This window comes from Leptonychotes weddellii, chromosome 4, assembly GCF_054177405.1.
Source record: "Leptonychotes weddellii isolate Sample4059 chromosome 4, ASM5417740v2, whole genome shotgun sequence".
NCBI lineage: Eukaryota > Metazoa > Chordata > Mammalia > Carnivora > Phocidae > Leptonychotes > Leptonychotes weddellii.
In genome coordinates this window covers 25,524,929-25,632,422 of record NC_138372.1, presented here as the reverse complement: position 1 = coordinate 25,632,422, position 107,494 = coordinate 25,524,929, and the positions used below count along the sequence as shown (strand labels likewise).

At 52.1% G+C, this 107,494-nt stretch overlaps 5 protein-coding genes and 2 long non-coding RNA genes across 13 annotated transcripts; 3 read left to right on the top strand and 4 right to left on the bottom strand.

The window, feature by feature from the left end:
• Positions 1-8,052: 8,052 nt before the first annotated feature.
• On the top strand, positions 8,053-11,104 carry LSM10 (LSM10, U7 small nuclear RNA associated). The gene is made up of 2 exons (XM_006736536.3): positions 8,053-8,336; positions 10,003-11,104. Exon 2 carries the CDS (start codon positions 10,026-10,028, stop codon positions 10,395-10,397), a length of 372 nt encoding a protein of 123 aa, XP_006736599.1. The 5' UTR covers positions 8,053-8,336; positions 10,003-10,025; the 3' UTR covers positions 10,398-11,104.
• A 5,751-nt stretch (positions 11,105-16,855) lies between these two features.
• LOC145721239 (uncharacterized) lies at positions 16,856-18,119 on the bottom strand. Its single transcript, XR_014144801.1, has 2 exons — positions 17,975-18,119; positions 16,856-17,817 (listed from the first exon to the last, which is right to left on the bottom strand). It is a non-coding gene; the product is annotated as an uncharacterized LOC145721239 (long non-coding RNA).
• A 16,380-nt stretch (positions 18,120-34,499) lies between these two features.
• On the top strand, positions 34,500-55,139 carry STK40 (serine/threonine kinase 40). Its single transcript, XM_006736540.3, has 11 exons — positions 34,500-34,640; positions 35,993-36,112; positions 37,741-37,826; positions 38,188-38,331; positions 40,378-40,605; positions 41,473-41,525; positions 47,143-47,258; positions 50,732-50,876; positions 50,979-51,098; positions 51,534-51,618; positions 52,836-55,139. The coding sequence occupies exons 1-11, from the start codon at positions 34,637-34,639 to the stop codon at positions 53,052-53,054; spliced, it is 1,320 nt and encodes a 439-aa protein (XP_006736603.1). The 5' UTR covers positions 34,500-34,636; the 3' UTR covers positions 53,055-55,139.
• LOC145721238 (uncharacterized) lies at positions 38,326-59,676 on the bottom strand. The gene is made up of 3 exons (XR_014144800.1): positions 59,559-59,676; positions 39,808-41,847; positions 38,326-39,717 (listed from the first exon to the last, which is right to left on the bottom strand). It is a non-coding gene; the product is annotated as an uncharacterized LOC145721238 (long non-coding RNA).
• A 1,660-nt stretch (positions 59,677-61,336) lies between these two features.
• EVA1B (eva-1 homolog B) lies at positions 61,337-62,982 on the top strand. 4 transcript variants are annotated; one of them, XM_081818099.1, is made up of 3 exons: positions 61,337-61,544; positions 61,988-62,055; positions 62,291-62,982. In XM_081818099.1, the coding sequence occupies exons 2-3, from the start codon at positions 61,989-61,991 to the stop codon at positions 62,719-62,721; spliced, it is 498 nt and encodes a 165-aa protein (XP_081674225.1). In that variant the 5' UTR covers positions 61,337-61,544; position 61,988; the 3' UTR covers positions 62,722-62,982. The 4 variants fall into 4 exon arrangements, with proteins under 4 accessions (XP_081674225.1, XP_006736606.1, XP_030887334.1 ...); XM_006736543.3 differs by having other exon boundaries at positions 61,983-62,055; XM_031031474.2 differs by having other exon boundaries at positions 61,339-61,544; positions 61,952-62,055.
• Positions 62,983-63,912: 930 nt separating this feature from the next.
• SH3D21 (SH3 domain containing 21) lies at positions 63,913-77,067 on the bottom strand. Of its 4 annotated transcripts, XM_031031467.2 has the most exons (17): positions 76,064-77,067; positions 75,745-75,902; positions 75,580-75,643; positions 75,207-75,325; positions 74,879-74,969; positions 74,651-74,706; positions 74,514-74,559; positions 74,266-74,366; positions 74,061-74,147; positions 73,854-73,896; positions 65,747-65,840; positions 65,597-65,652; positions 65,370-65,467; positions 65,084-65,218; positions 64,341-64,852; positions 64,184-64,247; positions 63,913-64,104 (listed from the first exon to the last, which is right to left on the bottom strand). In XM_031031467.2, the coding sequence occupies exons 1-17, from the start codon at positions 76,065-76,067 to the stop codon at positions 64,027-64,029; spliced, it is 1,806 nt and encodes a 601-aa protein (XP_030887327.2). In that variant the 5' UTR covers positions 76,068-77,067; the 3' UTR covers positions 63,913-64,026. The 4 variants fall into 4 exon arrangements, with proteins under 4 accessions (XP_030887327.2, XP_030887326.2, XP_030887329.2 ...); XM_031031466.2 differs by having other exon boundaries at positions 64,341-65,218; positions 76,064-76,521; XM_031031469.2 differs by lacking the exons at positions 74,879-74,969; positions 76,064-77,067 and having other exon boundaries at positions 64,341-65,218; positions 75,580-75,876.
• A 146-nt stretch (positions 77,068-77,213) lies between these two features.
• Positions 77,214-96,507, bottom strand: THRAP3 (thyroid hormone receptor associated protein 3). The gene is made up of 10 exons (XM_081818087.1): positions 96,318-96,507; positions 91,178-92,080; positions 88,946-89,659; positions 87,844-88,016; positions 86,988-87,099; positions 85,651-85,735; positions 83,550-83,737; positions 80,767-80,962; positions 80,184-80,327; positions 77,214-78,784 (listed from the first exon to the last, which is right to left on the bottom strand). The coding sequence occupies exons 1-10, from the start codon at positions 96,452-96,454 to the stop codon at positions 78,563-78,565; spliced, it is 2,874 nt and encodes a 957-aa protein (XP_081674213.1). The 5' UTR covers positions 96,455-96,507; the 3' UTR covers positions 77,214-78,562.
• Positions 96,508-107,494: the final 10,987 nt, after the last annotated feature.

Here is a 107,494-nt window from a genome sequence, read left to right as displayed (position 1 = left end):
GTGACAGATGAAGGAAAAGGTTCTATCCTGTTCTGAGTCAGGTTCCCACCATGCTGCTACAAACCCAGGCTTCACTGCTTGCTCCAGGCCTGTCCTAGGGCCTTGGAGGTGGGCCACCAGCTGCCGAGAAGCAGCCTCCTCCCCTCACCTATCCCAGAGCCATTCGGATGATTTCAAACGTGTCTGTTCCCTCAGTAAATAAACAAGATACAGATCTCCGGTAGGGCAGCCTTGTGATGAGGCAACCTTTGACTTTCATGTCTCTGTACTTGCACAGATATTGAGAAAAACAAGTTTACCTGTGTGGTGTTTGAGGGCATGCAGAGAAAGGAGGCAAGAAGAGGCAAAGAAAATGGAAGACAGGGATTGCTCTGGCAAGAATGTGGGCTGGGTACTAACAACACAATAGTGTTCATTTAAAACCGGGCCCCCGCGTACGAGAGTATCCTACCGTGGTGCCCAGTGCGCTTCAGGGGAAGGTGGCCTGTCGTCAGAGTCAGGACATTGGGCTCTGGCCCCAGCCCTGCCCCAAATTCACCATGACCTCTTGGGCAGTCACTCTCACTGAGCCTTGGTTCCCTCACCTGGAAGAAAGAGAAAGAACTTGTTCACGGGCTTAAAGCCGGCTCGCCCAGTTACAGTGATGAGTGTATAGATTGCTAGGCCCTGCCCCAGGTGGGAGCTGAGAACTGGGATTTATACCCACACCGCCCCCCACTCCATGCTTCAGGGGTAAATTTGCTCTCTTTCAGCTCTCCTGTGACTAACCTCTTCACAGCTGAGTTTCAAACTATTCCATTCCTGTTCATATAGTGTTGGCATGCCCTACAGATTATGGAAGGCGAAGTTCTAGAAAAGTCTTCTGAACGAAAGTTCTTTAATGGCTCCCAGAAGAAAGGTGTAAAAAGTGAGAGTGAAGGGGAAAAAGAAAAGGGGGATAGGTGTATTTAGCCCTGCCCTCAGTTCTAAGAGGAAAGCCACCTAGTCCACATATGTATCTAGCAATTCTTTTTTTTTTTTTTTCAAGATTTTATTTGTTCACCTGACAGAGAGAGAGAGCACAAGTAGGGGGAGTGGGAGAGGGAGAAGTAGGCTCCCCACTGAGCAGGGAGCTCAACGTGGGGCTCAAACCCCAGACTCTGGGATCATGACCTGAGCTGAAGGCAGACCCCCAACCGACTGAGCCACCCAGGCACCCCATGTATCTAGCAGTTCTTAAAGGTGAACTCACTTTTTCCACCCCCAACATGGTAACCAGATCCCGGAGATCCTCAGGTCTAAACAGGGTCACAGTCCCTCATCCACTTGCACCTGCTTTATCACCGGTTTATATCCAGGATAGAGGTCAACTTAAGCCATGGAAAACCACAGAAAGAGAAATGCAAACTTTAGAAAATATATCTATTTACCATAGTACCTCATCATAAAGACCCAAATTAAAATCTGAAAACTAATACAACCTTTATTGTAACCTTCACTCCCTTTGTATTGTGCCCTGGGTAACTCCTCCTCAGCTGCCAAATTCCTGGATGGCTGGCAGGAGAGGGGGTTAAAGGAAGTGTTTACCAGGGGTTGGAGTACAGAAACCCCATCACAGTTGGATCTTGCCCTCACAGCTTTGTGACTTAATGTGAAATAAATTCTCAGATCATAACTCACCCTTTTCAAATGAGAACGTCAAAATGCATTCCAAGGGCCAATGGAAATTACTCTGAATTATTTGATTAACACTTCCCCCCACTACTCACACACACACACACACACACACACACACACACACACTACATTCTTTTTGTTTCTGGCCAGTGGTGCCTTTGCTGACAAAAATAACATTACCTTCTCTGTCAGTTCCCCAAACTACATAAAACCCCAATTGCATTAGTCATGGTGAAGCTACTCCGCTAAGAGCTGGGGCAGGCCCAGGACTCCTAAATCTGCGACACGCACATTTGCCTCAGATCACTCTGCCCTCCTTTGTCTTTATAAAACTCTCTAACTTTTGAAATGTTGAGGCCATTGTTTTTTTTGTGGGGGGCGGTCCAAGGGGAAGTCATGGTGTCCGCCAAGGACCTTTGATGCAGGTTTTCTGGATGTCCTATCCTAAAGGCCTCTCAGCTTCAGTTACCACTTTTTTTTTTTTAGATTTTATTTATTTGATAGAGAGAGACACAGAGAGAGAGGGAACACAAGCAGGGGGAGTGGGAGAGGGAGAAGCAGGCTTCCCGCCGAGCAGGGAGCCCGATGCGGGGCTGGATCCCAGGACCCCGGGATCATGACCCGGGCCGAAGACAGACGCTTAACGACTGAGCCACCCAGGCGCCCTTCAGTTACCACTTTTTCATGTGCTTTCCTTCATTTCTCCTCCCCACTTCAGCATATCTTTGATCTGTATGTACCCTTTCTTCTCTCAGTCACACCCAGCCTTCTTTCTGCACCTCAGACATGTATCTGAATGGCTGCTGAGGATGAACTCCCAGCCAAATGCTCCCACCCACACCTTGGGACTCTGCTTCTCCAGGTGGTCCTTGTCCCTCTGTTCACTCAGCCACACTCCAGGCTTCCTGGTCACCTCCCGCATCCCCCCAGTCCTCCAGCTCCTGTCACCACACAGATCCTTCTCCCTTCTCCTCCAGCCCTGACTCTGACTCTGCCCGATGCAATGGCCTGCTCTCATCCCCATTCCCCTGGGCCTTTGGAAGGCTCTTCTTGACCCTGCTAAACTCCATTTTCGGGGCGCCTGGGTGGCTCAGTCATTAAGCGTCTGCCTTCGGCTCAGGTCATGATCCCAGGGTCCTGGGATTGAGCCCCGCATCAGGCTCCCTGCTCTGCGGGAAGCCTGCTTCTCCCTCTCCCACTCCCCCTGCTTGTGTTCCCCCTCTCGCTGTGTCTCTCTCTGTCAAATAAATAAATAAAATCTTTAAAAATAAATAAATAAATAAACTCCATTTTCTTCCTCAAACTCTCTCCCCCTTTGGCCACAGTGGCTCACATCCTACTTTCTGACCACACTTCCTCTCTCTCCCTCAGTGGCTCCTGATTGAGGATTGCCCTGCATGGTACAGATGTTGCTGTAGCCATTTTTAAAAAGTCTGTCAAAATGGCCAGGTCAGGAGCGCCTGGGTGGCTCAGTCAGTTAAGCATCTGCCTTCAGCTCAGGTCATCCATCATTCAAGGGACCTGGGATTGAGCCCTAGGGTGAGCTCCACACAGCGGGAAGTCTGCTCTTCCCTCTCCCTCCACCCCTCCCTCCGGCTTGTGTGCACTCTCATTTTCTCTCTCTCTCAAAATAAATAAATCTTAAAAAAAGATGGCTAGGTCAATTGCCAGATGGCCCCTGTTTCACCCCCCGCTTCTCTCCCCATTCCTCACTCTCTTCTCATCTCCCCCCCTCACCCTGCCCCCCAGACCACAGGCTCTCCTGTGCCCCCAAAAGTGTTGACATCACTTTCTTCCCAAGAGGCTGTTATTTTCAGCGATTACTATTGACTCGCAAATCTCTGTGACCCCCTCCTCGCCTGAACTGCAGGCTCACTTTCCCTGAGATCTTCCACATCACCTCATAACTCAGTGTCCAACACTAATGTCATTTTTACTTATTTGGTACATTTACCTTACTTTCAAAAGGCTAAAGAAACTTCTAAAATTAAATATAATACAGGGGCGCCTGGGTAGCTCAGTCAGTTGAGCATCTGACTCTTGGTTTCGGCTCAGGTCATGACCTCAGGGTCGTTGAGACTGAGCCCTGAGTGGGGCTCCGTGCTCAGCTGGGGGTCTGCTTCCCCTCTCCCTCTGCCCCTCCCCCGGCTCCAGCGTGCACGGTCTCTCTCTCTCTCTCTCAAATAAATAAATCATTAAATGTAATACAGAATAGGACAACTTTCCACAGAAAGGAACTAGACGCAATGGGTAGAAGTTACCAAAAACATCCTAACAATGGACTCAAACACCTGGGAGCAAGTGACTGTCGAGGAGTTTGCACACTAGGAGCAGGTGACCTGGGAATTGCCCTCTCAGGATTCTGTGACCCTCTGACAATTAGAAACTGAACCAGGGGCGCCTGGATGGCTCAGTTGGTTAAGCGACTGCTTTCGGCTCGGGTCATGATCCTGGAGTCCCGGGATCGAGTCCCGCATCGGGCTCCCTGCTCGGCAGGGAGTCTGCTTCTCCCTCTCCCACTCCCCCCTCTTGTGCTCTTTCTCTCTCTCACTCTCTCTCTCTCAAATAAATAAATAAAATCTTTAAAAAAAAAAAAGAAAGAAAGAAACTGAACCAGAACAGCACATCTAAAGGGAACAGAGACATTCAAGCTCCTGAAATGAACGCAATTCAAGTGGACCCAGTACTAGGCTAGGTGTTGGATTGCAAAAACCTGAAACCAATTCTGGCTACTTAACTAGAGAAGGAATGTACTTAAAGGGCTTCAGGCAACTCACGGTTGTCAGGAAGACTGGAGAAGCGTGAGAGGGTGGCCGGGAGCCCAGGAAGGGCAGGGCAGCACAGGAGAGGACCAGCAACGAGGCCTGGATGGCACAGACCCCGGGATGGGGCCTGAACAGTCCCTGCTGGCTTAGGTCACAAGCACACGCCATAACTGACGAGGACCAGAGACAACATCTGGCCCTTAAATCACCTGTAGTGGGAAGCAGAACCCCACTTGCCACCGAAATGCATAGAACGTCAGATTTCCCCAACTGTGGGGAAAGGAGATTAATTGGCTGAGTAGCCAAAAAATGAGATAGCCCCCACAGGGTCATTCCACCATCTCTCAAGATACCCAGAGTTAAAATTTAAAATTTAAAATCATCAAGGGACTCCTGGTGGGCTCAGTCGGAAGAGCAAGCAACTCTTGACCAGGGCATTGTGAGTTCGAGCCCCCATGCTGGGTATAGAAATTACTAAAAAAATAAATAAACTTAAAAAAAATTTTTTTTAGGGGTTCCTGGGTGGCTCAGTCGGTTAAGCGTCCAACTCTTGATTTCAGCTCAGGTCATGATCTCAAGGTCTTGGGATTCGAGGCCTGCCTCGGGCTCTGTGCTCAACAGGGAGTCTGCTTGAGATTCTCTCTCTCCCTCTCCCTCTGCCCCTCCCCCTGAGTGCGCTCCCCCTCAAATAAATAAATAAATCTTTTATCCATTTATTTGAGAGAGAGAGAGCACGAGCAGAGGAAAGAGGCAGAGGGAGAAGAAGACTCCCCGCTGAGCAGGGAGCCCGACATGGGGCTCGATCCCAGGACCCCAGGATCATGACCTGAGCTGACTGCAAGACACTTGGGCGCCGCAATAAGTAAATCTTAAAAAAAAAAAAATGTTAGTCATTGATTCCTCCTCTTCCCACCCACACTCCAGATCTAATCAGCCTTCAGGGAGTCTGATTAGCTTATTTCAGTCTTTAACATTCAGCCCTTCTTTCCATTCCCACTGCCACCGTCTTCATTCAGATCCCTGTCACCTTCTCACCACAATCATAAAGCCAGTGTTCCTCATATAACCGTCTTGTAGTGTGAAGCATTTGGGCCTCCTAAGGCCTTCTCTTTGTCTCAGCACCCAGGAGACTAGTAGGGGAGGAAATAAGATTAACATAAATAAGTATGGTGAATCTGCATATGACAAGCAAACATACAGCAAGCAAAATGTTACAGGGGTTAGGGGAGAGATCACTCCCAAATGGGGTAATTGGTGAAGACTTCAGAAAGGTACAGCAATTGAGCCAGGCTTTGAAGGAGGGATTGGACTTAACATCCAAAGATAAACAAGAAAGGATCCAAGGCAGATGCAGCAGGATAACAAAGGCAGAGGCAGGAGTGGAGGGCTTGTCTGAGTTGCTGAGTGGCTAGGTCTAACTAGAGAGGAGGACATTGGATCTCAAATTTTAGTGTGCATTATTGGATGTGCAGCTCTCCAAACTCTGCTTCTGATTCCGTGAAACAAAGCCTTCCATGGAGGCAACTTGTTCCCACACCACACTTTAAGAAACACTGGCTGGAGGGTTTGAGTAGAGAACCTGAAAGAGATCCAGATGGAACGTGAGCTGGAATCAGATCAATGTCAGCACTAGAACTTTATTCTGCTAGTGAATCAAAAGTTTTATTAGCAGGTAAATGATAAGACCATAACTATATTTTGAATCCGTTGGCAAATGATCATGAGACACAAAGACCAGTAAGATGGTTTTTATAATGAATCAAATAAGAGAAAGATCTCAACTGGGTTGGCGGCAGTCAGAATAAAAAGGCAAGTGAAGGGTGGGAGACCCTTCTTCCAAGAATTTGCAGGGCTCAGTGACTGACAGGTGTAGGGAATCAAGAAATGACCAAAGTTATCATGTTTATTCAAGGTGCCCAATTTGAGTAGCTGGAAAATGGCAGTAGCAACCACAGAAATAGAAAAAATCAGAACAACAGCTGATTTGGAAAGGACTTGATAAATCTGTCTTGTAGACATGCTGACTTTCAAGGACCATTAAGACATGTGGGAATAAGCAACAGACAGTTGGGAAATGGAGTTCCGTAGAGCAGTCTCTGCTAGTGAGCTAGACAAGAGACTTCAGCACATAGTAGCAGGCAGCATGGATAGACATGACCAATTAGAGAGCGAGGCTGGGAATACAGCCCCAGAGAAAGCACACACGTTAGGGAGCAGGAGAATGAAATGGGGTTTAAAAAGAGAGAGAGATGGAGAAGAAACAATCAGAAATCTGTGAAACCAAATGATACAATGCCCCAGAAAAAAACAAAACAAAACAGGAGAATGGTCATGAAGTTGGAAAAAGGACTACACTTGGAGAACCACAGGTGTAGAGGCCTCCTCGAGAAGTTCAAGTGTGGAAGGTAGGAGAACAAGAGTAGTTTGCATGGACAAAGGCAGACTGTATTTTTAGGATGAGAAGAGACCAACTGTGATCTTTGGGAAAAGGGGAAGGCTTCTGGGGGAGCTGGAAATCAATGAATGAGAGAGTGAAGGAATGAAACAAGCCTACCTCCTATAGAACCAGGTGCTTTCATGTATGAATGGAGGTCAGTTCTCTGAAATAGATATTACCTTGTTTTTTTCTAACAGGGAAATTGAGGCTTTTACCATGGCTATAGAGTGACCTTTGAAAAATGTAAATCAGATCACGTCACACACTCCCCTTTAATAGCCCATCATTGCACTTCTAGTAATACATGAGGAAACCTGGGCACAAAGAGGATGATTCACTTGTGGAAAGTCAGTTAGCAGGGAGCCGATTTGAAGCTAGGCACTGCCTCCAAACCCCTTACCTTGGCTTACAAAGCCGCAAGTGCTCGGGCTCTTGCCTCCCTCTCCCACCTCTTGGCATACGACTGTCCTGTCTTACTGCCTTCTCCGTTTTTCCAAATTGGCAAGCACATTTCCACCAGGTCCTTGGCACAAACAGTTCCCTCTAATTGCAGTGCTCTTCCCCTAGTTTTCACAAGTTGGTTTTATGTCATTGATCTCCACTCAGATGTCACCTTCTCAGGACATCCCTGATCGTTCAATAAAAAGCCACCCAGTCACTATCACATCACCCTATTTTAATTCTCTGAAGGGCTTTTATCATTTTCTTGTTTTTTTTTTAAAGATTTTATTTATTTATTTGAGAGAGAGACAGCGAGAGAGGGAACACAAGCAGGGGGAGTGGGAGAGGGAGAGGGAGAAACAAGCTTCCCGCTGAGCAGGGAGCCCGATGTGGGGCTCGATCCAAGGACCCTGGGATCATGACCTGAGCCGAAGGCAGTCGCTTAACCGACTGAGCCACCCAGGCGCCCCTCTTGTTTGTTTTCTTATGGACGTCCGCCCCCAAGTAGATTTACGGGTCACCAGATCAGGGAGCTCGTCTCCTTGGTCACTGATGTGTGTCCAGAGCCGGGGAGGCGGCCTGACGCACGGTGGAGGTTCAATGAGTATTTGTTGAAAGAATGAATGGCTCTAGTGAAAGAGACACCCCGCGACGCAGGCCCGGAGTCGCCGGAGTGCGAGTGCGAGCCCGCGGCCCGCGGCCCGCCAGGCATTCTGGGGGTTGTAGTTCCGGGCGCGTCCGCGGTGGCGCGGGCCTGCGTCGGCCGCGCTCTCTATGGTCGGGGAGGACAGAGTGGCCCAGCTGTTGCCGTGGCTTCTTGGTCCCGCCGCGGGAGGGAGGCCGCTCGGCCAGGCGCCCGCTAGCTTCGGCGGCGGGGTGGACCGGGAAGCGGAAGGAATCCGGTGCGGTGGGTCCCAGAGCCTGGGGCGGAGCGCGGGGGCGCCCGGAACCCCGGAGAGCCGCGGGGAGCGGGGGAAGCGCTTCCTTCCCGATTTGCGGAGTAGAGCCCGTCTCCCCACGCCCACCCCCACTGCTCCGTGAGTAAAGGGTCGTCACCATCCCCATTTTCCCGCTGGGCTAACAGGCTTGAAGAAGCTAAGCGGCTTGCTCGAGGTCGCTCTCCTCGGAAGTGGCAGAGCCCGTCCTAGAGCCCGGGACTGCTCCTTTGCAGTCCCTCCGGGCAGCCCTTATCCTCGCCGGGGCGCATTCTGGTGAAGCCTGGGTGGGGTCCTTACACTCCTCCGGCCCGACGACCCCATCGGTGGTGTGGTCCGGCTTGCTACACTGAATGCCACCCTGCACAGCCCGGGTAGGGGTTGAGTGAGGTCTTAGGGGGGAAAGTTCCACCACCTTCCACTGAGAGTCTGAAAAGAGGGGCTAGATAAGAGAGTTACATTAATACAGCATCAAGACGTGATGAAAGCAAAGTACATTCCGTGTGGGCAGATTCTGTTAGCCTCGTTTAGCCTCTGGTTTAATAGATGTGGAAACAGGTTCAGAGACATTAAGTAACTGTCCTAGGTTTACAGTTTGTGGGTGGAGTGAGGATTCCAACCTATTTTTCTCTGCCTTCAAAACCTATGTGTTTTATATGCTGCCATGTTGCGGTTTTTTGTTTTTGTTTTTTTCCAATTTACCAAAATTTCTACTTCCATGGTGGCTGCATGGTGTAGACCAGTCACTCCGGGAGCATGGGCTCCAGACCAGCAATATCAGTGTTAACTGAAAACATGTTAGAAATTACATTACTGGGCACCACCTCAGACCTAGTAAGTTTGAAACTGAGAGGGGAGCCCAGCATTCTGCAATTTAACATGTCCTCAGATGACTCCGATACACACTAACATTTGAGAACTACTGGTGATTGATATAGGGGTCATGATAAAGTGCAGATTCTTTCAGTCAGTCTGGGGAGAGACCAGAGATTCTGCATTCTTTTTCTTTTTTTTTTTTTAAGATTTATTTTTTATTTGAGAGCGAGAGAGAGCACAAGCAGCGGGAGGGACAGAGGGAGAGGGAGAAGCAGGCTCCCGGCTGAGCAAGGAGCCCGACCTGGGACTTGATCCCAGGACGCTGGGATCATGACCTGAGCCGAAGGCTGACTTAACCAACTGAGCCACCTAAGCGCCCGGGCTTCTGCATTCCTAGCCAGTGCCTGGGTGATGCTGAAAGTGCTGGTCCACAGCCTGGCAAGGGTGTAAACTACACTTTAGAGCAGCGGTTCTCAAACTTGGACGCACATCAGAATTACTTGTGGAGCTTTTAAAAATTGGATACCCGGGCCCCACCCCTGACCAAATGAATCAGACCCTCTGGGGGCGGTGGCAGCCGGTAAAAACTCACCAGGTGATTCTGCCTTGCAGTGAGGGTTCAGAAGTAGCGGTGTGAGGTTGGGAGTCAGGCAGTGATAGATTTGAATCCCAGCACCTCCACGTATCAGCTATGTGACCTTGGGCAAGTCACATCTCTCGCTCATATTTTATTTACAAAATGAGTGTAAGTAATTCTTCGCTTGCCTGGTAGCGTGAAGATTCTGTGAGACGTGTGCACGAAGCACCTGGCACCAAAGGGTGTTCCTTAGACACAGAGATTGGGGAGCCAGGCCGACTTGGAGAGGTCTGTGCTAGAGCCTGGTAGAGGTGAGTTGGCAGTTGCAGCCCCTAGCTTGCCACAGCTCCCGTCTGTGTGCTTCTCCCCCCACAGCCAGCAGTCTTCGGTGTGGAAGAATGGCAGTGAGCCACTCGGTGAAGGAGCGGACCATCTCTGAGAACAGCCTGATTATCCTGCTGCAGGGCCTCCAGGGCCAGGTAACCACCGTGGACCTGCGGGATGAGAGCGTGGCCCGCGGACGCATAGACAATGTGGATGCTTTCATGAACATCCGCCTGGCCAACGTCACCTACACAGACCGCTGGGGGCATCAGGTCGAGCTGGATGACCTCTTCGTGACGGGCCGTAATGTCCGCTATGTCCACATCCCAGATGATGTGAACATCACAGCGACCATTGAGCAGCAGCTGCAGGTCATCCACCGGGTGCGCAACTTCGGCAGCAAGGGCCAAGGCCGGCGGGAATTTCCCTCCAAAAAGTATAAATGAGCCTTTCCCTCGGCCAGCTCCAGTCCCCACTCAGGTTCCTCCAGAGTTCTACTGAGCCAACCGCCTGCTCCCCTCCCTGCCCAGAGCCCGGAAAGAGAGCGGGGCCGGCCCAGTCACAGCTGCCTTTCACAGGGTCCCGTCTCCTAGACTCACTCTGGGATCCTACTTACCTGTCTGTGGCCTTGATCATTTACATCGGAATCTGATTTACTGATTTAGGGAATCTGCCAAATCGTTTTCAGCCCTCTCCCAGCGAGGGTTCTCGTGTGTACTCAGCCTGAGCCACCCCTGAGCGTTCCGGTTTCTCACAGTTGTGTTTGCTTTCTCAGAAAACTTGGATACAAACAAGTCCGTGCCTCATGCTTTCCCTGATGTGTGCTGGGCTCCGTGTGGGTCCTACGTCATAGGGCAGTGGTGCTTAAACTTGGCAGCACATTGCCATCACCTGTCCCACCATCAGCTATTCAGATTTCATTGGTATTGGGTGTAGCCTGGACACTGGGATTCTTTTTAAGTTTCTCAGGTGAGGGTCGCCTGGGGGGCTCAGTTGGTTAAGTGTCTGCCTTCGGCTTCGGTCATGATCCCAGGGTCCTGAGATCGAGCCTCGAGTCGGGCTCCCTGCTCAGCGGGGAGCCTGCTTCTCCATCTCCCTCTGCTGCTCCCCCTGCTCCTTCTCTCTCTCTCTCTCTCAAATAAATAAATAAAATCTTTAAAAAAAAAGTTTCTCAAAAAATAAAAAAATAAAAAAAAAGTTTCTCAGGTGATACTAATAAGCAGCAAAGTTTGAGAATTGTAGGTGAGTGCTTCAGTCTGGCCAGATGGAAAGTGGCTTTTCTGTTCAGATTCCCTGTTGAAGAGGCTGTTCGTCTCCTTGCTCTTCCCTGAGGTAGGGAGGTTGAGGTAATCCTGGGTGCTCCCCTCGAGTGTGGGAGCTCATCCAACAGCAAGAAATCAGGCTCCGATTCTGAGAAGTTTGGGGGTCCTCAGGAAGAAGTGGCTCTCTTTGTCATAGCTGCCTTGCAGCCATACCAGCCCTGCCACGGGCAAGCAACCATCTCAATAAAAGCAGCTGTGTCCTCATCAAACATCCACAGAGCAGCTGCCGTGTGCCAGGCCTTCTGCTGAGCACACACTGTCGAATTAGATTGGGTCCCTTCCGGAGCGGGCCTTACGGTCTAGTGGGGGAGGTGGTCAAGAACCACGAGCGGAAATCCAGCCTGAGGACTGCCGCACCCGAGTCTCAAGTAAGGCAGGGGCCTTTGACCTTCGGATGCTTTCACTTCTCCAGGGGGACTTGAGTGCCCACTTGGGCGCTAGCAGCCCAAGGCACCGCGTTCACCTTCCCTCCCAGTCTTTGTCAAAGTGTTGTCCTTGACCCACCTCATCAGAACCCACCGGGACGTGTCTGGAAAAGCCGCTTTGCTGGCTCCCCCTTCCCCGATGTGAACCAGAATCCAGAACCCAGGAATCTGCATCATTAACACCCACACACCCACCCACCATGATTCTTTGGAATACTGTTTATTTCATCGCCTAGAGGTCCCAGAAGTCCCTGAGACTTGACCTCCGCCTTCAGGAGAGAACAGTGGGTTCTAGCAGGGAGACGACAACTCTGAGTTTCCAGGCCCCTCTGACAGCCCCAGGTGAGGGGAGCGGCACCACAAGGTACCTGCCGCGCTCGGAGGAACCAGAGGGCAGACACAGAAGGGAGGGCCTCGCTGTGGGGATGTCGTGGGGATGTCGGCGTGCTTGCAGTAAGCGGGGAGGGCCGCCCCGTCCGGAGGGATGAATGCGGGGAGTCCCACAGCAGCCTCTTTGCAGATGTCTCCCACATGTCTGCAGATGTTTCCAAACGTGAAGAGGGCTTATGCTGGGAGTTTGGCCTGGAGATGGAGGAGAGATCCCGCGCTTTTAAGTGGTGTTCCAGCACTTCTGTGGCCTCAGCAGAGCAAGGGAGAGCCCCCAGGCCGGGGAGGGGAGCCCTCAGGCTAGCACGGACTGCTCAGACCCAAGCACGTGTCCTCATTCCGGAAACATCGGAAGCATCGCGCGCCAGACCCCGCAGGCCCACTGTCATCCCTACGTGAGGCGCTGGAAGGATAGAGCCAAAGGAGGGGAAACAGGCCGGCTGAGACACACTCATGCTGAACCCCTAAATCTGCAAGCCCCAGGGATATGGGTCTTTTGGCATCTGGTCCTGGATTGCTGGGAAAGGCTGCCAGAGGCCCAGGAAGGAATGGGGGGTGAGCTTAGTGCCCACCAGCCCGTGGCGAGCCGGATTCCCCCAGCTGCTGCCCACCATTCGTTCCACTAAGCTATCTAGTCACCATACCAGCTGCTGAAGGAACGTCAGGATGGACAAGGGTCCTGCCCCCGGGAAGCTGAGGTTCTACAGGGGAAGACTGACAATTAAAAAAAGTAAAAATTCTGACAGATGTCATGAAGGAAATAAACAGGGTACTCTAGAGAGAACACAGAGATGGTTTTATTTTGGAAAGTGTGGTCTGAAGAAGCGAAATGTAAACCAAGAAGGACCCTGCTGTTTAAAGAGCCAAGGGAAGGCAGAATAAGCATCCAGTGCAAAGGTCCTGGGGCGGGCACCCTGGGGGTGGGGGCAGTAACCGGACCACTGAGACCATCAGAGGAGAGAGAAGCACGTGAGGCTAGAGAAGGGGACAGGGCTGGGGCAAATGATACCAGGCCTTGTGCGTGAGGAGCATAGTGGTTCCAGTTCCCAGTGCGTGAGAAGCAGAACTTGAATGGTTCCTAACTCAGCTGAGTTCCTACTTCACCCCATTCAGCCAGCGTGGCAGAAACTCAGTGCCGCCGATTCAAAGTTCTTCCTTTCCTTGGAACTGGTTGAATTCTAGCACATTTCCCTTAAAGGTGGCCAGCGTGGGAAAGGTGGTCTGGTCTGATGCTCATCCAATCATGCTAGCATCGCTGAGATGTCCTCGTTTCCTTCTGGCCTTTTGTGGTCAGCCCACTCAGGCTGCCACCAAGTTGCTCCTCCCTGACCCACAGACCCCTTTAGGAGTAACCCATACCTCTCTCGGTGTTCAGATTTTTATTCTACTTTTCCCAGGCCTTATTAGGCCCAGGAAATTCTTAGGCTCTTGGCTTAGTTAGGCCCTGTTTACCCAAATGCAGCACACGGCTGTTTCTTCGGAGGGTTTTGTTCCTTCCTGGCACTCCCCCAGGAAAAGAGCACAGCTCTCGGTGCTCCCCAGGCCCTGAGACCCAGCTGACACCCTCCAGCTCCCAGGCTGAGGAGAAGCTGGTCTAGTCTCAGGGACACCCCCCCCCCACAAGTCTCAGTCTCCCAGATCCCCCTTGCTACAGTTTTCTAAATTTGTCCGTGGATAGAAATTCTTTCCATTCCTCCCTGAAGGCTAGGCTTTTGGAATTCAGAAGCTAAAAATGAGCTCTACATTCTGTTGTATCATTTGTTTCCCAAAGTCACGAAGGCAGAGTAACATAACTCTGCATAAGGGAAGGGAGGGACACCAAAGAAAATATGAAAAACATACTTCCAAATGTTATTGCCCCACTGGATTTGGTGTTTTGCTGCTCGTTGCCATGGTCTTTGTTCAAGCATGCCCCCCATGTTGGTGTACACGTATGCTTGAACAAAGAAATTCTGATTGCTCCAGGTAGCCTGCTGGGTCCCCATCTTGCCCTGCCCTCCTGGAGAGAAGAGGCACACACTGTGTTAGGTCTCTGTCATTTGGAGGAGGGGACTGCCAGGGTGGGCATACAGCTGGAAGTTCAGATCTCCCTGGGGGCCATCTGAGTGATGCAGCCCCCCCCACCCCCGGCTCTCAGCCAGATGGGACATGAAGGAGAGCATCCAGCTCCCTGAGTTCCAGTCTGGCATCCCCAGCCGAAGGGCCCCCCGCCCAAGGGCAGCAGGGGTCCCTTGAGCTCCTGTCAATGTTTCCCAAAGGACCCAGAGAAATACCACATAGTATGTGAAGGGTGACCAAGCTGGTGTGCTCTCTGCTTCGGGCTGGAATTACACTAACAGAGTAGTGGTCACTCTGGCTTGCTCCCCCTGATCACAAGCCCTAGGGTCTGTAAAACGAGGCTTATAATCAATAAAAGGGAAGAAATGACTTGATGTGGGTTGTATGGGAGACAAAATCTTACTGAATGTGAGGCTCGTGTGGAGGGAAAATACTAAGAGAAGCTTTGATGGCAAGAAGATCAGGAACCACTGGTCCAATCCAACTCTGTCATTTTACAGTTGAGGAAACTGAGGCCCAGCTTCTTCAGAGTGAAAGGGAAGGGGGAGGGCTCTCCTCAGGTCCCATGGTGAAGTTAATGGCTGAATGCCAAGATGGTCGTCATAAATAGCTACCACTTGCTGACTCCGACTACCGGCTAGGGCCTGTGCCAGGGGCAGGAGGAGGGCAGAGCCATAGTCTGTTTGGTCCCCCTGGACCCCCACCATCTAACTCAGTGCTCTGCACCTAGCAGGCACACCATAAATCTTCATGGAACGGAAGAATCCTCTCCTTTCATCCTAACAACAACCCTGGAGGTATATATTCATAGCCTCATGTTACAGAGGAGCCAACAGGCCCAGAGAGGTGAGGTGACTTGCTCAAGATCTCCAGATCGAAGAGCCAGGGAACAACACAGTGGGGATTTGAACTCAAGTCTGTCTGACTCCAACTCCATGATCTTAACTACTATACCACACCGTCCTGCGTCCCAGACATCACATCAATGGTGGCCCCGACCGGGTGTGGGGTTGGCACTCGAAACTTTGCCATACCCAGGCCTTGGGGCTTGGCCACAAGGAGAAGCCAGAAGCCAGCAGTAAGTAGGGTATGCTGGGTCACAGAAGCATGAGGGAGCTCCTCAGGGGTGAAGGTTTCTTCCTCTGCTTCTGTGACAGGCAGATCTGCCTATACCTCGTCAAGCAAGCATCTCTGCTGTTGTGACAGGCGTCACTTTGTTATGGCAGTACCATCTGCCAGTGTACCCAAAGTTGGAGAGCCTGCAGGCAGCAGGAGCGCGCGCGTGCGCGCGCGACGTGTGTGTGTGTGTGTGTGTGTGTGTGTGTGCGCGCGTGTGCGCGCGCGCGCACGGTGCAGCCAGTCTCCTCATGTTGGTGTCCTGACGACAGTTTTTCATTTCCTCTGGCTGGCACCTTTCGTTTCTATTCATTACTTCTCCCCTCTTTTTTCTTCCTCCTCCTCTTCTTTGTTAAAATGCTATATTGTGAAGCAACGGAAAGTCTCTGGGGGTTGGGGATGGTGGTGTCAGCTCCAAGTGATTCATCTAGCTGATAATTAGAGCTCTGGAAAACCCAAAACTCATTGCTGGCAGAGTCAGGGCTTGCTTCCGGAATCCCTAGGCTTTTCCCTTTGTCAGAGACAGACGCTGGGGGGCCCTGGCCTGGCTCCTTTGTGCCTGCCTTTCAGTCCCCAACTATACTGAAGTGAGTGTGAGCACTCTTACGGGCCATGTCCTGTGAGAAGCTGTTTCCATCCTCACCCAATCCTCTCAGTGACCCCATGAAGTGTGATCCGTGTTCCGACAGAATGGTAAGGTTGGGGAACTCACACGGAGTCACTCAGCTTGTGAGAGACGCAGCAAGGACTCACATCTGCCAGACTTGGTTCAAGTCATAACCTTGCCATTATTAGCTGTGTGTCTTGGGAGAGGTTACTTCCCCTCTCAGAGCTCTAGCTGCTTCTTCTTCTGTAAACAGACTCCCTTTGGCCGGCCTTTTCCTAGAAGATGCCTCTAAAGTGCTTAACACAGCATGTGACAACAACAGCGGGAGCTGTTTTGATTCCTGTTGTCACTTAGCCCTGTCAGCTCAGTGGGCACCAGGCATTCAGAGAGACAAAGAGATGGACACAGGAGGAGACAGCCAGACTCACACTGGCTCTCGTGTCCTGGCACTGCCTGTTTGGAGATGACAAACGCACATACACGGAAGCACCTGGCCACACGCCCCTAGGAAAACCCAGCAGGGCACATAGGCTTGGCGACGTGTGCCCACACATGGATACAGAGTGACGCAGGAGACAGCTGAAAAGACACCCAGGAGTTAGACATGCGGCCAGCACACCGGCTCACACCTCTGAGACAAAGGATTAGGGCCACGGTCGGTCGTTGGTGCTGCTGCCACTGAACCCTTCTAGCAGCTTCTGGATGCCAGAGGAGGGAAGCCAGGGTCTCAGAGGGCCCCAGTGAGTCACCCGCCTGATGCAATCCCTTTAAAGGGCTCATCTGCTGGTGCAAGAAGCTGATTCATGGAGGGCGTGGTTGCTGGAGGAGGAGGAGAAAGGGACCGAAACTGCAGCAGGAGGGACTGAGAGGTTAGATGGCTGGAATTGTTTATAGGACCTCTTCACTGTAAACGTCCCTGGTCAAGTCTCCTGGGATCTTCAGGTTGGAGCGGGGTTTCTACAAAGGCGAGGGCCCCAGAGTGAAATAAATTGTGAGAGCTGAGACAGGAATTCCTGTCATTTTATTGAGCCCAACTGCAGCGCTCTCCGCACAGAGCTCCAGAAACTGAGAAATGGGGATCAAGGAAGAGCCATTTTTCTGACAAATACACTGCAACTGGCCGATCTTCCAACTGCGGGAGACTTCTCCCAACCCTGCAGGGCGAGGGTAGGGTACGCGAGGTCCTGCGGAGTTGGGGCGGGGGCGGTGTGCGCGTCCCAGCCTTGCCGCAGACATAGATGAGCGGTAAGTACCGCCCCTTTAGGGTCTCAGCCCCCAATCGTTTCACAGATTTCGGCCCAGATCCCACCCTGAGGCCAATCCTCAATCGGATTCCGGCCTCCTACCTGAAGGCTTCCGCCCATTCTCAAGATGGCGCCCCAATCCCGAGGCCGCGGGGCTGCAGACACAGGCGAGGGGCGGGGTCGGGGGAGAGGGGTGGGGCTGCGGTTCTGGCCCGAGAGGAGGGGGCGGTGCGTCACTTCCGTTGTCAGGTGGCGGCGCCGCAGCCATGGAGGGAGGCGGCGGCGGCGGTGGCGGCTCGGGTGGCTGCGCTGGGAGGCGGCGGTGAGCGGCTCCCACGCCCCCGGCCCGGCCCCGGCCCCCCGGGACGGAGCGCCGAGCAGTCCCGGCTCCGGGCTACGGACTATGGGCGAGCAGCGCTGAGCACCGGGGGAAGGTGAGGGCGGGGGTCCCGGAGCGGGGAGCCGGGCGGGGGGGGTGCGGGTTAGCGGGGCGGGCCTCAGCGGCCGTGGCGGTGGGACCGGGGTGACAGCTCGAGGCCATCCGGGTGCGACAGAAATGGCAACAGCGAACGCCCCCTCCTCTGCTGGGGTCTTCCCTTCCCGGGGGGCGGGGGCTGCTGTGCGCTGGGTACCGGGCGGCCGCGGGGAGCCTCGGGTCCGGCCGCAGCTCTGGGAGGTGGGCACTGCCAGCCTTGCCCGGAGTCATTCTGCCACTGAGTGAGGGCACCGGCGTTTGAACTCAGCTAGGTTTTCCCCGAGACACCCTCTGCCTCTCCATGCTTTCCTCCCGATCCCGAGAGGGACTTGAAAGTTAGAACGACTCCCCAGGGCGGGCCAGCCAGGGCTCCCTCCAGGAGTTCTCACCCGTCTTAGCTGGGGAAATTTGGGCATCGCGGGAGGCGTTCAGGTGCGGGTCAGAGCTACCTGGCTGCCAGTGCTACGTTTGGCCGGCCTTTTCCTAGAAGATAGCACGCCGCTGTGGTCAGTTTCACCTGCCGTGCCGGGTCAGGCCCGCCCATTCCCACGCCACTCGGCCACACCTTCCGGGCCGTGGGTAAGGGCTTTGGGATTTCCGATCCTGCGTTCTCTGCCAACCCCCACTCCCTAGGTTTGATGCCCGTTTGTTGGCGGAAGGAAGAGATGACAGGTGCCTTTGGTGGCAGGATAGACTTTGCTCTGTTTTAAGTCACGGGAGAAACCGGTTGGCTTTGCTTGGTTTTGAGAGCACTGGGGAAGAAGGTCGTCACCCTGGGCTGGGCACGTTTCCCTCTTGGCTTAGTTTTGCATGAGATAAGGAAGAGCAGAATATGTAATTGTATGGCCTGAGAATCCTTGTTTGTGAACAGTGCTTGTGAGCTGCTCCGGGACTCCTTGACCGCCCTGCTATATGAGCGGTTTCGGGAGGTAGCCCTCATTTATTCATTCATTCCCCACATGACAACAACCGTGTCTTTGCCTGGAGAAGCAAGGACTCTCTGGTATAGTGGTGAAGAATGGGCTTTGGAGCCAGACTCCCTGTGTTCAAATTCTGGCTCTGCAGCGTTCTAGCTGTGTGACAGTAGGAGAGTGGTATAACCTCTCTGTGCCTCAGTGTCCTCATCTCTAAAACAGGGGTGATAACATAGAGTTGTTGTGAAGATTAAAAAAGTTAACACACGTAGGAGCGCCTGGCTGGCTCAGTCAGTGGAGCTTGTGACTCTTTTTTTTTTTTTTAGACTTTTTTTTTTAAGATTGTATTTATTTGTGGGGGGGGGAGGGAGAGGAGAGAGAGCGCGCACACAAGTGGGGAGGGAGAGGGAGAAGCAGACTCCCCACTGAGCCAGAAGTCCTGTGCAGGGGCTTGAGCCCAAAACCCTGAGATTATGACCTGAGCTGGAGTCAGATGCTTAGTCAACTGAGCCACCCAGGTGCCCTGAACTTGTGACTCTTGATCTCAGGGTTGTGAGTTCGAGCCCTACACTGGGTGTAGAGATCACTTAAAAATAAAATCTTAAAAAAAAAAAAAAAAGTTAACACATGTAAAATACACAGAACCATGTCTGTCACATGATACATGTTAGCTCTTATTCTTATGTCAAGAAGCTGGTGGCCTGGTTAAAGGAGACCGACCTGTAAACAAGTAGTTGAAATAAGGTGTAAGAAAGCTAGCAGCAGCAGGCACAGAGGGCCGTGGGAGCCCAGCCTGGGTGGGGGGCGGATCCTGGGAAGGCTTGGCAGAGGTGATGACAGTGGAGCTGTGTCTAGAAGGATGGGAAGGCTTAGCCAGTGAGCATGAAAGGGTAAGGTGTTCTACTTAGAGATAAGTACACGCATAGTTTGTTTTTTCAATGGAAAGTTTTAATTAATTTATTCATTTAAGTAATCTCTACACCCAAAATGGGGCTGGAACTCAGGACCGCAAGATCAAGAGTTGCACGCTCCATTGACTGAGCCAGCCAGGCGCCCCTGAGTACACGCATAGTTTATTCCAGAAGCCTCAGATTGTTCCATATGGTGGTGTGAAAGTCAACATGGTGCAAGGTAAGGCAGTATCCGTTGACAAAGAAATGCCACGTTAACAAGTTAGGACTTTATGCCAAGGGCAGTGAAAAGGTTTTGAAGCAGAGGAGTGACATGATTGGATCTGTGTTTTAGAATGATCTGTGTGGAGTCAGTCCCAGCAGAGGAGGGACGAGGAGGGGAGACCCTAAAGGACTGGATTCCTCTCAAGAGGCCACCGCAGGCCCCTGAGCGGGGAGAGTCCGTGCCAGGGTGGGGGGTCCCTGCCGAGAAGGCACTTGTAGGCAGAGGGTGGCAGGTGTCAAGCTCCCTGCCTTGCTCTGGGCTCCTTCGCCCAGCACAGGGGTGCCTACTGCATGTGCCCCTCTCTTCCTGGGGTCGCAGGTCGCTTGAGCAGCTAGGGAGGTAAGGCTGCCCTCTCAGAAGGCCTATCCTACAGGGTGCTGCCCTTGCTCCCGTGTCTTTCATTCGACCTGGAAAGGCAGCAAACTGTTCTCATTAAGAGCCTGTTTAGCTCTGCAGTAAGACAGATCTGACTTCCAATCCCAGCCCTGCTGGTCGCTAGAGGTAGCTTATTCTCTCCATGCCCAGCTTTGTCATCTGTAAAGTGGGGACATCAAGACCCCTCCCTAGGAGGGCAGTTGTGAGGATTAAGTAAGATGTTGCAAGTTGAACATTTAGCACACACTGAATGAGAAATACTTGGTAAGTGCTATTACAGACTGTAGGAAAGAACTTCCAAGAAAGAGTTGAAGCAATTAGTCTCAACTGGAACTGTGTCCCATGAGCTGTCAGAAGTGTCCTGAGGGATCACAAGATGACAGAATTTTATTGTATTCTTTCTGAAAAGGAAATCTGTGGGGAGTTTACCCAGTCTGTATGGGAGCTATGCGGATGATTCAGCCCAGCTCTTTGAAAGAACCATTTTTTTAAGAAACAGAAGGAGTGCTGAGGGGAAAAAAAAAATCATATTTTAAAGTATTCATGAGAAAAAAGGTATGTAGAGTTTCTTCTGTGTGTCCCTCTTAGTGACCCTGGTCTGGTATCTGAATTAGTATCCTCAAGAAGCGTCACACACATTGATGTGTGTAGTAGCTCAAAATCCAGAACCCCAGTTGCATACACACGAGCCCCCGTATGTGGCAGAAGGAGGATGAAGAGGCAGCCCCTGGCCTGGAGGAACCTGCAGTCCAGCAGGGACGAGGCCGACTCCTAACCAATTAACACTTGCATAGTTTGGCAAGTCTCATAGCAGTCTGTCTAGCATGTAGCGGGAACCACCAAGGGAGGAGGAGGAGATTGGGGAGAACTTTGGAGAGCCCTTAGAGCTTAACTGGCTCCCAGAGGGCAAGGAGAGTTTTCCAAGGGCTCAGAGGCACCCCGGGCAGGGGAGCAGCGTGGCGCAGGCCGGGATGCGTGCTGGTGTGGGTGCAACTTTGGAAACCAGAGAGGCTCTGGCACAGGGCGTGAAGGGACCTGGCTGTGGGATGTGTTGGAGAGGTAGGCGCCAGTCTAAGATGCTTGAACTTCTTATTTTCTTATTCTCTTGCGATGGGATGCTTTGTTTTAAGTGGAGGAAGTACTGTTAGCCCTGCGTCTTCCCAAGAGCCCTCTAGCTGCGGGGAAAGAGTGGACTGGGGAGAGAGCGAGTCTGGAGTGCAGAGGGAGGCTGCTGCAGCAGTCAGAGCGCGTGCTCGTGCCGGGCCTGGATCAGGGCAGAGGCAGTTGGGAAGGAGAGGAAGGGCAGATGGAGATCAGAGCTGTTTGGGGAGAAATCAGTCAGACTCTGGGAATGTTTGGAAGTGATGGTTGAGGGAGGAGCAGTGGTGGCAGGTGACGAGAAGGTTCCTGGTTTGACAGAGTGAATGATAGAGCAGAGATAGGGCGGCTTGGAAGACAATCAGTAAGACCTGAGCACATCTCACGGGAGAGGATCAGTTACAAAGTCTGTGGCACCCTGTCCAGCTTCGGGCCAGGCTTCCCTCTGGTTATGCCTGAGTCGGCACCTGGGAGAAAGGCAGCTTCCCTCTCTTCACCTTGCCCCTGCCCAGATTTGCCCAGGGAGGTGACCTTGTACAGTGTTTCAGAAACTCAACTGGCTGAGTGTGCAAAACTCCTATAATTTCTCCAGCCTTCGGATGGCCCTACAGAGCAGCTCTTCTCCACGCTGCTTCAGCTGATGGGGTCCTGGACAGCAGCGTATCCTCAGGGGAGAGACAGCTTTCCCAGTACTCCCGGGACACCTTATCTGGAACGAGAATTTGAGATTGGATTGACTCCCTAGGCTGGGTTAGCAGCCTCATCTCAAGAAGGAGAGGTGTCTGCCAGAGGCCGCTGGGACTCAGAGCCACCAGAGAGATGAGAAGGAGCTGCCCCTATGCCCTTGTCCCCCTGAGCTCTGCAGGAGTGCAGAGCTAGACCAGAATCTGACTGTGCTATGGAGAGCGTGTGCTGGGGGACAGGGTTTCAAACAAGCCCTTTGGAACTGGGGAGATTTTCACAGGCTTTGTCCTTGGGTTTGTGGGGTCAAGAAGGTAGAAGAGAACGTGACCTGAAACAAGAGCATTTCTTCCAGAAGAGACTGGGGCCTTGCGGGTGCACAGCGGCTCTGTAATCAAGATCTGGGAGGGGAAGGGATGGTAGCGCTTGCTTTGATTTACTTCCTGCCTTAGCCATGGTTCCATTCTGGCACGTGGATGTTTGGGTCATTTTTCATTATGAGTGTGTATAATTTGTTCAGCAAGCTCTGTGCCGATGAACTTAGGTGATTCTCTGTCTTTAGCTCTCCAGACAGAGCTGTAGTGACCGTCTGCATGCATATGATTTTGCCCACCTTAGGGATCTGCAGGAATCTGCGGGATTCTAGAAGAGAGGTTGCTGCTTCAAAGAGTACCTTTTATTATTATTATTTTTTAAAGAATTTCTAAGCTCCCTTTTAATAAACTGGAGCAGCCTGATTTTGCTCCAGCAAGCAAAGGTATTCTTTTGAATTGAGGTGCCCCTTCCTGAGGGGGCACTGAGGACTCCTCCCCCAGAAGAGGTTACAGCCCTGTGGTGGTCATCCTCTTCTGATTAATGGTGGTCTAGCTCGGAGTGAGTTCAGGCTCCCCAGAGCTTACACAGTACAGTAATATACAGGCCTGACGATTTCAAAGAAACTCTAGTTGTTGGAAAGCCCCAGAGAAAACTGAGAAGGGCTCTTGTTATTCAGAACGAAGCTGTCCACTCTAAATATGTTTACAGACTGCCACCTACTTGGCAAAAGAGACAGAAGATGTTTAGCTTTTAAAGAGTCTGTGACCCAAGCATCCAGGAGGAAGAAGAAAGGGGCCTGGACATTGTAGCAGGAATTGGCAAGAGCAGGACTGATGTGCCTGTCATTTGTCTTTAGGTTTGGGGCAGAGCTAGTTTGAGGTTTGATAGGGGGACAGCAGGTACTTCTAGAGAGAAGCTCAGTTCCTTGGGAGACCTTAGGACTGGCTGGCCCCAAATTCTGTGGAGCTCTTGGAACCCCATTTCTGGCATCTGCCAGCTCTAGAGAGTAAGAGTCCTGCTCCTTTTCGCAGTCGGCGTGGAGCTTCTGGAGGTACTGCGTTTGGCGGGAGTTCCCCAGGGTGCATTCTCTTCTGACTGCTCTCCCAGTGTGTCCCTGCTGAAGGAACAGGAAGGAAAGCAGCCAGAAAAGGCAGATTACCACCACCTTCCAGGTTCTTTGCTAAGTACTCTGCAGTACCTATTGAAAATTTCTCAGAATCTAAGGAAGGAGGGGCTGTCTGTTTTATAGACGAGAACCCCCAGGTCCAGAGGGGCTAAGTAACCCGTACACTGTTTCACAGCCGGTAGGAGCAGAGCCAGACTTCCGGCCTACACTTGGGTGACTCTAGAGCCCATGCTGTGCCGTTCATCCTGGGCAGGCTCTGGCCCCAGGGAGTCCAACCCACCCGGCATCTTGGACTCATGGGGTTGTAGAGCTGGAAGGGTCTTCGGCAAAGCTGAAGCAGTCCCTTCTTGGGGACCTTCCTGGAGGCAGGTCCCTCCCCCTCCTGGCCTGTAGGTAGCGGGTAGGGAGGCTTTCAGCCATCTCACCTAGAAGTTAAGCGCCTAGGCTCAGATCAGACCTGGCTTCAAAACCCAGTTCTGCCGCTCGCTAGCTGAGTGACCTTGAACAAGTCACTGCCCATTTTCAGCTTCATCTTCTCCTCTGTAAAATGGACACAATGCTCCTTGCTCCTAAGGTAGTAATGGGAATTGCACACGAGGGGCTACTGTCTGTGCGGGTTCAGCCTCGTGCCTGGCCTGCAGTCAGGACCCCGGGGCCGGCTCTGGGGAGGTCCAGGTAAGCTCTTCGCTAGCAGGTCTGGGGGTGTTCCTGGAAGAGGCGTCCTGAGGTCTCCAGTTTGAACGTGTTGGTGGTCCTCGCAGCCTGTGTGGACGCCAGCAGGCAAGTAGGAGGTTCCTTATGAGCATGTGTGCGGCCACCTGAGAGAGAGCTTAGGTGTACCAAGAGTGGTGCTTCTGTCCCTCCTGCCCGACTCTCCTGACGTAGCCTCGCCGCGGCCCACGGCTGGCGCGTTCAGGACACTTAGACTTCCACACGCGTCCCATGCCATGCTCCCTCAGGTGTGCCTTCTCTGAGGCCGCCCTTGAGCCCGTTACTCCTCTTAACGGTTCTAATGGGTTAAAAATTTAGATTTAAAAAAAATTATTATTATAGTAGTGTACGGTAAAATAGTTAAGCAACGTGGGAAAGTATAAAACTCTCTCTCCCCTCCTTGGGCCCCTCATCCTGCCTGGAGGTATCCACTGTTGAGTTTCTTCTAGAAATTTCCTGTGCATATTCAAGGATATGTATAATCTTTTTTTCTTTACCCAAATGGGATCATATTATACAAATAGTGCTGGTTTGTTATTTGTTTGTTTGTTTTTAACGTAATATACCATAGGCATCTTTATCAGCAGGTGTGGACTTAGTATTCCATCGAATAGAACGTGTTATAGTTAACCAGTCCTTTCTTGGTGGACATGTAGAGTGTTTCCTGTCTGGATATCTGTGTGCATGCGTGTTTTGATTTTTGTGGTTTTTTTACGGTTATACATGGTTCTACAGGGACCCTCGTTGAGCACATTTATCTTTGTGAACTTGTGTGCATATATGTGTAGGATAAATCCCTAGAACTGAAGGGCTGGGCCCGATGTGTGCTTTTTTTTTTTTTTTTTTTTACTTTGTTGGCTGTGGTTTCAACACGTACTTTCTGTGCACCTGCTGAGCCTGGGCAGGGGATTCTGAAGTGGCCAAGGCCCAGGCCTCGCTCCTAGGAGCTCACCCTCTCAGGAGACAAGCAGGCAAGCAGACATGTGATGAGCATGCTCTCCCAGTGCGTGCACTGAGTGTCTGTCGGCGTGGCTCACGGACCCCAGCACTAGCCCTGTGGCCTCTCGGTGGCTCAGAACAGGTGAGATTCGCGTGTGGGCCTGCCCTCTGAACGGCTCTGAGGGGCACCCTGACGGCCCGGCCCACCGTCAGCCTCTGCAGTCCTGCCCCTCCGAGCAGCTGCATCCAGCAGCGTCTGTGAACTGTGCTGTTCGTTGTGGAAGTGGTGAAATTTAATTGATTTCATTTTTGAGAGAGGCCATTAAGGCAAGGCAGTTTGCTGACCCCAGTCCCAGTTGCCTTTCTTACAGGGTGATGGTATAGTGATTTTCGCTGTTAAAAACAGTTAAAGAGGGGCGCCTGGGTGGCTCAGTCGGCTGAGCATCCAACTCTTGATTTCGGCTCAGGGCGTGATCTCAGGGTTGTGAGATTGGGCCCCGAGTCAGGCCCCGTGCTGGGCATGGAGCCCGCTTAAGATTCTCTCTCTCCCTCTGCCCCCTCCCCCCCAAAAAGCAACAACAACGACAACAGTATAAAGAGAGAGAGTCACATGTACCTGGGCCTGGCCCAGGCTTTGCCGTCTGTCGCTCTGGAAATCTGGGGTGGAAGGAAGGAAACTCAACATTTGTCTGGTACCTCCCCCACGCCGGCTCCGGCGGTCCTCAGGGAACCCTGTGCGGGGCGGCGCCGTCCCTCTCCTCTGGGTGAGCTGAGGCCCGGCCGAGAAACATATTCAGGTTGCACCGTGGACCCGAAGGTGGCTCTCAGACTCAGCCAGCCTTTCTTCAGTCCCTTGCTCTTTTCTCCTTGCGTGATTTGGGCCATTGTGGGTGGCAAGAACCCGAACTCCACGTGGGACTCCGTGGCAAGCCTGGTTCCCTGGCTGAGTCACCACACAAGGCAGTCACCGATGGTTTGAGCTGAGGATGGGTCCCCTTAGTAGCAGGGCAGGCAGGCATGAAAAGGGAGGGCTGTCAGTGACCTGGTCTGGCCTCGCTGCACAAGGCAGAAGCCGCCCCCCGGGCCCCCCCCCGCCCAGAGCCAGGGGGCCACCAGGAATGTCTCCCAAGCCAGGGTGCTTGGCTGCTTCCCCAGGTTCCTTCTCTGGATGGGAGATACCAGAGCAGCACGGCCCCAGAAAGAGCTATTAAGTCTGTCCCTTCCTCCTCTGACACCCACACACAGTGACGGATTATTTGTTGTCACATCAGCTGCTTCCGGAGGCCTTCGGGAGGGGCGAGCTGGTGGCAGGCCTGGTGTTGCTGCCCTCGATTCTGCTCTGGGAGCTCTCAGAGTGGCTGCCGGTGAAGCCCTCTGCCCCATCTGCAGGGACTGGTCTCTCTTCTGTTTGTCTTTTCCCCAGAGGGGACCGCGGGTCCCCCTCCATGTGCACAGCCCTGGAGCCCTTTCTCCCAGAATCACTCGGGAACACATCCTTCTGGCCAGGGGCCTTTCGGCCTCCAGTCTCTCCGCCCCCAGCCCTCATGGAGGCCACAGAGGAGCCCAGTGGGAACTTCCTCGGGGCAGCGGGGTGAAGAGGGACATCACTGATTACGTAATCTCCCTGTATGTGACTCTTGCCTCCTAAAGGAGACCGGAGCTGGACCTCCGAACTGCAGCCTCTGGGCTTCCTGCTAGCAGCGGGGTCTTCGGGCCCCTGCCGGCCCCAGGACTGCTGTGCTGGCCACACTGTAGTCCTGCTGGGAGAGGCGGTGACAGAGGCCGTGTCTGGTGCGGATGTGCGGAGGGGGAGCAGGCTGGGCACGGGGCCCTCTCTCTGGCCGCCCCTCCCACTTGCCACCGGGCTGAGTCACTTCCTCTCTGGCTGCTGCAGGTACTCCCCCACATGCCCGAGAGCAGAGCGGCTTCAGGGCGTGGGGTTCACCCTGGGCCACGAGAGGGAGCAGACTCTCGTGGTAGAAGCAGCCAGTTCACTTGGTACCCCCGAGGCCGTAAAGCACGACGTTTAGGGAATGATGTGATGTTATGGATTCTTGACAAATTGGAGCTATACATATCCTGCATTTTAAAAATGAGCAAAATCATCACGCTGTTTTGGAACAGTGAAGATGACAACGCATGCATGAATCTTTGTCATCAGGGAGTCCTGGCTGAAGCCAAGGGATTACTAATCCGCCTCCCCATCCCCCAGCTCCATCCTGAGCTCGGAAGCAAATGGCTTCCAGTGGGTTCCTGGAGAGGTTCCTCATAGCCTTCAGGCTCCAGGGAGAGGGTTTTCATGCCTACTTCAGGGGTGGCTGTCATTAAAACTCAAAGGAAAAGCTGACAAACAGAGCCCCCTCCCCTCCAGCTAGCAGGAGGCAAAGAGAATAGGCCTCAGGCAGCCTCCTGTGGGCCTGGTAAGCTGGCCAGGGTCTCTAGGCTTCGCTCTCACAGAGGGTAGGTGACTAGTTCAGGGAAACAAAGCAAGTGAGTGACGGAAGTCTGAATTTGAACCCGGACCTACCTGACCTCAAAATCCATCTTGCTCTCCCAGCTGGCATTTGGGTCACTGGTCTATGGTTTGAAACACTTGATTGCATGGGCTGCGGAATTCCTCTTGGTTTCCTGACTTGACTTTGTGGTTGGAGAGCAGGTCTGTAGGGAATTTGGGAGCACTGGTAGAAACACCTATGTGTGAGTATTGGGGTGCAGTAGGGATGGCTCCCAGAGGGCTTGGGTCACGGAGGGATGGGGGACACTAACTTGTTGGCTGGTAGGATATCTCAGTAACCCCACCTCAGTTCAGCCCCTCTCTCCAGAGAGACCTGCTTGGGGGCCGGAAACACCTCCTTCTCCAGGGACAAGCACAACCCCTCTCTCCCTGCTTGCCTGCAGCTTTCTGGCTGCAGCTCCCTAATTCCAGGAGAATGATTGCTTATAAGGAAACCCAGAGAGTACTGTCCTCTCTGTGGTTGGCATTCCTACGCCTGCAGCCATCATCAGGTGGGGAAGGAACAGTGGAGGAAGAAAGAACATGGGATTCAGAGCTGGAAAACCTGTGTCCACATCCCCTCTCTTTGAGCAACCAGTCAGGTAACTTTAGGCAGGTCTCAGTATCTCTGAGTCTTGATTTCTTTTTCTAGAAAGTGCTGTGTTTGGTGGTAGTGGTGGGGGGGGGATCAGTTACAATCATGTATTGGAAAGTGCTTTGTAAGCTACAGAGCTGTGTGCAAAAGTTAGTTGTTGTGAGAGGTCATTGAGGGTGTGGGCCTCCCATGTGGGCTCTGAGTCCGAAATTCACCATCCAGGAATGAGCCTGGGGAATTTTCGAGGGAATTGGCAGACCTCGAGCATGGAGGGGCCTGGTCTACAAAGCAGAGCCACAGATCTTAGCTGGGTCATGCGTTCAGATTTCACACTGCTCACCTCAAGCCTTGGTAGTTCCTTCCAGGTGTAGTCAGATAAAATGCAGAGTCGAGCCCGAGGTTCTCTTCTCTGGGGGTAGCAAGAGTGCTAGGAATTTTTCTGACCAGTAGAAGGACCTTCACACTACGAGCCTAGAGTGACCCAACGGACCGATCACTGGTGTGAGGGGGGCAGGCAATGCCCTCATTCACATGCGCCCACATCTTGCTGCAGGAAAGCAGATCTTTTTTGCTGGATTCAGCCAGAAGGGGGCTAATCTGTCCCTTTGCCAGTGAGAGGTTGGGCCCAGGCCTCAGGCACGCCGTGAATGAATTCAGTCCTCGCTGGGGGCTGCTCTCTGGCAGCAAACACTGTCTAAGCGCAATGCCTGGCGATCAGCCAGCCTGGCACCCTCCCTGCCCCCGGCATCCAGGCATTTCTGACATGGGACTTTGCCTGGACAAATGGTTCCCAGCACCCTTGCAGCCCAGGTACCTATAGCTGTGATCCCCTGTCTCTCTGATCCTGGATTCTGTCTCCTGCCATAAGCCGGGTGGACCATCTGTCTGTACTTCTGGGCCCCACTCCAGCCCTGGCCTCCAGTTGGGTGATCTCTGTCCCCTGCCCCAGTATGGCGTTTTATGCATTCTGGGTGCATAACAAACAGCTCTACACTCCGTTTTCTCATTCAGCAGTGCGCCAGGCCCTGGGCAGGGTGCAGGGAAGCAGCGGTGAATGGGAGTTGCTCCCTCAGCGGTGGGGGGACTCAGATAAACCAATGGTTCCAGGACGGTGGGAGGGAATGGAGGTACGCTCAGGTGCTCTGGCAGCTGGAGGAAAGGACTTGCTGCGGTGAAGACCGAGGGAGAAGGATGGGCCGACCAGGGTGAGGAGGGCAGGGCAAGGGTGTTCACGGCACACTCAGAGAATTGTGAGTCATTTGGTGTGGCTAGATTCAGGGGCCCTGCCAAGGCAGTGAGGCTGGACAGGTAGCCTGGGTCTGGCCGGGCTCACTGAGGAGTTAGGGTTTCTTCCTGAAGACCAGAGGGCATCGGAGGACTCCACAGCGGAGAGAGACAGAAACACTACAGGCCCAGGTCCTGGAGCAGAGGGGAAAGTGCAAGGTGCTAGAATCTGTTACTCAGGTAGCTGAGGTGGGGTCTTCTGTGGAGTCGTTCCTACATCCTTCCTGATCAGCCATGGGGAGCAGTGTCCCACCGTCTTGCACCTGGTGCGGGGAGAAACCCTTTGAAGATGTGCTGCAGAAAGACGCCACCAGGTGGCAGACCTGGAGATGGCACAAAGGCCTCTTTTTTCCCTTTAGCACAATGTTTGCAGGGGCGGAACGGGGGCATTCTAGACGTAACTACTGTTCCTCCCAGCCTGCCTCTGCCCCACAAGGATGAGATCCCCCCGGCCTGCCACTGGGGACTGTGTCTCCCCACAAGGAGTCCCTTTGACTCTGTGAATCTGGACAACAGACTCCTCCAGGGCCTTGGGAGCTCTTCCATCCAGCAGCTTGCACTTTCTCCTGTCTCTGACCTCAGAGTAAATTGCAGGCATCGTGACCCCTCACCCCCAAACTCTTCAGCATCTCTCACCTAAGAGCAAGGACGTTCTCCCACGTAACCATAGTGTAGTTTTCAAATTCAGGAAATTTAACATCCATACAGTCCGTATTTAGATTTTGTCCATTGCCCAGTCATAACTCCCAGGATCTCACACTGCATTTACTGGTCTTATGTCTTTAGTCTCCACTGATCTAGACTGGTTCCTCAGTCTTCCTTTATCCATCACTGTTTTGTTCTGTTTTAATGTTTTTTTTTTAAGATTTTATTTATTTGAGGGCAACCCCCTCGGGTCCCCTCCTTCCTTGGGAGCTTTGTATTTATCACTTTGCTTTAGCTCAATAAACCTTGCTTAACTGCCCACAAAAAAAAAAAAAAAAAAAAGATTTTATTTATTTGAGAGACAGGGCACAGCGCGGGAAGGGCAGAGGAAGAGGGAGAAGCAGACTCCCCATTGAGCAGGGAGCCTAACTCAGGGCCAGATCTCAGGACCCCAGGATCATGACCTGAGCTGAAGGCAGATGCTAACCAACCGAGCCACCCAGGCATCCCCATCACTGTGTATTTGAAGCATACAGGCCTGTTTTGGTTGAATGTCCCTCAATTTGGGTTCGTCTCATGATCACATTCAGGCTATACATTGGGGGCAAAATAATAACCATAAATTGGTGTTGCCTCAGGAGTAATATGATGTCAGTTCTGTTATTGACGATATTAACTTTGACCATTTGGTTAAGGTCAAAGCTTGCTTTTTTTAAAAAAATTGAGGTATATATATACACACGGTGAGTTTCACAGATCCTTTCATTATACAGTTCAGTCGTTTTGACAAATGCACATCCCGGACTAGAGGCACTAGGTCTTAATTCCAGACTCTGGACAGTCCCTTACTGTGCCCCGGGTTGGTACCTGCCTGCCCGTGCTCCAGCCCCTGCTTCCCCCTGGACCCATGAGCCGAGCGAGAGCCCGAGACGCTGAGTGCCTGTGCCCTCTCCTGCTGCCTGGCACCCCTCCCCTCCTCAACAGCCCTGTTAGCCCCCAGGGCCGCCCCCCAGGCCAACAGCCCAGTGGCAGGTTCAAGGTCTCTTAAGCCTTCCCTCTGGGTACCCTCCCCTCCCCCCACTCAGTGCCTATTAAGTAACAATCCCTTTCTCTTTGGGTAGGAGAAATACAAAGCTACTGTGTTTAAGCTAAGAATAGCACAAGCTACCACATGCTTACAATATGCTGGTAGGTGCTCTGCTAAACCTTTTGCATGGGTTATCTTACTTAATCCTTAGCCCAGCCTCGTAAGGTAGGTGTTGTGCTCTGTATTTTGTAGTTGCTAAGTAACTTGTCCAAGATCTTACCGCTACTAAGTGATGGTGCTGGGGTTTGAACCAGGATTGACTTGCTCTGACTCAGAGGTTCCCAGCCAGTGTGGGTTATGTGGATCAAGATGGTGATCCCTTCAGCCTGCAGGTGCCTGGGTCAGGCACAGGACGGCTAGGGTCCCATGTTCTTTTACCCCCGAGTGTCGTACAAATGGTTCTGTCTGTGTTGTGCTGTGAAAAAGCCTGAGATGCGTTGCTCTAACCATATTAATTGTGCCCCCTTACTGTCCTCTCAGCCGAGACTCTTTGCTCCCTCCCTCCTGGGGTCAAGTGTGGGTCTAGACACCCAGACCCTTAACACATGTGTGGCCAATAGGATTGAGGCCAGAGATGGGTGGGAGCTCTGTGCTCACTTCTAGGTGCCATGTGAGCTGAACAGAGATGCAGGGTCCCTGCCTTGAGTAGACACTGCCAGAGGTCAAGTCCAGAAGACAGAGGTCTGCACCAAGTCCAGAACTCAGGGACTTTTTGTTGGTTTGGTTTGGTTTGTTTGGACGGAGCCAGAAAACATGGGGGTGGGTGGAGGGGCTGCTGACAGGGACGGCTTGAATCTTGACACCATCGGCTCAGCGTGACCCTGCCGTGTAGACACAGTCCTTCGGCTCCTCGCAGGCACGGGAAGCTGCTGACACGTTGCGGCCATCAGCTGCCGCTGTTACCGTACACATACAGACGCCCGGCGGGCCAGGCTGTGCTGCCGGCTGCTTGCGGAGACTGGCCTTGCCCTCTGCCTTCACTGGGCTGGTGTGCAGGGTCGCCCATCTCTCCAGGAACCCAGAGGTTGCAGCAAGAAGCCCAGACGAGGTTGCGGGCACAGTGGGCGGGCTCCATCGCTGCCCCTCATGCTTGTGGGGGATGGGAGGCTCGCTCTGGCTCTGGGCATGTGTGGGTGTCTGCTGCCTGGGGCGCCTGTGAACCTCCGTGCAGGGGATACTTCTGGGTGTGAGTGATGGGCCCCTCCTTGGTCTGGCCAGGCTTCAGCTGCTTTGTAGTGGGTGGAACTGGGGAAGGCTGAGCTGGCGGGGAGCCTCAGCACCATCTCTTTGTGATCCACCTCCTTTTGTGGTTGATGGTATGTACGCCATGTTGAACCATGTCCTGCCATAGAGTGCCCTGCCTCCTCCCTTCAGCCCCGTTGTTGCCTCACTGAGCTTCCCTGTGAGGGCCGGTTCTAAGGGAACTGGTGCTAACTTAGGAGGGTAGCACACGGAATAGTTGACAGATTTAAAGCTCCAGAGACTTCTAAGGCAGGACAGCTGAGTTCCTGGAGAGCTGAGCAGTAGGCCCAGGAAACACCCAGGCAAATGGCTGCCCCTTAGCCAGACTGGGCCCAGGCCCTTCACCCCAGCCTGAGGAGCAGTGTCTCTGGAGGGCCCTGGCCCCAGGTCCTTCTAGACCAGGGTAGCCAGAACTTCCACTTCGTAGATCTCACCATGAAGCCGGGATCCCTCAAAGCAGCGTCCCCCACGGGAGCATTGGTGGGCCGTTTGCAGGTGTTTCTCTGGAAGGGGACCCATGAGGATGATGTGAGGGTGGGGCACATCCTCCCTGTGCCTCAGTTGGGGGGGTGGAGGGGTGGAGGACGGGAGGGTCTGTCCTAGGAGGTTTGTCTTTGCTCACCCCTCTAGCGAGCCTGAGGCAGCTTCCACATTTTCCGGGTCTGCCTGTCACGCTGCTTCCTTTGCTCCCCCGGCCCTGGGTGGCAGCAGTGGATGTTCAGGAAGGGAAACAGCCTTGCTCCCACTTCCCCTGCCGGCATCTTTTCCCTCTCCCGGCCCGTCTGCTCCCATCCTTCTGTCAGCCTACATCTTGGAGCAGTTCCCAAGCCATTCGCTTGCGCTGAATCCTGAGTGGGGCGGGTGGGGTCAGGCTGAGCCCACTCATTGTCTGTGCCGCAGCTGCTCCCCACAAACTGTCGTCTAGACCATGCCTGTGCGGAGGCGTCCGGGCGGCGTCTACACAGATACGATGGAGCCTCCGTGGTGCTCTCCAGGGAACCAGGAAGACAGGGGGGCTTAGTGCTACAGGGAGGACAGCAAAGAGGCCAGAAGGGATGTGAAACCAGCTTAGCTCCCAGGGCAGGGGCAGCTCCCACACAGGTCTGCTGACCCAGGGAGAGCCATCTCCCGCTGGAGGGAAGGCGTGGGCCAGGAGCTGGGGGTGCAGTGGTTTCATACGCACACACACACACGTATTTTTTTTTTCCTTGTGGAATTTTTAGTGGTGGGGAAAGACATTAAGCATACAAACACACAAATACATAATCACAACATATGGAAAGTGCTATGAATAGAAATTCCACGATAGAGTAACTGGGACCCAGTGGTGGGGGAGATAGCAGGGAAGGCTTTTCTGAGGAGGTGATATTTAAATTGAGAGGGATGCAGAGAAGTTAGCCAGGCAAAGAGCAGGAACACTGTTGCGGACACATTACTGCCCAGCTTTTTAAGATTTTTCTAGAAGCAGTTTCATTCTTCCGTGCTTTTGTATGGATGACTTAGAATCTGTTTCTACCATAAGCCTCTTTGGCAGAAGTCATGGCCGAGCCTGACTAGCTTCTGCTCCATCTGGGGACTGTCACGGCCTACTGAGTTATGTGGTCCTAGTTACTCTCAGAATGAAATCATGGGTCTGCTCCTCAGTGGCACAGCTCTGAAAACAAATTGGGGCTTGATGGGAGGCAAGCCTGGTAGATTGGACTAGAGGTGTGCCAGGCTGTCTCTCCTGCTTTCCATTTCACTGCTGGAGTCAGTCTCCTGGGGTCTGAAATAAGGGCCAAAAAGGCAGCATATGAAGACTTAAGCTAACTAGTGAATATGCACCTGTCTCAGAGTAGAAAGGGGCAGCCTTCCAGGAATAACAGCCAAACAAACTAAAGGAAAAGAGAACTATTTAACTACGTAAACATTTAAACTTTTTTTTTTTTAAGATTTTATTTATTTGTCAGTGAGAGAGAGAGTGTGTGAGCACTCAAGCACAAGCAGGGGAAGGGGCAAGCAGGGAGAAGCAGGCTCCCAGGACCCTGGGATCATGACCTGAGCCAAAGGCAGACACTTAACCAACTGAGCCACCCCAGGCGCCCTTATTCTTACCAGGGAGACTGTATAGATATTTCAAGTGACGCTACAGGATACTGTCATGTAGGGATGTTAATGATTTTTTTTTTTACAGCTTTCCTGAGATATATTTCACCTACCATAAAATTTACCCTCATCATGTATTTTAGGTGGGAGAAAAGGAAGCTTACAAAATGGTACCACAGTGTGGTCCAAATGTTGGTAATAATGAAAACTAGAAGCGTGCTCACGTGAGCATACAGGAAAGTCTGCTCGAATGTTAACAGTGACTACATCTGGATGCTGAGATTATGGGTACCTTGTGTTCTTATTTTTGCATATCTGTATTTTCTAATGTTTCTGCAGGGAACGCTAATTACTTCTGTATGAAGAAAAAAATTATGGAAGTTTAGGGTTCAGTGTCCCCAAGCCTTTCATGGAAGGATAAAGCCTGCACTACTAACTTGGCCATCAGGTCCCCCAGATCTGGCCCTTGTCCCTCCCTCTGGGTCGCCTCTCGCCACCCCTTGCTTCATGCTGTACGCTCCAGCAACACAAACTCCTTGGAGCTTGTTGCTTCTGTGCCATTTCTTACCCGTGTGGGTTTGCTCACTTGGGTCCCTCTGCCTGTCATGACCTTGCCCCTTACCCGGCCCATTCCAGTATCACCTCCACAGGGAAGTTTTCCCTGAGCTACCTGAGGGCCAAGGGCCCCTCCACAGGGCCGGGCAGCCGGCCTTCCCTGGGCATCCCTGTGGCCCTCTGCCCTCCCTCCTTGCCCCATGTCCAGGACACTGCCTCCCCGAGCTGTTAACTGTAAGCAGCCAAAAGGAGCCACTCTCTTGTCTTATTTAATCCACATCCAGAGGTTATGTTCTAGAATCTGGCACCTGTGTCCATCTTTCATCTTAACCCTAGAGGAGGCAGGGATTTCCAGGTGGAGCCAGGCGCTCAGTGACCTCCATCAGGGCCCTTTCACTGGCCCTTAAATGCACAGTATATGCTTTTCGTAAAAGTAATTAAAGAAAAAATTGAAAATAGGACAAAGAGAAGAGAAAGTAGATCCCCCCCCATTGATAACTCTGGGTGTTCTTCCATAAGAGAGGACCTAAGAGTCGGGAGTTTGAGAGAGGAGATCCCCTGGGCAGCCATCCTCACAGTTGGTGGGCCTGGGAGGCCCCCAGCCGCCCTCCCCACCGTGCCCCAGAGATCAGATCAGTGGGGGTGCAGGGGGACCCAGGATTCAGTACCTCAGGCCACTCGGCTGCAGGTGTTTGGGGGAAAGGCCTCACTTTGGGAACAGTCGCTTCCAGGCCATCTCCCCTCTCTGTCTCTGGGGTGGTCTCTTGGGGACCCCAGTTTGCATCTGCACAAAGCCAGTGCCATCCTCTCTGCATTTGACTGGCACCTTTGAGACGGGCTGGCTGCCCCCTCCATAGCCAGCGTGGGTGGCCTGGAAGGACATCCCCCGTGAGCCCCTGATTAATGCCAAGGAAAGGAGCTGTGGCTCTTTGTCACTGGGAACCTTCGATGCTCCTCCGGGAGGGGGAGGAGGTGGCGGCAGCAGCTGTGTGACGCATCCCCAAGTCAGAGACTTGCAGGCTCCGTTCGCGTGAGGAAACTCGCTGACTTGCTCAGTGAGAAGGGCTCTTCTCTGTCTTGTCTAGAGCTGAGAATGAAGCGGAGAGCATCGGACAGAGGAGCTGGGGAAACGTCATCCAGGGCGAAGGCTCTAGGAGGTGGCATTTCTGGAAATAATGCAAAGAGAGCTGGACCATTCATCCTGGGTAAGCCTCTGCCCGCCGGGTGGGCTGGGCTGCGGGGGGCAGGGGTGCGGGCGCAGGCGCAGTCCGATGGGCAGCCGTGCAGGGCGGAGTGCCACACCCACCACAGTGCACCGTGCGGGGGCCCCAGCCTCGGGGCTCTAAGTACAGCCCCTTTGTGCCAGTGGAAGATCCAGAGCCTTAGGTCACAGGTCACGCTGTACCCGAGTTGTCATTTTTGTTGTAGCCTCGCCAGCCTTCGATCAGCTCCAGCTGAGAGCTAGACTGTCTCTTCCCCCAGAGCACCCCATTTGCCCCCCAGCCCATGGCACACACAGGCGCACACAAGCTGCATCAGAACCCAAGGCCCATCATCCAAGGCATTTCTTTGACCATTCTTGGAGGGCACAATTCATTCCACAGGGCATCTGGTATAGCCCTCCAGATTTCTTGTAAAATTGGCACAGAAGCCCTGCGGAATTAGGTGTGCCCGGTGGCCCAGAAGAGCAGCAGGGCCTTTCTGCGTGACGTTGGAGACCCAACAAATCGGGGTTGCTGTGCTCAGGGTTGCAGGGGTGAAGTGGGCTCTGAGGACACCGGAGACTGGTTATGAGTTTTGCTTTGGGGCGGCGTCTCGGACTTCTGGGCACAGGGACAGCTCCAGCCCCAGCCGTTGGGCAGATAGTTCCCGGCGCCTACCGTTTGCCAGGCCTGGGCTGTGTGCTAGGGGCGCAGCAGTGAACGGGACAGACAAGTTCCGGCCCTCACAGAGCTTAACATTCTAGTTGGAAAAAGAAACAGAGTAAACAACGCACAAGATCATCAGCAGGGCGGTAAGTGCCTTGAAGGAAGTAAACAAGACGATGTGAGGGTGGGACGGGTTACAGGGAGTGTGTACAAGGAAGGTTCCACATGAGGAAGTGATATTTGGGCTGACTCCCAAGGAGGAGAAGGATCCAGCCATGTGAAACGCAGGGGGAGAGCATTCCAGATGGAAGAAACAGCAAATGCAAAGGCCCAGAGGCAGGAAAGGGCTAAACAAGTTAGTACTTAAGAGCCCAGTGTAGCTGGAATATTGGCGAGGGGGTGGGGGATCATAATCAGTGAGGTGGGCAGGAACCAAACCACACAAGGCCTCAGAAGCCAAAAAAGTTTCGACTGTGTTGAGGGCAGTGACGCTGTGACCTTGTGTGACTTCCGCTCTGAACGCTCAGGCGGGATGCCGGCAAGGGACAGCGAGCAGTGTCCACCTCCGGGAGTACAGAAGTTTCCCAAACCTGGGCTCCGACGGGGTCCAGGCGGCCACCTCAGACGACCGGGGGGGCTCCCAAAGCTATAGTTCCTCAGCCCGGAGGTGCTGATTCAGAGGCTCCAGGTTGCCGCTGGGATCTCTGCTTTTACCACTCGCTCCTCGGAGGTTCCATGACACCCCCACTGTTGAAAACCCCTCCCTTTGCAAGCCGGGCCTGTAAAAGCCAGGTGTACCTCAGGCGCGTGCGCACATGCTTCTCCATTGTTGGAGGGGAGACTGAGAACCCTCCACCAGAAGACTTGGGGGGGAGGTCACTCCGTGGCTGTGAACTGTGGGAAGACCACGTGGTGCCACGAGAGCGGGGCTCGGAAAAGTAAGCCCGGGGCTCTGTGTGCCGTAGGTCCCCGTCTGGGCAATTCCCCGGTGCCAAGCATTGTGCAGTGTTTGGCGAGGAAAGACGGCACCGATGACTTCTATCAGCTGAAGGTGAGTGAGGCGCCCAGGGCGGGGTTGGCTCGGGCCCCAGGGGCTGGCCGGCCAGCCTGCTCTCCCCTCCTCGCCACCTTCACACCCACACCACCTGCGAACAAGACTAGCACCGTTTCTTCCCGGGAGGCAGCCGGGCTCACGCAGCCTCGCTCTGAACAGGCCTGCGCTCAGAGCAGGAATCACACTGCCGTCACGTTAAGAAAAACCTCGAACGTCACACGTGCCTGTGGGAGTGTGCGTGCAGGTGTTGCGGGCCCGACCGCGAGCCCCGTGCTCTTCCTGCTCGCGTCATTCTGCTTTGTAAAGTAAGGTTTCTTTTTTGGGTTTTTGGTCTTTTTGTGTGTGTGCCTTCCTAAAGATCCTTACCCTTGAGGAGAGGGGGGACCAAGGAATAGAAAGCCAAGAGGAGAGGCAAGGCAAGATGCTGTTACACACCGAGTACTCTCTGCTCTCCCTCCTCCACACGCAGGACGGCGTGGTTCACCACCATGGGCTCTTCCAGGTGAGTGGCAGAGGGGGCTGCCTGTCCCCCCCCCCCAACCCCCTACCCCTGGCTGGCTCCTGGGGCTGGCCCCTGCTGGGGCCACAGCCGTACTTGGAGCAGCTCGCCCACGCGACTGCCTGGGAGCCCTGCATGCTGGGTGCGCCAGGACTTCCTGGGGGGGCTGGGCTGGCGGTCAGGCTCTGGCCACACCAGCTGCTGCAGCCCCCCTGCAGTGAGGCTCGCTGCCCAGCGGGAGCGCCCCTTTCTTTGGAGAGCCGCTCTTCCGAGAAGGGAGGAAAGCATGAAGTCATTTAAAGACGCCTGGGCTCTTTCCTGTTGTGTCGTGTCAGGATGGGCCAGGCCAGGGTGGAAGGGGGGCAACGAGGAGGGATGAGCGTTGTGGGCCACCTGTGGATCCCACAGTTGGTGTTAGTACTGACAGTCCTTTTGCCTGCCCAGGCATCCCAGTTAGTTGAGCAAGTATCCTCGGGGGTTCCAGGTCTCTTAGGGAATGTACTAATGAGTAACTTGTACCCTGAAAAGAGCCCTCCTCGGGGCCAAACCGAAATTGTGTCTCCAGAAATGAGGAAGGCCTGGTTCAGGACGCTCAGGAGGCCTCCTGCTCAGGCCCCCAGCAGAGCTTCTGCAGGGCCCTCGGCTAGACAAGCTGGCCAGGGCCACTCTTGCCCGATGGACCCGGCACTTGAGAGGCAGTGTGGGGGCAGGGAGCCACAGAGGTTTGGGAGCCGGCGGCCCTGGAGTCAGGTTGTGTGACCTCGGGCAAGTCACTTCCCGTCCCTACACTTCAGGTTCCTCATCTGTAAAATGGAGGTAGTGATGGACACCTGCCCCACGAGGTGGTCGGGAAGGTGAGCGGGCGTGTGTGCAGCCTGAGCGGTCCCTGCACATGCTCATCGCGTTACTTCCTTGTCAGCTTGAGTTCTTGGGCTAGATAAAGGGAAGATGCCCCCCCACCCCCCGCACACCCCACCAAGGTCTTTATTCTTAGATATGTGATTAGAAACAACTCTGAAAATCAGCATTTCCCTTCCACATGAAACCAAACCGAGGGTAATCATGAGTCTTCAGTGCTTCATCTCTGACAGCTGCCAGAGCTTGGCCCTGCTTTGTATCCTCTTGGATAATAGAAGCTGGGTGATTAGAAGCATTTCTAGAGTCACCTGTGTGCCAGACACCGCTGGGCGTCTGGGGAAGAGAGAATGAGACGTGTGGTCACGCTCCGAAGGAGAAACGTGGCTCTTCAGTCCCCAGGAGTTCCCCGGAGGCAAGCGTCGGTCTGCTGGGGCTGACACTGAGCATCTCCCCAAGCTGGCTCATCGGTAGAGCACGCAGCTCTTGATTTCGGGGTTGTAAGTTCAGGCCCCACGCTGCTTGTAGAGATTACTTTAAAAAAGAAAGAAAGAAAAAGAAATGTCTTTTCCGCAAGGAAAACGGGCCCAGCACTTAACACCGCGCGCTGGTAGCAGGACCCACCTCCTGAGCACTGGCATGGGTTCCCGTAGTCTCTGGACAACCTGGGAGGGAGGGTGCCGGCTCCCTTTGACAGATGAGGGACCGGAGACTTGGAGAAGTGAGGTGAACTGCCCCACGTCCCACAGCTGGAATGAGCAGGAGCTGGGGCCTGAACCCTGCCTTACCCACTGTTCCGTGGCTGCCCAGGAGTTCGGCTCCCATGTGAAAGCAGTTGTCTTGGACACACAGAACGCCTCACTTCTACTATCTCGGACCTTGGCCATGGCTGGAACCTCTGGGAGTGCCGCGGAGTGGGGATGCCCCAGGGCCCCGGCTCTGCTGCCCGTACCCTGGACCCAGAGGTCCCTTTGGCATTACAAATGCTCAGCCCTGATCCGAACCCTTTGCATTGGGATCGGAGCACGAAGCTTTAACGTCAGCCCCTGGTCCAGGCTGCCACCCCCGCACATGTGCAGCTCGTTCCAGGCTTTGGCGTTGGTGTATGTCTCCAGCTGCAGAGGAGACTCCCCGACCCCCGGCCCTGGACCTGCGGGCCCACACCAAGCCCTGGTCCGCCCCCTTGCCTCCCAGGACCGCACCTGTGAAATTGTCGAGGACACAGAATCCAGCCGAATGATTAAGAAGATGAAGAAGCGCATCTGCCTTGTCCTCGACTGCCTCTGTGCGCACGACTTCAGCGACAAGACCGCCGACCTGATCAACCTGCAGCACTACGTCATCAAGGAGAAGAGGCTCAGCGAGCGGGAGACCGTGGTCATCTTTTACGACGTGGTGCGTGTGGTGGAAGCCCTGCACCAGGTGAGGCCCTGCCCCCCCCCACCCCCGCCCAATCCCTCCTCCTCTAGCTGGCCCGTCCTGGGCTTCCAGTGACCGAGAAGCCTCCAGGCTCCACTGCCACAGAAGGCCACCCTTCTCACCGCTGCTCCGTGGAAGCAGCTCTGGGTGGTCTGCAGGTGTGCTCTGCAGCTGGAACGTCCAGAAGGAAAGTGGCTAGATGACCTGTGTAGCCAGCGAGGCACAGGGCTGCAGGCCTCAGCCCAAGTGCCTGGGAGGCGCTGCCCGGGCCGCCCAGCAGAGCCCAGTGGAGTGGCTCCCCGTCTTCGAGAGGCTAGCCTGTAGTCTCCCAGCGGAGGTGACGACGGTGGGATGCCCCTCGGGCAGCCACAGCCTGTCTCTCCGCTTTCCCTAGGGTTGGGGCGTCAGGCCCCCCGAGGTGCGGCGAGGAGAGCCTGGGTCTCTTCCAGGCACGCAGCTTCTGCAGGCTGAGCCTGCACTGCTTGGTCACCAGAACCGTGAGCGTTCACCTCTGACCGCAGATCCGGGCAGGTGCTAGTGGTTTTCTCGGCGGGGTGTTTGCTGGAGGCGGAGAGAGGAGTGGTTTTCCCCGTTGGCTGCCGCTCTGAGGGGAGAAAGCTGGGGAAACCGCCCCAGTAGGGCAGAGACTGCCTGGGTTCACATATTACCCTATCCCTACCCATAGCTGATGAGGCCTTAGAACGGTCCTGATCTGTCTGTGCTGACAAATCAAGGCAGGAGCCCAAAGAGACATGTCGTAGGGACTTTTTCCTGCCTCCCCAAACCCCTGAAGAGCCCACATCTTACAGGCTGGGCCCAGCCCTGGCTCTGTCCTTCATGGTCCAAGCCATGTGCCTATTGCTTTTCCAGAAAAACATTGTGCACAGAGACCTGAAGCTTGGGAACATGGTGCTCAATAAGAGGTAAGATCCTCCTCTGTCGGGATGTGACCTTGCGGCTGCCATGGGCTACGTGGTTCAGCTACCCAGTGCCTTCCAGTGCCCCCTGTTTCCGACTCACAGCAGCCCGCTTCCGCAGGAGAATCCCAGGGACTGGAGGATGGGATGCCTGCTTCTGCCTTTTGCCACGTGGGAATATGGTGCTTGCTTAGAAGGAGGGGAGTCTTAGGGGCCCCTGGGTGGCTCCGTCGGTTGAGCGTCCAACTCTTGATCTCGGCTCAGGTCTTGATCTCAGGGTTGTGAGTTCAGGCTCCACATTCGGTTCCATGCTGGGCATGGAGCCTGCCTAAAAAAAAAAAAAAGAAAAAGAAGAAGGGGAGTCTTAAAGGCCACAGGCCACAGAAAGGGAGCTCTGGGAAGGATTCCAGAGATCCTCCTTGGACCATTCATTTGTGTGTATCTAGTGGGTGCTCAGTAAATGACTATAAAAAATGGAGAAATGAGTGAAGGAATGACAGGTGAGCAAAATGAGTTCTCGTCATAGGTCGGATTCCCAGGAAACAGACTCTGAGATGTGTGTGCAGAAGGTTTACTAAGAAGTGCTCTCGGGATAAAGGGCGGGATTGGGAGGGAGAAGCAGAGCTGTGGTACAGTCACAACGGGCCTCAGCCTGGAAAACTCGAGAGCCAGGGGCCCTTCAGATACCCCAAATTGAGGCAAGGGGGCTCATGGCCCTGGACACCCACTGCGACCAGCCTCAGAACGCGGGCTGTGCCCAGGGCAGGGCGGGCTAGCTGTGGCCAGGGCAGCTTCCTTTGGCTGAGGGGGCTTCCCGGAAAAGGACGCAGCTATGGATGGTCAGAAGCCGTCGCTCTCAGCAGCAGGGAGAAAGTGCCTCGATCTCAGAGGGGGTCTGGGCGGCTCACCCTAGCCCCCTCGGTCCATCAGTGGCAGAGGGAGATCACACGAGGCCCCGGCCACAGGTGGAGGGGCCCCAGCCTTATAGGGGCCCAGGACCGCTGGCAGGCACCACCACGGCCGTAGACGTGCAGGGCTGGGAAGGGCCCGCTGCCTCCCTTGCTGTCCACGGGGAGAGCCAGCCCCTTGCCACCCCCTCACCCTTGCCACCCCCTCACTGCCAGGTGCTGAAGTGGGTCTGGGGGCTCGCAGATGGCGGGCACCGGTCTCACGGCAGAAGCGGTGTGGTGGTGACTTGTTCCCTCATGTGGCCGCCCACTCAGGAGGGGGCCCGCTGTCCCTGTGAAGTGGCCAGAGCCACAGTGGGCACAAGAGAAGCTGCAGGGAGATAGGCCCCTGGGGACCAGACCCCCCGACACCATGGGGAGGTCACCGCCCTTCTGCCACCTCCAGCCGGCACCAGGGCCACAGATGGACCATCTCCCAGAGCCACCGTGCGATGGGGCGCCGACCAGAAAACACTGGCTGGGGGCCCGGGGAGGAGGGCAGAGACTCTGGCCATCTGAGTCGGTTCCCTGAAGGATGAGTAACGATTTGCCAGCTGGAGAAAGTGAGGCCATGAAAACCTGACCCTGTCACGCTCCACAGGGAGGAGAGAAGGAAGCTGAAGTTCCGGGGCTGCTGGAACCCTTGATGGGCCGAGTGAGGGAGCTGGGGAAGCTCGGGGGTCAGACCTGGCCCGTAGCCCGGCGCTGCCTCTTCATTCCGCTCGAGACCACGGGAGTTCGTTTGATTACGTGTTGGTTGATGGGTTCATCGGCGTATTGAGAGGCTGCTGTGCTAGCAAGCCCTGCTCGGAGCTTCCGTTTCCTCCTCTTGGAGGTGATTAAACCTCCCTGCAGAGACTGGCCTGGGACGCGGCACCGCCTCACGCCTCACGGGGCTGGGCCCGTCGTAAGCGCCCCGCGTGCCGGCAGGCCTGCGGCTCGCTTCCCGGGGGGACGGGGCCTGCTGGGGGTTGGGCGGCTGGCGCGGGCCGGCCGTGAGCCTGGGCCAGGGGCTCAGGTGCTAGAGAACCCGGACCCCGCCAGCCCTGAGGGCGCGCCGTCTTATTTGGACCCGCGGCCCCGGCCTTCTGTGGGACGTTGGCCCAGTACCATCCTGCTCTGGACGGCAGGCTCACTGCTCACACACAGGGGGCGTGGTTTTTGACCACGTAAGTGCATCTGGCTGCGGAGCCCACGTCCTCTGCGGCCTTCCCTGCAGCCCCGCGCTGGCTCTGACTGAGCTAACTGAGCAGCCCGAGGGCGCTTGTGGGAGCGCGCACTGGGCCCCTGCGCCGCCGACCACGGAAGTCCCCCGACCCCCAGGCCGCCGCGCTCCCGGGAATAGAGTCGGGAAGTGTGGCTCCTCTCGGGTACCAGCAGTGGAGCTGTAGCGGCTCCGCGTGTGCGCCTGTGTGCAGCTCCGTGCGTGTGCGTGTGCGCCCGGTGTTTTCCTCGGGTTGAGGAGCACCAGTACCTGTCTCACTCCCTGTGTCTTTTTTTTAATTTAATTTTTTTTTTTTAAAGATTTTATTTATTTGACAGAGAGAGACATAGCGAGAGAGGGAACACAAGCGGGGGAGTGGGAGAGGGAGAAGCAGGCTTCCCGCTGAGCAGCGAGCCCGATGCGGGGCTCGATCCCAGGACCCTGGGATCACGACCTGAGCCGAAGGCAGACGCTTGATGCCTGAGCCACCCAGGCACCCTGAGAGAGAGAATCTTAAGCAGGCTCCATGCCTAGTGCAGAGCCCAACACGAGGCTTGATCTCACCACCCTGAGATCATGACCTGAGCCGAAATCAAGAGTCAGACACTTAACTGACTGAGCCCCCCCAGGCGCCCCTCACTCCCTGTGTCTTGGCTGCATTGCCTCTCATCTGATGATGCCCTTTTTGGGGTCTTGGGGCAGACGGGGGTCCTGGCCGCCCCTCACTTGACTCGTGCTCTGGCAGCAGCGCAGGGGGCCCGAGCGCGAGGGCCGCACCCTGCCCCGTGCGCATCTGCAGGCACACCCCTGCCTTCTCGCTCGCACCCCTGCAGAGTTCGAAGGCCGACCTGGAGGAGCTCCAGCTCCCGCCTGCCCGCCAGGCCGGGGCCCTGACTCTGAGCCGGAGGCTCCTCTGTTGCTCACAGAACGGAGCGGCCTCAGGGGAGGAAACAGGGAGAAGTGTTTGCGAGGCGGCTACCATGACGAGTTCACCCTGCCTGGGAGAAAAGGCAAGGGTGGAAACCTGAAATACCCTTTTGGGGTTATATGAGGTCTGCTGTGGGTTCTTTCTCCTTCCTCCTTTCTTTTTGGATAAGCAAGTTGCACACCAAGTTCCTAGAAAAGGAGAAAAACGCTGGTAGCCCAAAGGGCCGTAACTAAAGAGTGACTCACGCAGAGCTGCCCCCCTTCACCCCCACCGCACTTGCCCCCTGCCGCCAGGACGAGCCTGGGGGGTCCGGGGCTCCCAAGGGTCTGGGCGCCACCCATCGCCTCGGGTGGTAGTGGCAGGGCCGGGGAGCGTGGCCAGGCTTCGGGAGGGCTCGGAGCTGACCGTGTGGTTTCCTGTGGGCCAGCCTCCAGGACCCTCGGCGCCGCGGGCCGGCTCGGCCCCGCCGCGCAGCCACACGCGGTGTCCTTGCGCCCCCCCGGCCCAGGCCCAGGCCCAGAGGGCAGCGAGGCTGGCGGCTTGGCTGGCGGGAGGCCCAGCCCGCGCTGGCCTGCTCGGTCCGGGGCCTGTGGCCGCAGCGTGGCTCCCCTCGCCTGCCGCCTCAGATGGGCTCTTTGCTGGGGTGTCCCATCACTAGCCAGCCATGCCCGCCGTCTGAGGAGGAGAGGGTCATCCGAGCTAGCTGTTAGCAGTCCGTTACTAGTTGCCAGGCCCCCGGCTCTGTGTCTTCCCGGAGGTTGTCTTGTCACATCCTCACACGGCCCTCACACAGCTAATATTCTCCATTTGGCAGATGAGGAAACAGGTTTAATTAGAGATTAAATGAGGTACCCACGGTCCTGCAGCCAAGGGAACGGCCGAGCTGGGCCTGGGGCCCGGGCATCCCAACTCCCGAGCCCCCCAGACCCTGCCCTGAGCGGTCCCCTCCCAGTGTCTCGAGCCTCAGGGAGCCCCTGCAGGATACACTGCCCACTGCGGCAGCTGGCTGAGGTGGGGGGACGGACCGTGGGCCTTCTGCTCTGTGGGGGCCTTGCAGATGCACAGTCCCACATCCAGGGCAGTGACGTGGGCAGCCCAGAGCTGGAGCAATCCACTTCCCGACACCGTGTCCTTCGCCAGACCCTTTGCCTGCACTCTCCAGCCCTGGCTGCCCTGGGGACCGCCAGGCAGATTGCTGTGGCATCTGACAGGGCAGGCCTGTGTGCAGAGTGAGAGTCGAGGTTTCCATTTGGAATGCAGAGGACAGACTAACCTTTGTTTTGTACCAAGCCCTTTGCCAGCAGAATTCCCCGAGATAGCCGAAGGGCTCGCCGAGCCTGTTGGTCACAGCTCCTGGGGAATTCCGTGCTCAGCCCCACACACCCTGTATCTCTGAGCCGACCCCCTCTTCACCCTGGAGACTCGGCCAGTGAGAGGCGGCGGAGGCCCCTCACAGGGCTGCCCTTCCTGCCGTCCTCCGGCTTCTCTGCCCAGCCAGGTGACACACAGTCGGGCAGGTGACCCCTGCCCCGTGTGGGCGGAGAGGTGCCCTTCCTCACTGGCCCTCCCCGACGGGGCCTCTTGGAGGGGCTGCCCACCGCCACCGCCCAGGTGTGGAGTAAGGCATCCTCCCTGGGCCTCTTCCTTCTGTGTACATTGTGAGCTTCATAAAAGGATCTGAGCCCTAAGCTGCTCTCGCCCATGACTCTCAGACCGGGGAGTCTGGGGTCTTCTAGGTCCAAGGAGAGTCTGAAGTCCAAGACAAGGGCTGAGTTAGCTTTGATGGAATTGAAGGGAAATTGAGGGGCTGGGCAGTGCCCAGGGACACGTAGGTACCAACTGGTGGCCGTCCAGAGTGCAGGCTCTGGGGTCAAGCAGACTCAGGCTTGTTTCCTGCTCACTAGCCCCATGACCCTGAGCAGATCCCTTCGTTTTTCTGTACCTAAACTGCATCACCTGTGAGGGGCGAATGCAGACAGTCCACATCTGACCCACAAGCCAGGGCCTGCACCTGCTAAGTGCTCTGTAAGCATTCGTTTTTAGTACTGTCTGGGATGCTGATTGACAATGACCAGGGTGAGACCAAAGGGATCGGTCAGGGGGACAAAAGTGGCCCCCATGGGTGGACTCCAGAGCCCTGCTGACCTTCCTTTTCATTGTGTGTAAATGAGGGAGCCGAACTAGAGCTCCAGTCATTCCAAATGTCCATGTTCCGTGAGGTGGTTTTGGGAAGTCTCCGCAAGTCCTTCTGAGTGCTAAGCTGTGGCCCCGAGGCTCAGCCCGGACAGCAGGTTCCGGGGAGCCCCTCTGCAGCACTCACTGGGTCAGAGTGACTCAGTGCCTCTGATCCCAGGTGCCAAGGGGACAGCTCAGCAGCCGCGATGGCACTGTTCATGCAGCCACGGGGAAGGCGGTGGGGGTCCGGGGAGCAGGAAGGGATGTGGGTGTGAGTCCTTTGCTCCCTGGGCGAGACGGGCGGGGGGGCAGCTGGGTGCCCGCGGGTACAACACGACGTTTGTTCATTCTCTGCCCCCCTGCTCCCAGGACGCATCGGATAACCATCACCAACTTCTGCCTCGGGAAGCATCTCGTGAGCGAGGGGGACCTGCTGAAGGACCAGAGGGGGAGCCCTGCCTACATCAGCCCAGACGTGCTCAGCGGTACGTGCGGCGAGCCAGACAGCGGGCCCCAAGGGCTCCACATCGCCGGGCCCCACAGTGGCTCATACCTTCAGCAGAGCGTGTGTGTGTCCAGGGGGGAAGCCTGGGCTAGGTGCTGGGGCTTCAGCGGTGGTCCAGACCAGTACTGTGTTCAAAACCTGGGGTCTTCTGGGGGAGGAAGATGGTAATCCTCACTCTGGTGCAGGGTTAATGACTCTCTGAGATTATTTCTGAGTGTGAACAATGGGCACTTGAAGGACTTTCCTGAGGAAGTGACATTTGAGCTGTGATTGCAAAGACAGATAAGGACTCGGGGTGTGACTGGGAGGAGGCAGCAGCTGTGGCTGGGGCTCAGGCAGGGGGCCTGGTTCAAGGGGAGGCAGGCCAGAGGGGTAGGCAGCGGCCAGACCAGCAAGGCCCGAGGGAAGTTCCCTGGAGAACATCATCCCGCCTTTCAAGTGCAAAAGGAAGCCATGAGCAGGTCTTCAAGACCTCTCTCCCTTTGTTCTGTTCCTTCATTAATTCCTTCCTTCCCGCCTCCCTCCCTTCCTTCCTTCCATCTCCCCTCCCTCCCCCCGCCCAAATTTTCCAAGGGCCTGTAGAAGGCCCCGTTCTAGACACTTCAGATACAACAGTGAACAGGCACACAGATCTCCCTGCTTCCGTGAACGCTGAGCTGACTTTCTAGTGGGGATGAAACAGCCAGCACACAAAAAAGCCAGTTATGTACCAATTAGCCGCTGATCCTATTGCTAAGTACCAGGCACTGTGCTGAGCACATGACCTGCATCACCTGCTTAAGACCCCACAGCTGCCCTGTGAGGTAAAGACTCCAAGTCCCTTTGTTACAGCTAAGAGTAAATCTGAGAACTGAGACTCACGCCTCAGGCAGCCTCCTGCCCAAGCCCATGTTCCCCGGGATGCTTTCTTTCCTTTCCCTGTGTCCTTTGCCAAATTGGGTCTTTCCTTGGGGAACCAAGGGCTTCAGGTCTGCTCCCATCCTTTCCACACGGAGGTTCCAGGATGCCTCTGGGGCCACCATCCCCAGGCCAGCACACTCACCGAAGCATTACCACATGTTGGAGTCACCGTGGCCTCTGCTAGAGGGAGCCAGGTGGTAGGGCTGCGCCCCAACTCCCCAGGGACCAGCCCAGCCTGGACACCCTCCACGAGATTCCTCAAAGCACCAGGCTCCTCCCTCAGCGCAGCCTAAGAGCTGGGGCCTGTGACTGTGCGCGCTGGGGCTGGAAGGGCTGGCTGTGGTCAGGCCGCCTCCGCCATGCCAGGCCAGGGGGCCTCCCCGCGCACGCACTTCCTTCAGCTGCCCGGGGCCTCTCCCTGGCTCTTCCAGCTTCATGTGGGTCTTAGAGGACGAAACAGAGGAACGCACTGCTTCAGAGAGAGTCCTAGACCCGGAGACCCGAGATCCGGCTCTCGTTCTGGCCTTCAGCCCCCTTCTCTGAGCCCCAGTCCCCTCCTGGGTCAAAATCGGACACACTGCTGCCTCCGCACATGGTTAAGAGGTTGAAGCAGGATGATGACTGCAAGTCCCGCCTTGCGGGCTCTGAGTCGAGGCCTGTCACTTCGTTGGTTCTGCGTTCCAAGCACAGCCTCAGGCATCGGGCCCAGAGCTGTGAAAAGGCAAACCGGACCTTGTCCGCGTAGAGTTATAGTCTGGTCAATAACTGTCACCTTGGAAAAGTTACTGACTTCTCTGGGCCTCGAGTTTCACATCTATAAAACAGGGATGATAATAGCCCCCGCTTCATAAGGTCCGTGGGATTAAAGAAGGCCTTTAACCTGCTGTCTGGCTAATTAACATTAGCTGGCATCATCATTACAGAAAGGAAGGCTTGAAGTTCAGTCCCCTCGGAAGCCAAAGCTCAGGGCAAGGTCACCTGCCCAGGCAGAGCTCCCGGGGGAGCTTGTCTGCTGGAGGGGGCTGTTCAGCTCCCATCCAGGCCAGGGCAGAAGTCCTGGGGCTCAGGCTGAGGGAGCCCACACCGCCTGCAGCCACAGCAGCTAAGAGTCGTGGCACGGTGAACTCTGGGGATGACCCCACATGGCAGAGCACGGTCCAGGAGAACGGGGTTGCCCTGGGGCTGACCATGGGGTTGACCATGGGGTCTGCTGCACAAGGCCATCCACACTGCTCTTTGGCCTCGGGGATTGGAAAGGGGCCAGGGTGACACAGCCTTAGAGAAAGCTTAGCAGAGGCTCATCTCCACAAAGTCGCCTACTGTACCGGCCAGGGCAAAAAGCAGCTCACTCCCCCAAGCAGCCCTGTGAGGTCAGCGTCCTGGCCCCACTTCACAGATGAAGTAATAGCCTAGGTCAGGGACGCCCGTGGTACCTTCTGGAGGCACAGGCCAAGGCCTGTAAGGATACTTCCTTGCACATGTGCAGTACACACCCACCTGGTTAAGCTGCTTGACCTTCAGTGGCCCTGGAGAGCCTTCCAGAACCAGTATCTCCTACCCCAAAGGCATTTGTCGCCACCAAGGCGGCTTCAGGACCCATAGGAGGGATCCTGGTTGTCCCAGGAGAGGACACTGAGGTGCCCGGCGGCATCTCTTCCACACCCAAGGGGGGGCTGAGTCACGTTCCAGGATCTGGGCTGCTGCTGAGTCTGCTGTCCCAGGGACTGGGCGGGTGGGGAACTTTGCCAGGCTTGAGGTGTTGTACTGCTTGCCGGTGGGAGGTGGTAGATAATGGCTTGCCCTGAGAGCGGGAGGAGCCGGCTTTCTCCAGGCAACTGTGTGGTGGTGGACGGGTGACATCCCTGTGCCTCATTTTGGAAGAGGAGAGAAAATAATTCATGGAGTTTGGTGGACACGGAAGGAGAGGAGAGCATTTCTTCCAATGCCATCACAGTGTGGCGCTCGCTTAAATGCTCGCTCCCTTCTGCAGAGAAGGGAACAGCACAGAGTTCACTTAAATGGATATTCATTTCTCTAGCAAATACTGGAGTCCTGCTGGGCACCGGGGCTCAGCGCCAAGCAGAGGGCGCCTGCATCCGAGAACTTACCTTCTCGCGGGGGAGACGGGAAGTAAACAGGGGAGGGGATCCTCGCAGACAGGGCGAAGCGCTCTGGGGCGAGGGGATAGGGACTGGGGCAGGGGTGGCCGAGCGGCCCAGAGCCGGTTAGCTCTTGGTTCCACACACACGCTCCTGGCCGCCTGCTCTGGGAGCTGCTGGGCTGGGTGCCGGGGCCGTAGACCCAGGCCCAGGCCCAGCCCCAAGAGCTTGCCGTCTGGCAGAGCGGGGCCAGTATGCCGGTGGGTGGCCTGCACAAGGCCAAGTGTGGTCCCTTCTCCGAGGTGGTCACTCCGAGGTGGGGCATCATCCTGGGAGGCAGTGCGGGGCTCCCGTGGTAGGATTTCAGGCACGGGGCTGGTAAGCTGAGGGAGGCCCGGGGCCTCGCCCTTCTCCGGGCCTGGGCTGAGCGTGCGCGTGTCTGTGTGCCCCACAGGCCGGCCGTACCGGGGCAAGCCGAGCGACATGTGGGCCCTGGGCGTGGTGCTCTTCACCATGCTTTACGGCCAGTTCCCCTTCTACGACAGCATCCCGCAGGAGCTCTTCCGCAAGATCAAGGCCGCGGAGTACACCATCCCTGAGTGAGTCCCACTCCCTGGGGAGGGGCGGGAACAACCGAGTGGCGGGTTGGAGGGAGCCAGCAGCCCCGGGCCCGCCTGAGCCCTCTCCCTCTGCCGCATCAGGGATGGGCGCGTCTCCGAGAACACCGTGTGTCTCATCCGGAAGCTGCTGGTCCTCGACCCCCAGCAGCGCCTCGCTGCCGCCGACGTCCTGGAGGCCCTCAGTGCCATCATTGCGTCCTGGTAAGTGGGCAGGTGCCGGGCTGGGCGGAAGTCTGCGGTCTGCCCGTGCTCAGGCCCTGCCCATCCCACCCAGGATAGTGGCCTGAGGCTGGGCCTGTTTCTTTGCCGGACAGAGTCCGTTTTCCAGGTTTTCCCCACGGTGAGATGGGAAGGGTGCCCCCAGAACTCAGGGTCGAGCGTCCCCCGCGTGCCAGTTGATGCCAGCCATAGGACTGGCCTCAATTACCTCACTGACTTTCCACCGCAGCCTGTGCGGTAGACATGTGCCCCATTATCGGATGAGAAAACTGAGGCTTGGGAGACAGAGTCATTCATGTCGAGAGGGGGCTGAGCTGGGACCCAGCCCGGTCTGTTGAGTCCAGCCGAGTCTTAGAGCCGTGGGGCTCCGGCTGGCGAGGCCCGGGGAGCCAGCCTGACTCGTCTGCCTCCCCACAGGCAGTCCTTGTCATCGCTGAGTGGGCCTTTGCAAGTGGTTCCTGACATCGACGACCAGATGAGCAATGCAGACAGCTCCCAGGAGGTGAGTTGGGAAGGTCAGAGCAGTCGTCACCCAGTCCCAAGGGACCACAGTCCAGGGATGGCAGGCTGCAAGGCGCCCTCGGTCTGAGTGGCCTGGGGCCTGCCTTGCCTCCTGGCAGCCCCGTAGCCTGCAAGAGGGCTGTGGGGCAGTGGAGGCGGGGGCCCAGCCTGGCCCTCTCTCCGCTTCCTCTTCCTGCCCGAGCCCTGGCTCTGCCCTGCGCTGACTCACTGGGTCTCTCTCAGCCTCTCTGCTCTTCCTTTTCCAGATGATTCATTTTCGCCCAGTTTTCTCTCATTTCCTGCTCCCTGCACTGGAGAAAGTGCTGGGCCTGGCGTGGGGGCAGACCTGGGCGCCCGGCAGCAGCTGCCAGGCGGTCTTAGGGTGCCCCCTGGAGGGCAGGGCTTGGCCAGCAGAGCCGTGGGACAGATGCCCAGAGGACCTTCCCTCCCTGCTCCTGCCCCTCCTCCCCCTGCCCCAGAGCGCCACAGCCAATGCCGGGCACGTGGGAGAGCCTCCTGGCCCTTGACAAGAGAGCTGGCAGGCCCTCCCTCACCTAGATGCCACCCGCAGTGCATCTGTCCGTCCGCACCACAGGCCCGTGTGGCCGTATTCTCCTCTGTTCACAAAAGGAAACTGAGGTTCAGAGAGGTGCAGTGATTTTTCCAGTCACACAGCTCAGACCCCAAGTCTGAGTGCAGAGCCCTGCTGTCCCCCGTGATGATCAGCACAGGGACCTGCCCCTTCAGTGTGCTGCCCTCTGCCTGGGCTGCACCAGACCCACCCAGGTGCTGAGCACACTGGCCCCCCGACCCCCGGGGCTCTCGAGAACAGCTCTGAGGGGAGATTACTGCCCCTCTTCACAGCTCAGGAAGCTAAGGCTTCCAAGGTCATGCGACCTCCCCCAAGGTCAGTGGGTTAGTTAGCTGGAGATCCGCTCAGATCCCAGGCCTGGGCTTCAGCTGGAGCGACCCCTGGGCCAGGCTGCAGGCGAGGTCCAGGCTGGCGGGAGGGCTTCGGGGATCCACCCTGTGGGCCCCCCCGGGAGGGCGGCCTCTGGAGCCAGGTCACCTAACACTGGTTCCCTGCTCTTCTCTCTGACCCCCCTCTCTCCCCCTCTCTCCCCTCCTCTCTCTCCTCCTCTCTCCCTCTCTCCCCCCCTCTCCCTCCCTCCCTCTCTCCCTCTCTCTCTCTCTGCCTGTCTCTGGCTTTGCCCGAAGGCCAAGGTGACAGAGGAGTGCTCCCAGTACGAGTTCGAGAACTACATGCGGCAGCAGCTGCTGCTGGCCGAGGAGAAGAGCTCCGTACACGAGGCCCGGAGCTGGGCGCCCAAGCGGCAGTTCGGCAGCGTGCCCCCCGTGCGGCGGCTGGGCCACGACGCGCAGCCCATGAACCCCCTGGACGCGGCCATCCTGGCGCAGCGCTACCTGCGCAAGTAGCCCCCTGGCCCGGGTGCCGGCCCCACCCGCCACCTCTCCCCAGCCCCCAGCCAGCGGCCCGAAGCCCCCCGCGCCCCCCACCGGCTGCGACAACGGGGACGGGGCCGGGACAGCGCAGGTCACACATGGGGTCAGCAGAAGTACCACAAAGCTACCTTGGGAATGATCGCTTGATTGTTTGGTTTTTTAATCTGAGAAGCCTAGATAACTAATCTGCTTTTAATCATGACGTTTTAATCTACCTCTGGCTCTTTAACCATGCTGTCTCTGGACTGAGTGAGGGAGGAGGAGGGGGCCCGCCCGCCCAGGGCAGCGCCCCCGCCCCCCAGACAGATAAGCTGAACCCGCAGCTCGCTGCTGGCTCCCAAAATGAACGCCCACCCCCCACGGCCCTCCCAGGCCCCGTCCCAGGCTGTGTCTGTCCCTCCCCTTCTGACCCCAGGCCCCTCAGTCCAAGCTTTGGAAAACTTCACCTCATCGTAAGCAGAATTCAAATATATTTATTTTTGTACTGAAACCAACTTCTCTCCCATCTCTAGGTGGCTCGGCCCGTGGCCACTCCCTGCCCCCACCCCCACTGACCTGGCTGGACAGCAGGGAGCCCACCGCCCACAGATGGGCCCCCTCCTCGCCCCCAGCCTCAGAAGCCCCTTCTTGCCGGCCCCTCCACCTCCAACCCACCAGTCCCTCCTGTTTCTGGTGATGGGGAGGCCTTTCTAGACTTGGTTCTCTTTCTCCCATCTCAGTAGCTTCTCTGAGGTGCTGTACCCTCGCATTAACCCTGGTTTCTTTCTGCACCCCGCACCGTGGTACCGAGGTGACGTTGACACAGATGTGAAAGGGGTGCCTGGTGGGCGGGCGGGGAGGGGAGCGCTGGGCCGACCGTGAACAGGTGGGCCCTGCTCGCACGCCCTCTTGTTGCTCCCCGCACCCCTCTGTGTTCACAGAATGGTGGGGGCATCTCCCCTCCCGTTCTTGCCTCATAATGGATGTGGGGTCTCTCCCAGCAGACCCTGGCCAGGGCCCTTCATCGGGGCTGTGGGGCTCGCGGGGAGAGCTGTAGGGACTGGGGGGGGGGGTATGCCTGGCTTGAGAACAGCCCTGCTGCCCTTTTTGAGCCGAGATTTTGAAGTGGATGCCCGTCTTGCCAGAAACACTGTTCTCACCAGAATGCCCTTCCCTCCCACTCTCCCTCACTGGACTTGGCCTTGCCCGGTGCCAAGCAAAGACTCTTCCTCTGGCCTATCCCCCCAGGCCCCCCTGGAAAGGCTGAGTGTTCCCCTCCAGGCAGCCCTGGGCCTTGAGGCCCTTCCTGTTCTTGCTCCCCAGTGGGGAGGTGACCGAGGCCTGTGTGACCTTGTTTCCCAGAGTGTGAGCTGCCCCCTCCCCAAAAGCTGACTCACTGTGAGTGACTTGGGCAAGTTCCCAAACCTCCTTGTGCCTCAGTTTCCCCATCTGGAAAAAATGGGGCCACCTCTTGCCAGCAGTAGCAGGGCCGCCCATGCCCCTTCCTCCCCATGCCCCCATCCCAGCACTTGGGCGCCTCATGCCTCTGCCTCAGTGGGTCTGCGGGAGCCCGCCTGAGCCCAGCACTTACTCCCCCTGAGCACCAAGCTCTGCCTCCATCAGCGGCCAGCCGCTGAGAGCCAGGGTGTTGTGCTGCGGGGGCGGGGGATGTCCTCTTTTCTATATTTATTTCAAAAAGAAGTCTCCCAAGGGAGTAGAAATGCAGTCTGGCCTAGGGCTCCCAGCCCCTGTGACTGTCCTCCCGGGAGGGTCTCAGTCGAGACCCTCTGGGCCTGCTTGCCACAGGGGGGCTTTCTCCTCCTTTTCAAAGCAATACGCTCGGGGGTCTGCAGAGCCTTATCAGACAGGCTGGGCCCTCCAAGGTCGGCCCCTGCGTCTGATTACGTTTGTGGCAAAGCAAATGAGAGGAGGTTGGGCCTGCCCTCCCTGGGTGTCACACACTGAGAGGTCCTGTTGTAAAGAAACAGAAAAAGTCACAAAAAAGTTTGTATAAAGACATATTTTTGTACTACATGGGGACTTTTCCTGCATGTCAGCAATAAAACTTCCTGACCTGGAGCCCGTGTGGCCTGTACGTCTGCCGTTCTTGTCGTCCTCCCCGTGTCCCTGTCCCTCATGCCCCAGCCAGGCAGGGCAGGCTTCCTGCAGCTCTCGGCTCTGCCCCCCTCGCACAGCCCCCCGCCCCGCAGCCGCTTGGTGGAGGAGGGGACAGAACTACCCCGCATTCTCCTGACCCATTAGTGCACCACCCCCACCCCCGCCCCGGAGTGCCCCCGGGGGACCTCCCTGCTCGGCTAGCTCAGCCCCCGCCCTGTGCCGGCAGGAGGCGTCCCAGGGCGGCTGCGGCTGGCCCAGTATCAATCCTCTCTCCCTGCCAAACCCCCATCTGGGGTCGGGGGGGGGGGGGTCCCGGCCAGAGACTGTCCATGTGCCCCCACGCCCATCCAGGGCCGCTGGGGTGAGAAGGGCCAGGCAGGCCTTTTCCTGCACTGGCCTCCCCCATCGCTCCCCTCCATAGGCAGCCAAAGGGCTTCCTTCCTTCCTTTCTTTGTTCCTTCCTTTGCCTAAATTTAGACGTTGCGGCTCGAGCACCGGAGTGTGCCCCTGACGGTAGGTCGGCCCCCCCAGCACCCCACGGCGCCCCGACAGACCCACTCACGGGAGTGGGAGCCCACACACGGCCCCAGGTCATAGAAGGAGCCGAGCCCACGCCCGGAGCCCCTTCGCAGCAAGTGTGCAGACGGCGGGCTGTGCGGGTTCTCCAGAGCCGCCCCGGCCCCTCGCCCCGACCTGCACACCACCTCCCCGGCCACTCCCGCCTACACACACTTAGCGCGCTTCATCCGAGCCATCGGGGGTGCGCGGCTGGAGGCGCCCCGGCTCTGCCAGCTGCAGCGCCTGGTCTCGTCCCCACGTCCGCCTCCTTCCCGTCCCCCCCACCCGATCAGCCTCCGTTCCACGCCACATGCACGGGTCAGCCTTACCGGCCACCAACACCCAAGACCGCCGCGTGCGGGAAGGGCCCCGGCCTTGCCTACTCGCCTGTCCACACCTGGGACGGGCTGGGCACGCAGCTCGCACGCCAGAACTCGGTCTCTCAACCTCAACGTGTCAGATGGCTCTTCGGTTTTTATTGTGAGCCCCAGAAGCCACGGAAGTGGAAAGTAGCACAAAGGTTGGGGGGGGGGGGGGTGGGATCAACAGCCTCCTGTGCTCCTGAGAAGTCAAACAGGAACGGAGAAGTTTCCACCCATTTGAGCCACCTCCGGGGCCCCAGCGGCCTCAGGACTGGAGCTGCCCAGCTCTCTGAAGTGGGGAAGGGAGGAAATGGAGGCTCAGTGGCCGAGTTGATCAGGCCAAGCTTGCCTTGACTTCTTGCCCACCCCCCACCCCCTCCCACCCAACGTCCAACCCCCTGCTAATCCTGTCACCGGCCAGGCAGAATCTGACCCCTGCGACCACCCTGTCTGAGCCCCCTCTTGCTTCCTGGCCTCCCTGCTCCCACCCTTCCTCTACAACCGCCCAGGGGCCACATGGCAGCCAGAATGAGCATTTTTACAAGCCCGGTTTTGTCCCTCTCCAGCTTAGCACCTCTGATGGCTTCTGTCCCAGGCAGGATAACATCCAGAGGTCTGTCTGTGGCTTGGAAAGCTCCACAAACAGCTCTGCACCTGGCCTCCTCTCTAACTTGTGGGCCCCTCAACCCGCCTCCGTCCCTGTGCCAGCCACACTGGCCTCCTTGCTGATCCCGAAAGAGCCAGCCGGCTTCCACCTCAAGGCCTTTGCCTGGGCTATTATTTCTGGAAGGCTCTTTCCCCAGATAATTTGCATGGCTGCCTCCCTGACTTCCCTCTGCTCAAAATGTCACCTCAGAGAGGCTGTCCTGAACACCTGGCCTTCTCTAACCCCTTAAGGTTTCCTCTTTATGTTTCTTCATTGTGCTTCCCACAGCCTGGTATGATATCATATGTCCGATTATTGCTTATATCTGCCTTCCCTTCTCAGATGCTGAGCTCCATGAGGGCAGGCCTCTTTTCTGTGTGTCCATGGGAGGAGGGGGGGGGCCTCAGAATTATAGGGTGCTGCTGGCATTTAGAGGGTGGGGCCAGGGACAGCCCCACAAGGAAGGCAGATTCTACATCCTGCACAACATGAGTGAAAATGTTTACAATGACCAGAGCCAAGAATCTAACTCCCTTTTATACATAAACACAAAGGACTGGTGGACACATAACATACACTGAACCTTCGGGGAATGCAACTACTGTGCAAAGTGGAGGGAATCTGTACCTTGTGTTGCTCAAAACTGTACCAAGAGCGCTTCACCGTTTCCGACCCTGTCATGACCGCAGTGTCCCAGCGCCAGTCTGCAGAGCTGTCACGTTCCCAGCGAGTGACCACGTCACAACTATCATTACCTTTTATTTCTTTATACTTTTAATTAGATGCAGAGGTGGGTATATTAGCCACAAATTTCACTTCAGGAGCATAAAAGGATCAATACAGAGTATCACGAAGAGGCAGCTTTGGGTCTGACTAGGTGGGGAACCATGACCTAGAACCAGCCCGTGGAAGACTGGTTGGGAGCCAGGCCCCAGCCCTTACAGCCATGTGACCACACATACATGCTTCACCTGAGCCTCACTTCCCTCCTCGTTAGATGGGAGTCCCACTATGACCCGCACAGGGTGACTGGGAGAGCTGAAGATGAAGGGCACATAGCAGTTAGCCAACCAAGTACCAGGTGCCAAGAGGGCACTCAATATCCACAACTCTTATGGTTCATTCTGCACATTTCACTGGGGCCTCTTCCCAGCGGCGGTCCCAGGGGCTGAGAGGCATTCAGAGGACTGGGCAGGTCTAAGGAGGCCATGAGTGGGTCACCTTCTTCCCTCCATCTAAGACCTAGCCAGCCCCTGAACCCCTCGGTGGGAAGGCCCCAGTGTCAGGAACAGACCCCCAGCTTGGCCACTGAGGAAGGGAGCAGAGCTGGGTTTTGCATTGGGCCCTGAATATTCCAGCCCCCCTGACAACCCTCCCAGAGGCTCTGGGTCCCTCAGCCCCCTGACCTCCCACCAAGACCTGTCTTAACTTCTTTCATTAAAAAAGACCTGTCTTGGGGCACCTGGGTGACTCAGTCGTTAGGCATCTGCTTTCGGCTCAGGTCATGATCCCAGGGTCCTGGGATCGAGCCCCGCATCGGGCTCCCTGTTCAGCGGGGAGCCTGCTCCTCCCTCTCCCTCTGCTGCTTCCCCTGCTTGTGCTCTCTCTCTCTGTCAAATAAATAAAAGTATTTTTAAAAAATAAAAAACTAAAAATTTAGACCTGACTTTCCTGAGTTTCATCTTAGGATCACTCTCTGTGCCTCCCAAGGTGACAAAGCTCTAGTCCCACAAGCCGACAGGAGAGCAGAGAGGCAGCCAACCAGTGGGCAGGTCAGTCACAGGCCGGCAGACAGGGAGGAAATCAGCAGGTGGAGAGATGGGATGCAAGCCAGGCAGGCGAGTGATGGGTATGCCGAGATCCCAGCCAGCACGACCGGAAAGCAGGTGGCTGGGAATGCCTACAGACTGGCTGGCGGGCAGAGCGGGCAGAGCGAGGCAGGCAGGAAAGCAGATCGGCAGGTCGGCAGGAGGGCCTGGTGGCCATGGGGCCCGCCCACCTGGGCCAGAGGCACAGCCCCCAGGGCCTCCAGGAGTAGCCCTCAGCCTCTTTGGAACCCTCCAGGGCAGGGCTACTCCTCCTCCCACCCAGCCTAGCATCCCCCTAGGCGAAGGCAACACTCTGGTGTGTCCCTGTCTCTGAAGGGACCAGTAAGCATCTCAACCCCCCAGTCTGCTCAGCAGGGCTGAGTCACATCTGACTCTCTCCCAGCACACACGTCACCCACCAAGGCACGGACACCTGTGTCAGCAGGTTAGCAATACCCAGAGGCCCGCATAGCACGGCAACAGCTTGACACAAACCGATCCCAAACCTTGCGTGCTCTCACGAATGCAGAGGCGTGCGCGTGGCCCCTCAGGAAGGCCCAGGTGGGCGCCATACCGCCCGAGGCACAACATCCTCAAGACCCAAGGTGGGTCAGAGCACGGCAGCCGCATGGGTGGAAGGCATTCAGTGAATCCATGCGCCCACGGAAACCCACTGATACCACAGCCTGTGGTTAGATTCCGGCCTCCCGTTCAGCCTCATCCCACCCGGCTCTGACTCCTCCCCCACGATCTCCCGACTCCTCCCCCAGGAGACCCCTCAAGGTTGCACAGCCCGAGCTCGGGCTTCAGCGGCTTCTCGTCCCTCCCGGCTCCAAGGCCGATCTCACCCACTCCCGGGGAGTTCCATCCACCTTCTGTGTCCAGGACTCCCAAACCCATGTCCAGCCCAGACTCCTCCCGGGGTCCCCCGCCTGACACCTCCCCCGGGGTATCTAATGCGCATCTCAAAGGAAAGTCCGACCCCCCAGACCTGCACCCCACATACGCTTCCCTCAGGGGCTCGGGCCCAGCGTCCAGCGGCGGCCCTGCGTCCTTCCCTCACAGCCACAGGCAAGGCCGGAATCGCTGACCCCGCCTCACCTGCTCCGCGGCACTTCCGGGACCAAGGCCTGGGCGCGGCCCGCGCGGCCCCGGCCCTCCCCGCCCCCCGCTCCCGCCCCGCCGCCGCCTGCTACCGCCAGTCCCCACCCGGGTCTCTCCAAAGTGCGTCAGGAACCAGGACGCCACGCCCCCGGCCCCCCAGCCTCTCAGGGCTCCCCACCGCACGGACAGTAACGTCGGAGCTCCCCCGCGGGCCCCCCCACGCCCCTCCCGTGCACCCGGGAGAGAGGCGCCCCACGGCAGGATGCGGTGTCACCTCCCGCGCCCCCTTGAGAGCGGCCTGCAAGTGTGCTCCATCACCGTCTGCGTCTCAGCAGCGCCGACGCTACCTTCTTCACGGCCTGCCTCTCGGCCCTGGAGTCGGCTCCACGAGGGCAGAGGCCTGTGTCTGTCCTGTTTCCCGCCGGAGCCCCCATTCCCGGGAGGTAGCATTTGAGGACCGGCCGCCGTAGGGATTCACACGCAGCGGTGGCCGCCCGCACACAAATGCCCCAGCAGATACCACACGAAAGTAGACACACAAAAATACAGAAAGAGGCAGAAATGCCTCCACGCGCGCTCCCAAAACAGACTCAACAGTCACAGCGACACCCAGGGGTCCTTTCCCATCCCCGTGGGACCTGGTCTGTCCTTTCTCCATCTCCATCTGCCCTCTGCTTGAACCCAGTCTCAGGACTGGAAGTGGGGGGTCTCCAGCCTGGACACACAGAGGGGGTCACTGGCCCACAGGCCTCAGGCCGCGCCTTCAGCTATGTCTGCAATTTCCTCTCCCCCTTCCTTCCCTCCTCCTCTCTGAGGCTCCCGCCAAGAAGGCCTCCCCCTCACCCAAGCCCCAGTGCAGGAAGGGGGGCCCAGAAAGGGGGGGGGGCTGAGAGTCTGAGCAGGAAGATCACCCAGGCCGCACGCATGGATCACAGAACGCGTTGCCCGTCCAAGCCGAGCCCAGGTGGCAACGGATGCGCGCGCACCTGCAGGTTTGGCCAGGGGCAAACGCGTCTCTGCGGCAGGCTCCGCGCGGGGCACCGGGGCGGCGGCAGCTCCAGGCTGGGCTCTGCAAGGCTGGCCTGCTCCCGCTCTAAGCTCCGGTCCGACATTCATTAACCCTGTGTGACAGGAGCTCTCCGAGCCCGAGCCCTGGGAGGAGGGGAGGAGAGCCCCTCTGTCGTAAACTGACATCTGGGGCAGGCCTGAAGAAGAGGGGCAGTCTTCCCTGGGTGAGGGGGCCTCCTGGGAGGAAGAGCAAGGTGTAGAGAAGGGGTTAAGAGCCCCGGGCTCTAGGGGCAAAGAGCAGTGGGTTCAAATCCTGCCCGTTTTGTCAAATTATTCAAACTCCGTGACTCAGTTTACTTATCTGTCAAGTGGTGACAATGGCACTCACTTTATAGGGTGTTTAGAATTAAATGAAAGAATATTACAAAGGGCGCGCGCGCGCGCGCGCACACACACACACACACACACAGACCGCCTGGCACCTAGGCAGAACTTCATCCTTATTATTATTTTTGTTATTAGTAGCTTGGGGGCGGGACCCTGCCACCGGCCTCCCCAGCGGTTTCCTGTGGGAGAGCAGACGGCCCCGCCGGCCTCGCTCCCCCTCCTCCCAGTCGCTCGCTCCTCTCCCCTTCCTCTCCCGGCCCTTTTCCTCCCCGCCTCCCCCCGCCCCGCCCCGCCCCGCCCCTCCTCTTTCCTCCGAGGAAACTTTTCCGCCGGCTGGTCCATCGGCCCGTGTCCGGCCCGCGCTGCCGCGGCCTGGGAGCCGAGCGGGGCAGGTGGGGCAGCCGGGACCGGACGGGGCGGGAGCGGCCGGGTCCCGGGTGTATGCGGCCGCCGGACGCGCCGGGGCCGGCAGCGGGGAAGCGGGGCGCTGACGGTGAGTGAGTTCGGGCCTCCGGGCCGGTGGGTCCCGGCGGGGCGGGCAGGATGGGAGAGGGAGGTGGCTTCCCCTCCCCGGAGCCCGCCCTGGGAGTGGGGAAGGCACTCGCCTCTCGCTCCTCCATCCCACTACCGGGACGCCGAAACCGGGCGTCATTTGGGGACCCCACAAGGAGGCGGAGCCTCCTGCGGCCCACTTCCCTGACCCCTCCAGTTGGAGGGACGTCTGCGCCCAGGGAAAGGATCCCCCCAGGGCAGGGCCCAGGTCTGTAACAAAGTTAGGGAGCTGCTCTCTCCAGGGCGGACGCTGGGGCTGCGCTTTCAGCGAGGGGAGCTACCCGGAGGAAGCGGGGTCAGGATCAGCTCTGGGCTGGGGAGTGGGATCTAACCTTGCTGACCTCGCAGGCTGACAGGGGGGCTGTCCCTCCGCCCCCAGAGCAGCATGGATGCCCCACGGAGGGACATGGAGTTGCTGAGCAACAGCCTGGCGGCCTACGCACACATCCGCGGTGAGGGTGGGCCCCCGGGGGTGGGGGCATGGGCCCCACTCCACCCCTTCCCTCCCCACCTCCCTGCCCCATCCTCCCAGTCCCTCCCTGCCCGATGGCGGCTACCTAATGTCTTTCAAATGAGTAATGTCCTTGTCCCCCCAAAACTTAGAACCTGGAGTCCTTCCGAAATGGAATAACTCCCACCCGCCAGGGAGCCAGGGCTCCTCCATGACTTCTGCCCTCTGACCCCCAGCTAACCCCGAGAGCTTTGGCCTCTACTTCGTGCTGGGAGTCTGCTTTGGCCTGCTGCTGACGCTGTGTCTACTAGTCATCAGTATCTCCTGCGCGCCCCGCCCGCGGCCCCGGGCCCCTGCGCCGCGCCGGGACCCCCGCAGCAGCACCCTGGAGCCCGAGGACGACGAGGACGACGAGGAGGACACGGTGACCCGGCTGGGCCCCGACGACACGCTGCCGGGCCCAGAGCTGAGCGCCGAGCCAGACGGGCCGCTGAGCGTCAACGTCTTCACGTCGGCAGAGGAGCTGGAGCGGGCGCAGCGCCTGGAGGAGCGGGAACGGATCCTGAGGGAGATTTGGCGCACCGGGCAGCCGGACCTGCTGGGCACCGGCACGCTGGGCCCCAGCCCCACAGCCACAGGCACCCTGGGTCGCATGCACTATTACTGACCGGCCCCTTTCCGCTGCAAAGAGCTCTGCGTACTGGACATGCGCAGGAACTCACAGCTGCCCAGGCGTTGGGACTGCCCCTGCCCGCGGTGCTATGGAGGCCCCGCCCCCACGGCTCCCCCAGTGCTATATTGGGCCTGGATCCCCCCTTCTGGGATCCCCAGTCCTGCCAGAAAGCCCGTGGGGGACAGGACCCAGGGTCCCCAGCCCCTTTCGTGGGATCGGTTAAGAGATGACCAATGAAAACTGCATTCTCAGTGACTCAGTCTCCCTCTGTTACTTTTGTCCCCAGTGTCCTCCAGGCTTCTGCGTGCAGGGGGCCCCAGATTGAGACCCCACTCGACTCTTTTACCAGGCTGACCACCTCCATCAACCCACCCAACACCTTAGCATACATGCTTGCATTCAGTTCACAGACTGAAAAAACACTCCACCGCCTCACAGCCTCACGCACAGAACAAGTTATCACTCGCATTCCTTCCTCACAAATGCATTCCTTCCCGTCGAAGGCCTGGGCGCACTTTGCCCCCGTTCCTCAAATGCTCTGGGATCCTGCATCATTGCAATCTCACACACACACACACACACACACACACACACACACACACGCCAGGCCCCGGGACATTGCAATCACACACACACACACACACACACACGAGGCCCCGGGACATTGCAATCACACACACACACACACACACACACACACATAACCAGGCCCCGGGACCCTGCCCTTGACGCTAAGGCACTATTACCCCGTGTTAACCGTGTGTGCCGGAGCGGGGCTATGGAGTTCGTGTCTGAGCAGAGCTGCGTTCCAGCGAGCCCTTCCGAGCGGACCGTGGGGCCAGCTGGGAGGGGCCCCGGCTCGAGAGCAGGCCCGCCCACCTCCTCTGGCGCACAGCTGGATTCCGGAATCCGGGCCCGCGGGCAGAGCCCGACCCCGCCTGGGCCCCTCCTGCCGGCCATTTCTCCAGCACCCGGCAGACGTCCGAAGGAGACACCCCCACCCGCCCCCGCCATCCGGTGGATAAAAATAGCCGCGCGCAGGCCTTGGGAACGGTAATGGGAGCCACATGTTGGCCAGATGTGCCCGGGAGAGACCGCCGGGAATGCGGAGGGCCCGGAGCGCCCGACCGGCCCCGCCCCTGTCCCGCAGGCCCCGCCCCCGCACGGACCAGGCAGGCGCGGGCGAGCGCGTACGCGGCAGTTTATTTTCTTGCGTTTCTCAAAGTCGTGTGCTAGGACGTGGGAGGCCGGAGCCTGACTTGCCCCCAGGTCCCGCCGTGGTCCCTTCCGGGCCCACCCTCAGTGCGTCTGTGTCTGCGTCTGCGCGTGGATGGAGCCCCGGGTCCGGGACTCCTGAGTCCCCTGCTTCATCTGCACCTAGTCGGGAGAGGGCGTTCAGGACAGGCCGTCAGGGGAGGGCCAGCCTCCAGCCCCGTGGGCTCCGCACCCCACCCACCTCCAGCAACTGGCGCTTCTCCTTCTCGCTCTTCAGCTCCTCCCAGATGTCGGTCAGCTTCCTCCTGCGGACGGGAGGCCGAGGGGGAGGGGTGGGCTGGGCAGGCTTAGAGCCCTCGGCCCCCTCCCTGCCCACGCCCCTCCCCCTCCCCACTTACTCCAGCTGCACCCCCATCCGCTCCAGCGACCTCCTCAAAGACTCCATCTCGTCCTGTAGCCTCATTATATCACCTCTGTCACTTTTGCTGTCCGTGAGATTTTGCGGGACCAGGGAAAGTAGGGTGGGAGTCTCTTGGGGGTCTGGAGTCGACTTGATAGAATGAGGATTCTTTTGAGCAGGGGCTACCTCTTTGGGGGACACCTGCTCTTTGGGGAGTGCCGCCTCTTCCAGGGTACCCTCATGCTTCCCAGGCGCCTCCTCAAGGAGAGTTGTAGCCTTCTCAAGGGCAAGCATGGACCCTGGCTTGGACTTAGACTCAGACTGGAATGGGGAGCTGTCCTTCTGATCGAGAGGGTGTGTCATCATGCAGAGATTGGGCTCCTCTGCCATGTGGACCTCTTGGGATTGAGCCTCACTGGCCACAGGAGACTTGAACTTCAGCAGGGCTTGGTCCAGAGAGAAGTGATGGAACTGAGTGTTGTCTCTACTGGAGGTCTCTTCAGAGGGCACCTGCTCAGGGGTCAAGACCTTTTCTAGGGTGGGCGCCTCATCCCCAGGAGAGACCATCTTTGGGCCAAGGACTTCATCCTCTGGTGGGACTTCTGGGGCAGGGGCCTCATCCACAGAAATGAGGCTGTCTGGGCTGGGAGCCTTGTCTAGAGTCAGACCCTCCTGTGGGGTGGGGATCTTTGGGGCTGAGGCCTTGAACTCTAGAGTCAGGGCCTCCTCAGAGATGGTGACCTTATCTGGAGTCAGGGTTTCCTCTGGAGTGGGGGCCTTATCCGGAGACAGAGTCTTCTCTGGGCTGGGGGTCTTGTCCAGAGTGGGGGTTTTATTCACAGGAGAGGCCTTTGCTGGGCTGCTCTGCTCTTCTTCCTGTGGTGATGGGGGTGAAGTCTCAGCCGAGGGATGGGGACCTTGACAGTTTGAGTCAGGCTCCCCTTGGCCTGGGATCCTTCACCCTTCACAACCATAGCCCTGGGAACCAGACTCTGCCCAGTGGTCCCGGTGTCTCAGGGCCTCTTACCTGACTGGTTGCAGAGCGCTGCCGGGAAGCCTGGGTTTTTGATCCCTTTCTACCAGGGTGGCCTGGACCCCTGCTGAGGAAGCTGCCGCCACCGGAGCCTATGAGAGCAGAACCTCAGGGGTCCAAGCTCTTCTGTCCCCGAGTCTCTCCCCATCTTTGTCCTTCAGCACAACCACCCTATCCCTGTCCCTCATTCCTACCCCACTGTGGGAGGCAACGAGACCTACCCAAGTGTCGGGAGGGGCGCTTCTGACTGTCTCCGCCGCTGGGTGTCCAAGAAGGCCTGGAACATATTCCCATCAGACCAGGAGGTGGGGTCAGGGAACAGCATTTCCTTTGTACCCTCCTCCTTCCCCCACCCCCACCCTGCTCCTTACTTGGTTTTGTTGGGCCCAGTAGCGGCTGTCACCAGCTTCCTGACTGTAGGGAGAGCCGATTTGGGCATCATCTTTTTTGGTTCCTTAATAGGAGCTGGGAGGGGAGAAGGGAGTGTGGCACCCATTCACTCCCTTATTCATCCATCTAACAGTTGCTGGCCCTGTCCTCTGCATGGGGGACTAGGGACAGGAGATGAACATTTGACTCTGCCTCTTCGGAACTCTGGGGAAGCCGACCACCCTCATGCCACGTGGGCATGGGAACTGTGGGAGCAGCCCAAAGGGACACATAGCAGAAGACAGTTGTCAGGGAAGGCTTTGGAGGGGACAGGGTTTCATATCCTGCCAGTTTTTTTATCCATACTTTTTTTTTTAAAGTAATCTCTGTGCCCAACATGTGTCTCAAACTCACAACCCCAAGACCAAGAGTTGCGCGCTCCAGGGACTGAGCCAGCCAGGCGCTTCTATCCCTACTTTTCTATCCATACTTTTCTATGACCTGTCCCCTGCTCAGTGCCAGGGCTGCCTCCCTGGTTCAGATTTCATCTTTTTCCTAGACCACAGCAATAACCTTCCCCAATCCAAACCACCCTCCCTGGAACTTCTTGGTCTTCTCTATCTCCTTCACTCCCTAAGAGATCTCACCCAGTTTTATGGGGTTAATTAGTGCCAATAAGCCAACGACTCCCATATTTTCATCTCTAGCCCCTGAACTCCAGGTTCCTATCCAACTGTCCTGTTTCCACCTGGGGAGCTAACTGGCATCACACACTTAACGTATCCAAATCTGAGCCCTCACTTCCCATCCCCCAAATCTGCCTCTTTCCAGTGTTCCCCACCTCACCCACTTACCCGCTCGCGCAGATGACAAAATGAGTCATCCTTGACCTCTTTCATTCCCTTATGCTGCACATCCAAACCAGCAGTAAATCCTGATTGCTCCACCTTCAAAACAGGTCCTGAATGCAACCGCTCCTCACCAGCCCTGCCACTAAGCACTCTAGACCGAGGCACCCCCACCTTCACCTGGACAGGGCAGCAGCCTCCGAGCGGGGCTCTGGCCACACTCCCCCTGCCCATGGCTTGTTCCCACAGCAGTCAGAGTGAGCTCGGGTTCCGCCGGGGCCGCAGACATAAGCAAAAGTAGAATATGTCATGTGTGAGAGAGTTATTAGGTGTTACCGAGGAAGAACAAGCAGGGGAATGTCAATTTTAAATGGGGCGGTCAGAGAAGGCGCGCTGAGAAGGTGACACCAGAGTGAACAGTCACAAGCGGTGACCTTTATATTTGTGGACACACGAGCAGCCCCGGCCTAGGCACGCACACGTCCTGGTTAGTCACACACGCGGTATCAGACGCGGCCATGCACACGAACCCCCTGGCCGTATGCACAGCGCGCCAGAGCATAGACCCTGTAGCCCGACGCCAGGCTCTGACTTCCTGCTCCACTCTGTGCCAGCCATGTGAGGACCCGGCTGGGTCACCTCACCGCCCTGTGCCCTGGGCCACGACAGTATACACCTGGTGGGGTTACTGCGAGGTCTGAGAGGACTTCACTCACGTGAGGCGCTCAGAAGAGGATGGGACATAGAGTCAAAGCTCAGAAAATGTTCACTTTGACTTCAGCTTCTCGTACTTTAGCTGATTAGGTGCTCGGTAGGGCCCTCCCCCTAGAGAGCAATTCTGTCCTCCGGAGGATACAATTTTGAGGCACTGTTGGGCCTCAAAGAAGTGGGGGAGGTCCACAAAAAAGGGAGGAACTGAGGCCAGAAGGGCAATAGGAGGGCCAACTACTGTGGCTCCGGAGCCTGGGCCTGTGATGAGGAGCCAATATCCAGGGTGCGCCCCCTGAGTCCCCCACAGGCCCAAGCGTGGTAGCTAAGCAGCAGTGCCAGCCCTGCACACCCCCTTCTTCTAGAGGGCTCTGGTGTCTCTGGTGGTTGGTGCCCTTTGGCTCCAGGCGGAAGGAGAAGCAAGTCCTCTCTGGAAGAAGGCCTCCCCTCCCGAGCCGGGAACTCCCTCAGGTTGGGATCAAGTCCTGAGCTCACACACAAAGATCACAAAACACACAAGACGGCAGGCCACTGAGAATGGGAGTCGGCAGACACGATGCACAGCAGGTACTGGAATTGCCAGAGAACACAGCTGTGCTACATGGCATGCAACAAAACGGGAATAAGCAGGCAGATCTGGGGGGTGGGGGAGGAAAACTGAGCGACTAGAGATGAAAAATAGCATTCTTGAAATAAATCAAATGCAATATAGGTTAAACAGCAGGTAAAACACAGCCAAAAAGCCAGAAAGAGAATTACTAAGCTGGAAGCACAGCGAGGCAAGGAGCAGAACATTTGAAAGCACTGGTAAAAAGAATGGATAATGAAAGGGGGTTTGGCTACGGCTGAATGACGCGGTAGACAAATCCTCACCTCGCAAGGCAACTAGAAAGCTGGACAAAACCACCATTTCTGTGCTCTGGAAGTTGACCAAAGGCCTAAGATAACCTGAGAATTGTTTACGCCTGATGGCCTCCTTGGCCGCACCTGCCCCCATCCCTGCCCCTGCTCCCGCCAGCCTGGTCTATGCAGACGCTCTGCTCTGCAGCGTAGGGCCGGCTGCAAGGATTGGCAGCTTCACTGCCACGGTGGAAGAGAGGTCACTCAATTTAGGGTGTAGCCTTGGACTTGGCACTGGTTTCATAGATAGGACACCAAAAGCATAAAGCAACCAAAGAGAAAATAGAGACATGAGACTTCCTTCAGATGTAAAACTTCTGTGCATTAAATAGGATACCAGTAAGAAAATGAAAAGACAACAGGATGGGAGAAAATATTTGCAGTCTACGTCCGATAAGGGACTTTTCTCAAGATATATAAAGAACTCTAGAAGTCAATAGTCAAAAGTCAAATAACCCAATTAAAAAATAGGCAAAGGACCCAAACAGACATTTCACTGAAAGATATACAAATTGGCAATAAACCTATGAAAAGATGCTCAACACTTAAGTGGGTAGAAAAAGATGATGCGGAACCATAATGAGATACCACCCCACACTGACTAGGGTGATTATAATAAAAAAGAGAGTAACAAATGCTGGTGAGGATGTGGAAAAAGTAGAACCATCATGCATTGCTGGTGAAAACCATGTGACAGTTCTTCCCAAAGCTACTACAGAGCAATCATAGCACCCAGAAATCCCTTTCCTACGCATACACCCAAGAGAAATGGAAACATGCCAACACAAAAACTTGCACACAAATGCTCATACCCCAAAAAGTAGAAACAACCCAATGTCCACCAGCAAACAGATGGATAAAATGTCGTACATACCCACGATGGAATATTGGGCAACAAAAAGGAACCAAGTACAACATATACTAGAGAATGGATGAACCTTGAAAACAAAAGGTACAACAGAAAGGTTTTTCTCTGGGTCATGAGATGGAGCCCCACATGGGGCTCCATGCTGGGCGTGGAGCCTGCTTGGGATTCTTTCTCTCCCTCTCCCTCTGCCCCTCCTTTCTCTCTCTCTCAATCTTAAAAAAAAAAAAAGTTTTTTTTAAAGTATTTGAATATATTAACAACTCTGATGAGACTGAACAAGAAAAAAAGAAAAAATAATTATTAGAAATGAATAAAAGACTAAGTGCAGATACAGACTATGAGAGAATATTATGAATAACCTTATACTAATAATTAGAAAACATTGATGAAATGTATAATTATAAATATAATTCACTAGGGGCACATGGCTGGCTTAGTCAGTGGAACGCGAGACTCTTGATCTCGGGGTTGTGAGTTTGAGCCCCCCATTGGCCGTAGAGATTACTTTAAAAAATAAATAATTAAAAAAACAAAAATGAAAATAAAACTGATTCAAGAATTTTAGCCAGATTCCTGGCTAGCCATTGTTATCCAGGGACCGGGAGACCGAAAGAACGCTGTCTGTGCAAGGCTCCTAAAATGCAAGATTTCCTCCCATCTGAGTTCCAAGGTGAAGAAGCCATTTGAACAGAAGTTGTAAGGGGGTCTTTGCAGATGTAATCAAGTTAAGAGGAGGTCACACTCTATCGGGGCCCTAAACCAGTGACTGGTGACCTTATTAGAAGAGGAGAATTTGGACGCAGTGCAGACAACAATGTGAAGACAGGCAGAGAAGAGTGGCAGATACATCTATAAGCCAAGGATTGCCAGCAACTACCAGAAGCTAAGAGACAAGGAAAGATGCTTCCCCTAGACTCTTCACAGCAAACATGGCTATGCCAACATCTTGGTTTCGGATTTCTAGCCCCCAGAACTGTGAGAGATTAAATTTCTGTTGATTTAAGCCAAACAAAACAAAGAAGAAGAAAAAAGAAAAAGAATTTCAGCCAAACCTTCCCATAACTATTAAACAAATTTAAAAAAAAAAAAAAAAAAAGGAAGAAGAAATTGAAGTCGTTTAAAATCTTCCTATAATGGGGGGAAAAAAACAAACAAACAGGGCCAGATGGATTTACAGGCAAGTTTTATCAACTCTCAAGGAATGATGATTCCCATTTTTTTTTCCCCCCAAGTAAACTCTACCCCCAGTGTGGGGCTTAAGCTCACAACTGAGATCAAGAGTCATATACTCTACGGACTGAAACAGCCATGTGCCCCCACAATGATTCCCATCTTTTTAAGATCTACCAGATAATTAAAAAACAAAACGTATACCCCTTAACTCATTTATGGGGCCAGTATAATATTCATAATCAGAGGAGGAGAGTAAAAATAAATGCAAAAATCTTAAGAAAAACTGGGAAAATATTCCAACGGTATATGAAAAGATAATAAAACCATGACCAATTTGAATTTATCCCAAGAATGCAAGGGTGGCTTAATATTAGCAAATTCTACAAATGTCAGAGAAATCATTTCAAAAGATTCATATAAACAATTTGAAAAAATTCAACACACACTCTTGATAAAAATTCTAAAACTAGAAATAGAAAGGCCCTTTCTTAATCTGACAAAAAGAGTATCTAAGAAAAGATCTAGGGGCACCTGGGTGGCTCAGTCGGTTAAGTGTCTGCCTTCAGCTCAGGTCATGATCTCAGGTTCCTGGGATGGAGCCCTGCTCAGCAGGGAGTCTGCTTCTCCCTCTCTCCACTCATGCTCTCTCTCTCTTTCTGTCTCTCTCAAATACATAAATAAAATCTTTAAAAAAAAAAAGATATAAGTAAGTCTCACTGTTATAGGAGAAAAGCTGGAAACATTCCACTTAAAATCAGGAACATGGTAATGATGTTTAACATGACAACTTCTATCAACAGTGTTGAGCCCCTAGCCACTATAGTAAAATGAGAAAATAAAATGAAAAGACATAAAAAGTGGAAAAGATAGAGCAAAATTGTCATTAGTCACAGATGACATGACTGTCTTCATAGAAAACATATTAAGAAGCTAAAGACAGGGGCACCTGGGTGGTGCAGTCGTTTAAGCTTGGGCCCCACACTGGGTTCCATGCTCAGCATGGAGACTGCCTGAGATTCTCTCTCCCTCTCCACCTGCTCCTCCCACTTGCGCTCTCTCTGAAATAAATAAATAAATCTTAAATAAAAAAGGGGGGAGGGCGGGGGGGGGGAGGGCGCGCCTGACTAGCTCGGTTGGTTAAGTGTCTGCCTTCGGCTCAGGTCATGATCCTGGAGTCCTGAGATCCCATGTTGGACTCGCTGCTCAGAGGGGAGTCTGCTTCTCCCTGTGCGCCTCACCCTGCTCATGTTCTCCCTTGCTTTCTCTCTCTCTCTCAAATAAATAAAAAATTTTTTAAAAAGTCTCTACAGATAAATTGTTATAAATAATCAGTTTTTAGCACCATGACCGGCTATAAAATCAATATACAAAAATCAATGCATTTCTATATTCCTGAAATAAACAGAAGGATATTTTTAAAATAAAATTTAAAATTTATTTATTTATTTATTTATTTTTAAGATTTTATTTTTAAGTAATCTTTACGTCCAACATGGGGCTCAAACTCACAACCCCAAGATCAAGAGTGGCACGTTCCACCAATGGAGGCTGCCAGGTGCCCCTATTTAATTTTTTAAAAGACACCAAAAAAAATCTGAGGTATCTAGAGATAAATCTTACAAAAGTTGTGTAAAACTCACAAGCAGAAAGTAATACATGGTGCTGGAGCAATTCATTGCCCATATGGAAAAAAGTATAATTGGGTCACTCATTAAAAATCAATGCCATAAAGATAAAGGCACTTAAAAACAAAAGGCAACACTTTAAAAGTTTTAAAGAAAATATAAATGACTTTTTCTGAACTTGGAGCAGGAAGGATGTCTTAGACAAGGAAAAACCTGCTAACCATGAAAGAATGATATCATCACAGAACACCATTACACAAAAAGAGATAAAAAGCCACAATGAGAAAAAAATATTTGTAAGGCATACAACCTGCAAAGGATTGGTATTCAGTATATATAAAGAACTCCAACTAATTATAACTAACCGGGGAAATGCAAATGAAGTCACAATGAGATGCTATTTTGTACCTACTAGATTCACACACAAAAAAGTAAAATCTGGGGGCACCTGGGTGGCTCAGTCGTTAAGCGTCTGCCTTCGGCTCAGGTCACAATCCCAGGGTCCTGGGATCGAGCCCCGCATCGGGCTCCCTGCTCGGCGGGAAGCCTGCTTCTCCCTCTCCCACTCCCCCTGCTTGCGTTCCCTCTCTCGCTGTGTCTCTCTCTGTCAAATAAATAAAAATAAAATCTTAAAAAAAAAAAAAAGTAAAATCTGATAAAACCAAGTGTTGAAGAGGATTTGGAATAACAGGATCTCATACACCAATGGTGGAATGTTAAAGTGTACAATCACTTGGAAAACCAAACTGACTTTATCTCATAAAAGTTGAACATTCACATACCCTACGATCTAGAATGCCACTCCTAGGATGATATCCTAGAGAAATGATGGTATCTGCACACCAGAACACAGGCAGAGAAATGTTCATGGCAGCAGTATTTGTTGTAACAAAAACTAGAAACAGTGAAAATGGCTAACAACAGGAGGAGACCAGATACACACATAAACTGTGGTAAATTCCCTGCAAGGAATATTATATAGCAGAGAAAAATTAATGAACTTACATCTAGATATGACATAGATTAATCTTAGAAATATAATGTTGATTGGAAACAGCAAGTTCCAGAAGACTATAAGCATGATACCATTCTTATCAAGCTCAAAAACAAGCAAAAATCAGTCGATACATTATTTAGGCACATACATAGGTAAACAAATTTAAAAACTCAAGGGAATTATAAAAACAAAATTCAGGGGCACCTGGGTGGCTCAGTTGGTTAAGCGACTGCCTTCGGCTCAGGTCATGATCCTGGAGTCCCTGGATCGAGTCCCGCATCGGGCTCCCTGCTCAGCAAGGAGCTTGCTTCTCCCTCTGACCCTCCCCCCTCTCATGTGCTCTCTCTCTCTCATTCTCTCTGTCTCAAATAAATAAATAAAATCTTTAAAAAAAAAATTCAGAATACTGGTTATCTTTTGCGGGGAGAGGAGGGAGCAGAATGGGAAGGAAAAGGAGCACATACATTAGCAATACTCTAGTTCTTGGTTTGGTGACAGATCATGAATGTGCACAGGTCTCCATTATTAAGTTTTAAAGCACATTATGTACAGTTTTAACATGTGTGAAATATTTCATTAAAAGATAAGTAAAACATCCCCACGGAACTATTCATTGACATATTTATATGACATGCAAACACACAACACAGTCTCAAAGACAGACACATTGATCCATTGTACTTTGTACATTGTATAGACACACTGTACTTCCTTACAAAATGAAACAAATCTAAACACTTGATAGCCATATTCTCAAAACACACAAAGAAATATGAACACACACAAACAAACACATTCCTACACAATGACCCACATATATACCTACCAGGTCCTTAACCCACAGAGCGATATAGCTCCTAAGGGACTATAATACTGCACCACTGGGGAGCTGTGGGTGTTTATGGCAGCTAAACTGGTGGGGCCCCAGAGAGCAAAATCCCACTCCCACCCTTCCCCCCAACCCAAATCCCAGGTTTCCTGGGCACCCACCTGATTCCCGAGACACCATTTTCCGTGGGGTCAGCTTCTTGATCTGTGAAGAAGACAGTTATCAGAATCTGAAGAGTCTCTACATTTCTAGATCCACCGTCATTTAGGGGTAGCCTAAATGTCCACTGAGCACCACCACCCCCAACTTTGTCCAGAGTAGCCTGCCTGCCCCCCAGCCCCAACCTGAATGCCTGGCTCCATACTCACTGGGGGTGGGGGGAGCACAAAGTTGTCGGGGAAAACTCCTCTTCTGCCTTGAGACTCTCCTTCCCACCAGCCCTTATCCTCTGTGGTCTAGGAGAACAAGATACCATGGGGAGGTGAGCCAGATCCCCAAGCTCCTTCCTCTCCGGGTCCCATGGCTTCTCAACGTGCCCTTTCTGGTCACCTCCCCTGCCCTGTGCTTTCATACCTTCCTCAGTACTTTCACCTCGTCCCCCCTCCGCAGCGCCAACTCATCCGGGGCCTCAGGCTGGTAGTCGAACAGGACCCTGTAGATCTCAGGGCGAGAGACTGTAGCGGGGGTCAGTCCATCAAAGCCAACCCCTCTCCCCAGGTCAGGCGCTCCCTCCCCCATCAGCTTCGTTGAGTGTCCCCCTTCCCCAAGTCAGCTAGGCTCGCAGGAGGGGGTTCTGAGGAACCCTTTGGCTGGGTGCTCACCTGTCCGCAGGTAGTCTGGAGGGCTGTCATAGGTCAGACTGCTCAGCTAGTGGGGGGAAGGGGGAGGGAGGAACAAGCTGAGTCTCCACCCCTCCAAGAGGAACTCACCACGTCTGTGCCCACCGCACCCAATTTACCTTGGGAGGCCGCTGGGTACCAGGGCTGACTGAAGGCATGTCTGGGTTCCCGAGGCCTGGTGGGGACAGTGAAGTTAGGGGTTGTGCTAATTCAGTTTAGATCATGGGAGAGGTCAAAGGGGTCACAGGGTCAGGATGTGTGGATCACAGGCTCAGGCCACTGGGTGGGTCACTGGAAATTGCAGTCTGGTCACAGGGGTTCATGGGGTCACAGGGTGCAGGTCTCACTTGGGGGCCCACTGTCCAGCAACTCCACAAAGTTGGATGGGAAGGCTCCCAGCTGCCCGTTCTTCTTCCCCAGCCACCAGCCGTCCTCAATCTGGGGAGGAGGAGGACGCAAGGCCATCTGGTTCTGCCCCAAGTGTCTCTTGAGAATTCTTCCACCCGTATTTCTGCCCGGATTCTGCCCGATGCCCCCTCCTCCCTTGCTCTCTCACTTTCCCATTTCTGCGCCCCTCACCAGCCCCAACGCCCACACCCTCTCTTCACACATCCATCACCCACTGACTTGCTCCGACATCTCCGCCCAAAGCCTCTCATCACTTCGTCCCCTCACCTCCTTTATCACTTCCACAATCTCCCCAGCTTGCAGCTTCAGCTCGTCCGCCTGCTCCGGACTGTAGTTGAAGTTCACCTTGCACCATCTTTGGGGGCCCCGAGATTTGGCGGGGCGACCTGGGGTTAGACGAGAGAGAGGAAAGCCGCTGGAGCCGCGCGCCCCAGTCCGCGGAGTTGGGAGAGGGGTGGGCCGGGAGCACCCCAGCAGGAGCTCCAGGCCACGCCCCAAGGCAGAGCATTGTACCCAAGAACCAATCACAAACCGCGGAGTGCCCGCGCGGCCTCGCCCAGAGCCGCGCCGGTCACAGCCTGCCTGGGGTGGCCGGAGCCGCGCAGACTCTGCGCGTGCACCCACCCGGCCTGGCGCTCACCTCGGCGGCGCGCACAGCGCGGGCTCGGCGCCTCTCCGGCGCCGCGCAGAGACTCCGGGATCTCCTGGAAATGAACGCAAGGAGATTTGCGCTGGGGAGGCGGCTCTCAGCTCCTGGGGGCACGCATTGAGACCCTCCTCCACCCGACCTGCGGCCCGGTCTTACCTGCACCAAGCGCTCGGGAAAGAGACCACAACGACCCCCCCGCTCTCCGCGCAGCCAGCCCCGTGAGGGCCCCTCGCACACCTGCCGGACCACGTACCCGGGCGCCAGACTCAGCTCGCCCTCCTTCTGCGCGCGGTACTCGGCCAGGACCAGCACCTCTGCGGGCAGAGGACGGGACGGGGGCGCAGCTCAGAGGGACCGGTCCGGGCACACTGGCTTAGGCGCGAGTCCCTGGCTCCGCGTAAAGGACAGCGGGAGAGCGGGTTGGTGGTGTAGGCTTCTGTTGCCTTTTCCGTCACCCCAAACCCTCTGCACATACCCATAGCTTCCAGGTCTCGCTCCAGAGCCAGGCTGGGAATATAGTGCTGTCCCGCAGGCAGCCGAGTACTGGGCCCGGGTAGGGTGGGACGAGCTGCGAGGTTGTGAAGCAAAGGAGGCGGAGACGCTAGCGGATAGGTCGGCCCCAGGTGCTGGGAGTGGGTGTAAGAGAGAGGGTGGCCCGGCTCAGCAGGTTTGGCCCCCAACCCTGGGATGAAGACTCCAGGGTCTCTGGCCAGTGCTGGGGCCACAGCTCCCCCACATGCTCTTCCTGGCCTAGTCACTTAAATTCCAGTCTAGCCGTCTCTCCTTCTCGCAGCCTTAGGCTCTGAGGTTCCCACCCATCGTTGGCACAAAACCTTTCCTGGTCTATCTTCTCCCCGCTGGCAAGCTTGGAGCTACGGGAGAAGAGGTGGGAGAGGCGCATACCAGGGTGGGGCCCCCAGCAGGCAGCGACTGCTCCGAGGCAGGCCCTGGGTGGAGGGGGCGGCTGTTCTTGGGCGCACACAGCTACTGCTGTGCTCTGCTTTTCCTGCAAGGCACCATCTCCCTATAACCCCACCCCAGGTCACAGGAGGAGTGCAGAGGCCCCTGCTTCCGGTCACCGGGCTGTTTGGCTTCATAAAACACATCCAGATTCTCCTTGGGAAAGGGCAAGAAAAAGGAACTTTAGGAGCTTTCAAGGCTCCTGCTCACAGCCAAGGCCAGAGCCGGCAAGGCCTTAAAGTTTAGGGCCCACCCTGGCTGGACTCTCTGGTAATCTTTCTGCTCAGTGGTGAACACAGAAAGCTGAGCCTGTTATCCACGACACTTGACCTCTGCCCCACCACTTTGGAAGCCAAGTCCTTGCCCATAAAAACCACAGTGAAAGAATCTGGTTCTCTTAGGGTGTCCAAGGTACAGGATGAAGTAAAACCATCAGGGTGGCAATGAGTTATTAGCCAGCAAAGGGTGGCCCAGTCTCCTCCCAAACAATTGAGCATGGCACTGATAAGGATGGGACTAAGCAACAGCCTCGGTGAAAGCCCTGATAGTTTTGTCTTTCAGGTTTCTTGAAGCTGCTACAGTAGATACCTCCCCCCCAAACACACACACACACACGCGCGCGCGCGCACATACACACAACTAAGGGTGACAATGACCAGAGTCCATTTACATCTGCCTTCATTTATTTATTTATTTGCAGGAGGAGTTGAAACAAATTTTAAGGGTGTTTTCATTTTTTTCCCCCTAAACATGAATCATTCAAGTAAAACCAACTTAACTATAGAAATGTAGCAAAGTAAGGGGAAAGAAGCACAACAACCCAAGAGGCAAAGGTTGGGGAAGGGAAGAGGTGGGTGCAGTCCGCATATAACATATGCATAAATGCTATATGATTCACCTGCTCAGGACCGCCTCCCCAGAAGGCAAGCACAAGGACCCATTTTAAGAGGATGTTTTCCCCCCAAACATCCAAGAATGTTTCAACTTAAAGCTTAAGGTTAAAAAAAAAAAAACGAAAAGAAAAAACAAACCCCCACAAACCACCCAGCCATAACCACCTTCCTTAATCGATCATAGGAGTTTCTTTTCATTTTATAAAAAGATTAATAAAAAATATTGAAAAAATTATTTTCTCATCTTATATTTGTAAAGATAATAGAATTCAGAAGTTTCTTAGAAAACAGACCAGAAACTGCCATCCAGTTTCCACCCCTGTTGCTGAGAGGATCAGCAGGACTACAAAGTTTGGGATACTGGAGCTGCTGGTGGAGAATGGGATGCCCAGCCCAGAAGAAATCAGAAAATATTGGGGTGGGGGGGCATGTGGGGTGTGGTCAGCAGCCACGGGATACATGGCTGTGCAGAAAAGGGGAACACAAGGTGGTCAGAAAGGCCTTGAACTCCTCCTCGACATACAAAACCGATTTTTACAAAGATCCAAGCAGTTTGGTCCCAAACTGAGGTGAACACTTCAATGTTTATTCACATGCTTTGTTTTCTCTTTGAAGAATCAAAGTTGCCCAAATTAAATCTTTCTGCTATTATTACTACATATGCCTAAAAAAAAAAAAAAGAAAGAAAGAAGGGCTTTTAAAATCAGGATAAGGGAGAAGAGACTGAAAATCATCAAATTAGTCCTCTTAGCTCCAAATGAAAGTAAGAACAAAACTGTTGGTTTCTAATAGGGAACAAAGCAAAATCCAAGTATCGCTCTCCCCTCCCTACCCCAGCCCCCACCCCACACACCAACAACAAATGAGAAACACAGCTAAAGCCCAATGTGTTGTGTTCTGCTCAAGAGCCGGGCCTGACCCCAGGCTCCTCGGCCGGCCGCCTCTGTCCAGTGGGACGCAGCGCCAGGGATGCTTTCGGCTGTAATAGGATTCTGTGCGGCTGGCTGGTGGGGGGCAGGGGTGGGATTTTTGCAATCTTGAGGCTCCTCTGTTTTGCTCCTCACCAGCCATCTTCCCAGCGCCCTCTCTCCCCTGGGCAGGGACTCCCACCAGAGTGGCCCCTACTCAGTTGTGGGCTGTAAATTGTCCTTCTCTTCTCGGTTCTCTGTCCCACTCTCGTCGTCTTCAATCTCCCCTTCCTCCCCACTAAACTTGTCGTGGGCCCATTTGGGGCTGGTGCTGGACTTCCGGAACATGAACCGGCCTCGACCCCGGGGGAAGGCTCCTCGGCCCCGGCCCCGGCTCACCCACTTCTCACTGCCTTCACCTTCACGGTCATCATGCTGAGAGAAAAGAAAACGGCCATCAATCCCAGAGTGAACAAGAGTAGCCAAAGCCCTCTTTTCATCCAAATGTGACTTTCTCAAACCAGCCTTTTGCCCCACCCCACCTTCTGTTCCTTTTCTGTCCTCCTCCCGATCCCCCCTACTCCAAAAATGCTACTGATTCAGATCCAAGAGAATATTCCATTGGGTGCCTTAGGAATTCTGAGGCAGTAGCCTGGGCATTACAATGATGATGAAACCTTCACTGAGCCCTGAAAGACCTTCACCTGCATTATCTCATTTAATCCTGACATCTACCCTCTATCATCATCATCACCCTCCACTCTGCATCCCAATCCTGCTCTGATGATCACACGAGAGAGAAGGGCTCCAATGAGAGACTGAGTGAGAATGCACTTTGAAAACTAGAAGTTGTTACCTCGTCAGCACCATGGCTTCAAAAACTCTAAACCATCCCAAGTAGGACCTCAGGCTCCGGGGATCAACTCAGCGAGAGGGCCAGCTGCTTCCTGCCAGGGCTGCTCGTTCAACAGCCTAAACGCAGGAGGCCAACAATGCTCCGAACTTCAGGTGGCAGATGGGCACAGGGAGAAGGACTCAGATGGCCTTTACCTTCCCCCCGTAGCAGTGCCACTCCAGCACCTATCCTGGGCCCTGCCAACTTTTCCCTAAGATGCGGGTGTGCAAGGGCCCCCTAGGAGGCTCAGAGCAGCTCCCAGCTTCCCCAGAAAAGCGAAGGTAGCTGTGCAGTCGTCTACAAAACCCGAGTCCCAGCCGTGCAGCTGACGATACAGACCCGTGCCAGCCCTTCTCGGGGGTGATGGAGTCTCAGTTTCAAGTTTACCTTGGTTACAACACCCAGAGTCCCATCTGCTTGGACCTGAGGAGCCCCAACCTCACGTGAGGGAGGGAGGGAGGGAGACCCAGAAAGTGCCTGCTACCTAGGAGTGACCAACAGCTCAGACGAGAGAAGCCCCAGTGACTCATTCTGGAGACAGAGCCCCTCCCTCAAAGAGATCCTGAGCTGTCTTTTCTATCTTGCACTAGGGAGTGACAGAGTGAACTGCGGACTCAGGGGAAGGCCATGACTCCATCCCTGGATGAAGGCTGGACGGCGGCCGAGGGGGGATTAGCTATCAGACAAGCTCACAGACTCAAAAGGCCAGAGCAACCTTTCTCGCGCATCCTGGATTCATACAGCTCTGAGGCCAGGATACTGCCTTGCAGAACACTCCTCTGGCCAGCACCACGTGGGCCCACAAGTACACAGCCCCCCAGCACAGTCCGCCTGCACACACGTTTAATCACAGCTCGGGACAGACCAATGAAGCATCGGTATCAGCCACGCTGTGTGCCAGAGGCGCTCTGGCCCTTCCTGGTTATCCCAGACACATACCAGGTAATACTTCTTGCTTTTGGGCGTGTACTCGGGGTCCCACTCCTCCTCCCGGTTTCTCTTTTGAAAATCGTTGTTGCTGTTGTTGTTGTTGTTACCAGAGTAGGAGCCTCTGCCCCAGCCTCTCCCTCTGGCTCGAAATTGCTGTGGCATAAATGGGGAAAAGGAACAAAGGACTGAGTCAGGAGTGGAGAAAAACCACTCCCTGCCTTCGGCTCAAATACTTTTCTGGCTCAGAACAGATAGCGGTCCTCTAGTCAATCTGCTGGTCAACTGGGTTCTAGCCGTTCCCTTTCTGCTCCAGTCTGTAGCCCAGGCAGAGGGACACATGGCACAAGGCCCTCCCTACAGACACAGCAGCAGTCAAGCTAAGGGGGGAAATTCGGAGGTCAGAAGCCCCGAGAGGCTTTCTAGGTAAGTGATTATGAACAGAAAAATAACTAAAACCAGAAAGCTTGGGGAAGAGGGGTACAGATTCTGGGATGTAGAGCCTAGATTACTTGCAGCAAGGGCAACAAAACTAGTAATCTGGTAATCACATAACTAGAGTTGGGAGGAGCAGGGAGAGGGGGCAGGATCTTACGAAGGTCCCTCGAGCTCTGCCGCCTCTTTCACTTGGACCCACGAAGTCTTTGGTCCCTAGTCTTGACTTGTCAAAGCCCGTGGTGCTCTCTTCCCTCTCCTCCGTCTCTTCAGTGTACTCTTCCGCTTTATAGGAGTGGGATGACTGGGAGGAAGAGGAGGAGGACCTGGACCGATCTCGTGCTCTCCGGTGCTTCCTATGAAAACAGAAAAGCCAGGGATTTAAATCACTCGACCCTAGAGGACAGCCCTTGGCTGGGACCTCACTGGTAAGGTGCACAGGACAATCAGGAACATTATCTGTGGTAAGAAGACACTGAAGACGAGTAACCTCAAAACTCGCCCCCACCTTAGCCACCCAGGTACCCAGAGAGCTCCCTCTCAATTCTGTGAATCATGTTCAGTGACACATCTATGTCTTAGCCTGTGATAAACATGGGACATGCACAGCAAGAGGAAGAGAACATGGCCCCGTATAATACACATGCACGAACTAGAAAGGCAGAAGGAAGCAAACACTGTATTGGGAGCCATGATGTACCGGGTACAGGGACAGAGGCTTTATATAATACCATTTGTTTTACGCTTTACATTACTTTTATTTCTCATAGGAAGAACATGATCTGCCTAATGGGCCTGTTCTAAAGACTGAACCAACAACATGCTTAAACACTTTACAGTGACAGAGCAAGCATCCAGTAAATGGCAACCCTGATTATTCAGTAGTATTTTCCCATTTTATAGACAGAGGAGAGTCAGGGTGAGAGAGCTGGGAAGAACCTGGGCTCAAACCTAGCTCTAATTATACCACGACTCCACATAGCACCTCTCACTGAGCTCAAACAGGGTGAGTTATTAAGCACAGGATTTAGCAAAACTCTTCCCAGAGTGATTTCCTGCCCTTCCCTTCATCTGAGAGAAATTACAGACTAGAGCAAATGAGCTTACTACAATGAGTCACTGTCTATGTACCAGATGTGGGTGCTGGCCCAGCCATGTATGAATGGAGCTTACTGGCGGCCTGTAAGGTGGTAGAAAGGCCAGGCTCCCAGGAGTAGAGGACGACTTACGGGGAGAAGCCGGCCAAGTGCCAGGAACCTCTCGCTGTCCGCCTCCATTATGCAAAGTATCCTGCCCCCTCTCCCACCACATTCCCCGACATTTAAGAAGCTCAAGAACTTAAATATTTAAATCCTAGCGGCTCTTTCTAGCATTTACTCCATGAACAGTAAAAGTCTAAGTTACTGTCATAGGATTTTTATAACTCAGATGTGTAACTCTAGACTCCTTTAAGTCAGTGCCATTTCAAAAGGTTTTAAAAAATAAGGCCCCAGGGGGCCTGGGTGGCTCAGTTGGTTAAGCGACTGCCTTCGGCTCAGGTCATGGTCCCGGGGTCCTGGGATCGAGTCCCGCATCGGGCTCCCTGCTCTGCGGGGAGCCTGCTTCTCCCTCTCCCACTCCCCCTGCTTGTGTTCCCTCTCTCGCTGTGTCTCTCTCTGTCAAATAAATAAATAAAATCTTTAAAAAAAAAAAAATAATAAGGCCCCAGATTTGAGTCCCAGCACCACCTTTTATTACTTGTGTGACCTTGGGTGAGCTGTCCTTCAGTCCTATGAGAAACAGTTCTTGTGAACTGAGGTGTGATGTAGAATGAGAACAACCATCTTGCTTCTTGCCCCAGTCACAGAATACTAGGATTTCAAAGGTCACACAGCAAGACAGAGCAAGAGGGAGGTGCTCCAGGGAAAGCAATCAGGATCCCAACCCAAACCCAACCCTGAAACGTTTGAGGGGCTCTACGTCCTCTCCACCAGGAGCAGCATCGAGGACTGCTGAACCACCACTTCCACTCTCTGCTGAGGATGATCAGGTCCCTTACCAACAGGCAGCCCTGGAAGCTGCCAGGGCTCCCCAGGCACAAGTAACAAGGTGGAGTGGGAGACAAAGTAGAACACAACATCTGGGTTTTGATGTCAGCTGACAATTGTGTCATCTTAGACAAATCATTATGAGCTTAGCTTATCTTTCAAAATGGGTACCACACCAAGGGTCCAACTTACCTCAAAGGACTGTTGTTATCAGAAAATGGATATGAAAATGCTTGCCGGCTAAAGTTCACTAACAGCAAAAGTGGTATTGCTTCATATGGGAAAGTGTAGGACTTCAACTCTTCTATGTTTAATGAGACATGATTGAAAAGTCATGGGACTTTCACAGATGTAAAGAGAAACGACAGGACCTTGTCATGAATGCTGCCCTATGAAGTTCAACAATGCTACCTTTGTTTAAAGAGTATTTGGAACACCTCACTTGGAAGTGTCTGTGTAACTAGTTCTTAAAAGGCATTTAAGATCAACAATCTTGTCCTATCTAGTTTCACTCTTATTTCTTTGACAAAACAATGTCATTAACCAGCCAACAACTTTGAGCCATTTCTAAAACATAACCTCCCCGTGAAGATTTGTGATGAAAAAGAACATATCAAAGAAAATATCCAACACAACCCAAAAGAATTCCCAGGTGATTTTCCACTCTGTCCCTAAAGCCAAATTAAATGCCCGTCTCCCAGGAGGCCTTCTTTGGACAAGGATCACACCTACTTTGATGCAGAAGTTCTGTTTTCAGCCAGGGACCTTACTTGACAGTTACATGGTATAAAAGAAGGAACTGCTATCATTCCTAACCCTGAGCTTCTCTGGCCTAGAAGGTCTGGTATACAGCCCAGAAGGAGCAGACAAGACACCCCACTCAGGAGTCTGAAGGAGGTAACAGGGGCTTACGTACTTCTGCTTCTTTGATCCTTTATGAGTTTTCTCTGTTTTCTCAGCTGATCTTTCCCTCGAGTGGCTTGAGTCTCTGGAATCCACTGATTCTCTTGATTTACCTCGTTTAAGATCTCTCTCCTTATGTTTTTTACGACGTTCAATATCAAGGCGGAGATCAACAGGATCATCTTTGTATTTTCCCTCAGCCTGCAAAAAGAGAAATCAAAATTAAGGTTTTTGGGATTCGGGGCTGTCAACTCAACCACCCCACAAACTGTGGTTTCTACTCCAATGGAGTGGTGCAGAGGAAGCACTGGGAGTGTGAGGCACCTCACCCAAGCTTGAGGGATACAGGATGTCCCCACAGAAGTCCCTTCCTGAGGGTCCCTCACAGAACCCAAACCAGTTCTCTAAGATGACGACGACTGCCTTCTGAAAATGCTAGACATTGATCTCCTTGTTTGTTTCCTCTGTGGCCCAGTAATAACTCTGGCTAGCCTACACACTGAGTAGGCCAAAATCAGCATCCGAAGGTGTCCGGTTAGGCTGGCTCAGGCCTAGTCACCACCAAGCGTGGAAACGTTGGTGTCGTGTCATCCTTTCCTACCTACACTGTGGCAGCCACCGTGGGTTTATCCTCTCCTTGGAATGAGCTCTGAGTGCGGAACCCAACAACAGGACTGTGGGACACCAGCAGCCTTCCAAAACGCTTAGTTACAGTGAGCAATTGCTTTAGAGAAGGAATATCAAAAACCCAATGGAGAATTCACAAAGTGGCAATACCAGGTCAAAATTTAGTTTAAAAAGGGAAAAAGCAGCAGCAAAAAAGGAAAGCAAACTCTTTCTTTGCTGACTTCCTTATTAAGTCGAACCCCTCGGGGCATGTGCGTGGCAGAGCAGCGGCGCTGTGTGCCCCAAACCAGGGCAAGGGCTTTCAACAGCTCTGGGGACACTCAGAGCACAGAGGGCCAGGCGGATTCAGGGACATTAAGCACTAGGACTTGCCTCATGGGAAGTAAAACCTCTCTAAAAGAGGAAGGAATGGGCAGTTCACTCCATATTAACATCTCATACAAACTACTAAACTTTTTGTTGAAATAAAGTTTAAGGAGATTTATTTTTATCCTGTTCATTTTTGAGAGGGAATGGGGCCTCTGTACCCTCCAAACACCCAAAAAGGCAGCTGCTGCTCCCTGAGGCCGTGCACCCACAGCACCTCTATGGAGTGGGCCTGAGAGGCCTAAAGGGCGCACGCTCGTCTGCTGTCTCAAAGCCTTTCACAGGGTCAGTGCCAAGCTGGTGGGTACAGGGAGAAAAACAAAAGGGGGCTGGGAGAGGAGAGAGACTGTACAGAGGGCCTCTCGTCACATTTGACTATTGAGACAAGTTTGTGCGGAAGAACGGAAGATGAGTATCTTTTGAAAAGGTTTCAGCAGCACTGGAAGAGCCATCTTTAATTTTAAATTTCAACTGTATATGTGAATGAAGGTCCATAAATACTAAGAGACTTAAAAAAAACCCAAATGTATTATTTCATAGTAAAAGACTGCATACAAGCTTTAACCTCTTCATAACTCTGTTTGCGTGCACATCATTGCAAATGTAGCTGGGCTATCAAAATAATGTTTAGCTTTAAAGTAACAGTAACTGACAGATGATAAATACGGTACAATGTTAGAAAAAAAACTGGACTAGCTGTTTAAAACAGTCTACCATGTTAAGATATGAATATTTCACTCTCCTGTGACATGCATGTCTTTTTGAAATCATGGTTGGAAATAGTGCATGTAATATAGTTGATTTGATAATACTTACAAGCAGAAAAATATCACAAAAAGTTTCTTCTCTCATCATGGGCACTTGTTCCAAAACTCCTCTCTTTTTTTTCTCAAGCTCACCTCAATAGACTTTGGGGTCATTTACCATATTCTAACCACTTCACAAAGGTTGTTGATACATTTAATAAAAATTAACCCTTTGTAGTTCATTTTTAGAATTATGCCCATCCTTAAAAGAAAAACACAAACTTAAGTAGAGAGTAATTTAAACAAACACATTTCTGTCAAGTTCATGCCCAACGCACTCATTTTGTTGGAATTACGATCAAAGCAACAGTTCACCTTGTAGCCAGGTTCCCGTGGACTTTTCATTTCATCATGAGCCAAACCATGTTTTCTGAATGTACTGGGAGAAATGTCTATCCTCCTAAAAATTGAAAAGAGAAAAATTGTTTAATATCCCCATAATGTGAATATACTACTGGTAATATTTTAGTTCCTCAGCTAAGTAACAGAATCCTTTTAATGATGTTTCTTAACTTACATATATATGTTACTTACATTCTTTTTTTTTTTAAAGATTTTATTTATTTATTTGCGAGAGAGAATGAGAGACAGAGAGCACGAGAGGGAGGAGGGTCAGAGGGAGAAGCAGACTTCCCGCTGAGCAGGGAGCCCGTTGCGGGACTCGATCCCTGGACTCCAGGATCATGACCTGAGCCGAAGGCAGTCACTTAACCGACTGAGCCACCCAGGCGCCCCTGTTACTTACATTCTTTGCCTATGTATTTATACTCTCCCATAGGTAGGTGTACGTGTGCGCGTGCGCACGCGCGCACACATCCCAACCTCTCCAACTCAAACCGAACTTCTTATTCCTTCCCAGTACTGTTACAGCCAGGAAGGAAGGTTCACCTACACCCACGCCTATAACCTCAAGTTCACATCAAGACGATCCATGCCCTGCTAACCTCAAAGAGCAGTTCTCATCTTGGGAATAAGAATATAATAGCCCATTATTTACCTATGACATTAGGTCTAGGTGAGAAAACCAGCTGGCATATGCACACATCCCAAAGACCCCAGACCCAAGACTGTTGGAGAAACATGGTTCTCTTCCCTGCTGCAACAGAGCTGACTAGTAAGAAATTAAAGCTGCACTCAAGTTTGTTTCTAGACAAAGCCCCTATTTACTGAATATGCTCCCACAACCGAATGTGACAGTCTTTAAACCTGCTGGGCTTTTAAACCCTTTGACATAATCGTACAAGCTCTGCCACCCACTGGAAATTCTTCCAGAAGAACTGCTCCATGGAACACATGCGTTCCATGTATCAGTTTTGCGTTCCATATATCAGTTTTGGAAAAAAACTTAACATTTACTCCACCTGTGGAGAGTTCACAGTGGTCTCAGGTTACCATTTGCCAGCTCCCAAGAATATAAGGATTCATCTGTATCAAAAGGCTGGTCTTCCTCAGGCCCAAAGTGAGAAACTGTAGTCATAAAGGCATGCCCTTTCCACTCAAACTACAAACGCCTACTGCTATCCTAGCGTCTGGAGAACGTTTACCCTAAACTCTGCTAAGGCACCCACCTAACGTTGACAAGAACAAGACGAGTTTATTATCTGATGAGCAAGCTTTTATGGCCACCTCCAGTGTAAGGCCAAAGTCCTCACCTGTGTATCTCTGGGCTTTTCTTGTTTTTAGCTGCCTCCTGCTCAGTTCCTCTCTTTAGGTATTTAGTAAAGCGCTCATGCAATGTCATTCCTGAGGACCCAAAGTGATGCTCTGTGGGAATTCAAAGAAAAACACATTATGATCCCAAAGGCAGACACAATATTCAACTCTTCCGCGTGAACCTGCAGCACAAAGATGTGACTCAAGTAGTCAAATCCATGTAACAGACACACTGAAAAGAGGAAGGAAAAACAGCTGGCTCAGACACAATCCAGTGTTGGCCACTGGATTTCCACAGTCACTCCCTTGTCTTAGGATGTGGATATGCGGAAACCTAGAGCTCACTTCTCTGTGAATCACAGCACCAACTCCCACTGCAGTTTAAGTTTTAGGCAGAATCTGTATCTGGCCCAACCCAGCTGCTGTATCACTTCTCTCTACCACTCCCCAACCTGCACACCTGTCTGCCCAGGACATGGTAGAATAACGTGGAGAAGAAATTCACACCACAAGGTCTCTGAGAGACCTCTAGCGGCTTCCATCTGCTAGACAGGAAAAATGAGGTGCTGGAAAAGCCATTTTTCATACTTCTTTGAGCATTTTAAACCTTACGTGAAGGATATTACCTATTCTCATGATCACAGGTTACTAGCACTTAGTCTTCAACTCTATAATTAAAAAATGGAAACTCCTCCTTGGAAGGAATTTCCTTCAAGGAGTCCCTAGCTTCAAAGGCCCTTTTGATGAGATAAAGGGCCCCGAAAGGCTCCCTTATGCACCCACTCATCCTGCTTGTAACGGAGGAAGCGAAGCACGCAGAAAGGGAGCCCGCAGCAGGCTGGGGTCTGCACTCACCTTTCACATGGTGAACAATGGTCACTATATGCTGGGCAAACAGTTCAGAGGGGCTCCGCTGAGACTGAGCTGACTGTATGTGCTGGAAAATGGAACGGAATTCCTGTTCCTTTTTGTTGCTATGGACTAGATCCCGACAAAGCTTGCGTTCCTGAGCCAATAAGCCACTGGGTCTGGAAAGGAAACACAGGAAGGCCCAGTGTAACAAGATACACAGAAAGTCAAAACATTTAAACCCTAAGAAGGCAATGCTTTTTTCAAAACCCAAGAGTTTTAAATTTATCCACAAAGTTGCTTTTTGCTTCCCACCCAAGTTCAAAGTAACCTCAATGGACCATAATGACGGATAAGGGCATCCAAAATCTCTCTCTCCCCTTTTCTCACTGGGAGTCCTTAATAGGAACAAATGGGCAGGGTGAAGTACTGACCCTCAGTGACTCTGTTTTCGGAATCACTGCAGTTTTAACACACACAACAAATGAAAAGTATTTTAAAAGATCAACTAGGTTGGCCAGCTAGGACCACTCAGTGAAGTGGGAGGTGGCTGGAATGCTGCTCAGGTGGACTTCCCACTGGCAGTGCGGTTTTTACCCCAGGTACAAAACACAGCCTGGGCCTCGCCACTCTCCTCAAGTTTGGCCACGCACCCCTCCCCCCAGCCCCAACTTTAAAATTGCTACATTCGTTGATGGGTGTCTGTAATAATAGACTTTGGTAACCTAGCTAAGAATGGAAAAGTGGATTCTGGATGGCTCCACAGACAAAATCATCTTAAGAACATTTAAGGGAAAAGATGGGATGATAGGGGATAAGGGGTGGGGTAATGGATAGAGGTCAAGATGAGAGGAGACCCAACACCCAGAACACCAGTCACTGAAGACTGAAAGATGCTTTACCACCCCTGTGATACTGCCCCCAACATATAACTGCTCAGTGACACACTCTTCTCCACTGAAAACAGGTGGTCGTATCAGCACTGAAACTTGGACAGCAGGGGAAATACACGAGGGGCCTGTCCTGGTTCCGGAACAACCTCAGGGGGAGGGGTTAGGAGATGCCCCTTAGACCACTAAAGCCCTGAAGTTCAAGGACTACATCTCACCTTGCAAGGTCCTCATCAAAAGAGTCCATCCGGACATTGACCTGGGCCTCTCGGGTAATGGAAAAGGAAGACTTCCCTGTGGAAAAGTCTCCTTTGGCTCCTAGCTTCTCTCGGCTCTCCGAGGTCTTCCTCGGGGGAGGTGATGAGCTTTTCTCTTGGACTGCTTTGTAAGCGGTCACTCGGAAATTCTTTTCAGGCACAAACCCCCTGTGCCCACTTTCGGTTCTCTTGGACCCTCCCCGATCCTCCTTCTTGGATCTCTCTGAGAAAGATTCCTCCTCCAGCTCCTCTGTTTTCCTCTGCTTTTCCTTCCCTGGAGGTGCATAAACCAGGCCCTCCCATTTGCCTGACTTCTCCTCCTCCTGGTTTTTGTTTGCACCTGCTAGGGCTTTTGACATAAATTTGGGTTCATCATCAAACTCCGATTCCTTCCTTCCCTTAGCTTTGTCCTTATCTTGATCATCCATGTCCTCCTTATGGAAATCAGCCATCTTCTTCTCAAAGTCATCTCGAAGCTTATACCTTTTGGGAGACTGGCTACCCCGAAAAGACTTCTCGGTATCAGTTTTGGGAGCAAACGGATCAGATTTCATTTTTGCATCACCCAAGCCTGTGTCAGAGAAGCTCCCTTTCTCTTTCATTTTCTCTTTATCGGTATTTGTTTGTTTCTGTTCCTTATCTTTTCCATTCTCTGTCTTCTGCTCATCTAGGTACCTAGTTATAAAAACACAAGGGAGACACAAAAGAGGCCCTTTAAGCAACCTGATCTAAAACAGCACCATCTGGTCTTGTGTTTTTGATTCTTTGAACAAACATGTCTTGTGGATTCCAGTGTTACCAAAGACTTTCTACTTGGTTACTTTCTTATAGTAATTTCTGAAAAGTGGCCTTTCACAGATCTATGAACTTGGATGCCATTTAAGCGAAAAATACCCGGTCCATGGAGTTGTGTCTTACAAGAGCAATCAAAAAGAAAACAGCAAAGGTAATTTTTAGGATACTAAAAACAAAACCTACTTACCTGTAAGTGGTCTAGGAAAAAAAAAATTAAGGTCTTATCCAACCTTCACTCAGTCATTTAAAATCTGCTTTCAGCAAAGTTAACATAGAATGTTCAACCTTGGACTGTTTTGCTTTTATACAACTCACATTTGGAAATACAAGTCTCAAAAGAGACTTCATGTTTGCTTCAAGTCACCTAGGAGATCTAAATATGAAATATACTGTGAACACAAATAAAAACAAAATACAAGTTAATTGGGGGAAGGGGGCAGAAACCATCCTACTCGTTCTTATGGAAAAGCAGAGCTCGTGCCCGAGTCTCCTAATGAGACTCCCAGTCCTGGCAAGGAACCACACTTAACTTTAAAACAGAGTCACTGAAGGCTGTAAAGTTTGTACCATTAATGAAGAAAATCTAATCAAGTTATAGTGGCATTACTATGGCAAAGATGACTCAAAGGACAGCAGGGCATCAAAGAATATGCTAATAAGAAGACATGGTGGGGAGGGGTGGAACCACCTGCCCAGTAAGTCCCTCTTGACAACCTGGTCCCAATACAACTTCCCTATTACTTACTCTGGCATCCCAATCCATCCAACCACACAAACAAAGATCCAGGTTCCAACTCACCATGTCCCCCAGAGCAGAAAGACAGAAGCACGGTCACGTCCTCTCCTAACATGCAGCCTGGTTGGCTTCTACTGGGACACACACCCACCTTGTGATTTTAAAAAGGGCTTCCTGGACTAAGCCTCAGGCTTTCCCATCTGCCCAGTCTCCTCAACTGGAGCATGTGAGGATACGAGGTGTAGCTCTTCACCATGATGGGCTGATGCAGACTGATCACAGTAGATGGCGGGTCCTACAGGGTCTAACAGCTCCAATGGCCATTCATTTTGGCAAAGACCTTATTTTTTTGATAGCTGACCCACAAATCTCTACTGTTCTCTAGCTTACATTGGTAGAATCCAAGGCAAATTTTAAATGTGAAAACATCATTGCAGAGCAGTCTAAAGCAACTTTATGCTGCAATACAAATTCAGAAAGGTAGGAAAGCTAGAGTTAAGCTAAAGGTTTCCTTGGGTGGTGCTTTTCAAATTTGCTAACGCAAAGTTTAGGAAACAGGGATTACCTTATTACCACCAATCAGAGCTCTGAGATCACATTACAATTAAACTGCCAGCTGGTGAGCTAAAAACACACCCAGGGAGGGGAAACAAGATACTTGCCTCTTTGTATAGGCTGCTCCTCCTGGGGTAGCAGCCTCCTCCTTCTGAGATGAGCTATACGTGGAGCCAGTGGCCGGTGGACTCTTACCCACAGGGCTCTTTTTGGATGGACTCAAGGACCCAGAGCCATGATCGAATGGACCTTGGTGTGTCCCAGCCTGGTACCCAGCACCACTCGGCAGAGTTGAGCCCATCTGGGATGTGCTGGAAAGTGGAGGGCTAGGTTTTGGCACAGGGCTAGGACGGGGTGAGCGCCGCCTCACCACCACAGACTGGAGTGGGCTTTTGAGAGCTGGGCTTCGCTCCCGGGGGCTCAACTCAGAAACTGCAGAGGCCCGTGATGCAGAACCAGCACTATATGTGGTGGCATCTGGCCATGGTTTCGAGCTGTCAGATGCTTTTGTATCTTGAGAGGTGCCTCCAGAGAATGTCTGCTCCTTGGCCTCGTCTCCTTGGTTATCCCCGGCAGCCTGAGATGGCCGGCTATCCTTGGAAGAGGACTTTTTCTCCTTTGCAGACTTGCGCTTAGATTCCACTCGGCTGTGGTTGGAGGAAGAACGAGAGGATGAGGAGCGCCTTGACCTGTCAGAGGAAGACTTATCGGAGTTTCTAGAATGGCTCCTGGATCTCGGTGAAGGGGACCTTCTCTTTGGGGACCGGGATCGGGAGCGGCCCCGACGAGGACTGTATGCCTGCCGGTAATTCTGCCAGTTGGAGCGGTAGTTTCCATAGCCACCTCGGTTATACTGGCCCCACGGATAAAAGCCTCTGTTGCGCCCACGGAAATAATAGGGCCTTCTATAGCCTCTGTTGTGACCTCGGAAATCCCGATTCTGATATACTCTTGGGTGATTTCTCTCTCTGTTATGAGCTGGAGAATACGATCTGGAACGAGACCTAGAACTGAAAAGGGGAATGGGGGAAATAATTTGAATTTTTGACACAAGCCTTTTTATTTAAGAAATACCTGCCAATGAAGAGTAACAGTTTGAAATCTTGTTCTTATGTATTTTATTGTTTTGTTCTCAAAGAAACAAACAAACATTTAATCCCACTGCTGACCCACATTAAGTACAAATAATATAGATAAGAATCACCTTCACAAATGACCCACTGAGATTGCTTCATTAATACTGTAGTGCATTTTAAACAGAAATGTATTTCTACAGTGACTAAAAGAACATCAAATGTTCTTAATGTAGTAACTAAACACAACCATTTTAATTAGAGTTTAACACGGGATTTTACAGGTCCCTACGTCACTGGAAGTCAGGAAGAATACAAGCTCGGGGTCGCAGACTTAGGTGCAGACTATGCAGGTCCTTTGGCCCCTACACTGGTATAACATTTTACTCCTCATCCCATTCAGCCGTCTCTGTCTGACAGGGCTACTTTCTTAGATTCCACTAAGACCTGGGATTGTAAATACATAGTCCCAAGCAAAGAACACTTAAACAGGAACTTGCCAAAGCTCAGAAGAATTCACTGAAATCAGGTCAGCAAAAAATATAAATATAATGGTTTTTTTTACTGAGGACCTGGAAATGGTCTCACTACTCAGGTCAAGTTTCTCTTGTTGAACTACAAGATGCTACCTGGGTGCCACAAGAGGGCACCATCTGATCATAAGACACCCAAGGACACAGGTTAACCAAAGAAAACTCCAAAATGAGCCCTCTTCCCGCATCACCACCCACATTTCTTTCAAGCCAACCTAAAGCCCAGTGTTGTGTTCTTCTTCATTCAACAGCATGGAACTCTAATTGAGCAAAGGCACATTTCCAGAACCACGGGGATTCAACAGTGACCTAACTTTGTAAAAATTACATGTTTATGAATGCTAGGCTTGTCAATGACAGGGAGCTTTGTTTCTAACAAAAAGCCAAAAATTGTTATCTGTTGGTATAAAAATCCACTGGGGTCCTTGGATACCTGATGTGCCTTGTCAACTAAGATACAGATCATTCACATTAACCACTACTCCTGAGTAGTTACATAAAAATATGTAAAATTATTAGAAAAGTCTTTCCAAAAATATTTTCTTCAGATATAGTAGAATAAAAACCCTTTGGTTCATCAACAGAACTTTTCATATTAGACCTAACTAGGAACAGATACATTTTGCTTGCTTGTTTTATAAGTAACTCCATTTAGCAAATGTGACAGGTCTTAACTAAACAATGGTGCTTTTAAAAAGAAACTTACATTTAATATAATCTAAAGAAGATAAAGTAAAATTGGTCTTCCCCTCCTTACTACCCATGGGGTTCAGGTTCTTTATCTACCCCAAGAACAGTAGTGACTGGCAAAAATGCATCATATTGCTGGTTGTTAACGGTTGCTATTTAAGTACAATTAAAAAACAAAAACAAAAACTTACCTTCCAAACTTTTCATTCGAAAACAGTAACAATATAAGAAAAGAAGGAAGAGGCAGATGCAGGCTATGAAACTGAACATGACCCGATTAAATGGCTATACTTGAGGGAGGTGATGCACCACCAGCACTAAGGAGGGTTTAATTCATGTTCCCATCCTCAGAGGCTACTGCTGCTTCTGTCACCAATTACTAGTGAGGGCCCTGTGGCATACTGCATCCAAAACCCGCAGTCATTGCACAGATGCAGGAGCATGAGTCTCTGCAGATTGCAAATGAAGTTATTTACGAGAAGGCACTTAAAAGGATACAGTCTGTGAAATACAAGGAAACAATCAATTTTCTCCAATTCTGTAGAACTCAGCAGTTAAGTTAATTTAAAAGCATGGTTTCTCAAACTCTCTGGATAGTACACTTTCCTTGTAGGAGAAGGAAAACAAAAGAAAAAAAAAATCATGGAACAGATAAGCCAGAAATAAAAACTGAACATCCAGTGGCAAATTTATCTGTTTCTAAAAAACAGAGATGTCAGACTAGAATCGAGTATAAAAACATGTTTTCTGTGGAGAAATTCCTCCAAAGTAACAATCTTCTCAGTATAAGATAGCACATAAAGTGGCTCTAGGCCTACCCCAGCACATATTGCCCAAGGTATTTTTCCCTCATTTTCCAAGTCAATGACCATGCCAAATATCTGTAGAGTAAGGAGAAGAGATCTGTCTAGATAGATCTGCCCAGAATCCCAGTTATCACAGATACTTCACAGCTGGTTAGCATTTTTCACTTTGGTTTGTGTCAGTTCAATTTTGTCACTCAGTTTTGGTTGTATAGCTTGTTTTTGAGCCAATTACTTAATTTCCATTTACTCGATTAAGTTTTCAAGTGTTACCTTTCAGAACCAACTGAGCTAAACTGAAATTTAAATGGCCCAAATCCAAAGACTCTGGATGCAAGGCAGGAATTACTAAAAGTCGCTGCTCAATCCCATATCTTTTTTTTTGTTTGTTTTTAAAGATTTTATTTATTTATTTGACAGAGAGAGACACAGCGAGAGAGGGAATACAAGCAGGGGGAGTGGGAGAGGGAGAGCAGGCTTCCCGTGGAGCAGGGAGCCCGATGTGGGGCTCGATCCCAGGACCCTGGGATCATGACCTGAGCTGAAGGCATACGCTTAACAACTGAGCCACCCAGGCGCCCCTGCTCAATCCCATATCTTGATAGCAACTTCCTAAGGTAGATATAAATATACTTAGTGGGTTTCCCTCTTCTTTTTTCAGAGAGGTGAAAGGTGGGATAGAATTTTACTTAAAACGGACTCACACAATTGGGCAATAACCTCTATCTAGCCTAAGGCTTGAACTAAGTTTGGTATAAAAATGCATGCCCAAAAAACAAAGAGGAGAGGAAAGGCTAGGACTCATTACCCTCAAGGTGTAATGTTATCTTTAAAAATAAAAATTAAAAAAATCTAGTGTTTCTTTTGTTTGAGGAAGAGACTCACTATATTCTACATTATCAGAATCATTAATATTTATGGATGCCAACTTTTTAATTCACCCTCTGGTCTGAAATTACTTTTCAGGCAGGTCTCTTACAGATCCATTTAAAAATTAACTTGTTCTCATCACTTCTTGGCCTTTTGGCTAAGATCAAGTGAAGAATTAACTTGTTGGGAGGGAAAAAAAAAAAAAAAATTCCACCAACCATCTCTTTAAGACATTTTAGGAATACTACAGGGCTATGGGAATAAAGAATGCAGCTTAATAACTACTTTTCCTGAGGTTTATTTTAAATTTCATAATCAGTTCATTTAACAAAAGAATTCTAAATACTCATGTGAAATAAAGAGTAAGGGGGGTTCCAAGCGGTGAGACTCAGAAATTACCTCCTTGCCTGGTGCAATTCTGACAAAAAGAACAAAACTGTGCACATTATCCCCCGTTTGGTAGTTAAATACATCGACATTCACGTGTAGAAACTTGTATATACTAAAAAAGGTTCTCGTCTACTCACAAAAGAAAATTAAAACAGTTTTAAAGAATGAAAAACCCAACTCCCAACACATCAAAAGAGAAAAGGCGCTGGAGGGTTAGCATCCAATTTTAAGACATAACTGAAATAGGGAAATCCACCTAAAGATGTGAATACTGACTGAATTAAAGAACACTGGCAACAAAATCAAAAGAATTCCTTGTTCACTTAGGCACAATGATGTCTCCAAGAGTGATTTTCGGATAGCTTTGCTGTGGTTTACTAGACAGACACCGCCTGTTAGTATCTGGCACATCAGGTGAACATTTACAAATGATTCCCATTAAGTTTTTATGGTTTAATTATGTCAGAGTTAATAAGGCTTCTCTCCTCACAATGTCGGTCATACTATTAATCATCCTAGCTATCCTTTCTTTGCCGAGGATGCATATAAACTTTGGTCCAAAGCCTCCAAAAATACTCCAGGGAAAAACAATCATGTGTAGAGATTTGAAGCAAGCAGTTCAGATAAAAAAAATGCTCTTTCATCCAAAGTAGATAAGTAACAGCACATACTGGCAGAGGAGAAAAGCAATTAGGCAAACAGCATGGCAATCAAAGGTGATTTGGATTCGCAGCATTTCAAGACACCTGTAATATCTTATAGCCCAACCCTCCGCCTTAAGCCAACCCACTCCAACTGACACTCACAGAAAGAGTCTAGCAAAAGCTCTTCAGAGACCCACGATGACCGATGCAGTGGTTATCCTGATACACAATCACATCCCCTTACCTCAGCCTGCGCTTCCTTGAACGAGAGACAGATCGACTTCGGGACCGAGACTTCGAAAATGAACGAGAACGAGATCTTGATGCAGATCTTGAGCGAGAAGAGCGAGATCCAGACTTGGATTTGTTTGTTTTTGACATCTCTGAAGAGGTCACTTTTCAATTACACCTAAAGTAAGAAAACAAATTCAAACAAATGAGGGAATACCTTTGCAAACTTCAACTTGTCTGGACACTTAGAAACAAAAACCACACACAGACACACACAACGCACACACACAGATAAAATGACTGATTAAAAACACTCTGCCCTGTTACCAAGAGGAATTTCTATGTTAATCATACTTCAATTAAAAAAAAATTTTTTTTAGGGGCACCTGGCTGGCTCAGTTGGTAGAACATGCAACTCTTGATCTCAGAGTTGTGAGTTTTGAGTCCCATGTTAGGCATGGAGCTTACAAACAAACAAACAATTTATTTTTAAAGGAGGGATTTCTAAGCAGTACAGTTCCAAACAGTCCAAGACACAGCAGCAAATGGGAAATCTGACCTGTAGCCCTGATTTGGGAACACAATGAAACACTAACAAAAGTGAGGGGAACTACCAATGATTTGGTGCATATCATCTTTTTTCAATAAACAAGTTTTTCAGACTAAGTCAGCTGTTAAAAGTATTGAGACCTGAGACAGGTTTCCCAATTCTAAGAAAGGAAACTATGCAATGGTATCTTGGTTACTGAGTATTAACATCTGGCCATTTTCTACTCCCTGGGCTTTAAAGTCATGAGGCAAATCCTTAATATTTAATTCCAAGGAAGATTTAAAAAGCGTGACAGAACAACAAATGGGGCTGGGAAAACTGGACAGCTACATGCAAAAGAATGAAACTGGATAACTTTCTTACACCACACACAAAAATAAACTCAAAATGGATTAAGGACCTAAATGTGAGACCTGAAACCATAAAAATCCTAGAAGAGAGCACAGGCAGTAATTTCTTTGACATTGGCTATAGCAACATTTTTTCTAGATAAACCTCCTGAGGCAAGGGAAACAAAAGCAAAAATAAACTATTGGGACTACATCAAAATAAAAAGCTTCTGCACAGTGAAGGAAACACAATCAATAAAACAAAAGACGAAATTAAATAAAATATTTTTACTAATTTAAAAAAAATAAATAAATAAAATAAAACAAAAGACAACCTATGGAACGGGAGAAGATATTTGCAAATAATGTATGTGATAAGGAGTTGGTATCCAAAATATATGAAGAACTCCTACAACTCCACACACACACACACACACACACACACACACACAACCATTAAAACATGGGCAGAAGACACGGACATTTCTCCAAAGACATACAGATGGCCAACAGACAAGAGGAAAAGAGCTCAACATCACTCATCATCAGGGAAATGCAAATCAAAAACCACAGTGAGGTATCACCTCACACCTGTCAGAATGGCTAAAATCAAAAACACTAGAAACAACAAGGGTAGGTGAGGATGTGGAGAAAAAGGAACCCTCCTGTGCTGTGGTGGGAATGCAAGCTGGTGCAGCCACTGTGGAAAACAGTACGGAGGTTCCTCAAAAAATTAAAAATAGAATTACCATATGATCCAGGAATTCCACTACTGGATACTTACCCAATGAATATGAAAATGCTAATTCAAAAAGACATATGCACCCCTATGTTTACTGCAGCATTATTTACAATGGCCAACATATGGAGGTAACCCAAGTGTCCATCAACAGATGGATAAAAAAGATGTGGATGGGGCAGCCGGGTGGCTCAGCTGGTTAAGCATCCGGACTCTTGATTTTGGCTCCAGTAATGATCTCAAGGTATTGGGCTCTGCGCTCAGTGGAGAGTCTGCTTGAGATTCTCTCTCCCTCTCCCTCTGCCCCTCCCCAAGCCACCTTCTCTCTCAAATAAATAAATCTCTAAACAAAATGTATTATCAAATACTCTAATACCACGGTGGCATGTTACTAAATCCTGTAAATACACGATAGCAATTCATAAACACAGTACTAAGGTAATTTATAAAGTGAAGAACTGTCACTTTCCTCTAGTTCTTTAGCATCAAGGGTCAACCTTTTTTCAGGTTTCCCATGAAAAAACAAAATTTTCTTTTTCCTTTTCTTTCCTCCCCCGCAGGAATGAATAGAGAGCCTCAGAAGTGCCCTGACAAGTTTGCTTGGTTTTGTCTTCAAGGTACGCTATATCAAGCCAACTCACTTATCCTCCTTTAAACCCTACTACAACTCTGGGCATCTTCCAAGCAGAAAGCTGAAGTGCTATACCACATGTCTATCAAAGACCAGGAAGAACAAGGGATCTGTCAAAACCCACAAAGCTAATTAACAGGCCAAAATTCCAGAGCTTACTCTACCACACATCACTGCCTCACTGCTTTGCTGAAGAGTCTTTTATGATGCTGCCCCTGGCTTGGGAAAAATTAAATGGGAAAATGATAATCAGCAAACATGTCACCCTCCTCTACCTCCTGGATTTTGTTATTCAGATCTCAGCTCAAGAGCCATCTCCTCAGAGGTTCACCTGACCATACAATCAAAAGTAGCCACCCAGTCCTTCTCTAGGATGCTCCAGGTCAGAGGGGAAATAACCATAACCCTGAAAAAGAGACCTGATTTAGAGGAGGAGAGAGAAACTGCTAGGAAGCCAAAGGGTAATGAGTAAGACATTGCTAAATGAGGATGCCGAAGACCTAGAGTCTAGACCCTACCAAAGGGACTGAACTGTTGTGTGCTTCAGCAAGGTCAAAGAGATTTCCATTTGAAGCCGATTTTTGGCAGTAGTCATTATGCAAAGCCAAGGTAGAGGACTAGGTTATTCAGGGATAGGAGGTGGAGGTGTAACTGAGCAATTTATACAAACGGTGTATGGAAATGCATTTTGTTTTTCTGGTTGGCCTTCAGGATGTCTTGGGTTTTTCTGGGTTCAGTCTTGAATAGCTTTTTTCTGTCACAAGTTTAGGGCTATCTCTGTCTGCCTCATAACATCTCTGCCCAATCTTCAATTTTAGCTTAAGACAGAATGGAAAATCCTTTTAGATCATTCACACAAGTGGACAATATCAGACTTTAAAAGAAAAGGCGGGGAAAAGCGGCAAGTTAGTGTCAAAGGCAATGCTCATTTTAACCCTCAGAAATTGGAAAATTAAGCTAATTTTCTGGGGCGCCTGGGTGGCTCAGATGGTTAAGCATCTGTCTTCAGCTCAGGTCATGGTCTCCACGTCCTGGGATTGAGCCCCATGTCGGGCTCCCTGCTCAGTGGGGAGTCTGCTTCTCCCTCTCCCTCTGCCTCTCCCCTATGCTTGTGCTCGCTCTCTCAAATGAATAAAATCTTTTTTTTTAAAGCTAATTTTCACTAAGAGGAAGAAAATGTCCCCTAAATACAGATAGAGCCGAACTTAACATTTCTACATATATTAAACTTACTAAATGGGCACCTGGGTGGCTCAGTCGTTAAGCATCTGCCTTCGGCTCAGGTCATGATCCCAGGGTCCTGGGATCGAGCCCCGCATCGGGCTCCCTGCTCCAAAGGAAGCCTGCTTCTCCCTCTCCCACTCCCCCTGCTTGTGTTCCCTCTCTCGCTGTGTCTCTCTCTGTCAAATAAAAAAAAAAAAAAACTTACTAGAATTGACAAGTACGCTTAAGAGTCACAATACTGTAATACCACCCTTACTCCTACTCCTGGAACTTTTTAAATGTGAATTGAAACTGCTTTTAAAAACCTCATTATACCCTGAGATGTAAATGGAATAACTTTGGATGATACAAAACCACAGCTGCAAATAAATCAATGAATCATTTAACACATTCAAGAGGATGCTAGCTAGTGGATAAACACTTCAAATTAAAGCGGATATGGGGTGCCTGGGTAGCTGAGTTCAGCTCAGGTCTTGATCTCAGAACTGTGAGATTGACGGGACTGGGTGTGGAGCCTGCTTAAGATTCTCTCTCTCCCTCTGCCCCACCCCGCCTTAAAAAAAATTTAAACCAGATTTGATTTTGCCTCCAAGGAGCTTATTAGAGTCTAGAGGTGCTGAGAGACAACAAATAAGCTACCAAGCAAAAATGTAATTACAAATTCTGGTAGGTACGAGAAGACAAAGACCATATAACATTAAATTTATACAGTGTAGTAGTGACTTACTTAGATAAGATCATCAAGAGGTGGCATTTAAGCTGTCACTTGAAGATTAACAAAGAGCAAGTTATATGAAGAGAAAGGGAAAGGAAGTGTCCAAAAGACATTTTTTCTCTTGATATACATACATATACTTCTTAGTATAAGGTAGGGACAATCTTAAGTAAAGCCATTTAATCAAATAAGCAAACTCCATTCAAAACAACTCTCAATTCTTTTTGAAGACTTTTAGATGTCACTGTGATTACACACATCTTTTCCTCTTTCTACCATTTCTTCTGTGTCCATGTTCTACAAAAATATTGGGAAGTGAGAAAGACAAATACCACTTTGGAAATCAATTTGGCACCTTTTAACATGTTACCAGTACCTAGCATTTGATTTCTGTTCAAACTAGAATTCCCCCAAAGAAGTTTTGCTTCTTCAACAAAGCCCACCCTTCCTGAAGAGGCTGTTTCATTTAGAGTATTATAAAAAAGTCCAGTCCCTACAGAAGAACTATGGCGTAATATGACGGCTCATGACTATGAAATGTGGCTCAGGTAAAAACATGTCCCCTCAAACACAATTTGGGTAAAAACTGCTCACAATTAAGGTAAGGGAGGGGCGCCTGGGTGGCTCAGTCGTTAGGTGTCTGCCTTCCGCTTGGGTCGTGATCCCGGGGTCCTGGGATCGAGCTCAGCATCGGGCTCCCTGCTCCACGGGAAGCCTGCTTCTCCCTCTCCCACTCCCCCTGCTTGTTGTTCCCTCTCTCGCTGTCTCTGTCAAATAAATAAAATCTTAAAAAAAAAAACCTTAAAAAAAGGTAAGGGAGTCATGCTCCTAACACCAGCATTATAAAAGAATCTACCAACTGACCAAGCAGCAATCAATAGTTACTATTAAGTGCCTGGCATGTTAAAAATGCAAAATATAGGACCTGATTCCTCAACTCCTATAGTTAAGAGCCTGGTATGATCCAAATAGTCTCAACTCTCCAACATTCTTCAGACGATGTGGTTATCATATGCACATTACCTTGTTTGCCCCTAAATCAATTCGTCTTCCTTCATTGGCATACTCAGAACTTAAGAGTAATTCTACAAATGTGGCCTAATACAGAATATTACCGCATCCAAAAATTTCTCTTTCTGGAAAGCCATACCAAGCACACGCTGGAGTGAGCCTCAAGTCACTAAGCCCCAATGTCTTTTCTCATACACCCTTCTGCAGCCGCAAGATATCCTCCTCCTCCATCTTGTATTTATACAACTACTGTTCTAGTTCTTTTTCCCTCCTACCTTTTCTTTAAAACCCAAGAGAAGAATTTCAAACAGCCTTTTGAAATCACTTCAGATACGATTCTGTCACTTGGAGCAAGGATTCACTTTCAAACTGTTCCTGCAGAGCCACTTGAGAGCCAGTTCCCAGAGCCATCAGCTTTTTCAAAGCCCTAGCTTCTCTACCAGAACCATTCCTCTAATTACCAAGCAGTTCAATGGGCTTGGGAGAACAGATGCATTTTATTTAAAACGAAGGTCTTAAGATACATAATTATATGGCTTTTACATCATTAAAAAACACACCTTATTTTTCAACTCCAAAAAAAGTAATATTGGCAGACAAAGCCAAAGCAAACTTCTCTAAATCAAAAACTCTCAAAGATAAGGAAGAATTGAATTATTCCTTTTCCCTTCTCACCCCAGATTAAGTTTCTTCTCCGTGTCCTTAGTGATTCTGCCAGCGCTATCTTGGCAATCGTTAGGTATCTGCTTAATTCACCAGAATAAGCATTATGGCAGTATTTACCCCATGGCTAGAACCCTGCAGGTAGCCTACTGAGAGGTTATATTTGTCAGGAGTTTGGGTTCCTAAAACTAAGTAGTGCCAAATATAACCTCAAAAGACCACGCTGGGGTTCCAACCTTAGCAGCACCAGATGACCAAGCTACATATAAACCACACAACTATCCTTCAGTCCATAAATACTCAGTTCGTACTTGAAAGGTCTTAAGACTTTATAGACTAGTCAAGCAAACGAAAACTAAAGGCAAACATACTACAACCTGAAAACAAAATGGTAAATCAAGCTGACCCAAAGCCTTCCTGATATGTGAAATCAATTCAAACCTAAGTCTTTTAAAGTTTTCTAAACCCACGGAAAAATATGGAAATGGGAGTTGGGCGAGGGAATAATGCCTATGATGAACAGTCTGATCTCTGGATATCTGCATCTAAAATGCTTGAATGGCTCCGCTGCTGTAATTTGAGGTCTGTAGAGAGCTTTGCTGAGCAGACTACATTTTTTTCTTTTCTCATTCCTGTATCAAACTATCTCACAGAATATCCAGTTTCTTCAAGAGATCTCACATACTTTCAAGAGAGTATTCACAACATTTCACATGGTGTTGAACTCTCATTTCAATGTACACATTACAACCAACTTAAGACCAAAGTACGAGCTGTTCTCCTGATAAACACCAGCCTCTTTCCTAGTGCCGGCAGCTTCCCTGCAGCAATGAAGCATATAGGGGTGCCTGCATCTTATTTTCCTAGGTTATTAGAGTGTATTAACATCATGAAGCTTTCATTACTAATGCTTACTCCAAGGACGCATGACAGAAAAGCCAAGTTTTAATTCAGGAAAGCAAGAGCGTTACAAAGGAACAACACTTATTTTAAGGTTTAATTTGGGTTATAGGAACCAAGGAAGCTCTAAACTTAGACAATTTCAGGACAGGATCAGTAAATATCACCCTCTAAGTGGAAACTAAGAGAAAACTAATGGTCACAACTATAGGTAAGAACAATCACCTATGGAAATCTTCCCCAAAACCAGTCAGCCAAAAAGTGCAAGAATCTTATTAGCATAAGGTAGGTAAATCCCTAGTTTAAAATGTAAATACTGGGGCATCTGGGTGCTCAGTCAGTTGGGGTCTGTCTCCGGCTTAGGTCATGATCTCAGGGTTCTGGAATCAAGCCCAGTGGAGGGCTCCCTGCTCAGCAGGGAGCCTGCTTCTCCCCTCCCCGTACCCCCACTTATGCTCTATGGCTCTTTCTCAAATAAATATATAAAATCTTTTTTTTTTTTTTTTTTAAAGATTTTATTTATTTATTTGAGAGAGAATGAGAGACAGAGAGCATGAGAGAGGGGAGGGTCAGAGGGAGAAGCAGACTCCCCACCGAGCGGGGAGCCCGATGCGGGACTCGATCCCGGGACTCCAGGATCATGACCTGAGCCGAAGGCAGTCGCTTAACCGACTGAGCCACCCAGGCGCCCATAAATATATAAAATCTTTAATAAAATAAAATGTAAATACCATATACTATTAAAATGCATAAAATATCTATGGCATACATTTATAAACACACAAGTTTTAGTCATGAATAAATAATGAAAATGGGAAACTGAAGCATAAGAATTTGCATCTTCTTGAAGTTCAAAGAAAGAGAAAGCTATGACTTAATGACCCATTAACAGTCATCTAAAGAAACCTAAAAGTACAGGACCATAGAGTTCAAACCTGAAAGTTAGCAAATAGCCCAATGAAAGTTTCTGCCTTAAAGCAACCCTCCCGGGTCCCCTCCCTCTTTGGGAGCTTTGTACTAAACGCCTCACTATCACTCAATAAACCTTGCTTTGCTGCGCCCACCAAAAGAAAAAAAGATTCTGCTGTGCTTCTGGCTAAGACAAGCTGGGGTGGGGATATGTTTGTCTCTAGCAAGGTAAAGTTTACAGGATATTTAGGTTGACAATGGGGAAAAGGATTTTAAATTGGGACTATCCTGAAGGGCTAGGATACATCATTTCCTCAACTAGGGCCACTCAGCTACGCTGATCTGAAGGGCTTACCACTTAAGAACATCTAGCTCCTGGGGCGCCTGGCTGGCTCAAGTCAGTACAGCATGGTGATTCTTGATTTCTGCCAGGGTTGTAAGTTAAAGCCCCACATTCGGTGTAGAGCTTACGTGGGGGGAAAAAAAGAGCATATAGCTCCTCCTGCTCTATATCTAGAATACATTCATCAAACATCCATCTAATTCAAGAGTTTAGTCTCTGAATGGACCTGCCTACCAGAAAAGACTGCCCTAGGCAAAAACTGGCTTTCTTGCTAGATATGTTATCTATTGAAAACTGATTCCAGGGAGCCTGGGTGGCTCAGTCACTTAAGCTTCTGCCTTCTCCTCAGGCCATAATCCCAGGGTGCTGGGATGGAGTCCTGCATCAGGCTCCCTGCTGAGCAGCTCCCTGCTTCTCCCTCTGCCCCTCCCCCCTGCTTGTGCTCACCCTTTCTCTGTAAAAAACAACAACAAAAAAAAGAAAATAGATTTCCTGGCACTTTATCAATAAAAACTGCTAATGTTTACCAAGATACGCTAGATAAGGAGCTACAAACCTTCAGCATTCCCTCATTTTATACACCCAAACCTCATTAACTACTATGCTTTGTACCTGTTTTACAGAAGAGAAAACAAGGACTTGAGTTAATTTGCCCCCCAAAGTTCCAAAGCTAAATAGGTCCAGAATTCAAACACGAATTTTTCCAACACTGTAACTCACCATCACCTTGTAGGTTAGCTACTCCATTTTCATATTTCACCCATCAGTCTCTTGTGAATCTGATCAGTTAAAAAAATCTCTGAAGCATAATGATTTCTGAAAGAATTTAGTTCTTACACCAGCAAAGCTGAAATGCTTAACTAAAGCTGACAAGAGCTCTCTTCCCCCACCCCTCTCTAACTTCTAACATTCCAAAAAATGGAAACACAGTCTGCTTGAAACCGGTCTCAGAACTTCCAGCACAAAAAGAAGTCTCTTGCCAAAGGCAGTAGGAACATTTCTGCTGTAGTTCATTTGAGAGAGCCTAAACAGAAAAACTACAGCCAGGTGTAGAGAACCAAGGGCTTCATGTAACAAGAGACTACTAACAAGAAACACGAATATAACCACCTAGAATTTAAAAAGTGGTCCTTGCTTGGAAAGGGGCAGCTCAACACCAGCCTCCTTCTGGGAGGATTCTGTGCTACAGAGCTTCTGTCCATCTTTCAGTATGATGATAACTGCAGGTTTTCCACAGAGGTCTATCAGACTGAGGAAGTCTCTTTCTATTCCTAGTGTGTTGAACATTTTTATTATGAAAGTGTGTTGGGATTTTTTTTCCCCAAATGTTTTTATTGTGTCACTAAGATGTCCTTTATTCTGTTTATATGGTTTATTACATTAATTGGTTTTCAACTGTTATTGCAGAACACCTGCTTTTATAATAGGTCTTAAAATTATTCTCAGCTGTTTATGGATCTCTACCATAACCCTAAAAGAATGGGGCAAGTTCCTGAGGACTGATTCCACATGGGCCGGCACTGGCTGTCCCTTACCCAGGCCCCCCGACTAAGTGTCTGTTCTGCCAAGAGGACAGCACACTTTTCCAGATCAGATGGCACTACATCTGATGACCGTAAGGTAACATAAGAGTGCTAACCAAATTAGTTTAACCATTCGGGATACCAAAACCAGGAGGCTACAAAATGAACTGGCCAGAAATTACTGCATCCACAGTGATCCACTGTATCTTCAGCACTTTGCACAGTGCTTAGCCACAGAGTGGACACTTCACATTTGCTGAATGAACTGGCTCTTTCAAACTTCCTCTTCATTCTCCATGCTCCCCATTCACACTAGCAGGAGTAATAAAAGACCAGTTCATCAAATATTAACAATACAATCCGGGAGTAGAATTCAGTCTGTACCCCAGCCCTAATCATGCCTGCTAAACTGGAAGTTGAGATCCTGCTTGTCCGTTCTACGTCTTACACCAACACACAGAAGGCCAAACTGACCTCAGTGTTAGGGAGACACTCACACTTCATTTCTTAGTGCCAGGTTAGAGTAAAACTCCACTGTCACCAAGTCCAGTCAAGGCAGCCATGCTTTCAGTAGTCACTAGAATAAGAAGTAGAAAATTCTTGGCAAACAAGACGCAAAATGACCAACATAAAGAAAAGATAGATGCGGGGCGCCTGGGTGGCTCAGTTGTTAAGCGTCTGCCTTCGGCTCAGGTCATGATCGGGGGTCCTGGGATCGAGCCCTGCATCGGGCTCCCTGCTCCGCGGGAAGCCTGCTTCTCCCTCTCCCATTCCCCCTGCTTGTATTCCCTCTCTCACTGTGTCTCTGTCAAATAAATAAATAAAATCTTAAAAAAAAAAAAAAAAAAGATAGATGCAAAAATACTGAGAAAAGTTCAGCCTTCATAAAAGAGTGTACACAAAGCAATGGCCTGCTTTGTGCTCTGTATGCCTCTGGATAGTTCGGGGTAGGAAAGCAGAGCTCAGGTGAAATACTAAACATGTTTACTATTTTATGCTTTTCTCTGGAGATTCTCCCTCTCTTGAGTGAAAGAGGGAAACAGAATCAAGAGTAGCCTGGGGTATCTCTAGGGTAACATTTTGCCAAGGCTTCACATCCCACCTGTATCCCTGAAGAAACTGAAATTAGGTGGAGGAGGGGGAAATGACAATGAAGCAGTCTCCGATTTCAATTCAGAACTGAAATTAGTATATTTATGGATTTATTTAATAATTCACTCTATTAAAAGTGGCTCTCTTAAATTATTAAGTAAATCAGTAAGTATAATACTAATTTCAATTCTGACGCCCTAAAATTTATAGAGAATACTCACATGTGCATTAAATACCTTTCTAAAGGTGGGGAAGGGCCTGTGGGGAGAATGGCAATTATTGCTTGAATAATTTAAAGATACAATAAAAGGCTTGGCCTTGCCTAGGGTATAAAATCAAAATTATTCTGGGGGGCACCTGGCTGGCTCAGTCAGTAGAGCGTAAGACTCGATCTTGGGGTCATGAGTTCAAGCCCCACATTGGGCATAGAGCTTACTTTATTAAAAAAAAAATCTATTCTGAAATTTAGTACTAAAATTCTTAAAAGTTTAAATATTGAATTCTATGGAATTTGGTAGAACTGCTTTAAAAATGTGTACTATGTACATATAAATGTACACG

Bases quoted from the DNA above. Each gene is read 5' to 3' on its own strand.
- LSM10 (XM_006736536.3), top strand. From the start codon at position 10,026: ATGGCAGTGAGCCACTCGGTGAAGGAGCGGACCATCTCTGAGAACAGC.
- STK40 (XM_006736540.3), top strand. The intron at 41,526-47,142 runs GTAAGATCCTCC...CCCTGCTCCCAG, and splicing joins AACATGGTGCTCAATAAGAG to GACGCATCGGATAACCATCA. The intron at 51,099-51,533 runs GTAAGTGGGCAG...GCCTCCCCACAG, and splicing joins AGTGCCATCATTGCGTCCTG to GCAGTCCTTGTCATCGCTGA.
- EVA1B (XM_081818099.1), top strand. From the start codon at position 61,989: ATGGATGCCCCACGGAGGGACATGGAGTTGCTGAGCAACAGCCTGGCG. The intron at 62,056-62,290 runs GTGAGGGTGGGC...TCTGACCCCCAG, and splicing joins GGCCTACGCACACATCCGCG to CTAACCCCGAGAGCTTTGGC.
- SH3D21 (XM_031031466.2), bottom strand. The intron at 74,148-74,265 runs GTATGAAAGCAC...TTGTTCTCCTAG, and splicing joins AGGTGAAAGTACTGAGGAAG to ACCACAGAGGATAAGGGCTG. The intron at 73,897-74,060 runs GTGAGTATGGAG...TCTTCTTCACAG, and splicing joins TTGTGCTCCCCCCACCCCCA to ATCAAGAAGCTGACCCCACG.
- THRAP3 (XM_081818087.1), bottom strand. From the start codon at position 96,454: ATGTCAAAAACAAACAAATCCAAGTCTGGATCTCGCTCTTCTCGCTCA. The intron at 83,738-85,650 runs GTGAACTGTTGC...CTCTTTTTGCAG, and splicing joins CACGGGAACCTGGCTACAAG to GCTGAGGGAAAATACAAAGA. The intron at 78,785-80,183 runs GTATGTGTCTGG...CTTTTCTCTCAG, and splicing joins AAAGCAAGAAGTATTACCTG to CATGATGACCGTGAAGGTGA.